At 45.0% G+C, this 122,049-nt stretch overlaps 2 protein-coding genes, 1 long non-coding RNA gene and 1 pseudogene across 4 annotated transcripts; 2 read left to right on the plus strand and 2 right to left on the minus strand.

Moving 5' to 3' along the window:
* Nucleotides 1-14,683: 14,683 nt before the first annotated feature.
* LOC142838922 (uncharacterized) lies at nucleotides 14,684-30,405 on the minus strand. Its single transcript, XR_012908654.1, has 3 exons — nucleotides 30,318-30,405; nucleotides 23,968-24,081; nucleotides 14,684-23,114 (listed from the first exon to the last, which is right to left on the minus strand). It is a non-coding gene; the product is annotated as an uncharacterized LOC142838922 (long non-coding RNA).
* Nucleotides 30,406-61,755: 31,350 nt separating this feature from the next.
* Nudt4 (nudix hydrolase 4) lies at nucleotides 61,756-77,423 on the plus strand. Of its 2 annotated transcripts, none has more exons than XM_075954751.1 (5): nucleotides 61,756-62,001; nucleotides 71,636-71,746; nucleotides 72,778-72,822; nucleotides 74,514-74,601; nucleotides 74,837-77,423. In XM_075954751.1, the coding sequence occupies exons 1-5, from the start codon at nucleotides 61,906-61,908 to the stop codon at nucleotides 75,037-75,039; spliced, it is 543 nt and encodes a 180-aa protein (XP_075810866.1). In that variant the 5' UTR covers nucleotides 61,756-61,905; the 3' UTR covers nucleotides 75,040-77,423. The 2 variants fall into 2 exon arrangements, with proteins under 2 accessions (XP_075810866.1, XP_075810865.1); XM_075954750.1 differs by having other exon boundaries at nucleotides 74,517-74,601.
* Nucleotides 77,424-81,920: 4,497 nt separating this feature from the next.
* On the minus strand, nucleotides 81,921-112,425 carry Ube2n (ubiquitin conjugating enzyme E2 N). The gene is made up of 4 exons (XM_075954055.1): nucleotides 112,072-112,425; nucleotides 83,839-84,085; nucleotides 83,534-83,674; nucleotides 81,921-82,943 (listed from the first exon to the last, which is right to left on the minus strand). The coding sequence occupies exons 1-4, from the start codon at nucleotides 112,099-112,101 to the stop codon at nucleotides 82,903-82,905; spliced, it is 459 nt and encodes a 152-aa protein (XP_075810170.1). The 5' UTR covers nucleotides 112,102-112,425; the 3' UTR covers nucleotides 81,921-82,902.
* On the plus strand, nucleotides 89,275-90,314 carry LOC142839008 (prolyl hydroxylase EGLN2 pseudogene; annotated as a pseudogene).
* Nucleotides 112,426-122,049: the final 9,624 nt, after the last annotated feature.

A 122,049-nucleotide genomic window follows, 5' to 3' on the forward strand; every position in this document is an offset into this window, starting at 1 on the left:
GTCACGTCTTTCCTGCCCTACAGCAACAGCCAGGCCTTAGACCGCGTGAACGGATTCAACCCCTTCCCTGTGGGTCAACCGCATGGCGACCATTGTAATTAGAGCCGTGGTTCTCGCCCTTCCTGACGCTGCGACCCTTGAAGACAGTTCCTCATGTTGTGGCGACCCGCAACCATAAAGTTATTTTCATTGCTACTTCATAACTTATTTTCTAGAGGAATCAAGTCTTGGTTCCTAAGACCATCGGAAAACACGCTTTGTGATGGTCACGAGCCACACACTGAGAAGCGCTGAGTTAGCACGTTTCTCAGTGATGGCGGGTGCAAACCTCGCCAGAGATGGTCAGAACCTCTCCGAGACTTAATCTAATTTGTAAATAGAAATTTGCCACAGCTCATCAAAATTATATATAAATGGTTACATTTTATTGTATGTAAAATATCACTCAATAAAATTGTCAATTTTTTTTATTGACCAAGTGATCGATTGATAGATGAGGTTTTGCTATACTGCCCGGACTGGATTTGAACTCTGGCTTCATGATCCTCCCACTCTAGTGCACTTGAGAGGAGCTGGCCCGCTATGCCCAGATCAAGGTTGATACTTATAAATATCAGCATAGCCGGGCAGTGGTGGCGCACGCCTTTAATCCCAGCACTCGGGAGGCAGAGGCAGGCGAATCTCTGTGAGTTCGAGACCAGCCTGGTCTACAAGAGCTAGTTCCAGGACAGGCTCCAAAGCTACAGAGAAACCCTGTCTCAAAAAACTAAATAAATAAATAAATAAATAAATAATATCAGCATAACTTAAAAGGTCAAGCCCATGAATTTGGGAATTATACAGATACAGTTTAATACTGGTATGATCCAGAAGCAGGCCGGCTGTTAGGACACCAAATTGTCTTCCTTCTGATAACAATTCCAGGCAGTGAGCAAGCAGGCCCATCACATGCGCTCATTCCTTCCCAGAGCTCATACTAAGTGAAAAGTTATACTTTTTTATTTTATTATTTTGAGATGGGGTTTCTTTGTGTAGCCCTGGGCACCCTGGAACTCACTCTGTAGACCAGGGCTGACCACAGACTCAGATCCACCTGCCTCTGCATCCTTCGTGCTGGGATTAAAGGCACCCAGCGAAGATCCAGGCATGGTAGGTAGCTCACGCCTGTAATCTGGCCAGTCAAGAAGCTGAGGGTGGGATGATGATTACCATGAGTCTGAGTCCATTCTGAGCTGCATGGTGAGTTCCAGGCCAGCCATGCTACTGTTGGAGACCCAATCTCAAATAAATAAATACATAGACAAATGAATGAATGAATGCATGCATGCATTAAACATCCTAGTGATATTACTTTTGGAAACACAGGCTCAGTCATACACAGATAACTCTGTTGTACCTAATGAAAACTCTAGGAGACTCCCATTGTTTCCACAGGTTAAAAACGTAAGAATTGAGGCAGTGGTGGTACACTCGGGAGGCAAAGGCAGGCAGATCTCTAAGAGTCTGAGGCCAGCCTGGTCTACCGAGTGAGTTCCAAAGCTACACAGAGAAACTTGGTCTCCACACCCTCCCTGCTAAAAAGAAAGACAAGAAACATGGGAGATGGTGCCTTGGCAAAGTACGTCCCCTTCCACTGTAGTATACCCATAAGCCTTTGCTTTACCGTTATAAATCCAGCTACGTTTGCCCCAAGGATATACATCTCCATCCTAAGGAATCGTGACCCACCTTACCGTGAGAGTCACTGAAAACTTAACCCAACCACACACTCTTGTGCTCTGTGTCTCAGCCAATCACCACAGCCAAACTTCAGTCGCTTACAGACCTCCCAATAACCAGAGGACATTCCGTGAAGATAACAGTTACAACGAAAGCTACCCCGGGGAAGAGCTTTGTCCCTGGTGGGGAGGGACAGGTCTGACTCAGCTCAAGCCACTGCCTAGGAATGTGGCCTTTTGTTCACCTCCAACCTCTAACCACAATGTCTGGAAGAAACAATGACGTCGTACTCCCAGGCTGAGCCCTCCTAGCCCCTATGTCTATGGCAGCACAATTGCTTGCTCCTCGAACTCCGTTAAATTCAATTTTTTTTTTCAAGCTTTTTTGTCTTTGTTTTTCTAGACAGGCTTTCACTCTGTAGCCCAGGCTGGCCTGGAACTCGCTATATCGCTCCAGTTGAGTTTGAATTTCTAGTCATCCTCCTGTCCCAGCCTCCTGAATACCACCACCACACTGAGTTTAAACCTTTTATTTTACCAATGGCACCCATTGTTAAAGTTAGCGTTATTCATGGTGGATTTCCACTTAGGGTGGTTATTTGAAAGTATACGCAAGTCAGGCCTATTTCAAACTTCTAAGGAATATTTGGAAATGGCTGGAGCTGTTAAGGCCAAAACGTGAGGCAGCAAGGGCTCCAGCTGGGTGTCAGGGCACCCAGGCTAACTTAGTTTTGTCACGTCACCGTTATCTTGGATGTGAATGGCTTCAAGACAGCAAGAGACAGAGCTTGAGACCTAGAAAAGAGAATAAAAATGAAACTGGGCCACGGTGGTGGTGCATGCCCTTAACCCCAGCACTCGGGAAGCAGAGGCAGACGAGACCTCTCTGAGTTCAAGATCAGCCTGGTCTACAGAGTGAGTTCCAAGACAGCCAGGGCTAGGCAGAAAAAAACCCTGTCTCAGAAAAAGGAAGGAAGGAAAAAGGGAGGGAGGGAGGAAGGGAGGGAAGGAGGGAGGGAGGGAGGGAGGGAGGAAGGGAGGGAGGGAGGAAGGGAGGGAGGGAGGGAAGAAGGAAGGGAAGAAGGGAGGGAGGGAGGGAGGAAGGAAGGATGGATACAAATGAGGATGGGAGGGAGAGTAGTGAAGAGCAGGAGGAACAAGAAGGATGTTGGGCTGAGTGGTACAGATAGCAGCTGTCAACCCCAGGCTAAAACTTCCTCTGACCTTCTGTCCCTAAACCTCAGCCAGGACAGCTTTGTGGGGAAAGCCAAAGGGTTCAAAGCTTCCCTTGGGGTCTCATTTTTCTCTCTGAGTCGGGAAGAATCAAGCTGTAGAATGATCGCTTTCAGAGAGAAAAGAATTAAACTCATCTTTCATGCTTTCAACTCTCTCAACACTCTCGCAGACAAGGCGAGACACAATTGAGCGATTGTCTAGGGAAACCAGTGGCAGTTTGGCAACTGAAATTTGCCGCCTCTTATGCAGGCGTCCTGTTCCCTTGTGTTCGGGGGCAGAGGCTGGGTGACCTGCAGGGCGTGATCTTATCAGGCAGAATCGGTGTCTCATCTCCCAGCTGATCTGAGGAAATTTTTAAGGGTGTTTGTGGAATTCAGCTTATACCATACTTTCCTGACTCTTTCAGTGATTGTAGTATGTTCTGAAACCTTAGGACTTGGTCCACTTCCTCTCCAAGTAAAAGCCCTCAGTTCTACCATTCACCATAAGTACACACCCATCTAGCTTCAGACTCTCAAGACAGACATCCTGGGTAGTTCCTGTTTCCCCATAAAGCAGCAGTTCTCAACCTGTGGGTCATAATCCCTTAGGGTCAAATGACGCTTTCACAGCGGTGGTCTAAGACCATCAGAAATATCATCTTCTTTACACTATGATTCATGACAGTAACAAAATTACAGTTATGAAGTAGCAATGAAAAGAATTTTACAGCTAGGGGGTCCCCACAACATGAGGAGCTATATTAAAGGGTTGTAACATTAGAAAGTTTGACAACCACCTCCCTAAAGAGAAAGCAGGAGAGAGAGAATTTAGATCAGCTCACACAAAACTCCTGTTGAGTCAGAGCCTGGAACCCCAGAGAAAGAACAAACTTAGGGCAGGGACAAAAGGAATTATAAGGCAGGGGCCAGAAGGGCCAATGAGGCACCCAGAGAAGGCTTGCTCCAAAAGTTTCCTGAGTGGATTGTAAATTCCTGAATAATTGCTTAAACAGGCCCATGGCAGGCCCAGGAAAGACCAGACAGGAAGCTGACCCCAGAAGATTTTATTTTTAAGGTATGATCTTTCTGCAGTCCAGACTGAACTCAGTACATGAGTTCAAGACCAGCCTGAGATCCATGATCTTCCTGCCTCAAATCCAAACTTCTGGATTGCAATGTGAGCCGCCACATCCAGCCCCGGGCTCATTCCTGCCTTTCCTCACTTCAATCCAACCTGCGTGCCACAAAAAACATGGGATCCCCTAGAGCTGGAGTTGTAGACTGTTCTGAACTGCCATGCAGGTGCTAGGAATCAAACCCAGGTCCCCTGGAAGAGAAAGCAGCTAACGTCCTTAGCCACTGAGCCATTTCTCCAGCCCCTTAAGCCGATTTTCTAAACCTAAAAGTACTTTCTAATTACTTGCAGGAATAATTTTTTAAAGTCCATTTTTCATATTCTAAAAGGGTCATAAAATGATTTAGTGCTGTGCAATGGACATGAGTTTAAAAGACCAACACTGTGAGGGGCGGCGGTGGCGCACACCTTTAATCCCAGCAGTCAGGAGGCAGAGTTCGAGGCCAGCCTGGTCTACAGAGTGAGTTCTATCCAGGACAGCCAGGGTTACACAGAGAAACATTGTCTTCGGGGTGGGGTAGGGGGCGGGAAGCTGACAACAGAGCACACTTTCTGACACTTCAGAACAAACAAACCCAAGCAACCCTCATGAACAACCACAAGAATAAATTCAATGTCTTTTTTTGAGACATAGTCTTGCTGGCCTGAAACTCTGTGTCCCAGGAGAGTCACAGAGATAGATCCACCAGCCTCTCCCTCTGGAGTCCTGGGAATAAAAGCCCGAGTCATCACATCCTGCCCAAGATCTTCTTAAGTCCAGTGTTTGTGGCAGATGATCTGGCTTCGACTTTGGACCCTTCACTGAGTGACTAACCGTCACAGGCGCATGGCTGGTGGCCTCCGAGCGTGCCTGGTGGATGAGCTGTCTCTCAAAGGCTCATGCTCATTTCCACTTGGCTTTCGTCCTGTCTCGATGGAGGCCTGGCCCTCTCCTCTGAAAGGGGCAGAATTGCTAGGAAAGTCACAAAATACATTCTGAGAAATGGAGAGAAACACCCTAGCTTCCTTCCCTGGCTACATGGCACTCTAGAATTCTCTGGAACTTTAATGACAGCCAAAAGGAAGAGGTTTTTTTCTCCTGACTGCTGGCTGACCCTTCCTTCACTCCCACACATTTTCTTACTTTCTCTGGTTATGATGTAAGTTCAGTCCCCTGATATTCGGCCATCCACAGAAAGCTGCAATCAGGCAAAACAAAAGAATGTTCTAGCCAGCTCACTCGTGACTAATGAACTCTTGAAATATGCCTTCGGTAATCGAGAAAGACTATTTGTAATTATAATTTAAACTTCCATTTTAAGACATACCATATTTAGTTAAAATTGGATAAATTTTACAACTTTAAGATATATATTTTACATGTATGTAACATGCATAAATGTAATATATACAAGATATACACATATACATATATATTGACTTTTTTCACTGTAAATTTTATGAAACATAAATACAGATGAAGTTTTGCTTTGTTGTTGTCTAAGACAGGGTCTCATGTAGCCAAAGCTGGACCTTAGAATTTCTAAGGAAATTTATTTTAAAATAATTCTTTTGTACACAAAATGTTACCATTTCTTCAAGATGAAACTAAATTTGCTAGTATTAATAGAATGAATATTTATTTTTACATAATGATTCATATCTTGCCTGCATATTTCCTATTGCAGGGCAAAGAACATCTTAGCAGTGTTCAGAGCTGATAGAAATTTTCATTTTATAATCACTGATACCCTGCCTACAGATGCATAGCGCAAAATGGCACGACCGTGTTCAAAGCCGTGGCAGACACTGCTGGAAATTCCGTCTCTCCTACTCCCAAGCCCAAGTCCACTCAGTTATTCCCTATAAAACTCAAGTCAGCAATTTAAACAGCAGTTCCGCTCCAACACGGGCCAGCCCACAGACAGACCGATCCCATGCTTAAATGCTGAAGAACGGCGGTAGTGACCTAGGAAACGTCTCCTATCATTAAACCATTATGTTTCTATGAGAGAAAAAAAAAACACGTGTGGGTGTGGTAAGGATGCTGTAACGTGGAGCATACAGTAGCTCCAAAGCTGGGTCAAGAGATTAAAATAGCATGCATTGGCACGGAGCTGAGGACTGGCATGAGCGGCAAGGGAGCCTGCCGTGGTCGCCACCGACGCTGCACTGAGGTCATGTGACTCCACTGGCAATCCCACAACAAACGTCTCGGATTCATCGTGCACCCGGCGTTGAGTTCAACTGCAGGGAAACTATCTCGACTCGGGGCTTGCTTTTCAGGTGTTATAAAATTAGGAGTTTCATTTCCACAATGGCTATAGGAATATTCGAGTATTGGTAATTGGGTGCATTGTGGTCCTTATGCTTTTGGTTTGAGCGCTAAATAGTTTTTGCTGTTGCTGGTTGTTGTTTGCGGGAGCAGGCAAGCACCCATTCTCAGAACATCAGGATGGCTTCTTGGTGCCAGAGGCCTTGTTGGCCCACAGCATGTAAGACTGCAGGCTGGCTCAGGGACCTGAGGTCGCCTATAGTCATCATGTCACTGATGCGGTTCTGCTCATCCCTGGAGCAGGGACACAAGTAAGTGCTGGGACATAGGAGTGGAGATGGTGGTGGGAACTGTCCCCCAATCCTCATCTTGGCTGCTGCACCAGCGAGGATCTGCCCTTGGATGGGGCCATTATTACTGAAAAGCATTTCACGTGAGGCCTCCACAGCCTCTTCGGCCATGGTCTTCCAGGAAACAAGAAGGGAATGAATGGATTATGGGTTGGCCACAGTTGTTTCCTTCCCTTTCGAGTGGATGTCCCCACTGAGGAAGCTGTACCTGAGCTACCGCCTCGTTCAGGATGCTTCCTGGCACATCTCCCCTTCATCCCTCAGACCTCAGGACACACAGCTCTCCAGAAACCTGAAGCAACTGAAGGCCCATCTTTTGTGGGCTTCATTCAGCTCTTTCTCTTGTCACCATTTACAGCTTCTGAGATAATGTCTCCCTAGGTTGCCCAGGCTGACTTGCAAGTTCCGGGTTCCAGATATCCTCCTATCTCATCTTCTTGAATACCTGAGACTAGAGAACCATACCAGCCCCCAAGTACCTTGTGTGTTTTTGTTGTGGTACTTGCTGTAGTTTTAGTTAATTATTTGCGGTGATATGACTGAGCCCCTCCCAGTCCTCTAAGTACAAACTCTACCAGGACAGGAAGCTAGAGTGTCTTATTCACGCTCCATCTCTGGCTTGGAGCCCAGAGCCATGGATCTATGTATCATTCAATCAATATTCGCTGAATGTGTTAGTCGAGAATTTCCAGACAAGCAAAATCAATAGGGTGTGTGTGTGTGATCTCAAAGCAAAAAATATGCGACCCCAAACCAATGACCTAAGCAAACTGATTTGTGTTTGTGTTCGGCTTCAAGTCAAATACAAACATTTATGGTAAGCAATTGTCTCCCATGGTTACAGAGCCCGACAAGTCCCAGGAACTGCAGGTGCGTCAGTGAGCTGGCGGTGCAGGAGAGTGGATGGCAGAGCATTGGTCTAAGTCTGAAGCCAGGCAAAGGCAAGCTGGAGAACCAGGAAGAGCCAATGACAGTTCTACAGACAGGGAAGGACTGAGGGTCCAGGTCAAAGTCAAAGAGGCGGGGGGGGGGGGGTCGGATTTCCAACGAATGAAGGAAGGGTCCATTCAGACTGTCAGGGGGATTGGATGGTTCATGCTCTCTGGTGTGGGGAACCTGCTCTACCAAGTCTGATTTAAATAAATGCACCTCAAGAATATAAATATACAGAGTAGCATTCAAGAGGATGATAGCAGGCTTCTGAGCAGCCAGAGCTGCATAGAGAGGCTCTCTGTCTCAAACACACACGTGCATGCACACACACATACAGAAAGAAAGAAAGAAAGAAAGAAAGAAAGAAAGAAAGAAAGAAAGAAAGAAAGAAAGAAGAAAGAATAATAGTTGATCAATTGTTTGTGCATCCTGTGGCCTAGTCAAAACGACACATGAAATTATATAAATTGAGGTAACAATAAATGATTATATAAAAAAAAGAAAGGTACACACATACACAGAAACAAATGTTTAAAATTACTTTAAGAAAAGACTTGAGGCTGGGCATGGTGGCGCACACCTTTAACCCCAGTCAACACTCAGGAGGCAGAGGCAGGTGGATCTCTTGTGAGTTTGAGGTCAACTTGGTCTACAGAGTGAGTTCCAGGACATCCAGGGCTACACAGAGAGACCTGTCTTGAAAAACCAAAAGAAAAGACTTGATGCCTCCCACCTCTTGGGCCCTGAGGCAGAAGGATAATAGGGAGAAAAAACGAGAGAGACAGACAGACAAAGAGTAGTGTAGTGGCTGGAGCACAGTTGATACTGAGTGACTACCCACTCACAGCAGCTGCTAAGCTGCCACATTTTCTGTGTTATGTGCTTTTGAGGTACCTAGCCTTCCTGATGACTGAACTCTTTCCCTGAGGTTGGGAGACACTGGAGAGAGGTAGTTCAGTCGTGTTCACATGACCAGGAGCTATAGCTCTCCCTCTGCCTCCCCTCAGTCTCAGAGACACCACACACACATACACACTCACACACATACACATTCACACACTCACACGCTCTCTCTCTCTCTCTCTCTCTCTCACACACACACACACTCCTCCCCACACAGAAGCAGCCCCTTGTATCTCTGCTCTATTCCAGGAGTTCCCAAGGCCAGGCCAGGGGACATTGCCTGAGACAGCTATCCAACCTGTCCATTTCCTAGTCACAGAACCCTGTAACTCAGCAAGTCAACACACACCAGACACCTTCAGCTTACCAGCCCCTTACATGGGCCGCAAAACGTCTGAATGCTGGCTGAGACCCACCTTAGACAGTCTGGCACAGGAGCAGACTCCGTTAGCACTTTACGACCCCTAAGTGTTCTCGGGAACACGATCTTCTCCGGGATGCCAGCCTCTCTGCCTGCTCCACCATCTCCCACTTTCATTTCATTAGCTACTGCTTGAACTTTTCATAGATATTTATTTTCTCGCACCCTAGTAAGGAAACTGGTGGCATTAAAATTTCTCAAATTCTAACAGAATCATGTTTGCTTTCCCTTTGGTTTGTGTTTGCTGTCTTGCTGTTGCTGGAGTCGCTATTTTGTTTGTTTTTGCTGTTTGTTATTGCCTCTCATTTCTCAGGACACGGTTGCAGGCAGCTTGACTAAACCCCTACGTATAGTCAAGGCTAATCTTGAACACCCGATCCTCCTGCCTCAGACTCCTGAATACTCGGATTACAGGCATGGGCTACACTGTCTGGTTCTGTTTTCTGTGTCTTTAAGACAGGCTCTCGCTCTGAAATGCAGACTGGGCTCAGACTCACAGCAATTATCCTGCCTCAGCTTCCTGATTGCTGGGATTATAGCAATATAATATAGTAAATATAATAAATCACCTTATCCAGACACTTGTTGCAAATTATTTCTTCCAAACTTGGTCGGTACGTATGGCTCTACAAGCACATATGTATGCATAGACACACAAATACGTACACAAAATATTCAGGAAGAAGTTGTTTTAATACATTTATTTTTTTTTATGTGGGTGGAGTGCTATCCCTCAAGGGTAAAGGTCAGAGTATAGCTTTCGGGAGCTGGTTCTCTGCTTCCAATATTTGGTTTCAAGGACCCAACCCAGGTCTCATGAGGCTTGGTGGCAAGTTCTTTTACCCACTAAACCATCTCTCCAGTCTGCCGTGTTACTCCCCATGATTTTGTTCATTGCGCCTCCGTATTGTTAAGACAAGCAATTTAACATAAGCTTGTCGTGTCCATTACTGGGGGGAAAAATGTGGAAACTGACTCGGAGATAGAGGAACGCTTATATGTACCCTATTTTTTTACCCGTCTACCTGCTGATGGATATCTAGCCCTTCCTTGTTTCGGCAGCTGTGGATGATAAAGCGTAACCGAGCACCTGGTGTGCAGCTCGAGCCTAGCACCAGCTTTCCTGTCTCAAGTTAAAAGCAAGCTAGCAAGAATCCTCGGGCTCCTTCGTGCTCCCTCCTCTCACATCCCAGTAGTGACAACATTGTCCTAAATGCCATTGACCACCAAGACAGTCTGCTGGGCTTACTCCACACGATCCTTGCCTGTTATTTTCGTTGTTGTTTTGTTTCGTTTTTATGAATGGTCAGCACACAGACTGGGCAGGGAAAGCCAAGTGTAACAGAAATGTGTCTTACCCAGAGGTCTGCTCATGCAATCTTCATGATCCTACACAGCACAGAAAGGCATCCCAACAGGAGAAAACAGTCGTTAGGGTGTTGAAGGAATGTCACCTGCACGCTGAATATTAAAAACCAAGCATCCGCCCCTTTGCATAGAGAAATTCATCCTTCTGCCGCAGGTACGGGTAGTCAACAAAATGGGGGTTGGGGATGTTTTGTTGAGATCAGAGATCTGATCTCAGAAGCCCAGACTTAACGTAACCTTTTAAAGAAATCAATTGGCTGGGCATGGTGGCACATGCCTGTAATCCCAGCAACTGGGGAGACGAAGACAGGAGGATTGCCGTGAGTTGCAACCTAACTTAGCCTATGTAGCAGCACTGTGCTTTAAAAGAATAGAAAATAAAAATAAAGAGGAAATTTACTGTCCAAACTCTGGAGGAGGGTACAAAGATAAAAAGAATTAAGACTTACTTCCCCTGAGTGTTTGACAGAAGTTGGACAGGTAAAACACAAATCCTTTTGCTTGGTTAGGGCTTTTTGTTTTGTGTGTGTGTGTTTCGAGACAGGGTTTCTCTGTAGCTTTGGAGCCTGTCTGTCCTGGAACTAGCTCCTGTAGATAAGGCTGGACTCGAACTCACAGAGATCCGCCTGCCTCTGCCTCCAAAGTGCTGGGATTAAAGGCATGCACCACCACCACCAGGCTTTGTTGTTTTTGTTTTTGCTTTTTGACCCAACAACCAGAGTCTCGAGGCTGCCCTCTACCCCGACGTGTCGTTGACAGCAGTTTTGATCTCCTGATCTTCCTGCCCCTATCTCCCGAGTGCTGCCATTAAATTACAAGCGTGCACCACCTCTCCTGGATCATAAATAAATATATATATATCGAAAAAAAAAATCTATGGGCCAGGCCTGGTGGTTCAGGCCTGTGAGCCCAGTAAATCAGGAAGCTGAAGCAAAGGAACCGAAAGTTCAAAGCCTGAATGGGCTGTGTAATGTCAGGTTAAGACCAGCCAGGGCGACTTAGTAGTTCTCTCGAAATGAAACGGAAGCAGAGGGCTGGGCGTGTAGCTGAGTCATGGAGCGCTTGCCCAGAATACGCTAGAAGGAGGCCCTAGAAGGATAGAAGGAAAGAAGGAAGGATAAGAGAAAGGGAAAGAGGGAAGAGGGGAGAGGAGGAAGGAGGAAAGAAGGGAGGCTAGCCATGGCCCTGAATTTCTGGTTCTCTGAGATACGGGTGCCAGTCTAGCTGGCAGTGTACAGGCTCTTTAGATCCCGCCAGTCTAAGCCTCCCACACAACCATGGAACCCTTTGCAGAGGACCCTGGGTATCTGTCTTTCTGAGATGAACACATTCCTAAAAGGGTATGAGTGAACACAATGTTTATAAAATGATTCTTTTCCACTGAGTGTTGTTGATTTCAGAGGTACTTCATCATCCTCATCTACCTCCTGGCAACAAGGGAATCACACACAAAGCAAAGAAATCTTTTGGAAGTGAGGAGCCATGCCATCTTCTGTCTTTATCTAGAGAGGCAGCTAGCAATGGCGTCTTCCTAAACCCTAAACCCTCCCGCCAACACTCACCTCCTCACCACCCCCTCACCAGCCAGCAACCTAGTGTCTAGACCAGGTCATTCTCTGGCCTGCTTCTTGTTCCCTCACCCTCAGCTGGAGTGAGACGCCATAGACCCATGTAACACAACAGAAGCTTGCTTCCCCACAGTTCTGGATGTTCAGACTCAAGATGGCAGCAGGAGGAGCTGGAGAGATGGCCTGGTGGTTACGAGCACTGGCTGCTTCATCTAGAGGACTGAGGCTCAGTTCCCGGCACCGGCGTGGTAGCTAACAATCACCTGTAACTCCAGTTCCATGGGATCCAAAACTTACGGCCTCCACAGGTACCAGGAACTTGCATGGTGCTTAGACATGTAGGCAGCAAAACACCCCCACACACAAAATAAAAATGAATAAATCGTTACAAAATGCAAGATAGTAGCCTGGGTCCTATCTTCTGAGGCGTCTCTTCTTCAGCTGTCTGCTCCACATGTCTCTCCATGGTCTTCCCTCTGGACCTGTCTGTATCCAAATTCCTCCTCCCAAGGACATGTTAGATGAAGGAGCATCCACAGTGTTCCCTTAGTCAACTCCTTTAAGGCCTCTTCAGTCACACTTTGAGGGACTGGAGGTTGGAGCTTCCACATATGAGTTTAGAGAAGGGCACTGCTCAGTCCATAATTCTGGCAAAAAATATATTTGGCCGGACATTGTGGAACACACCCTCAAAGGTAGCATTCGGGAGACAGAGGCAGCCGGATCCTTGAGAGTTCCAGACCAGCCAGAACTACAGAGTAAGACCCTGTCTAGGTAGGTAGGTAGGTAGGTAGGTAGATAGATAGATAGATAGATAGATAGATAGATAGATAGATAGATAGATAGATAGATAGATAGATAGATATAGTGTAGATGGATAGATGATATAAATATATAGATAGGTAGATAGATGATAGATGGATGATGGATAGATGAATAGATGGATGGATAGATAGATAGACAGACAGACAGACAGAGAGGTAAACTGAATATCTTTCTGCCTAATTAGAAAGAAGAGGGAAAAGGCCATTTTATTGTTCCTAAGCCAAAGGCAAAAATTTACTCAACACAAAGTTAGTTTCTTGGGGTAACTCATCTCTCTTCTCCCCTGGAAACTATAAGACAGTTGAGTCTCAGGCTTGAGGGTACTATAGACTCACCCAGAACTCTGAATAAAGGCCAGCCTCACCCTCAGAGTTGCTGATCCACTGGGCACTGGGCATGGGATGGAACCCAAGAATTTGCATTTCTAGCGGGTCACAGCTGGGGCCGCAGTAAAAATACGGATGATGTAATGTTCTGTTTTGCTTCGCGCACCATACACCCAGAGTCCAGCAGTACAGTCATTGTCCTTAGGGAGCTGAGTCCGCCTTAGAATAGCCAAGGGCTGGTTTGAGGTTGCATAGCTGACTCATTAGCAGAAGAGCCAAGACAGAAAGCCTGATCTGATGATGGTCTGGTCCCTCAGCATCAGAGAGGAACCTACCCAAGACGACCTGTGTGAGCGGTCACTCATTTTTATTGTTACCTTGACACAACCCAAAATCACCCAGCAGGGAGTCCCAGTAAGAGATCGTCTGGATCTGGTTGGCCCTCCGACATGTCTGGAATTGCATTCGCTGACATAGAAAGGAAGGCCTTTGCCCACTGTGGCCAACACCGGTCCCAGGGTTTGGGATCCTGGACTGCATGAGAGTAGACAGAGCGAGCTGGGCAGTAAGCACACGTGCATTGTTGGCGTTCTGTGGATGTCACGTGACCAGCTGTTTTAAGTTCCCAGTGCTTTGACTTCCCTATCATGAGGGACAGTAGCTGGTAACTGTGAGCTAAACTAGACTCTCTGTCTAACAAACTGCTTTTTATTAAGGCCTTTTGTGAAAGCAACAGAAACAGGACCAGAGCAGATACTCACAGCTAGGTGTCCAGTGTTTCCCAGGCAAAGTTACTTCTTCTCTTGTATAATGCAATGCACTCCGCGGTATGATGTGTGTTTTACAGGTGAAAAACCTCAGGTTCAGGTAGGCTAACCTCCACTCCACTGTCACACAACCAAACACACCCTGGAGGCCAAATAGGATAAGCCTGGTTTCAGAGCCCTGTGCTCAGCTACCAACTGCCCTCGGACAAAGCTCTCTTCAACCCCCTTCATCATCCAGGGCGTGAGCCGTGACCTACACACAGTGGGGGCACAAACCTATAAATCCAGCTACTCCAGAGTAGAAGAAACGGCGCTGCAATTTCTAGGCCGACCTAGACTACAGAACCCACTCAAGACTAGCACGTGAAACAAAAGTAGCTGGATGCAAACGGGATGGTGGTAATGTAAGCCTTTCGTGCCAACACTCAGGAGGCAGAGGCAGGCAGAGCTCTGTGAGTTCGAGGTTAGCCTGATCTACAAGAGCTAGTTCCAGGACAGGAACCAAAGCTACAGAGAAACCCTGTCTCAAAAAAAAAAAAAAAAATAGCTGAACGGTGTGGTGGTGGTGGTGATAACGCAGGTACAGGAGGCCAGTGGACAGCTGCTCCATTTTCAAAGCCACAGGGCAGCTGAGCTTGCCAGATAAGTGGAGCATCTGAGTCAGGGAGGCACCCACAGCCAGGAAACTTCCTGGCCTCACCAAACCAGCCAGGTAGTTAAGTTCCACTCCGATTTCTGTGAGCCAAATTTCCTTTGCCATATGCCCCCTCCTGCCTGGCCACCTTTTTCTTTTCTCTTTCTTTTCTTTGGTTTTTCATTGAGGAGAGGGATGCAAAACAGAAAGAATTTCTTTTCTATTATTATTTATTATTATTATTATTTATTTTATCATACACAGAGATGGCTCTTACTGTGACATTTCCATACATATACGTCATTATGTTTCGCTATTATACCCCACCCTGGACCTCTCCCATTCCTCTCGTGGTTGCCTTTTTCTTTCTCTCTTTTTTTTTTTTACCTTTTCCTTTATTTTTATAAATGGATGTTTTGCCTACACGTATGTCTGTATACAATGTGTGTGCCTATTGCCTACAGAGGCCAGGCGAGCACACTGGAACCCTAGGACTGGGGTTACAGATGGTTGTGACCTGTCTGTCGATGCTGGGAATCAAACCCATGTCCTCAGGAAGAGCGGCCAGTGTTTGTAACCACTGAGCCATCTCTCCAGCTCAGACTGCCTATTTCTATCAGCCATTTTCCTTTACCAATATCCCCTGCCCCTTCAAAGCTCCTGAGAAGGTTGGGTTTTGAGGTCCCCCAGTAAACTTCACCCGTACCCTTTCCTTCCGTCTTCCTTCCATCACCTCAGCACATCCTCAAGACCTCACAGGACACTGGCAATAACCTCAGGCTTTGCGGATGGCCTTTCAGGTAAACACTAATTTGGTTCCCATGATCTCGTCCCTTTCGGTCACCGACCAACCCTGGATTCTCAGAGCCCGGGTGACTCATGTGCATACAGCAGTCCCACCTCTCCCTCTGATGACTGGTTTTACAGGACACAGGTAAGGCGCTGAGAAGGAGAACATTAGCCAGGACTCTGCTAAGCCTGAGGATGTTCTGGTGACACACAGCCAATGGGCCACCACTTCCTCCAAGCAACTCCATGACATTCACAAGGAGGGGTTAGCCAGCCCACCCAGCCACACCACTTTTCCAGAACACCAAGAGGGAACTCAGGGCCCCCAGTCCCTGTGACAGTCGTTGTCTCTCTCCCGCTATAAGCTCTTCCGTCCTTCTCTCGGGCACTGTAGTAGTATCAGTATATCTTGCACATTCTTTTCTGGACAGAAAAGCCAATTCAGTTCCCTGCAGACTGCCCAGGACCAGGGAATCATTCAATGACCTCTAGTCTAGAAAGTGCTGGACGTCTGCTCAGGGCTTTACCTTGCTCTGCAATCAGGGACGAAGAAAGAAGGAAGAGTCAAGCTTTCAGGGGGTCATTGCCCTGCTGGTCCCTGTATAGCAGACACAGGAGCAGAGGATGCAGGGAGATCTCAGAGGGACCACTTGAGGGATGTGCCTCCTCTGGGCAGAGAATGGCCATAAACTAAAGCCGTGGCAATTGTCTGTCCACTTCTTAGGAAATCCACCTCCTCCGAGTCCTTTGTTCCTAGAAAGAAATGCTATGGAATAATCATTTTGTGCACTGTGGATATGTATTGCTGTCCCTGGTTTAATGAAGAGTCTACTGGCCAATAGCTAGGCAGGAAGAGGTTAGGCAGGAGAGCCAGACTGAGAGAAAGCTGGAAAGAAGGAGGGTTTGTTGGGGACTATGGACCCTCAAGACCCTGAATTTTCTGTGACCCCTTGCCTGCTAGAGTAAACAACTTGTTTTCCTATGCTTGCAGCTGCTCTGGGCTCGAGACCCTCTTGAGTTCCTGATGGCAGGCGAGTGGTTTCTGGTGGGCTTGCTTACAGCTGAAAAGTCCTGAGAGCTAGGGCGTGGCCATTAGTCAAGGAAGAACTCTATATAATCAGCCCTGGAACACAATAAAGGGGGCATTCTTGTTTCACGGATGATCGGTGTCTCTGTGTGTGTATGTTCCAATTTCCAGGCCCTTGCCTGACTCACAAACCGTCACGTGGTAGACAGGCAGGACAGTCCAAGGGTTGAGTCATGAGGTGAGGAAACTCAGAGAGAGGCAAAATGAACATGCCATAATGAGAAAAGGTACTGAGACACAAGGTAGAACATAGAAAAGAAATACGGGTGATTTAAATTATAGAGCCAGTTAGAAACAAGCCTAGGCTATTGGCCGAGCAATTATAATTAATAACAAGTCTCTGTATGGTTATTTGAGAGTGGGAAATGGGACAGAAAACTCTACCTACAAAGAACAGTCAGAGGAGAACACACCAGGCACAGGCTACCCAGGAGAGAGCAAGATTGGAGCTTGCAACACCTTCTGAAATCTCTGCAATGTGTTCATTCAGACTGACCAAAAACACAGTTCATCATATATTAGAAGCTGAAATGACTTGAATAAAATAAGGAATCAACTCTTAATTGTGACACCAAAATAAGACAGCAGAAGGGGCCTGCCGTCCTGGGTAGACACTAGAGTCATGTGACCTTAGGCAGCCCCTCAGAACTCTGCACCAGTGTCCCTATCCATATGATGGGATCATAGATGTTCCTTATGGAGCCGTCATGAGAAGTAAATGTTGATACACTTGATGCTCTTAGAACAGTGGCCATAGCATTATTGGAGCTCAATAAACTTTATATAAATATAGAGGTGGTCCAAACATCAGGGCTGCCTCCCGATAAATCGATCAGAAAACTGATAGTATTGTAAGGAAGTACACTTGAGCTTCTCTCATCACATGGAAGGTAGAGGCAAGAGTATCAGGAGTTTGAGGTCATCCTCAAAGGCAGAGCTAATTCAAGGCGAGCCTGTGCAACCTGAGTCTTTGTCTGAAAACAAAAGGCAAAACCCTTCACCGTACTGCCCCTTAGCCCTTAGCCCTGCTTTCCATCCAAAGACACATGTTCTATGTCTAACAACTTGTGTAACACTATACGAGCTCAATGCTGAGTCACCCTGGCTATCTGCCATCACGGACGTGAACTATGTGCCGATCATTAAACCGTTCAGGGTCAGCAGAGTTCTGGGCACGGCCAGCCTGCAGAGACCATGGTCACAGGTCCAAGTGGACCTCGTGGGTAGCATGTTCTGCTCCATAATCCTCCATGTGAAAGATTGTACAGTGTCTAGTTGCTCGCCGGGCGCTGGTAGCACACGCCTTTAATCCCTTTAATCCAGCATTTGGGAGGCAGAGGAAGGCAGATCTCTGTGAGATCAAGGCCAGCCTGGTCTACTAGAGCTAGTTCCAGGACAGGCTCCAAAGCTCCAGAAAAACCTTGTTTCTAAAAATTAAAAAAAAAAAAGTCCAGTTGCTCAGTTTATTGGCGTCAATAGCAAGAGGGTCCCGAGACAGAGTTGACCCTGCCACTGGGTGCGGGATCTGCCTCATTTGACCCACAAGATTACCCACCACTGTTAAATAAAGTGTCCATTTTGTATAATAAGATTTAAAAAAGCAAAAGAAGTAGAGCCACAGAATGGAGATGATTTCTCCTATGTCCTGAATTGATAATTTAAATAAAAGATCTAATGTTCTCAACCTCTGGGTAGTGACCCCTTTGGGGGGTCAAATAACCCTTTCACAGGGGTCACACATCAGATAGCCTTACACATCAGAAACTTAAGATTTAAGACAGTAGCAAAATTACAGTTAGGAAGTAGCAATGAATAATTTTGTGGTTGGGGGTCACCACAACATGAGGGACTGTATTAAAGGGCCGCAGCATTAGGAAGGTTGAAAACCACTTCTCTACACACACATACATGTAACATGTCATAAACACGTGCACGCACAAGAAATTGGGGAGATTAGGCTAGTATTCATGACCCAAGCAGAAAATAAAATATAAACCACAAAATGTGGTAAAAGCATTAAGGCACAATAAACTGAGGTGTGTAAGCGACAAAGAAACTCAAGACTGGGGATATAGCTCAACTGCTCAAATGCCCGCCTAGCATGGCAAAGCCACAGGTTCCATCTCCAGCAGCAAGAAACTTGGTATAGAAACATTTGTCTGTGGTTTAGGAGGACCTCTAAGAATTTGAGGTAAGCCTATAGAAGACTCTGTAAAACTGTCTCAAAAACACCAAAAAGCCAATTGGGGTGGCACATGACTTTAATGCCAGCACGCAGAAATTTTTTACTTAATTACAGAAATTCCACAGTCTCGCCGGGCGATGGTGGCGCATGCCTTTAATCCCAGCACTCAGGAGGCAGAGACAGGCGGATCTCTGTGAGTTCGAGACCAGCCTGGTCTACAGAGCTAGTTCCAGGACAGGCTCCAAAGCCACAGAGAAACCCTGTCTTGAAAAATCAAAAAAAAAAAAAGAAAGAAATTTCATAGTCTCAATTGTCTATAATGTGTGTTTAATAATACTTGTGCATCGTTTAAAACTTAGAAACAGACTCCAGACTTATACTGTTTTATTATCTTGGGTCTGCCTTTGCTATGGAACCTCCCCCATGCCTCAGTTTCCTCATCTGTGAAGTGGGGATAACTAAGACACTTATAGGGTTGTTCTAACGATCGGGTAGTGCTTGTGGGTACCGTCATCCCCAGAGGGCTTGCTGTCATGAAACTTTGGCCTTGCCCTCAGCACACATTTTCATATACAAGAAATAGAGGTTTAGACCTAAACCTATCTCAAGTGACCACCCTGAGCCTGGCAGTGAGAAAGCTCTAATTCAAGCGAGGTTGGCTCCCCAGGCTGAGCATGGAACATGGAAGGAGCCTACAATGACCTTGTGGCCCAAGAAGTAAACACAAACCGAAGCACAGTGCCAAGTCCTACACCACACCTTCTTCCCTCAGCTTTGCCCTTTCCGATAGCCAATCCAAAGGCAGCCTGGGGTGAAAGGTGATGCCTTCGGTTGGGATAGCAACCAAAATGGGTCAAACACACTCACCTGGGGCCATTGTTTATCACTAAGGACGAAGCCGCGCTAATGGCAACTGCCTTTTGCCATCGTGAACTGGACCCTCTCGGCTTCCTAAGCAAACAGTCTCTAGTCATCCTGGATTCAAAGGGCATTGCAGGGCTGGCCTGCATGCCTGGCTGAACTAAGAGTCTCGGGGAGCAGAGACTGGCCTTGAGTATATTAGGTAGCCGAGAGCAACCTTGAACTTCTGATCCTCCCAAGTGCTGAGATAGCAGACTTGTGCTATATTGCCCAGTTCATATGTTCAATATTACACCATCTATTCAATAAGATGACTTTGAAACCCAAGCCAGGCATGGTGATGTACACTTATTATCCTAGCACTCTGGTGGTAGAAACAGGAGGATCAGGAATTCAAGGCCAGCCTGGGCTACATGATACCCTGTCTTTAAAACAAGCAACACCACACATACATAGAGACAGAGACCGGCTTAAAACCCAAGAAAAGTCACTGGGCATATTTCTGTTTTATCTTGCCATTAAATATTTTATCTGTTCTCGGAAAAGTATGCTATTTTTGCATTTTTATACATATTGATAAATACTTTATTACAACTCGAATAATAAGTGAACCTCGGTTAAAAAGAAAAAGATTCTCTTACAAATTTACTTCAAGTCAGCACCCGTTCAGGAGGCTAAGGAGGAGATTCCAGAGAATTCCAGGCTAATCTGGGCCAGCTTGGTACAGAGGGAGAGGGCCCTTGCCTCAAAAAGGCCATCAATCAAAAACCAAGCTTACTTAAGCAAATGGAGGTGAGGAAAGGCCCCGCGAAGAGAAACGTTCTGCGTCTGTCTTTCATTTTCTTTGGATTCATCCAACTCCGTGTGACGCAGCCGAGAACAAGGAGCCAATCTTAGCTACGGCCCAACATTGACTCAAAAGTAGGTTCTACTCTTAAATCTTCCCCTGAGGCAGATAGTGGCTTTTGTTCCTCAAAACCTGACGGCTGATCCACTCAGAGCTAAAGGCAGCTTGGCCCGTGTCCGTTCCTCTGGATCTGGTTGACGGGACCGCGCTGTCCATAAAGCGCACGGGACACAGGCTGCCCTCCCTCAGTCACGTGGCTGTGCCACCGCGTATTACCCAGCACAACCGTTTTACAAGGTACAGGACACGTTTGTCTTCGGGAGCCAAGCAGGTGACACACAGACACAAGCACATAGCACAACCCGACACGGTGGAGTGTGCCCAACAAGGCGTTTCCATCCATTCATTTAAACGACACTTCTCTAGCCAAATGAAACAGCCTCTTCACGGGATCCGGCCATCGGGGCCACCAGAACCCGCAACGCTGAGGTTATGCACTCAGCGGACTCCCCAGCAGTTCTCAGAAGGAATCGTGGTGGAGTTCATGTTACAGGCACCTGACAGGGGGAAAAACTGAGGCTCAGATATAGTAACACGTCCAAAACAAGCTGGCTGGAGGATGCGAATCTACGCCTCACGCGTCAACCCAGGTCTCCCAGTGCCCTTGACACCACAAACTGACTACTGTGCTGTATTTGTTTATTTTGATTTGTTTTTCCTACCCCTTCCTCCTTTGGGCTTTGGGGATTTGTTTTGTTTTGTTTTGTGTGGGCAGATTGTTAAACCTGATCTAGTGTTCCAGTTACACAGGAGACTAAGGCAAGACGTTCGAAGCCTAGAATTTGGAATCTGGATGGTAGGATGTTGGAGGGGAAGGGGTTAAATCAAAGTAGGCTCACATTCCAGTGACAGTGGGGGGGGGGGTGTCAAAGTCCTCTCTGAATACTCCAGGCCAGTGTCCTTGGCAGCAAAGCCTTCTTTGCCAACACAGGCACACGTTTTTCACTGAGCCTCTGGCATGGCAGAGGAGGTACAGGGCAGTGTGCCAAGGAAGAACTCTAAGCCTCAACAGCAACGAGGAAGCTGGCTCCCAAATCAACGTGAAGTATCTCCAAAGGAACCTAATTTTATTGAGAGGAAGATGTATGTGTGCACGGGCACAGACAGAGACAGAGAGAGAGAGAGAGAGAGAGAGAGAGAGAGAGAGAGAGAGAGAGAGAGAGAGAATCTTAGCAACTGAATAAACAAGTCTCTAACTCAGGTAGAGTGGGTGTTACCCAACAGAAATAAAATTGGAGCTACCTGTGTAACTGGAGATTTTCTTAATAGTCACATTAGAAAAGAAAAGGGAAACAGAAGAAAATCATTTGATACATTTTAAGTGAATAAATTCAATCTTTTTCACCCCAATATGTAATTGTTACCAAAAAAGTTGAGGTTCACTCTTTTGAGCTCTTAGTCCCATTAATAAGTCAAAAATGGACTCAGAAGGAAGTCTGAGAAATAATTGACTAACACATGAGAAAAAAAAAAACTAGAACAGGCAAGCTAAACATCCCAGCAGTTTCCCCGGAGACACAGCGGTCAGACAAACAGCAAGAAAGCCCGGAGCGTTGAGGAAAGTGTGCCTAGGCGTGTTGAGCTGTGGGTCTTGCTTTAGAGAACACGCAATTCCAGGTTCTTGTATCCCAGGGCAAAGGAGCACAGCAACACTCATGATCAAAGAAAGGAAATACAGTCGGGCAGTGGTGGCACACGCCTGTAATCCCAACAACCGGGAGACAGAGTTCGAGGCCAGCCTGGTCTACAAAGTGAGTTCCAAGACAGCCTGAGAAATCCTACCTTGAGGTTGCAGGGTAGAGGCATCCCCAAGAATCAGAATGGGCTAATGAGCTGAGGAAAGGACCCAAAAAGTTCTGGGCAACAGGCAACATGGTCCATGACCCCTTAGAGGACATTTCCATATACCAACCTCTCCCAAGTTTGGATATGAAAGGATTTTCTCACTCGGCCTTTATTTAGAAGGAGCCCATGAGAGAATTCCAGTCTTTTTATGCCAACTGACACCCTCTGGTGGGACCATTTGGAGTCCTGGCCTCCAGCTGCTCTTCCCTGCTAGAGATCTTTCCTTTCCTTCTGATTTGAGTTACTGAAAGCTGTGTCAAAGTTGTTTACCAGCTCTGCTTCACGAGCACGTGTTCATGAGCACGTGTTGCCTTGCCATGAGGATCAGAGGAGGTTTTCACCTGTTGGCCCACCTGACTGTTGGGTATATAAGCCTGGGGGGGGGGGCCGCTATTCAGTAGAGGGCTTCTTACCAGTGACTAGAGGTCTGTGTCTCTCTCTCTGTCTGTGTGTCTTTGTGTGTGTTTCAGTCTCCAGCCCCTTGCCTGAAGCTCGGGAACTGTATGGTAGCGCATAGAGCGCAGACAGGCGTTGTGCGCGGCAACCCTCCTTATACTAATCTTGATGTTTCCGTCTCAGCTGGTATCATCTGCCTGGCACACAGGAAGCGTGGGCATGCGTAAACTGGGTGTGATAACACACATTTATAATCCCAGCACTTGGGAGGTGGTAGCAGGAGGATCAGAGGTTCAAGATATCATCCTCAGCTATGTGTCAGGTTTTGGGCCAGCCTGATCTCGTGAGACCCTGTTTCAAATAAATAAATATGATCAACCTTACCTTATTCCCCCCTCGCAGTCTGCGAGACTTCAGTGTTCGTCCTAGGAGTCCAGCTCCTCTCTGTTGCACCAGCCGCATTTCAAGCGCTCAAGACCCGCGTGCGGCTAGTCATGTCTGGCTTTGGACCACACAGGTCTAAGCCGAAGAAACTCCCAAAAGCCTCTGTTTCTTGGGTAGTAGAAATGAGCAACTTGGAACTCCTTAAGGTCATGGGGAACCCTCATTTCCAATTCTGCCCATCCTGTGTCAAGACTTTGGTGTTAGCTTCAAACTTTGCACCATTTGAGGACCCCCCCCACACACACACACACCGTGTTCCTTTATAGCCAGTGGTCCTGGAAATCCAATCAGAAGCCATTGTATTTGGCTCCGTTTTTTTGCCTTATAAGAACGCGGTCCTCAGCATGTCCCCTTTCAAACGTGCACTGTTCTGGTGCTGGGTGCTGTTTTCATGGCTGCCGTGACTGGCGAGTGATTAGGGTGATATTTTTTTTTTATGTGCCTGAGTTCACAGAGTAAATTACACAGCCTTAGCAGCATGGTGATTAGTGGCTGTGTGCAGAGACTAGAATCGCTGTATTTGCATGTTTCTGAATAATGAGATTCTTATCTCCATTATATGGCAACGGGGTCAAAAAAAAAAAAAACGACAGCGTTATTAGCTGCTTCACAGGGAACACAATTATCTATTGTCTTTTCTTTCTGTCTCTGGGGGTCTCTTTTGTTCTCTCTCTCTTCCTTCCTCCCTCTCCCCTCCCTCCCTCCATTTCTCTATTAAAATAAACTAAAAGCCACTTTATTTAGCAGCCCGCAATATCCCTTCCAGATAGTTTTCCATAGGAAGGTATTTCTACAACCTTATCAATTATCCACCGTATTCTAATCTAACCGTTTCATAGAAGAAGCTGCAGTTGTGAACAGGAGAAATTGAAGCAAGTTACAGATAAAGAAAGAAGGGCTACAAAGGCTGAGGTCCAGCAGGGCTTCCTTAACATTCTTAAGTCCCTAAACTGATCCTCTGGCCTAGAAAAAAAAAGAAAGTAACGTGATGAGGGCAGGTAGGGAAATACACGAGACGGGAGTCTGATAAAAACCTGTTCTTTCTCCTCTTCTCAGCCTCTGGTGCTGCTGAATCTTCAGAACAATGGAATCCCGCCTTCTACTTTAATTACATGTTATGCGGTTCGGTCACGCGTCCTTTTTTTCTGCTGAAAACACGAAGAAATTGGGTAAAATTATAATCTGATTCCCCCAACACAAAGGCCTTTTCAACTGACTAAAGAAATGAGTCCTAACTAGACACCGACCGGACAAACATCAATTTTGGCAGTCATGACGTGAGCGTACGGAGCGCTAGTTAGCGTGACGGAGGGTTCTATAGCAGACCCAGGAAAGCTGTGATTAAATCACTCATGTGGCTGATCCCTCGGCAACGAGACTCTTACCCGCCAGCCGCGTGGTGGTGACCGCTCTGATATCAAGGCCAGGAGTCAACAAATGTTTACAGAGACGCTTTTTCAAAAAGACATCCAAAAATCAATCTCAGCAGATACGTCTCCAGAAATATTGCTGGGTTGCAGGGGGGGGGGGGGGGACCGCTTTGATTAAATTCTAACACGGGGCGCTATAGTGACAGGAGGAACGGCCACGGCAGGGCACAGGTTAACTGCCTCTGCACAAAACAGAGGAAACCTAGAGTCTGTCACAAGGAAGATGACTGGCATCACTTACCATGCGTGGGAGTTAACCACACACATAAACAGCTGTAAAGGTGACTACAGCTAGTACATATGTTGGTGAAATGACCCAGAGTTGGAACACTACTATGTAATAAAGAATATATATATATATATACATATATGCATATATACACTGAAGCGAACTGCTTACCAAGTGCCTCAAGATGGCTAGGAGGATCTATTATGTCTTCATCAATCATCAAAAGTCCTGTTCTAGGACTAGAAGCTGTAAGAGTTTCTAGGAAGCGTAAAGCAGAAGTCAGGCCATATACTCAGAAGTGGATAAAAGGTGATGAAATACTCCAGGCCTACACACACCAACTCTCCAGCCTTCCTGAGTCCACGGCCCTCATTAACTCCCCTCGGTAGAGTTACCACATGCTGACACTCACTGTCTTCCTTCTTATGTTCCTTGCCTATGAGCTTGCAGTACCTGGAATTGGGAGGAAGTGGAGCTCCCACAGGGCAGAAACCTGGTTACAGCTGACATCACCCATTTATTGGTTCAAACCAACGGTCAGAGCTCTTGCAAGGAGGGAAGCACCATGCTTGTTGCATGAGTTCACGCAGAGGAGAGGACATCGCCACCATCCCATAGTTTACTTGCAAACCACACAGGATTAGCCACTTTAGTGCCGTTGCGAAAAATGAAAGATGCTGAGATATCGAGGCAACAGCAGGAAACTAGACTGGGGGTTTCTCCAAGGAAATGAGATCAAAGAAACCTTGATATCCAGAGTTCAAGGTGGAGGCTGGAGAGATGGCTCAATGGTTAAGAGCTCTGGCTACTTTTCCAGAGAGACCCAGGTTTGATTCCCAGCACCCACATGAAGCTCACATGTCTATACTTCCAGTCCCAGGGGTCTGACACCCAACATACATGCAGGCAAAACACCAGTGCACAGGAAATAAATATAAAAGAGAGTTCAAGCAAAATATGGTGGTTTTGATCTCAGCACTCAGGAGGCAGAGGCAGGTGGATCTCTATGAGCTGGAGGACAGTCTGATCTGCATAGTAAATTCTAGATCAGCCGAGGATACACAGAGAGACCCTGCATTAAAAAATAAATAAATAAAATGAGAAAGTTCACAGGGAAGGGACAATCTGTCCAGGCAACTGGAAGGGCAAGAGGAAAATCCTCGGGGTAGGAACAAGTGACTGTAGCTAGAACCCAGTGAGCCAGAGGAGAGGGAGCCAAGTGCCCTGGGGCTCAATCATGTGCTTGGCACGTGACCAATACTCAGAAAACCTTTGCTAAATGAAACAACCAGCAGGCCCATGTTGACTATATAGGCAGTCATTTCGCCTGCTTTTTTGCAAGAGTGCAGGTGACCAGAGTACACAGATAGAGAAGCGTATCAGGTGAGTAAGACTGGGTCTCCTCTGGGGACAGGTAACAACGTTATGAGTGAACCAGGCCTGCCTGTGGAGGTTGTAATTCCGGCTCCTCAGGAGGCTGAAGCAGGGAAGTAGCAAACCTCAAGCCAGTCTGTGCTACCCAGCGAGGCCCACATGGCAATCGGAAGCCCAGAAAGGTCTTAGACACACACAGCTCAGTGGCGAGGTATTATCGTGTGTGCACAGGACCCTGGGTTCAGCCCCCAGTTCCCACCCTCTGAAAACTGAAACCTTCAAGGAAGTCTGCAATGAACCCCAAATTACTGCAGAAGAACATGGGAGCAAGAGAACTAAATGCAGGCTGATGTCATGGGGGGCAGGTTCCAGAAGGCAGGATGTGAACCAGCCTTGGAATCACACACAGGAATGTGGTGGGTGGACCAGACAGAAGAGTGGGCTCTCCAAAAAAAAAAAAGTCTGCAAGGTAGCAATCAGATAGAGCTGCATCGATTTCTAGGGCATCATGTAAACTCATTCTATTCTTGCTTGCCCAGTCGAGGTGGAGAATCCATCCCATACACAAAATTTAGCAACTGGGTTCCCATGTGTTTATTTGAGGTTGCCCCTTTGAAATCCACAAGCCTCGCCTTGAGTGGAGAATTACCCACCTTAGCTTATCTTACAGTGACATTGGTGAGAGCCCAGCAGATGGAAGGGGTGTTCTAACCCTTTTGCCTATTCCAGAATCGCACCAGCCTGCTCGTCTCAGTGGAGCGGTTCCGTTCCTTCTCAGCACCACGTTTATTAAACCCTTCCAGACACTGTCCGGAAGCCTCCAACCACCTATTACAAGGTCTGGAAGATCTGAGTCACGGTTCCACCACCCACCCAGAAGGCCCAGGCGGAGGCTAGGTGTCTTCCGCAACCCACTTTATGCCACCCAGGGTCTAACCAATGAAGCTCGGTCAACTCTAACTCTCAAATAAATGATTCTCCCCTTCTCCATCGCTGCCTATTCCACCCCCATGCCTTTTCTTCGCTGAACTTACTAAGTCATAGCGTGGTTCATTTCTTTTCTTTCCTGTGTTTTCCCCCACAAATGGTGCTGTGAGCTGAACACGGAGCCCACCATATTCCAAGCCCATGCTTTACTACACGGCTTTCATCACAGACTCCACTCGGTTTTTTGTTTTTGATTTTTTTTTTAACATCCTTCTGGGAATCTTTCTGATCTGTTGGTCTACTTTTCCACAGCTTCTAAACACCCTGATTTTTTTTTTAAAAAAAGGGTTACAAACAGATACCCCAACCCAAACATGTCAGAAGTCTCCATTCCGTTACCCAAAATGCTCTCGCCCAACCTTGCATGTATATGTACTCTTTTTCCCCCTTTAGATAGTATACTTCTTAGGATTTTTGTTCTTGTTTATTATTAATATTATCACTCGTCCTGATTGCTCTTTGGGCTGACGAGGGCAGGGGACTTGATTGGGGGAGGGGGGGGAGAATGGGAGGCGGTGGCAGGGAAGAGACAGAAATCTTTAATAAATAAATAAATAAAAATATTATCACTCGTGTGTGTGTGTTATATAGGTGTTCATCCAGGCACAAACATGTCATCCACATGTTGATATCAGAACTTTTTTTACTTTTTTGGGGGAGGGGCGGGCCTCGAGACAGGGTTTCTCTGTAGCTTTGGAGCCTGTCCTGGAACTAGCTCTTGTTGACCAGGCTGGCCTCGAATTCAGGGAGATCCACCTGCCTCTGCCTCCCGTGTGCTGGGATTTTAGGTGTGGGCCACCACCGCCCGGCTAGAAGTGGGAATCTCTTAATACAGCACTGCGGTCCACTTAACCAGATGCAGGCTGAAACAATGGCCGAGCATGGCATAACTTGGGGCTTTAAACCACGCCATCTTCATCTTTAGTAAGCCCCGCCCCCAGCACTGCTAAACTCTGTAAGCCTGTTTCTTATGATGCCTGGTGGGCTCTGCCAATCTAGCCCAAAATAGCCTTATAAGGCTAAAGATGGAAGGAGCCTTCCACAGAAAGGTGAAACTTGGGGAAAGACAGCTTTTGTAGAATGTTCCATTCTTTCCTCACCCTTAAAGAGAGAGGGCAAGGAAGCGCACTAGGCAACACCAAAGACCTGTAATTCTTTATTCCAACCTTTAAGTCACTGGACAAATAAAACCTCGTTTTCCATGCTTGAGGATTAAGTACGGGGACTTGAACATACTACCCAGGTGTACTCCTACCACTGAGCTATGTTCCCAGCATAAGAGAAAACAAAATTCTTTTATCTTTTCCTCCCAATGAATGGCACATCCTGAAGACAGGCCCAGAAAACTAATAGAAGAAATGAGGCATAAATGTTAGAGCAATATCTCAGTGCAAGACACAAACAACCAGGGATACATAATGGGAGGGAGGGAGGGAGGAATGGATAGATAGATAAAATATATACAGTTAGCAGTTGAAAAAAATGTTTTTTTGTAAAGTTCTATGCCTGTAGCACAGCACCTGCAGTACAGGACAGTTAGTACTACTGTTACAGCTCACGAGTCTCCGGGCAAGGGGCTTGGAGATTGAAACATGCAGAGACACAGACGCAGAGGCAGAGACAAAGAGACAAGGACACGGGTCATCCTTGATACCAGAATGCCAGCTTTACTGAGCTTAGGGGAAGCGTTACATAGGGAATCCTTAACCGATAGCCACGCCCCAGCTCTCGATCTTTCAGCTACAGACCCATCAGAACCCCCTACTCTCCCACCCCAACTCCTGCCACCAGGGTCTCACACTCAGAGCAGCTGCAGCCTGCTCAGAGCAGAGGAAAACAAGTTGTTTTGCTCAGAGCAGCTGCAAATACAGGAAAAACAAGCCATTCACAGGGAATTCAGGGTCCGGGGCGGGGGCAGGGGGGGCAGTGCACAGCCCCCAATAGCTCCCAACATTTTTTGTTTTTGTTTTTTGAGACAGGATCTCCCTGTGCAGCCCAAGTTTAACCCAAGATCCTCCTGTCTCTGTGTCCTGAGCGCTGGAACGATAACCATGAACCCAAATCTCTAGCTTGTCACTTCCACTTGGATAAGATGGTCTACCCCAGCACTGGAAAAGCAAAGACAGGAAGATGAGAATTTAAAGTTATCCTTGGCTACATGATGGATTTGGGGCTAGCCTAGCCTTCATGAGACCCCCGTCTCAAAATGAACCAACAAAATAATGAGCATAATCGACTCAAATTTTATAAAAACACATGCTTTCAAGGAACATAGAGCCCAGAGACCTCCATTCAGGAATCTCATCAGGGCTGAACACACTCCCTTGTCAGGCAAAGCTGAGCAGAGCCCCGATCCTGCGTCACACATCACAGGGGCTCATGGCTATCTGAGGTCTAAGGCAGGACTTGGCCTGAGGATCCTCTAACTCATAAGCCATGGAACATTCATTTAACTCATAAGCCATTGGAACATTTCTTCTAACACTCACCACACCAACACCTCAGACGGGAAAGAGGTTCCAGCTGGCCAGGCCATTCCTGACTGGACTTGGTGACTTGTGGAGGGAAGTACAGGAAGCATGTGACAGTCCAGAACTTTCTCTGCCCCTTCCTCCTTCTCTGTCTAGCGTAGAAAGGGGAGGCTGGAGGGCTATTTATTCCCTGTTGACAAGGGACAAAGAGAGCCCTAACTGCCCCCATTAGTCATTGCTTCAGAGGTCCCTGCCTTCTACTTCCAAGACCGCCTTACCCCCAAGTGACTTCTCTTTGATGCTATTTATGAGCTGGACCGTGACCCTCCGGGGAGGCAGGCCAAGGGCATGTGGGGGACATGAATGGGCTATGAAAGCCGTGTTTCTGCTTGGGGCTGGCATTCGGGTTCTCAAGAGTATATATGGCAGAGAAAACATAGCATCGGTTGTTATTTAGGGCACAGCTCTCCAGAGAGGAAAATTCTTGAGATAAAGTAACAATTGCAAAGCTATCCAGTCAGAAAAGCACTGGGCTTCTCTTCCTGGGGAAGATCCACAACCAGACTTGCTAATGACTCCGAAAACGGAAGGTCTTCTGCTCCTGCTGAATCCTATACATTTTTCCTAATTTTGTCTCTTTCTAATGTTGTGTGAAAATTACACAGATGCGAGGTTCCCCCTCCCCAACTTGTTTTTTAAAAACACCTGTGTTCATGTGTGTGGGGCGGTCAGGAAACAACGTTCCTTTGGCCTACTCTGGCCTTCCTCAGCAGCCCACCCACCTTGCTTTTTGAGACAGGACATCTTAATTAGGGTTTCTATTGCCGTGAAGAGACACCAGGACCATGGCAACTCTCATAAAGAAAACATTTAATTGAGGGTGGCTCACTTACAGTTTCAGAGGTTCGGTCGTTATATCATCACGGCGGGAAGCATGGTGACGTGCAGGCAGACGTGGCGCTGGAGCTGAGAGCGCTACCTCTTTTAGGCAACAGGAAGTCCACTCACTGTCAGACCTCAAAGCCCACCCTCCGGATGACACACTTCCTCTAGCAAGGCCACGCCTCCTAATAGTGCCACTCCCTTTGAGGGCCATTTTTCTTTCAAATCGCCACACAGGGTTTCCCACTGTCCCGGGATTCTGGCTGGCCAATGAATCCCAGGGATCCGTCTGGCTCAACTTCCCCAGTGCTGGGATTATCAGCATGTACCTGGTTCCATTTATGTCATCAAGTCTGAGAATTAGATTCAGACTCTCATGCTTATGTGGCAAGAATTTTCCTGGTTGAGCTAGTTCCGCATCCCCCTTCCTTTCTTTCGAGACAAGGTCTCAAGTAGCACAGGCTGGCTTTGAACTTTCTCCATAGCCAGAGAGGGCTGTGAAGGCCTGATCCTTCCACCCACCATCTCCAGCTTGAAAACATGAGGACTTGAGTCTGAATTCCCCCAGCAAGCATATAAAAAGTCAGGTGTGGTCCTTGTAATTCCATTCCTATAGCTGGAGTGGAGACAGGAGGATTGCTGAGGCTCGCTAGCAGCAAACCTAGTTTCAGGATAAGTGAGAGACCCTGTCTCAAAGGGGAATAAGGCAGAGAGAATAAAGCAAGACACTAAGTGGTGTGTATTGGGTGATTCAAAACCTCCACTCGCAAACAGTATTTACCTAGGAAGCACCCCTCAGTCACACCCTTCCAGCCTCTTCTCCCAATGCGTGATTCTGTCCACACTTCATCCTGCCAAAGAGGAGTCTAACCGACCACAGGGCATTTAGATGTCTGTCAGCAATGCCTCATAACCAGAATGTTGACTCTAAAGTTGAAATGAAAACAAGTTAACTGTTTCCTTGGGCAGAGACCTCTCTGGAGGACTCAGCCTGGGAGGGGGATGGTCCTGGGTGGAAGGGGTCATCCTGGGGTAGGGAGCAGAGAAGAGGGGAGGAACGACTGACTTGTTTAGGTCCCTTCTGACGGCAGATTCTTTTCATTCCTCATCTCACATAATTTACACAAATACCTTTTGACTTCCTCCTCACTCGCCCCATTTTACAGAAGATATAGATGAGGATGCTGAGCCCCAAAGAGGCTAGACAAGGCCGTATGGGCAGCACTAGAGACAGGACCTGTGGCCCGGTAAGAACCAGCTTTCTTCCCATGTCAAAGTCACCTCCGTTGAACTGCCCCAGCTCTGACATCCCTTCTCTTCCCCCGCACCAGAAATAAACCTACTTCCCAAGATGGTTCAATCGCTTCATGAGGATTTGCGGATTTATTATTGGCATCTGGTCCAGCAGAGCCTGGCTAAAGTTGGAGAGACCCTATAAAAGCCCTTGTGCTATGCCATGGTCCAGCTGTCCTAGAAAACCTCAAGTTCTGCCTGTTCCCAATACACACACACACACACACACACACACACACACACACACACACACACACAGCTCTACTTCTTCCCTGTCTCCTAGGAGTTGAAGCATGACTCCCTCAAAGATGCTGAAGTCCCAGAACTGTGGGGCCTTATTCAGGAACAGAGTCCTTGCCGGGGGGTGGTGGCACACACACCTTTAATCTCAGCACTCAGGAGGCAGAAGCAGACAGATCTCTGAGTTTGAGGCCAGCCTGGTCAACAGAGTGAGTTCCAGGATGGCCAGGAATACACAGAAAGCCTGTCTCAAAAATAGACAGACAGACAGACAGACAGACAGACAAATAATAAAATAAGTAAGATTCTTAAACTGACTACAGTGCTACACACAGAAAGCCTGTCTCAAAAATTAAATAAATAATAAAAGAAGTATGGTCCTTAAATTGAGCATGGTGTCACACATCTGTAACTCTAGCACTCAGAAGCTGAGGCAGGAGGATTGCTGTAAATTAGAGACCAGCCTTGGTCTAGGCAGGGAGATCCTGTCTATAAATAAATAGATTGAAAAGAGGAAAGGAACAGCCTCTTGCGAATCATCAGGTTATGGTCGGCCCTAATCCCAGGGAAGGGGGACATTTACCATAAGGGGAAATCTGGACACAGAGCCACGAGAAGACACAGACAAAGCCATCTGCACGTCAAGGATTCCAGAGACTAAAGAATCTCCCTCCCCATCCTAAAAAGAAATGACCCGCTGAAGGCACCGATATCCCACTTCAGGCGGCAGAACAGAGAGACAGTATGCTTCTGCTGAAGACAGTCATTCCCCCACACCTCGTTCCAGGCCCCTCCTAGGCTCTCCCCACTTCTTTCCCGCTCTAGTCTGGTTCCATGACTCACAGTCTTGCCAGAATGCTCAGTGATCTTGACCAGGCTTTGATTTCCTTAAGGAGGAAGGAGGGTCTTTCAGGCCCCCTACCTTTGAAGTACAAACTCCTAGTTCCCAACATGCAAGTCTGAACCTGATCCAGCTACCCAGGAAGAGGGAGCCCAGGACCAGGGAAAGGGAGACTGGGCAGTATAAGAATACCCATGTCGCTTTTGCTGAGCCTTTTTTTTATCCATTTGTCTTCATCCATTAAGTAGAATTGCAATACAGGGCCACTAAGCTGTCTAAAAAGCTCCTTTTGCACGATGACGGTTGAAGGTTGTCCCTGGCTGGCCTGGTCTGCATCCTCCGTCATTATCACACAGTCAGGAGCCAACAAAACCCTTCCCTGAAACCCCTAGGAGAATCATAATCTAAAGCTGCAAAGCATTCATCAAGTTCTTGTCGCGAAATTCTCCAGTGTCATCTCGCCCGCATCTCTTCGCCAGTCTAACTACAGGCGGGAGTAAGGCATAAATCATTACTGTCGCGGTGAAACATCATATTGATTTTAGCTTTTAGTCATCTATCATCTGAGAGCTGCCTGAAGGGGAAGAGCTTGAACGCTTCCTTGTAACACACTATAGATTTTTCTACCCTTCGTTCCTTTAAACAGGACGACACACAACTCTAGCTTACGTGATAAAGCAGCATGATTTGATTTGATGTTTGTGCGTTGTCCTAGCTGTCCTGGAACTCATTCTGGAAAACAGGCTAACCTCTGCCTCTCAAGTACTGGGATTAAACGCAGGTGCCGCCAATGCCAGGCTTAAGCATTTTTATTTTTGAGGTTGGGGTAGGGTGTGTCTTGCTAGGCCTCAAACTTGAGACCTTCCTGTCTTAGCTTTCCAAACACTGGAATTACATACAGATGTACGTGGCCACACCTGACTTCAGTCACCCGGCACGAAGCCAGCACCTGTAAAGTGGCATGCATGGTCCTGGCACAGTGGCAAGTACAATAGAGTCCCCATTTTTCTAAACTATTGTAGTCAAATGGGGTAGACAATAACCAAAGATAAAATAAAATTTAATTTTAGATGGGTGGGTGGATGGGGGGGAGATGGGTGGGTGGGTGGGAAGGTGGATGGATGGGTAGATAGATGGGTAAATGGATAGGCAGGTGCAGAGATAAATGTAACTTAAAGTTCACTTTGTCCCTCTGAAACCATGTACGTTCTTGAATGAAAAGTCAGTGGGGCCATATCTTGGGGTGCATCGCTGTAATCTCAACCGCTCATAAGACTAAGGCAGGAAGACAAAAAGTTCAATGCCTTCCTGGGAGATTTAATGAGATCCTATCTCAAAATAAAAGTAACCCTAGGGCAGCAGATACACCTCTGAGGCAGAGTAGCACGTGCAAGACACTAAGGTCCTTTCCCAGGAGAGGTTAAAAAGAAAGGCCACGGTTCAAGGTTGCATTCAGTGAAGCCTCCGCTGTGTGCTTACAGGGTCAAGGTGGGAGTGTTGGAGAGAAGAGGTGACAGGGCACTGTGACGGGCATGGTCGGAATGTGTTCTATGTGCACAGGAAAGTGTCCCAATGAAGCCCACAGTTCAGCAGAAGTTTATGCATTCCCAGGAAGATAAAAGGCATAGTAGTTATACACGAGTCAAATCTCAAATGAGTGTGTGGTCCGAAAAAGGTGTTCCAAACAGGAAAGACCGTAGGCAGAAGTCTGGGCATTCCTCAGTCTGGAGAACCCCAAGACCTCATGTTGGAAGGACTGGGCCACAGACTAGCGAGCGGCACAATGACCTGGAAAGCGAGGCAGGGGCCACAGGTTACCTGGCCTCGTCTGCCGAGGTTCTCGTTATGAACTCGCCCGTCTCTAAAAGTCATTGAAGCTGAATGATTCGTACACTGAAGTGGTTAAACCAGCTGCTGCCTAGAAACCTTGTGTGATACAAAAGTGGCCTCCCACACCCTGCTCTGTTTCCACTCCGGGGGGTGTCAGGTTCCCAGTCTTCTCAGGACAGAACCGCAGAGCGGGCCCTCTGGGGACGAGCCCGTGAAGCTCGAGAAAGGGGTGTTTGGTCAGCTGAAAAGTGCCCTAATCGCCGATTCAAACCTTAGTAGCTCCACCGGGGCAGCCCACGCTGCCGCAAACCTGCTGTGCTGGTTCACGTTGGTTCCCTGCAGAGTCCGGAAGCCTCCGACCCTGATGCAAGTGGGGGGCGGAGCGAGTGCTCTTCCTGTCTGTCCAGTGCCGCCCACAATAGACGGCAGTTTATCCTAAGGTCACTTCTCACAAAAGGAAAGAAGGGTTCGGTGGTTTTTATTTGCTCAGAAGCCCTCAAATCTCACTGTGACCCGGTATTTAAAAATAAGTCCAGGTGTTTTTTTTTTCTAATTTAAATGAAATATATATGTACTGTAAAAACAGGGAAATTTCAGCCTGGTCTACAAGAGCTAGTTCCAGGACAGGCTCCAAAGCTACAGAGAAACCCTGTCTCGGGGGGAAAAAAACAAAACAAAACAACAACAACAACAAAAAAAAAAAAACTGGGAAATTCAGAGTAAAAAGAATGACCTTCAAATGACGGTCATTCAAGATAATTGCTAAGGTTTTTTTCTTTATTTTTCCCTTTTATCGCAGTTGTTTTTTTAAGTTTTGAAGAAGCACCTGCTAGCCTTGTAAACCAACATGCACACAAATAGATAGATTCCTACACTCACTATCCAGCTGTGTCTGAAGTGTTAATGTGCTCAATAAAATTCAAGTAATAAAGTAGGCGTGGTATAAACCCAGCACACACGAGACCCAAACAGGAGTTTGAGTTTCAGGCCTACATAGTGTGAGTTCCAGGACAGCCTAGGCAACATGAGCCCCTACCTCAAATAAATAAATAAATAAATAAATAAAAATGAAATGATACTATTTTTTATACATTGAAAATCATATTTATAAGTAGTGTCTGATTATGAAGAAGCCATGCAGGTGGCGCATACTAATAATCCCAACTTTTGGGAAGCAGGGGCAAGGAGGATCAGGAATTGAAGGCCAGTGGAATTACATAGAAAAGTAGATTCAGCCTGGGCCTTGTCTCAGAAACAACAAAAGGCATTAGGGTATGCTGGTGCACACCTTTAATCCTAGCACTTAGGAGGCAGAGGCAGGCAGCATTCAAGGCCAGCCTGGTCTCCGTAGACAGTTCCGGAGTAGCCAGCACTTGTCTTAAATAACAATGAAACCTTGTTTCAAAATAATAACACGAATAAAAATCTCAGTATATGATGAGTATTATAAAATAGTGTATGGTTTTTAAGTCATTAAAATAACCAAATACTATGTTATGACATAATTCTTTCTGTTGTTTTGGTTTTTAGAGACAAGCTCTCATAGCCCCGACTGACCTAGAATTTGCTATATATTTGAGGCTGGCCTTGAACTCCTGAGAACTTGTTTGGAGGTTCTCACACTCTTGATGGCAGATGGGTCCTCGTCTATTCAGGGAAGGTCCTCTTCTTCCATGAGCAACCAACTTCAAACAGGACGCACAGGGGGCTGTGTGAAAGGGACTCCTGTGGCAAACGTTCGTGTTGGACTGTCTTTGAATCACCAGACCCCAAATATCAACATGGAGACTTCACATTAATTACGCAAGCTTGGCCATTAGCTTAGGCTTGCCCCACTAGCTCTTTTAACCTAAAAACTTAAAACCCGCTTTTATTAATCTACGTTCTGCCACGTGACTCAGTTTACCTCTACTCTGTACCATACATCTGATCTCTTCAGTGTCTCCTCAGCATCTCGCTGGCGTAACCAAGTACCTGGATTCCTCTTCCTCTTCTCCTCTCTCTCCCAGAAATCCCACCTATCCTTTCCTGCCTAGCTATTGGCTATTTGGCTTTTTATCAAACCAATCAAAAGGCACCTTGGCAAAGGCACATCTTCACAGTGTAGGAAAAAGATTATCCCACAACATCCACTTGAATGGCCAAATCAACCCTGACACCGGTGGGGTGACAGATGTGGTAGCCAGATTGGCCTCAACATCCTGGCCTTGGAATCTTGATCCTCCAGCCTCCACATGCTGGGGCTACTGACACCAGTCACCATGGCTTGATCAAAGAGAATGACTTCTAAGATCTCTGGTATCAAAGTTCACCAGCTTCATAAACTGCAATGATAAGCCCGAAGAGAGTTTCCCTTTAAGAAAAAGGGGGAAGTTTGTTCTCCTTGAGCTATTAATTTTACGTCTAGGAGTCTAGCCGAAGGAATGCAGAAATGTAAATAAAGAATTACGGGCTGGATGTTCCTGCAGATTGGCTTTAAGCCGTAGCACAGGTCCTCTTTGATGGACCTTGTGGCCATTGTCCTTCAGATCCAGGACAAACCTGCTTCCCCAGCGTCCTCTAGCCATTGCTGGATTGAGCTCCAGATCAATTGCTCCGTTCTTCTCCACAAGGGCTCAAAGAGGTAACTCAATTATTGGTGTGCTGTCGTCTTTCATGGTTTTCTATTTCTCTAGCCATATGTTATAAAAAAAAACTGTTCTGTCTCAATGCTCTTTTCTTTCTGCATAATTTTTCATGTGATACGTAGATGGATCTGTGGTTTTTCTTTCCTTCAAACACAACCCATATGAAATACAATGCAAACCGTATTGGATGCCTTTGGTGAGACCGTCTCAAGTTCATTCTTCAAGTTACGTATACTGCTGTGCCATATCCATGAAAGGTTCTTGGGTTTGGGAATTGTCTTAGGGTTTTATTGCTTCGAAGAGACACCATGACCTCAGCAACACTTATAAAAGAAAACATTTAGTTGGGGCTGGCTTACAGTTCAAAGGTTTATTCCATTATCAGCATGGCAAGAAAGTATGACAGCATGCAGGCAGACATGGTGCTGAAGAGGAACTGAGAGTGCTACATCTTAACCCACAGGCAGCAGGAAGTGAACTATCTACCACACTGGGTGTAACTTGAGCATATATGAGATCTCGAAGCCAATCCCACAGTGACACACTTCCTCCAACAAGGACACATCTTCTAATAGTGTTATTCCCTATAGGCCAGGCATTCAAACACGTGAGTCCATGGGGCCATACCTCCTCTTCAAACCACCACAGGGGTTTTCCTGTGCATATGTGTTTTGCTCTGTTTCCTTGAGCACCAAGGCTACACATGTTAGTGTTTACCACCGAGCTTCACCCACAGCCCCATTTGTTTGGGTTTTGCTATTATTTCTTTGGGTTTTGTTTGTTTGCCTGGTTGGTTGGTTTAGGTTTTTTTTTTTTTTTTTGAGACAGGGTTTTATGTAGCCCAGGCTCACTTCAAGTTCACTGTATAGCTGAGGATAACCAGAAACCTTTGATCCTTCCTGCAAGCCACTCTACTGACTGAGCTACATTCCTAACCTGGCTGGTTTGTTGGTGTGTATATGGGTGAGGAGTGCTTAGATGCACTCACTCACCTCCTAGACAGGCTCAGACATGTGTAGGCCAGAGGTTGATATTGAGGGGTCCTCTTTACCTTTCTCCAATACATACATACATATATTATAATATATTATTATTAATTATATATAATTATTAAGTAGCAACAAAATAATTTAATGGTTGGGGGTCACCACAACCTGTATTAAAGGGTCTCAGCATTAGGAAGGTTGAGAACCACTGAGTTAGACCATTGCACCTGCTATATATTTTACGTATTTACTCATTGTCTTGCCCTACAAGAACATAACCACGATGAAGATGCTCAGTCAGTCAGCAGTTCGGCGCATCCCTGGGTGTCTAGAGTCGGACTTAGTCTGGAATGGAGAACTCCAAGCCTGCCCCTGCTCTCTAGAACTTACCGTTGAACTGGATGCGGCAAACAGGCAAAAACTCGGAGTGTACTCCAGTATGTAAACAGTTAAGTAAGTGGGGCAGGACCAAGTAGGTGTGTCCCGGAGGGAATGAAGACAGCAGAAGTGGACTGCCTCCCCACGGGGGGGGGGGGGGGGGGGGAAGGCTGTGAGTGATGGACCGTGCTTAGAGGCGAGATGGAACTTGAAGGGATTTGGGGCAGAAACTTCAGTTTATCCGTAAGCAGTGCGTCGTCCTGAATAACAACAACAAAAACAGCCAGACAGAAATGATTTATGATGTTTTGTCTCATAGGCAAGAAGCAACTATGCCAAGCTTGTGACCAACGGCGGAGGTGAAACTCCACTCGGAGAAGTCAGTAGGTGTAAGGTGTGGGGGGGGACTAAGGAAGATGATAAACGAGGAGAGCTAAAGGTGGCAGTGCCAGGCAGAACTGGAAAACAGAGACAAGAAGCCAGGGATGGTAGGTAGCTCATGCCTGCAGTCTTGAGAGGCTGAAGCAGGGGTGTGAGTTTGAGGCTAACCTGGGCTACATAGCAAGACCCTATTTCAGAACGCAAGCACAAAGTACAACAAAATGCTTTAGTCCCCAAATCCAGCCATCAGATTAAAACATTTAAGACCACCAACCATTCGAAATGACCTTCCGGGTGTAGGCAAAGGGAACCCTGAGATTTGGCTGCCTGTGGAAACAGAAGTGGAGACGGAGAAAGCATAGGGATAAAACTTGGATGATTCTATGTAAAACTAATTCTCAAAGAACCAGATAAAGAGAAATGAAAATTGCAGAGAAAATGAGAATTTCTATTTTAGATGAATCCCATATGGGTTAGTGTCTTAATTTACTTATAGCAGATGGCTGGCCCAGGACAGACTAATTTATCACCATCCTGTCATTCGGAGCCACGATTTCCTTGGGTTCCTAAGCAACTCTAAGGGAAATGTCAGATTGCATGAAATTTCCTGGACAGATCTTATGAAGTGTGCCCATCCCACTGAAAATGTCCCGTTTCCTCAAAATCGCTTATCCTTGACCGCAACTGCCAGCTCCTCTCTTGCTTGAGGCAGATGCATGGGTCCTCCTGGCTTCCAGCAGTTCTGTGAAGTTCTGGGGATGAGAGGCCACAACCAAGGGTGGGGGAGAATGCTGAAGAAAGCTTTGCAGTTGGGTATTTCATTCTGTACACTTACACATACACATGCACGGGTGCACACGTACCCACAGGCACACATGCAGGCACATGCACACACACGAATGCACACACATGTGCACGCGCACACACACAGAGGCACACGCACACCAGTGTGCACGTACACACACGTACACACACACACACAGCCTAACTTATCTAGTAAAATATTTCGACGAACAAACAGGCAGCACATGGCCCAGGAATCCAGACACGCTCATATTCTAAGTCTTCCCCGCATTGCAGGTTTCTTTGGACTGCAATAACAGGTGCCCAGGAGCCGCTAAGCTCTGGGCCCGGGCAAGGGGACTGGATCAGACCTAGAACCTGGGCAATGGTGCAGTGGGCAGCAGTCAATGCTGAGCTGTCTAACTGTTAAGTGCTGAGACGAAGAGACCGCGTGCTCAGCCCTAAAAGGGACATCTTTCTCCACACACCATCCCATGCCACCGCCACCCCCACACCGCCGCCACCAAGCCACAGGGAACATCTCGGAAGAGGATGCAGAAAAGAACGCAAGAGTGGGTTATGGGAAGGAGCATTATGAATCTCTGCCTTCTGGACTTGCCATAACTACAACGCTCACGGACTGCGCAAGGTCAGTCGGGCCAAACTTCCAGCACAGACGGGGGACTCTCCCTCACTGAGGCACTATTGGCAACTGGTCACTGCTGGGAGGGGGAGTATTTTTTAATATATTTTACTTATTTGTATGAGTGGCCATTGGTAGGTTGTTCATGCTCCCGTGGATAACCCTACACCCATAAATGAGTGGACAGCACTAATTGGATTAGTGATATATATATATATATATTATATATATATATTATATATATATATTATATATATATTGTTGGGGGAATGGAAGGAAGTTTAGGGCAAGTGGATATGATCCCGTTTCATCACATACATGTGTGAATTTCTCAAGAATAAAGAAAAATTAAAGAAGAACAGCAGTAATTAGCATTGGCCTGGAAAGACCGCTGTGAGGGTTGAAATGCGGTGTGCATCAAGACGCCTAACCCAGCCTGATGCAGCAATGCCCACTCGAGAAGGAAGTGTGCACAAAGCACACTTGTAAATCCAGCACTTGAGAAGCCGAGGAAGGAAGGTGGCCGCGAGCGTCAGGTCAGCCTGGGCTAGCCACGTATTGGATACAAGACCAGCCAGGGCTGCACAATAAGATCCTGCCTCCACACCAAAAGTCTAACTCAAAAAGCAGAGTCCTATAATGAACTAAAACGTTCATCTTCCTCTATTTCCCACGCATCCCTCCATCATTATCCACCCATTCACCCAACTCCTCCTTCTCGGCCTTTTAAATAGTTTCACTTATTCTTTGGCAATTTTACACATATATACAATGTATCTTGATTGTATCCCCCTTAACACCTGCCCCCAGATTCCCAAAACACATGCCTGGCCTTCCCGCTGCCTGTCTTCTTTTTTTTTAATTTTCGAGACAGGGTTTCTCTGTAGCTTTTTTGGTTCCGGTCCTGGAACTACCTCTTGTACACCAGGCTGGCCTCGAACTCACAGAGATCCGCCTGCCTCTGCCTCCCGAGTGCTGGGATTAAAGGCGTGCCCCACCACCGCCCAGCTTGTCTTCTTGTTTATGTACCAATCTACTGAGTCTAATTCCCACTCCCTTCGCTTGGCTCGGAGTGGACGGCGGAATGGGATGGTGTCTCACGTAGCCCAGGCTGGTCTCAAACTCCCTACATAGCTGACGCTGGCCCTGAACTCCTCATTGTCCCACCTTTCTTTCTGAGTGCTGGGATGACAGACCGGCACCATCACACAGGACTCCAGAGACTGTTTCTAACTCAAACTAAAGCCTGCCAAACAGCAGCCCGCCCTTCCCCCAACACCCGTTGAAAATGTGACTCCCTCGCACTTTTCTGTCCAAAACAGGCCGAGGAAACAACCAACCCCGCTGCCTGCAGTCACAACCCACCCCCCACCCCCCGGTTTTCTCACTAAATATTGACTCAGCCCCTCCTGTGTGCTCAGAATCATTTTCTTCTCTGTGGAGCCGAGGGCCTCTTTTCTCTCTCTGGTTCACCCTCGCCGACCCAACGGGAGTCCGGTTTAACATCTGTCCGCAGCTCTTCAACCAGACTTCCCTGCCTTACGAAGCTCCGCAGGGTTGCCAGCCTTCACCTCCTGAAGGAACTACTCTGCCTTTTCCTCTTTCTTTGAAGCTTAATTTCCTTGTCCTTAATCCCTTCATTGTTCCGCTCCCCTCCCACAGCCTCTCTTTGCGTACGTACGTACGTCTGACCTCAGCTAAGTCACACAAAGGCCTCTGAACAGGGCCAATATGGCTGGCTGCACGGGCGCGCAACCTATTTGCCTGAGATGATCTAACCAGTGACTACTCACATTGAGCCAGTTCTATAAGGTAGTCAGTGTAGCAAGAATAGGTAGCACTTGTAACTGAGGTAATGGAAAAGCTGCAGTATTAGCAATGATTGAATTAAAGATTGACTGTGAGGGACTGGGTGTTATCGTTTATAAACGCGGTGGTGACCCGAGGCCAGTCCCACAAGGGGTGGCCGAGCAGATTATAACACACCAAAGGAGTAAATGAGGAAGGTAGGGTAAGGAGTCATTGGAGAAGGGCAATCCAAATCTCCAAAAGACGCTGTGATGTTTAATCTTTGTCACCTTGTCTGGATTTGCGGTCATGTAGAAGACACACTCGAGCAGCGTATCTGTGAGGGTGTGAGGAGGTTTCCGGAGAGGATGAACTAAAAGAGGAAGAGCCATCCTGAATGTGGTGGCACCACTCTTGACTTGATCTCAGACTGCTAAGAAAGGAAAAGATGAGAAAGCCTTGTGAGAAAGCCAGGTGTGCAAGCCAGGTGAGCAGCAACACTCCCCTCCGCTTCCTGACAGCTAAAGTGATGTGACCAGATGACCAGCCACCTCCCACTCCTGCTGCCATGCCTTCCCCCCCATGACAGGTTGCACCCTCTAACTGTGACCCAAATAAAATCTTCCTCCCTCAAGTTGCTTTTGTGGAATATTTTGTCACATCAATGAGAGAAACAACTAATACAGGCTCCAAGGCCAGACACTGAAAACATAGTGTATCCAGATAAAACAGTCATGGGGGAAACATGTGGACCCCGGACAAGAGGAACCTGGGGCTAAAATCTTTACAGAATGAGACTATGTTGTGGGGAAGAGATACTACACACTAGTGGTGGCTATTTAACCTTGGCGGTAAAAAACATTTAGGGGAAATGTTCTGGAAGCCATGATGGAGGCATTCACCTATTTGTGAGCCCATCATTTAAGGAGCACAGGAAAAGAAATGCTCCCCCCATTATAACCTGCAGTGACACACATTCTCCCGAAAAGTCACATCTCCTAGGCCTCCCCAAACAGGTCTACGTGTTGGGGACAGAGTGTTCAAATGCCTGAGCCTACGGAGGACGTTTCTTTCTCAAAACACTCCAGAAGGAAAACCCTAGCTGAAACAAACAGAGATATGTTTGCCTTGTAACAGCAGGTCCTTACATAAGTAGAGCGTAAGTTGAACTGGTTATGTAATATTTTAACATAATATTTAAATAGTCATTGTTCTTGCTGGAGTAAGATTTACTGCTCTTTGCTGGAGGACTCAGCAAGATTTAACCAGCACTGGAAAGTGACTTGTATCTTGGCTATAAGTTGTAAAATTCTAAATGGATGTACAGTAGAGGATTTTCTGAATCTCAGAGTCTAACAGTGGAATTAGGGATATAGCTCAGGCGGTAGAGTGCTTGCCTACAAAGTCCTGGGCTCAGTGCCCAGCGCTGTATAAACCAGGTGTGGTAAGGAATGACTTTAAACCCGAGATTAAAGAAGGATTACAGCAAGAAGATCAGAAGTTCAAGGTCATCCTCAGCTGAGGCCATTCTAAAATACAAGAGAACCTGGATAGGAAGAAAGGAAAGAAGGGAGGGAAGGAAGGAAGGAAGGAAGGAAAGAAAGAAGAAAGGCTGGCTATAATATATCCTTATTTTTGCATTATCTAAAATATCTGAGATTACCTCCAGCATTTAGGGTGACGCCTGAAGAAAGGATTAAACCAGTAGATATGTCTCTGTTTCCCGGTCTAAATCAGTTCCAATCCCTTTATGTCAATATCTGTTACATGCTGAAACATACGTCATATAATCCCCAAAACAACCTGCACGGTAATTATTTCCATTTTGCAGAAACCTAATGTTCAGAAAGATAAAATGACTGGCCACAACCCTGTCGACATAGCTTGTGAATGACTGGAACAGGATTCCCAGTTGTGTGTGCGCGTGCGTGAATGTGTGTGCCCGTATGCACATTCAAGTGTTAGTAGAAATTGAACCTAGAGCCTTGTGCCTTCGTGCAAGCACCTCTACCACTGAACTTTATCTCTGGCGTGAAATTATCTGTTAAAGTAACTCTCCTCCCTCATGGACTATGATAGGATCACGTTGTCAATATTCTTTTAATGCAAATAATAGGGCCGTTAAGATGGTTCAGCAAGCAAAGGCACCACCAAGCCAGACAAGCTGGGTCAGGAGCTCACAAGGTTGGAAGGAGAGAACTGACTCCTATAAGTAGTTGTCCTTAATCTCCATGGCAGTACATACACACGTATGCACGCGCACGCACCGTGCTCAAGTGCACGGTAAACAATAAATAAGTGTTTTTTTAATTTTAAATACAAATAATAATAACAAAAGTAATTTATGACTCTGTGTTACCCCCATCAGTTGTTTCAGGGAAGACAAAGAGTTGATTAACCCAAGACTTTCCCATTAGCCCTCGCTACATGAAGTAGATTTAAAATGTATTGTGCGCGAATTTCTCTCCCTGACATTCCACAGCTGACAAGCTAGGTTAGCAAGGTGAAGTTAGGTTGGGCTTCATAGAGAGACAGGTTGTAATGCTGACAAACCAGAAAGCCCCAGATAGAATGCTCACCAGCTCTTAGGCAAGCAGGAGCTGTTGAAAAAGTGCTTGCTCTGCAAAACATCCGCATTTTAAAAGCATACACAGGCTGGGGGTGGAGATGGGGGGCAGTGGGGCATAGCCTTTTCCTACCCGGTGATGGATAGATGGATGGATGGATAGATGGATAGATAGATGGATAAATGGATAGATGGATAAAAAGCACCCTTTATGTCCCCTCCAATATCTGACCACTGTACTTCCAAACACGACTTTACTGACGACTCCTTCCCAATGGCCCATGTGACGGAATCTGTGTGGCATCAGCCACCTTTTGATAAGTGGAGGTGGTTCCGGGATCTACGTTTAGAAAATGCATTTTGCTTGTTTTGTTTTTGAGACAGTGTCATTAGGTAGCATAGGCTAAGCTCAATCTCTCTCTCTCTCTCTCTCTCTCTCTCTCCCCACACACACACACACACACACACAATCCCCCTGCCTCAGCTTCCTAATGTTAGGATTACTCTGTGCTTCGCCATGTTTAGCTCCGGAAAAACGTTTCCAAGTCACACGCATTAAAGCAGCTGAGGAGATTGATTAGAAGGCGAATTGGGCTGGTTCCTCATCTCTGGGTGTTTGGTGTTGTACCCCAGGTGAACCTAGATCCTCCGAAAGCCCCATTAACTCACTCTTTCACAGCCCTCTGTTGCCTGCCCTCCTGGGCATCATTCCTCCACTGTTTAGTAAGGCGATTCAGTGGGCGTGGTGCATGCCTTTGTTCTCAGCCCTGGGCAGGCAGAGGCAGGCGGATCTCTGGGAGTTCCAGCACAGCGCAGAGACTCTGTCAAAAAAGCAAAAAGAACAACAACAAAAGATTCTGTTGATGAAACTAAGGGCACATGGAATTTCTTCCGGGTGTACACACCCAGTGAATGAAAGACACAAAAATAAGCGGCTCCGCTGCACCTGCATCTTGCCCGAGTTTTCGTGGTTTGCGACAGAATAATCTATATTGGTTTTTCCGTGGTTTGAAATCATAGCCCCGGGGAATGTGAAACACAGTTACTACTCCTAATTTCATTTCTTTGGCAAGTTGACGGAAATAAACCAAAAACCATGATTGAGAGCCAATGCTTGCTATTTAAAAAAAAAAAAAAGTAACATCCAATCAAATCAGAGCTTGGTTTCAAAAGATTTGTCATTCTCCTTCTTTGGATCTCTTCAAAAGAAACACTAAAATAAATCCTCTGCAGGGTACTTAGCACGAAGGAGGCTCCGGCGAAATTAAAGAACCTATAGGAAATACGACATACCTGGAAATTGTTTCCCCACCCCTCTCGGAGCAAAATTCGGTCACATGGAGAGCAAGCAAATGGAGCAAGCAGCGGGTGGGGCTCTTTTTCAATTACTCTAAACTGCACTCTCTGAAACAAAGGACCATTTACCGAGTGATCAAATCTATGCTCAGCATTGTTCTCCCATCAGGCAACTTCTGGTTTTAATAGAGGCTTTCTCTTGAACTAAACCCAGTCATTAACTCCTTTACAGCAGTAACAACAAATTCTCCTGCCATAAATGCAAACTAAATAATTCTCTTGTTTTTATCGCAATTTTTCAATAAAAACAAAAGTTGAAGAGCTTTGGTGATGCTAAGGAAGAAATGCAGTGTGTTTTTTTTTTTTAGAAGACTTTTGAAATGGTGTGCCTAGACTGAACAAGGCACCAGATTCAATCCTTTGGCACACAGCAAAACAGTAAAAATAAAATATGGTCTGGGCAGGTGGATCTCTGTGAGTTCGAGGCCAGCCTGGTCTACAGATCACCTTCCAGGACAGCCAGAGCTGCACAGGAAAACCCTGTCTCAAACAAAACAAAACAAAAAAGTGGTGGAGTCTACTGCAACATTGTAGAACAGAAAAATTAAAACCTAGATATGCTATTGTTTCATCTTAACTACTGACACATTGTTTGGGGGTAAAAGGAAAAAGTGACTTACAATTCTCTGGGCTTGTGGAGCAGGGGTAGAACCTAGCTTTTGTGCAAAGCCGTGGATGAGATCCAAAGCACTGCCAAGAGCAAAAATGAAGACATGCAGATAAACCTTCTAAAATATCAAAACATAGGCCTGCCAGATTTATCTGAAATATTAAAGTGCATTAACGGACTGGGGTGATAGCTCAGCCAATAGAGTCCTTGCTTGCCAGCGCAAGGACCTGTGCTCGGTTCCTAGAACTCACTTTACAACACCAACCATGCCCTGCTCAGAAACCCAGTGCTGAGGAGACAGAGAAGGGAGGACCCCAGGTGCTCACTGGCCTGACAGCCTAGCCTAGCCCACAGGTTCTGGGCAGTGAAGGACTATCTAAAAATATTCTAGCTGTCCTCTGGCCTCTACATGCACAAACACATGTACACATGCACACACATGCACACACACTATATATATGCACACACATACACATATGAACACGTATGTATATGTATGTGTGCGTGCATTATATGTATACATGTATATGCATATATATTCCCCTATGTAGTAGTAGAGTTTTATTTTAACATATAATTTATATACAATTAATATTTGGTTCTAAATGAACAATAATAATAAATAGTAATAAATCTCTATTTTATGTTAACACATGTCCAGAAAATGATCCAGGACAGGCTGTCTTTATTTAGAAGCATTATGCTATTTTTTCATTACTAGAAATTTCTTGTAGAATTTAGGCAGGTGGATCTCTGTGAGTTCGAGGTCAGCCTGGTCTACAAGAGCTAGTTCTAGGACAGGCTCCAAAGCTACAGAGAAACCCTGTCTCAAAAAACAAAAAAACAAACAAACAAAAAAAAAGAAACCCCAAAAAAAGAGAGAGAGAAATTGTTAAAAAAATAAAATAAATGTTAGACAAGATAGACATATGATGTTGATGCTAGTTACAATTTGACATAAAATGACAGTGGGCTCAAAAGATGGCACTGCTCTATGCAGGGGTTTGCCACAAAGTATCAGGGTGCTGCCAAACCTCACTTAATCGTTTTGACTCTGGACAAAGCAGAAGACAAGTGGCTGCCCAGGCACCAGCTATGTGGCTCTCTCCCTGCCTGAATTTATTTTCCCCTCAGGCGGAATCAAAGTCTTTCTATGGGCAAATGAAAATAAAAGTGTTGTCTAAAGTTATTCAAAAATCAAGACTATAGAATAAGGCCATTGGCTAAAAATAATGTTGAAAGACAGTTCCGCTTGCATTTTTCCACACTGTTCTATTCTTACCCTCCTATCTTCAGTCAGATTGCCTTTTTTCCATGACCAGCTTATTGATCATTTAGAAAGTTTATTTTAAAAAAAAAATTATTTCCACTGTAAAGTGACACGGTGAAAGTTTTCTCAGAAAAAAATGTTCAAGCCCCTTACTAATAAAAGAAATGTAGATTAAAATCAGCTGCCATCTTTAAAATATGAAGTAGGCTAGCAATGAAGACCCCACCCCCACCCTGTTCTCAGCAATGCAGGGTTTCTCACAGCATCTCACAAAACAGCTTCCGTGGTGTCTTGAAACAGTCATAGCCTCAGGCAGGTTTTCTGGGTGTCGTTTAGTAATGTTGCTTGATACGTTCATTTATTGACAGAGCCATTTCAGTTTTTGGAATATCACCTGCAGATAGAAGACTTGTGTACAAAGATGTTGGTAACAGAGCCTTGTGTCATCACAAACGAAGAATAGTAAAAGGACAAATGAAATCAAATCACAACAAGGGTAAACTTTGTGTGTGTAATAGAACATAAACTGAAGCAATAATATTTTTCAATTGAAAGTGATGGTGTGGGCAAATGATGGCATATGCCTATGATATCACATATACCTATGGTAGCACTTTGAAGGCTGAGACAGGAGAATTGCTTTGAGTTTGAGGCTATCACAGTCTACCTAGAAAATTCTAGGTCAGTCTAGGCTATAGGGTAAGAACATATCTCAAAACAAGAAAAAAGAAGGGAAAGACAAAGAAGGAAGAAAGAAGAGTTGTAGATCAACATTGAGGTAGAAATCATTCATATTACTAGGTTTAAAAAGCAAAAAAATCAAACTCCTTTTATTCATATGAACAGGCAAAAGCAATCCGTAGTGACAGAAATGAAAACAGTGGCTATCTGAAAGGGTAGCGGGAAGTAGGCGGAGATTGTCTAGAAAGGAGTAAGGGACCTTTCTGGAGTGATATTAACATCCCTCCCCCCATCTTAATGTGTGGCTTTTGGAGGTAGGAGATATACTTCGGGGTCTTGGTTTAGCTCCATTTGGGTTGTTTTAAGGCAGTTTCTGTAGACAGCTTAGACCGACCTGGAGCTCAGGATCCTCCCGCTTCAGTCTCCAAGTGCTGACATTAGATACACACACACACACACACACACACACACACACACATTAGATACACACCACCACAGCCACTTACCAAAACTTGTCAAGGTCTGGGCATTTTCAGTGGCAGAGAGCTTGCCTACGACACGAAAGATCATCGTCTAAGAAAGAGAGGGGTGTAGGGAGAGAGAGGATATCTAGTGAGTATTGTCATGGTTAATTGTCAATTTGACAGACTCTAGAACCATCTGAGATTTTCTTGACTGCCTTAAAGTAGAAAGACCTGCCCACTGTGGGTGATGCCATCCCCTGACTGGGCTCCTGGGAGCTGAGCAGCTGTCTGTGTTTATTGCCCTTTGCTTCTTGACTGTGTGTGCTCTGTGACTAACTGTTCTAAAACCCTGTTGCCTTGACTTCCCCATCATGACAGACTGCACCTTAAACTGTGAACCAAAATAAGTCCATATTCCTTAAGCTGCTTTTTGTCAGAGTGTCTTACCACAGCTACGACAAGAGCAAGCAAGAAGGCCAGAGAGTTGGTTCCGTGGTTCTGTGCACTGGCTGCTCTTCCAGAGGACCCTGGTTTGATTCTCAACACCCACACAGCAGCTCATAAGAATCTATAACTGCAGTCCCAGGGGATTAGATGCTGTCTTCTGTCTTCTGTAAGCATCAGGTACACACATGATACACAAAACTTCATGCAGGAAAATACCCGCCACATAAAATAAAAAGATAACTTTAAAGACTAAAAAAGAAAGAAACTAAGATAATCAACTGCACATCCTCAAGAAACAAAGTCTCTGGATGTACGTAACATCAACTACTTTCTTACTTCTCCCTTCTAAGTTTCTTCAATAAACACGATAACGGTTCAAGCAAACATAAACATACAAAGATATTCAACTGTGATTCAAAGAGCCTTGCATGTTCTTCATGTAGATATCTCTTACCGGCTCAAAGGACAGTGTGCTAACATCCTGGAGCTTCCCCACAGTGCCACAGTGGGGTACCAATGGAGTCCTTCCCGTGAGAAGGTCCCTGAAGGTATGCACTTGCTGGTCCTTTGTTTTTATATTTTGAGACAGCGCTAGGTGCCAACATTAAACAAAGAATTGGATCATTATGAAGCAAACTGGAAGAAGGTTTTATTTCTACGTTCCAAACAAGTCTTGGGTCCGTAGGAAATGGTTTCACACAAGGCAATTTGGATGCCTTTCTGACCAGAAAAGGAGGCATTCTTTGCAGGTGTCCTGAAAAGGCTCCTCAGATTACTTTTTTTTTTTTTTTTTTTTTTTTTTGGTTTCTCAAGACACAGTTTCTGTATAACTTTGGAGCCTGTCCTGGAACTAGCTCTTGTAGACCAGGCTGGCCTCGAACTCACAGAGATCCGCCTGCCTCTGCCTCCCAAGTGCTGGGATTAAAGGTGCGCTCCACCACCGTCCAGCAAGGAGCTCTTCTTTAGAATGCTTCTTTCTTCCTCTTCTACATCTATCAGTCTCTAGGCCCCATACACTCTAAATATCAGTTGGGCATGGTGCCACATGCCTATAATCCCAGCACATGGAAAACTGAGGAAGGAACATGAGTTCTAAGCCAGCCTGGGCTACATAATGAGACCCAAGGCCTCGTGGCAAGAACACAGATGTTTGCACTCCCAGCAGGTAAAGGTTCAAAGTCGGGGGAGTTTAACACACCCAAGTAGGTGTGTTATATACACAGAAAGCCTGGCTTGGCTTAAAGAATCTAGTTCTTGGATTTTAGAAGTAGCTGCACTGGCTGAATCCAACTCAGATACTTCTAGTCCATGCTTTTGTGTTTGTTTTGTTGTCTGGAATTATCTTATCCGTGTAGGCTGAGTTTTCCCGTCCCAGGGGCCGCTTTTAAATCACCACACAGAGGCTTATATTAATTATAAATGCTCGGCCAATAGTCCAGGCTTGTTACTAACTAGCTCTTACATTTTAAGTTAACCCATAGTCCTTATTTATGCTCTGCCATGTGGCAGGTCTTTTATTATCATGGCATGGTCACCTCCTGCTCCGTCAGTGACTGCTGGTGACTCCTCTGACTCCCCCTCCTTCTTCCCATCATTCTGTTTGACTTTCCTGCCTCACTTCCTGTCCAACTACCAGCCTGTCAGCTTTTTTATTAACAAATGAAAGGAATCCATATTCACAGTGTACAGGGTTGTTCCACAGCATATATGTATGAGTGCTTTGCCTGCAAGCGTACTACTTGAATGACCATTGTCTGAGGAGACAGGAAGAGGATGTTGGATCCACTGGAATTGGAATTACAGACATGAGGATGCTGGGAATCAAACCTGGGTCCTCTCTGGAAGAGCAACTGGTGCCTTTAACCACTGAGCCATTTCTCCAGTCTCTGGGTCCACATTTTGATACAAGGTCCGACTATCTCCTCTTTCTTCATCTTCCTGTCTGGATATCTGGGCTGGAGCCAAGGCCTGCATCCCTGACCTCTTGGCTTTTAACCACGAGCGGTTTTCTTTTCCCTGAATCCCCACCCCCACTTCACACGGGGGGGGGGGGGGGGCGTGCCTGCGAACATGACCTTCTCTGCCTGGGTCCCTCTCTCATCTCCCTGCCTTGTTTGGAAACCCTCATTTCAAGGCTTGTCTGCCAGCCTCCGTGGAGCCCCAGGGAAAGCTGAGCCCTGGACATCTTCTGCTGGGACATTGTTCTCTCCCAGCTCACAAATATTTATTTTTCTTCCATACAAGTACTACTTAGCAGGGTTGTCTATAATTGCACAAATTGTATGTTATGAAATCAACAGCAAAGGCAAATTTTCCTAGAGACAGTTTTCCTGCCCCATGTTTTAAATAAGACCCAGAAATCATTGTTTGTAAGACAGAATATAATTTTTACTTATGAAGAAACGTTAGTGTCTTTGGGGAGCTAACAAGAGAGTCTAAAACGGGCTTCAAACAGTCTGCCCTATGTGCCCAGCTCAGCTTTGCTGCCTCAATGGCTGCTGGGTATTGTGTTGCCAGAAGGGCTACTTAAGGCCTTGATTAATGTTGCAAAATGTTAATGAGGCAATATCAATCACTATGGAAGTTTACTTGTCAAAAGAAAAAGGACTCGGGGAGACAGACACTGTTACACGCTCCAATGCCTCTTTTTTTCCTTTCTTCTTCTTCTTTTTTTAAAAATCATTCTAAGAACTAAAAGAGAGTTCATCTCCACTCCCACAACTGGGTCACTGGCTCTGCTAACTCCAGTCTGTGAGTCTCGGCTATGTGAAATTGTTCTGCAGTTCAGCACTTGTCCCAGGACTATCTTAGACTACATTTGACCTGCCCCGTTTGTTCCTTTCCTGTTCATTGATTCCCAGCGTTTCCAAGGTAAAGAAATCAAACAGGAAGCTGGGAAGGGAAGAAGTAGTGAAAGATGAAGCCACGGGCTTTCAAGTGCTCTGCGCCTGTCTCGGAATCAGAAAGCCACTACAAGCTCAGAACTTGCTCCATGTCCTGCCCGACTGAATGCCAGGTTTAACATGGAGTGGTCTGGAGTGAACGCATTCATTACATACCAGTTCCTCCCAGAATGTTACATTGTTATCTTTATTGGGATGAGAGTGCTTTTATCCTTATTAATTCGTGTTAACAGTGTAGGAAAATCACGCAAACAACAATGTAACTTAATAAAATGAGATGGGCTCGTGGTAAAATGTTCACCTGTACTTCATCCAAAGGAAAGAGTTTTTTTCCTTTTTTTAGACAGGCTGGCCCTGGACCCACAGCCCTCTTCCCTTCTTGATCTCCCATATGCCAGGATTACAGGCACGTACCATCATGCCTGGCCATCTAGGCTGCTTTTCTGTTATTGTTGTTTGTGTTTTGGTTTTTCAGGGTTTTTTTTTTTTCTTGCAGTGCTGGGGATCGAACCCACGCTTCCACATACGAAGCAAGTGCCTGAGCTACAACCCAAGACCCCTTTGTTGGGTTTTCCTTTTGCATTATGTCTACAATCTGTTTGGTTTTGCTTTACTTTTTTGAGACATGGTCTCCCCGTGTGGAGTCACAATCCTCCTTCCTCGGCCTTTGACCAGCTATTTCACAGTCTTTTATCCTTAAAAGTCTTTGAGACAAAGTGGCTAGGGAGATGGAGCAGAGGTTAAGAGCAGTTACTGCTCTTCCAGAGGACCTGAGTTTGTTTCATTCCCAGCGTCCATTTCCTGCAGCTCACAATTACCTGTGACTCCAGCTCCAGGTGATCCAATTCCTCTGGCTTCCGTGAACAATGCATTCATATGCACTCATTCACACAGAACATCACAAAAAAAGGTTTGTAACAAACTTTTGACTTGTTTGTGTTTAGAAACTAGTTAGGCAACCTTTCCTATAGCTACCCAATGCTCTTTAAAACAGATATAATTGACATATCAATTTTACTGCTAGTCATTTTATTGTTTTAGCTAACTATTTTTATTATTATGTATATAGTCTGTTTGCATGTATGCCTAAATCAGAAGAGGGTACTAGATCTCATTATTGATGGTTGTGAGTCACCATGTGGCTGCTGGGAATTGAACTCAGGACCTCTGGAAGAGCAGCCAGTGCTCTTAACCTCTGAGCCGTCTCTCCAATCAGTTAACTATTTTTAAAATAATAGGTATTCCAACCTGTTGAAAGCCCTCAATACCATCCACGAGTGAATAAGAGTGTGTGAAAATCACGGGGAGCAGCTAGCACGCTGCTATCTCAGGTGTGCGTCAACTCACCCAGCATTAGGCGGACACTTTCATTTAAAACGCAGATAACTGAGACACATGTTGGCTAACACCCACTGCCCAAGCCCATGTTTATCTATTCTGTCCAGACATCACGAGCAACAGAGTGGGCAGCTGGGTGACATTTCGGACTCCCCATGGGAACCCAGCAGAGCCCCTCTAAAGTCACATGGGATTGGAGTCCCCTAAACCCTGCTTCCCTGGACTTCTGCATCACGTTTCATATTGCTTCCACTTAACTTTTTTGTTGTTGTTGTTAGAAATGGATCATCGAGTTTTTAAGCCATTCTACCTGTTTTCCCCAGAGAGTTTCCAATGATCATAGTTTGTCTTTATAAACCCGGAGAGAAGAAAACACGAAGACGGGCAATGCCACCCATTTGCTGGGCGTCTTGCTTTTTGGCCCAGTGTGCACGCATTACCTTACTGTTCCCACATGGCTCTAATAGATGGCATCGCTAGAGGGTCCAGGGTCACATGGCTGTCGCTTCTGAGATCAAATATCTCAAAGCAACTGTGTTCTTCCATTCCAAACCTGGCATATATGCATAGGAGTTGTGGGTAGAGACTGGTAGAGTCTATTCTATCCTGTGGGATCAGAGTTACAAGCTGTTGTGAGCTGTCTGACTATGGGTAGTAGGAACTGAACCCTCTGCAGCGTAGCAAGTGTTCTTAACCACGGAGCTACCTTTCAAGACCAGGTTAAATGACCAATTATATAATATAAAAGCTGAGCCTGAAATACACACACACACACACACACACACACACACACACACACACACATCTGCAGGGCTGGTGCGCTGGCTAGTTTTATGTCCACTTGACATAAGGGAAAGTTACCTGAAAGAAGGGAGCCTCAATAGAAAAAAAATGACCCATGAGATCCAGCTATAAGGCATTTTATCAATTCGTGATCAATGGGGGAGGACCCAGTCCATGGTGGGTGGTGCCATCCCTTGCTTGTGATTCTGTGTCCTATAAGAAAGCAGGCTGAGCAAGCCAGGGGAAGCAAGTCAGTAAGCAGCACCTCTCCATGGCCTCTGCATCAGCTCCTGCCTCCAGGTTCCTGCTCTGCCTGAGTTCCTGTCCTGACTTCCTTCAGTTATGAACTAGGATGTGGACGCGTAAGCCAAATAAACCCTTTCCTCCTCGAGTTGCTTTTGGTCACGGTGTTTCATTACAGCAATAGTAACCTTGGGGACAGCTGGTGACATGGCTCAGTTAGTCCAGCACTGACCCAGCATGCACAAGATGCCCAGCACCACAAAATCCCCTCCTGGAGCACGTATTTGTAATCCCAGCACTCGGTGGTAGCAGCAGAAAGATGGAAAGCTCAGTCATCCTCTGACCAACCACACAGCAAGGCCAGGCCAGCCTGGGCCCGTGAGACCCTGTCCTAAAAAGAAAAAAAATAAAATTGTAAAAATGCACCTGTGTACTGATGGTTTCCTTTTTCAGTCTCGTGAACGCGTTAGTCCGACATAAATACTGAAGACTCTCCACGGACCTATATATACCCACTTTGTGGGATATTTGTGCACCGTGTGAAGGTGTATTGCTGTGGTTAGCGTAAGGAAAAAAACTGAAATGAGCACTAGCTAGGGAGGAGGTACAGATGGGATTTCTGGGGAGAGAAGGAAGAGGAGAGAAACTTATGAGGGCAGGGCTACCAGGCAGACAGAGAGGAAACAGGAGGTGCAAGGCGAAAGAGAAGTAACACCGTGTGACAGAACGCAGAAACGGGTTAGTTTAAGTTGTAAGAGCTAGTTGGGAATAAGCCTGAGCTAAAGGCCAAGCTTTCAGAATTAATAAGAAGTCTCCGTGTCGTTGTTTGTGAGCTGGCGGCCAAAAGAAAGATCTGCCTACATTATACTTTGTGTATTATTGATTTTTTGCTAACTTTTTAAATGTGTATTTTAAATTAATTCTTCAAAAGTTTCATGTTTGCATGCAAGGCATTTGGTCATTATGCCTCTTCCTCTCCCAAGTCTTCTCAGGTGCCCCACCATCCTCTAGTCTGTGCCCCCATTCATTTCTTTTTTATTTTGTGAGATACTATAATTACATAGCTTCCCTTCCCTTTTCCTCCCTCCAAACCCTGCCATATGCCTCTACTTTTTCCCCCTCCAAATTCATGACCCTTCTTTTCATTACTTGTTAATACATGTATGTATATATGGACATATATATTTTTAAATATAACCCGCTCAGTCTGTATAATATTTCTTTTATGTATATTTTCAGGGCTGACTATTTGGTATTAGGTAACCAACTGACATGCTCTTTTCTGGGGAAGGATATTTCTCCCACACTCAACATTCCTTAGTTTCCTGTAGTTTGGGTTTTTTTGGGGGGAAGGGAGGGTTGGTTTTTTGTTTTGTTTTGTTGTTGTTTTTCGAGACAGGGTTTCTCTGTAGCCTTTGGAGCCTATCCTGGAACTAGCTCTTGTAGACAAGGCTGGCCTTGAACTCACAAAGTTCCGCCTGCCTCGGCCTCCCGAGTGCTGGGTATAAAGGTGTGCGCTGTCGCACCCAGCAAGGATTCATCCATCACAGCATTTGCTTAATATAAAATATTCAGTCTCTGACTCCAGGTACCTAGAACCAAATGGGTCTGCTACAAACAGCTTTCTACAACAGCTTCGGTTTATTAGAAAGTAGGTTAAAACAAGTTCCACGTATTTGACTAATTAGCATGTCTCTTTGTTGTTATTGCTTTTATTCTGAAAAGTGAAGAATTGGTTATATAGCAAGAAAACAAACATCTGAGGGCGAAGCCGGAGCCAGAGGCTGCCCTGAAGTCTCTGAGATCAGCAAGTCACGTCTTTGCAAGGAGATAACTCCCCAGCAAGCGCCTTTCCTTGACTGATAAGGACCGGAGAATTGCACTTCCCAGTAAACTTTTTCACCAGCTAGAGGACAGCTTAGAACACTTGGCTTTCCAAACAAAAGCCTGACTGGGAACAGGAACTGAGGAAATAGGAATTCAGCTGCAGATGCGAAAGTCCGGGATTATTATCATAAGCGAGGAGTTTACAAATAGGAAGCTAAGAAAGAAAGAGCTAAGAAAAAAAGTCTGTATTCGAAGTTTTAATAACATTTGGATCGATATGTAGGCATTTTCAAAACTTTCATCTTCATTTTAAGCCTTTCTCACGTGTGTCTCTGTTATATTTTAAGGTTTACAGTGCGAAGGGCTGAATCTGAGGCTTTAAATATAAACTAAAAACATGCTCGACCACAGAAATGTATGTCCAGACCATCTCTTCATCTTTCTTTTCTTTTGGGGGACAAGGTCTTCCTAAGCTGCTTAGGTTGGCCTTGAACTTGAATTTCTGCTCCTCCTGCCTAGTCCTCCAGATTAGGCGGGGTTAAAGCAGTGCTTCTTAAACTTTCTAATGCTGCGCCCCCAACCATAGGATTGTTCTCATTGCTACATCATGACTGTATTCTTGTTACTGTTAGGAATCGTTAATGTGATATTGTGACCCCTGTGAAAGGAGGGTTCGACCTCCTCTCCAAGGGGTCTCAACCCACAAGTTGAGACCTGCTGGTGGCTTTTTACTCATCAGTACCTCTGTAAAAGAAACCACGTGAGAGCAAACGAAATTGCAATCTAGATTTCCACTTCCGTTTCCCACCTGGAGTCCCCCGCTTCTGATCTCCACTGAGTTCCTTTTTCATTTTAAAAGGAAAAGAAACTCCGTGTCAGAATGAAACACTCATGAATTAATAGTTGTGGTGTAATAGACACAGCGGGACGTGCTCACAGAAACCGGGCAGGCGTGGCAGAGACCTGCCCAGGGTTCCACATTCTGTAAACCAGGGAATAAATAATAAACCTGCTGGAGGTGGCAGAACAGGCCTACAGTCCCAGAACTCCTGAGCCTGAGACTGGGGACCGTGTTCCAGGTCAGCTGAGCTACAGACTGAGCTGGAGGCCGGCCTAGGTTTAGAGACAGAAATCCTGACTGAGAGAACAAAAGCAAAACAAAAATAACAAAGCCTCTCAACAGCTGTCCTGTAGGGTTGACTGCAGCTGGGATCACCGATGAGATCCTGCCATGCACCGGCAAACACTAGAAAGAAGTGTTATCATCTTCAGTAGAAAAAAAGACATCGTGAAGGACCCGTTTCATGATCACAGTTTCACCAAGAGAAAGAATTCGGTTTAAAGCATTGCTGGGATCCAGGACAAGGCAGAACCCTTCTTCCCCCCCAGGGGATCATGTTCCAAGAAGGCTCTGCTACCTTCGTCAACACTCCATGAGAAAAGACACTCAACAGCCAACGTTAAGCCATTTCCCTCTCTGGAGGTTCAGAAAAATTGAAAATCAGGTATGTAATGGCACCGAGGGTGCTAAGTTCCAGGTAATACAATACCGTGGTCAACGAACTAAACAGACATTAATCTGAAACCGGACTCCAGTCCCCTGAACTGACCGGTATAGCTCAGTCCTCACTGGTTCTGCAAGAAGCCAAACAGCCTGTCTATCTCGACTGTGATCCGAGCGGATAGGACCTAAGCTCATTTTAGATGCGTAAGGCTGGTTAAACGATCCTGATCTTAAACTGGGAGCTTTGAGCTGGGCACCCTGACCCACGAGAGCCGACCAGGGCAGATGCAGTCCTGGCATTGAAGCTGATCTTTTCCTAGTCCCATTTTAGTCAGACCAGCCTCCTTTTCTGATGGAAAAGGTTGTTCTCGCAAATGCTATTCTCTCAAATAATTGCAGGTAAATTAGTAAGAATGCATAAGAACTAAAGGAGTGTTCAGCTTAAATAAAATTTATAACAGTATTTATACATTTTTTTTATTTTTTTCGAGACAGGGTTTCTCTGTAGCTTTTTGGTTCCTGTCCTGGAACTAGCTCTTCTGGACCAGGCTGGCCTCGAACTCACAGAGATCCGCCTGCCTCTGCCTCCCGAGTGCTGGGATTAAAGGCATGCACCACCACCGCCCGGCAGTATTTATAAATTTTAAATACTTTAAAAAGGTTAAACTAGTTCCACCACAAGCTCCAAAGCTACAGAGAAAACCAGAAAACCAAAAACAAAAAAAAAAAAAAAAAAAGAGAGTTCAAGGTCATTTTGAGCTGCACAGCAAGACTCCTTCTCAAAGAAACAATTAAAACGCCTCCTTGATAAACACGTGTTTCTTCAAATTCTTTTCAGCTTCAAGACACTTCCGGAAGCACAACCTTGTGCAAAATGCAACAAATCCTATTCTCCCCATTCGAAAGAGGAGAACAACTGAGGTTCAAAGACACCACCCTCCCCCCCCCCCAACGTGTAGTCCTTGGTACTTATAAGTTTGGAAGGCAAGATTTTCTTTTTAACCAAGTCTAGTGCCTGGAAGCTGAAACAAGACGTCCCCTGTTCATACTCATCCGTTACCTGTTGAATTTCCCTTCAGCCATTTGGTTCCACACATCTTCCCCGTTTCTCTTTTCTTAACTCTAGCCCATGCTTCAACTCCCCTAGGTAATGCTCTTGTAGAAGACCCGGTTTCAGATCTTAGCTGTCACCAGGTGACTCACAAGCACCCTTAACTCCAGTTTCAGGGGATGTGATGTCCCCTCCTGTCCTGGAAGGACACCAGGCACACAGATGGAGCAGGTATGTAAATGCAAACCTGTAGGCAAAACATCCATACACATAAAATAAAATAAACCTTAAAAAATGAGACTTAAACCAGCCTGGTCTACAGAGCTAGTTCCAGGACAGGCTCCAAAGCCACAGAGAAACCCTGTCTCGAAAAACAAAAAAAAAACCAAAAACAAAAAAAATGAGACTTAAGCAAATCTGCATTTAGCCATTGGCATCCGATTTATTGAGCACCAACTAGAAGTCAGATCTATGAAGGATTTGAGCAGAGGGAAACAGAATCTTGAACCATTTGAAAGCATCCCATCGAAGCCAGGCATGTGGGAACATGCCTCTGATCCAGCACGCGAGAGCTGGAGGCGGCAGAATCAGGAAGGTGAGGGCCAGCCTGGGCTACACGGGAACCCTATTTCAAAACAACACAAAACTAAAAAGACCCGCTTTATCAAGGGGAATCAATTACCTAAACACAGCACTCAGAATGCCAGTTCCTCCTGGAATTCCCAGGTAAATGCGCGTGTAAATCCTGGAACCAGTTTAAACTTCAAGCGACTTCAGAAAGAACAGCTTGGAAAATGCCTGTGTACAGACTTGATTTCTAATTGTGGTGAAGCTTCATTCCTTAAACCACTTATTCAGCATTAACTCATTCTCCAAACTTGCATCTGCTAGGTTCTGGGAGTAAGGCAGGCACAGCAGTTTCCAATCAAAGGAGTGCCCTAGTTCACCAAGACAGTCCCTCACTCAGCCTGTCTCGTAGCCCTCAGCCTGGGGCGCGAGCTTCCGGTCTCCTTTACAGCCACATTGGCCTTCTTTCATTTCTTAGAACCCTGCTCCCTCCCTCCCTGACCTTTGCATAAACCCCAATTCTCTCCTAGAGAGTTCAGCTCTTTGTTCTTAGCGTCTCCTCCTCCCCTTGCGGCCCCGGCTCTCGTCCTGCAGCCTGGAGAAGCAAGCTTGCTTCTTTCCCCTTAGGTAAAAGATCTTTGAAGCCCACTCCTCCTTCGGCCGCATCACCTCTGCGCTTTTATAAGTCCTCCTGTGATTGGTCACTGTTTCTCTGTTTTTAGGTTCTTATTCTCCTGAAGGGGCAGGGTCTGACCGGTTTTGTTAGATGCCAGCGCCTGGCACACCGGAGGCCTTCCAGGAATGAAAAACAAACGGATGTGGCTGTCCAAACAGTTCTGTGGGAAGCTGAGAGCTAGTGGGTTCGGGGGAGTTGGGTTTTGACCAGTCTTGCCTTCAGGTCCAAAAATATTGGGGGGGGGGGGTGTGACCTTGAATTCCTAATTCTGTTTTGGCCTCCCAAGTGCTGGGATTACATACTTGGGATTCCACACCTGATTTGGATTAGGGGTTTTCTTGAATTCCAGTGATGTCAGGCCTCCTACCTTCTATCTCGATGACACTGAAATATGGGGAGTTGTTCCATGTGCTTAAGATTGTAAGCTTCCAAACAACAAAAATTCCACTGATCTCCTTAGAATGAGATACACACAGAAAAGTAACAGCCGTAGCTAGTATTCACGAAAACGAACTGGAGGGTGAGCCGAAGTGGGGGGTGGGGGTGCTACGGAATGGACAACTGATCATTTCAAAGCATCTGATGACGACTCAAGAGGATATACTGTATCCTCATTGAGAAAAAGGAAAGGGAGGAGGGAGGGGGGAGGAGAGAGAGAGAGAGAACTCAATGAACTTAACCTTTCTAGCTTGCCCTGGCCGCGCTAACCGCGAAGCTTCCGCAGTCCCTGCAAAGATTCCGGGCACCCCGGGAGCCCCTCTCCAGGACACAGTACCAGGGTCCGTCCCTACGGGGAACCCCACCGGACGATTGACACGGAGAACAAGCAGGTCTCGGCTCGCTTCACTTCCCTGGCCAGACACAAAGCGCGTCCCCCTCCACGCCCGCTCGAGCACCCGCCCGCGCGCCCGGCAGAGCTGGTAGAGCTCTAGACCCAGGCCGCGTGCCCCGCCCCGAAGCCATCACCCGCCCCCCTCCTTTCCCTCCCTCTTTCCCTCCATTCCCCCCGCCCCCGACCCCCCCCACCAACGGTCCTGGCGCGCAGGCGCGATGGCGCGCGCAGAGAAGCTAGCGCGCGCGCGCGCGCGGGGCCCCACTTAAATGCAGGCGAAGGGGGAGGCGCGCATCTTCGGCGTCGCTGCCCGCTCGGCACCGCCGCTTCCAACTGTCTCCGCGTGGCACGAGCCTGGAGCCGCGCTCTTTCCCCGGCGGCTGCGGCGGCGCAGGCGGCGACGGCGGCAGGCAGGGAGTGGCTGCGAGCGGCGGCGGCGGCGGGCTCCATGGAGAGCGGCGGGCGCCCGAGCAGAGGCGGCGCTTCCACCGCTGCGCCCCGGCTGCAGTGACCCGCGTCCCATCCCGCGTCGCGCCGGCCGCCCGGCCTCGCCGTCCGTGTCCGCGCCGCCGCCCGTCCCGCCGGCGTCCGAGCGCCGCGACTCTCCGCGTCCCGACTCCCCGGCGGGGTGGCGGCGGCCGGGTCCCCACGGTGGCGGCCGGAGCAGCGGCAGCAGGAGCCCGGCTCTAGGATGAAGTTCAAGCCCAACCAGACGCGGACGTACGACCGCGAGGGCTTTAAGAAGCGGGCGGCCTGCCTGTGCTTCCGCAGCGAGCAGGAGGACGAGGTGAGCACGGGGACAAAGGCTGGCGGCGGGGCTCGGTCCCGCACCCCCTGCGCCCCCTGGCTTGCGGGGTCTCGGGCAGCCCCCTCACCCTGAGCTGCAGACCTTCCGCTGGCCTCGCCAGCTTGCCTTTTAAGTCGTCCATTAGCTCGCAAGCAGTTGGTTTCGTTACACACATATACCTCCTTTTACCAAACGGCCTCCGCTTTTAAAGTTTTTCTGACGATCGAAAGAAAGATGGCCAGCGAGAGGGGTGGAAAGACGCCAAGAGGGACAAGATAGGCCAGAGACCGGGCAGAGTTGCCCTTTTCGGCACGCTGATCTCTCGCTCTTCTGGTTTCTCAAGGCTGCTCTGCGGTGTGGCTTGACGTCTGGGAAGGAGCGGTGTGTAATTTTACCCCTCCGCATTGGATTGATACGGGCTTTGGAGTGTTCGCTGGAAGGGCGATTTTTTTGTTTATTTCAGTTATATTTGTTCGATTTTGAAAACGACTCTCAGTTTTCAACTTGATCTGAGTCGGTTAAGCCACTTGGTAGCTGGGGGAAATCTTGTAGCATTGCCACGCCTAAAATTAACTGATAGAGAAAAAGTTAAACCGTTCCGAATTCTGCTTCCATAACCGTGTCCTGTAAAAGACCAGGCGTAAAGCTGGAGATGGAAATTTAATGGCTTCCTCGTAGCATACACTCAGTGGCTTAGTTGTTATATTAACAAAAGCCTCGTGCTTGAGAAAATTGTGATCTTTAAGCTCCCCCCCCCCTTTATTTTTGAAGAAACAAACACTTCAGGTTGATTTGAAACGTTTTAGTATTAAACCCGAGTCCCGAAGGAACTTCCAAAGAAAGGTCTTTGATGTGGTTCTACTTAGGAGAGAAATACAAGGGCGTTTTTGAAAGTGCACAAAGAAAGTCGTCAACAAGCGTTAAACGCAGTTTACCAAGGGGATGAGGGGGGTGCCTTTAGGGAAGGGCCGTGCTAGGGCAAGGCAAACTAAATATAAACGCGTGGAATAGCGAGTAGACCCAGGGTCCCGTCTGACTTGTTCGCAGCTCTGCTACCATATTTTTAGCTTGAGCGTTTATAATGTGTTAGGTACAACCCCGGGAATGTTGGTTACATTTAATCCTTTTAGCACTGGAGGTCGCGCTGGTCAGCCCCGTTTTATAGCTGAGAAGACGGCTTTGAGCAGAAGTACTTTGCCCAAATGACAGAACTAGGAGGCGGTAGAGTCGAAATTCAGGATCCAGTTCTTACTCCAAAAGCCGGTGTCTTGGTAAAGGGCGTCTGCGACCAGATGGCCCATATCATGAGGCTAACTTCAGAGCCTTTAAGTTACCTTTAAAATGGTGCCGTGAAATGCTGTTGAAAATTCAGGCCCAGATTTTCACGTGGTGTGTGTGTCAGTCTGTGTGTCTCCCCTAGGGGAAGTTTTGAAGATGGGAGAAATCAAAATGATAGAAATTTTGGGTCTGGCAGAGCATTCTTGACGACTGCTTCAAAAGTGACCTTAAACAGGTGTTGCTTGGAAATTGCTTCTGCGGGATGCAAGGGAGCCGGGCTAAAAGAATTCAGCTCCGTGGTGGAGAGCTTGCCCAGCACGTGGAATGAAGCCCTGGGTTCAATCCTGAGCATCTCCCTCTGTCTCTGAAGTTGCTGTAAAATAACTGCTACAGCCTGTTTTCAAAATGAGACGAGAGGAGCAAGACTTGGGGGGTATGTTAAAATCCAGTTTATAAAACTTTAGAACCTGCTGGCTCAGAAACCTAGTGAATCAACTTGTTTAGGAGATCTGCTCTGAGGGAAGACTCTGGAATTCTCCAGAACACACAGCCAACTTTGGACATCTGGTTTAGCTCTTCGGAGTTTGTGTTTCTGTGGTTGTGTATAGTAGAGGCTCTTTCTATTGTGTGATAATTACAGAATGAACTCAGCAGAACAGCAAAATGTCTAGGAGAGATTGGGCTTTCCCTACTGGAATGATATTATTAACCTTCCAAAGCTGCTTGAACCCACCTCTCTAGCTGATGGTAAGAAATGCTTCTCTACTGGGTTAAGAACTCGTGGGTCCTGGTTAGGACATTTAAATATATGTTTTAAAGATGAGAGTAATTTCAGATAAAAAGAGTAATTACTGTTTGACCCTAAAAGGCTACAGAGAGCTCCCATTGGCTTCCCTGAGTGCTGGGATTACAGGTATGAACCTTGATGCCCAGCTAGAACAGGTTCTTCTAATAGTAGAGTCGTTTGCTTTTGGGGGGTGGGGTAGTTTTAAGTGTCCCCCCCTTTTCTTTATCCTGTTTGGTTTTCTTGTTCTGCCTTAAGAGGTAGCATAGCACAGGAAGTTAGAAGCCAGAGACCTTGGCTTGGTGCTGGGATGTGCTGGGAATCCCAGCGTTTAGGAGACTAGCCTGGGTTAAGTGGAAACACCCTGGGAGCGGGGAGTAGAACCAGATGAAGTGGTGCACACCTTAAACACCAGCACACAGCAGAGGGCGTCTCTCTGTACGCTTAAAGGCCAGCCTGGGCTACATAGTGAGACCCTGTCTCAGAAAGAACAAGCACCAAATTTAGGTTGTTCAGGCGACTTGTCCCAAGGTCACAGAACAAGCAGGGCTTTTTAGTTCAGGTCTGCCGTTTGTTTCATCTGAGCAGCCTCTCTAGCTACTTCTCTGGAGAAGCATGATCTTCCATGTGACTTCAGACAGACCCCTTAAACATCCAGAGCGTGGCTGGCATACTGCTTGTGTAGACAGATTACAGTAGCATTATGAGTAGGTAACCATAAATAAATTCCGTTGAACATATTTGCATATATATATATTTGCAGAGTGGATGTAAAGTGAAGTTTTTGCTGGTAAGGAACGTATTCTGCAATGGTGGTTTGTCATGCAAAGGGAAAAAACAAACAAACGAAAAACAACTTAAGAGCCTTGGGTAGAGGGTTTAACTCAGTGGTGGAATGTTTATCTAAGGGGGGGTGGATAACACAGGACCAAGCCGGGCAGTGGTGGCGCACGCCTTTGATCCCAGTACTTGGAAAGCAGAGGCAGGCGATCTCTGTGAGTTCGGGACCAGCCTGGATTACAGAGCGAGTTCCAATGCTACATAGAGAAACTCTATCTGGGGGTTGGGGTGGGGGGAGTAAGTAAGTTGGATAATTGTCATTTACCCCTGGCAGTCATTCTTTCTATAGGTATTGGCATACTTGACCAGCGAGCGCAGCACCCCCCACTCAAGGTACCTTCTTTTAAACAGAGTGAGATAAGCTCATCTGTGCCTAAGACTCCCCAGACCTAAAGGACCTTGTAGGCCACTAAACCAGCCATTTCTTCAAAGGGAGCTGTGTCTAACATTTGCATCTGTTTTGCCTTAGGGTGATTCCAGGAGTGTTCTGTAGCCTGGTGGGTTAATCTTTCCTTCGATATTAGGGTTTACGGGGAAAATTGAATGCCTACTTGCCTTCTGTTGGCTGTGCCTACATCTTCAGACAGCTTTGTTCCTTAAGCAATACCATCTCTTTATCAATTAGCACCTTCACTGCGTTACAGCGAGTAGATGTCTGTTAGTTGTGATAGGTCTCTCTGCAGAGAGCCTTCAGTGTTGAAGCAAGCTTGGGGTCAGCCGGCACTCTCTGAAGGCTATGTAATCGTAAGAAAGTGGTGTTTGCTGTTGTGACTAGGTAAATGGCTTTGCCACACACACACACACACACACACACACAATTAAATTGTGCTAACAATTTTAGGAGAGGATGCTGTGGAGATCAGGGTAACTCGGTGGGTTTCCTTCTTTCCTTTCTGCTACTATGTGGGTCCTGGGGATTGAACTCGGGTCCTCGGATTTGTCAGCAGATTTCCATCTCACTAACCCAATCTGAGATTTTTTTTTCTTTTTTGTTTATTGTTGACAGTATCTCCCTCTGTAGCCCAGACAGTCATCCGGCCTCAGTTTCTGAGACTCTAGGCATGAGCCCCTGTGTCTGGCTTCAATCTCGGTTTGTTTTAAAGGTGGGGGTTATATAGCTCCATGGTGGATACTTACCTAGCATGTAACTGAAAAGGAGAGTGATTTGTGGAAGGCTTTTTTGTTTGTGATGAAAGAAAGATGAGAGGTGGGTTGCTTCTAACGAGTTCATACTAAGAGTTAAATTTTATCAGTCTTTCCTGGATGGATTTTATTGTTGAACATGAGTATACATACATACATACTTTTCATCTCTGCACTGGCCGGCTTCGTCTGTGTCGGGCTCCACGCTACAGTCACCTTATCTCAAAACACCAGAGCCAGGTAGTGGTGGTGCACTCCTTTAATCCCAGCACTTGAGAGGCGGAGGCCAGTGAGTTCAAGGCCCGCCTGGTCCACAGAGCTAGGAGTTCCCGGATAAGTAGGGCTGTTATGCAGATAAACCCTGTTTAGGAAGAAGAAAAGAAAACAACAACAAAAGGAACGCCAGGGCTGCAGGTTTGGCTTCGGTGGAGCACTGGCTTCTACCAGTCAGTGAGGCTGGGGGTTGGTCTCTACTGTTCTCCTGCCATGCGTGGCACTGGGCTGGACTTCTGAGCTGCAGTGCCTGTTTGTTTTTGAGACAAGACTCACCGAATTGCCCAAGAAGATGACCTTCTGCTAACTCTAGGTTAGGCAGGCCTTCTGCCTCTCTCTAGAATGGGGGGACTGCAGCCAGGGATCACCATTCCCCTCCTGGCTTGAACTTTGTTTTGTTTTTCAAGACAGGGTTTCTCTGTAGCCTTGGCTATCCTGGAACTCACTCTGTAGACCAGGCTGACCTTGAACAGAGATCCGCCTGCTTCTGCCTTTCGAATGCTGGGATTAAAGGTGTGTGCCACCACTGCCCAGTCAGACCTCAAATTCTTGATCTAGTCTCTGCCTCCTAAATGCTGGGGTCGGAAGTCTGTGTCACCACACCGGACTCTTAATCACCTCTTTCCTTCCACTCCTAAATGTGGTTGTGCCCTCATTTCCACTTCATGGAATATTCCAGATGAGTAGGCGAGCACTTAGAACCACTGGTTCTCAGGTCTCTGCTGTGTTTATATCACGTCTCTTAACCTAGTTAAGCTGGTAGTTGGATGTGATATTTCTGTATCTATCAGTATTGCTTGTTTAAATTGATCCAATTTTGGAGACATACATTTGAAGCTAATGGTTTGATTAAAGTTAACATCTTAGAATACCAATAGATTCCTGGTAAACTATTGGGTTAGACTAAATCACTTGTCCAAAATTTATGGAGGTCTGTTGTTCTGGCTTTATTTATTTGTTTGTTTTGTTTTTTGAGACAGGGTTTCTCTATAGCTTTGGAGCCTGTCCTGCTAGCTCTGTAGACCAGGCTGGCCTTGAACTCCTGGAGTGCTGGAATTAAGGTGTGAGCCACCACCGCCCAGCTGTTACAGGGCTTTATATAAGATTTTTTTCATTTCCTGCTAGTTTCAGCCATAAAAACTAGCCCGCTGCATGGTTTCTTCTCCCACCCCCAAGAATGTGAATGCTTCGAGGAAAAGTCCTCCATTGGTCCATCCAGTGTGTTCAGTGTCACCGCACCGAGCAAGCTCAGCCATGCCTTGCTCCCTAGTGCTTCCCCTTAAACTAGAGGGCTGTGCTGATTTTTATTACTGTGCACAGAGGTCCCAGGAACCTCTACCCGCCTGAAGATGAAGGATGACAAAGCAGCTTCTGTGTAGATAGCAAAGTTACACCTTTGCCCTAGTCTGAAGAGGGGCCCCTAAGATGATATGGATCTTTGTGATCTAGGATGTGGCACTTGGAATGGAGGGTTGAGGTGCTGGCTTTTTTATTTTGTTCGATAGCAATGCACTGCACGTGGCCCCTGATAATCTACGCAGCTCCAGGTCTCTATAAAGCGTGAAAGGTCGAAAGTCTCTGGGTTTGAGGCAGTGGAATTGGCAGATCCAGGGCATATAGGTGCAGATGAGAAGCTTTTAATGAAATGTACTAGATTGCAAATCTGCTGTCACCAAACATGGACACCAACAAATCTCTTTTCAAGAGCTGGGCACAAAGGAACACACTGTGAAGCAGAAGCAGGAGGATCTGAGGTTCAAGGTCATCCTTGGTTACTGATGGTGTGAGGCCAGCTGATCTACATGAGCCCCTGTATCAACTGAAAGGTGGTAGAGGGAAGAAAAGGAGGGAGAAAGAATGGATATTGGGAATGCGGTAACCATTGACCTGACTCTGGCTTTCATTTTTTTAGGGTTCCAACATTCTGAATACCAATGGCTTTTAAATTCCTTTACTAAGTAATGGCTTCTTTGGAGCGGCTTGCCAGCTGCACACACTGTTCCAACCCATTGTAAAAAGATCAAGGAAGTCAGCGCAGAATTGTGGGGCGCACGTCTTACCCAGCCAGCAGTGCCAGAGCATCTCTCACTCGGGCTGAAATAAGAGGCTTGTGACGGGGGTCAGGACCAGGGTCGTTGCTTACACTGCAGGTCCTATGGGTGCACTTTAAAGCCTGTGATTCCTTTGTCAGTCTGGGTACAAAGGGCCAGCGCCCGTGACTATTTTAATAGCCTCACTGAGCCTCCTTTAGGTAACAGTGTTATTGAAGTGGGATTTGCAGCCTCGTTCTCCTCAAAATAGAGTTTGAACAAAAGACTCTTCCCCTATAAGTCTTTACAGGTTTTTAATATATATATATTTATATTTTCCTGCCATCTTGTCTCCATTCTCAGAATTATAAAGCTAGCAGTACTCTGTGAAGAAGCAGTTCTTGGTGAGCTGATTCAGCTCTGCAGGCAGGAGAGCATGGGGCTCAAAGTGGCCAGCAGGGCCTGCCTAGGCCAGAGTCTCGATGTTTAGTCCTGCAAGACAAGTGTTTTCCATGTAAACAAAATCATTAATAGGTCCCTGTTCTCCAATCAATGTGTGTGTCAGGTTCAGACCCATGTATTCTTATACTGCTAGATTTGTTTAACTCTGGCTCCTTGGTGTCTAACTGTGAACTTATACCCTAATTGCAAATATTAAATTTAAAACTTATTGACATGTTGCCACCACCCTCAAAGCAGCCGTAAGTGCTTTTTCTAAGGCTTCACCAGCCGTTCTGTTGGTTCAGTGTTTCCATGGATTGGCCACTTTCTGTCGGTGACATGCTTAGGAGTGGTGTGGGCAGCGCAGCAGTGTTCTAGATCCAGTATGACAAGAACAGGGCTTTAGAGGAGCTGAATTACTGTGGGTAGCTGAAGCTCTCCAGCCGGGGCAGGTTGAGTCTCTAGCACTCACATGAGAAGCTAGGCATGGTGACATACGGCTCTTGTGGGGTGTGGCAGTGGTGAAGAACAGGCAGGGCAGATCCCAGGAGTTTGCTGACCTGTCTAGCCAAAGCGGTGGGCACCAGGCTTAGTGAGAGATCTGTCTCTATCTAAAAAGGAGGAGCGGGGTGATGGTGGTGGTGCAGGCCTTTAATCCTAGCACTTGGGAGGCAGAGGGAGGGGGATCTCTGAGTTCGAGGACAGCCAGGCCACAACTACACAAAGAAACCCTGTCTCGGAAAAAGAAAAAAAGAAGACACAAGCCCTCTACCTCTTTCCTGCACACTCTGCATGTAGACACACCATCGTTTCTCACGTAGTGAGCACCGTGTCTCTGAGTGTTAGCCAGTAGCAGCCTTTCCAGCAGATGGGAGAAAGTAAAATTGCTTGTGTCCCTGTAAAAAAGCCAATATCCACACTGGGAATTAATTTTGGGGTTCGGGGCGTTACAGAGAGAGCTTCCTTGGTGTGCTGGTTAGTTTATTAGGACCTCTGTTGTAGTTGCAGAGCAGATTGGCCTGAGGCCATGTCTGTAGGAGAATATCTCGACTGAGGATAGGGCAGGCCCAGCTACTGTGGGTGGCACCATCCCTGGGCAGGTGGTCCTAGGTGAACACAAGCCAGCATTGTTCCGCGGTTTCTTCCTCCCTTTCTACCCTGACTTCTCTCCATAATCGATTATGACCTGGAAGTGTAAGCCAGATTAACCCTTTGCTCCCCCAAGTTGTTTGGCTGCAGCCAAAAGCCCACTAGGACATCTAGCGTGTTCACCCAGGCACCCCCAAACAACCTGCAGACCTGTTTAGATACACTTTGGCATACCACAGTAATTTTGCAGCATTTTGTTGAAGATGGTTAAGACATTGTTACCTTCACAAACATTTGGTGGTTGCCGCCTTCGGAGAACTTGAATGGGTCACGGTTTTCCATTTGTACAACAGGTGTGTACTCCTTCAGTGTTAGTAAACTGTTAGAACTAAGGCCTTGAACTCACAGATCCACCTGCTGCTGCCTCCCAAGTATTAGGATTAAAGGTGCGCCACCAAAGCCCAACTGGAGTGGCTTGTTTTGTTTTAAAGAGATAGACTTCGGGCTTAATGCTGTTCTTGGTCAGAAGTCTATTTCCTGTAAAGACCAGCTAACTATTTTAGGCTTGCAGCCCACGTGGTCTGTTTTCAATAACTCTGCTGTGACAGCGATGTAAAAAGCCAGGCGATCTGCAGAAGCCAGCAACAGTGAGGGATTCTAATAATCCAAATAGCACATACTCCCAGCTGGCAGGTACTGTAGAACCCCAGGCATTGAAAGCTGGAGGAGTATCAAGGGTAGCTTGTACGACATACCAAGTTCCAGTACAGTCTGGGCTGTACAGCAAGACCCTATCCAGAGAGAGAGAGACCCCCCTTTTTTTCTTTGCTTGAACTGTTCAAAACAAGGGGGGTTTTGGTTGCCAACCTTGTTCGAGACCATAAGATCACAATGTTTATCCGACTCGCTTAATCAAATGGCTTTGAATTTTCAGGTGCCTCTTTCTGCCTAAGCCTGAGCATCAAATGGCATTGCCCAGCCAGTGGCTGGTCGTGCATTTCCCCGATTCTGTCTCTCAGCACTGGTCTTCAAGAACTCTTATTTTATGGGGGAGCAGGGTGGCCAGCCTGTTAGTTGGAAGGACAAAGATTGTGTGGCTCAAGGGTAACTGACCTGTGGGGCTGTGGCAGTGGCTCAGTGGGCAAGGCTGGGTGTGGATGCCAACATCCAGGTGAAAGGCTGTGTGGGGGCATACGCCTTTGACTCCTTAGGGGTAGGGGAAATAGAGAGATGGGCAGATCCCACGGGCCTGTTGGCCATCCTGTGTAGCCAAAAAGTGAGCTCCATTTTTAAAGCCTTGTCTTTAAAAATGTAGGGAGTGATGAGAACACCACTCACCGTCCAGCCTCTGCATGGGAATATATGCCACATGGCATCTGTACCCCCACACCCCCCCAAAATAACTGATGTGATGACCACAGAACAGACGCTGCGCTTCTTAAATCTGGTGGATTAAATGATCCCATGTACGTCCTGGGTTCCTTCCAGGCTAGCCAAAGCTACACAATGAGACCCTGTCTCAGTGACCCACCCCCCAATATAAATGAGTGCATAGGTGCAGGTTGGTTTAATGATGGGACTGTCGGTGCTACCCCCCCCCCCATAGGCTGTCAGTTGGTGTGTGTTATGTGTGCCCTTAATCCAGTGAAATTTAAGAGGAGATTGGTCTAGAATCCAGTTGCAGCCTTGAAAGTGTTTGGAATGCTGTATCTTAGCTTCTCAGGGCTTCAGTACGTGGTTATCCTGGGTCTTGCAGGTGCTGTTGGTGAGTAGCAGTCGGTACCCGGACCAGTGGATTGTCCCAGGAGGAGGGATGGAGCCAGAGGAGGAGCCTGGCGGTGCTGCTGTGAGGGAAGTATATGAAGAGGTGAGAGCGGTGTTCTATTTTTACACACTGAGGGGTTTTACACGAGGGGATTCTGGCTTCTTGCCGATGGTAGAAGTGTTGTTATCTGGTACAGTGTTTATAAGTCTTGCTATAGTTAACATTTTGCTTAAGGGGTTTTTGTTTGGTTTTTACATGGTAAGCATCTAAAATCAATGTGAACCTTCTAGAATTATGTTAACATGCAACTGTTGATTAGACTTGCTGTTTGATTAGTGATCAATGCATGGCAGAATGGCCTTGCCCGAGAGCTAGATCATTCTTGTATTGAGTAGAGACAACTGTGTAGCATAATTTTTAAACTAGAACTAATTGCCGGGTGGTGATGGCGCACACTTTTAATCCCAGGACTTGGGAGGCAGAGGCAGGAAGATCTATGTCCTAAAATTTGGTAAACTGGGTACCGTCCTCGTGCACAAAATCCCAGGTGGCCTGCTTGTTCCTTCCCTTAAGGACAGAACTTGCTTTACTCGTGGGCAAGACCATAACAAGGTGTAAGTGGGAGGGGGGTGCCTATGCTCTTGGACTTTGGGGGTACATAGGAAAGGTTTCAGAGTCTTGACAGGAAGCATCGAGGTTGCTGTAGAAACGGGGTGAGGAGTTGAGACCCTTCGGCGAGTGGGAGCTAGAGAATTGTGGCTCCCGAGCCCTGGTAAAGGAGAAAGGCAGGTTTTTTTTGTTTTTTTTTTTTTGAAAGGCAGGTTTTTAAGAAGGGGCGAGTCCGTTAATTCTTACAGAAAAGGCTGTTTTTATTCACAGGTTTTTCCAAATTGTTAAAAGTCTAAATTTTTATCACCCTTGTCATTGGGGGAGGAGGGGATAAATGAAAATCAGCCTAACCAAACAGGCAATTAGGATTTCTGTAGCAAACCACAGGTAGTAGGCCTTTTACAGCCAAGAAATTTCATGATTAGGCAATAACTTGCTAGGAAAGCCTGAGCTGTTTTGTAATAATCAATGTAATTATTATGAATGATAAGTCTTTTACTTACCAACTTTTTTTTTTTTAATAGGCTGGAGTCAAAGGAAAACTAGGCAGACTCCTGGGAGTATTCGAGGTGAGTTACAAAAGAGCCCTCACTTTACCGGTTACTAAGTCTCTCCTCACAGCAGCCTGGATCAGTTTCCTCAAACTATCAGTAGGCAAGTCAGTGGTGAGGGCTTGGGGGGGTTCCCTCAAGTTTGCACACACTGGCGTTGCCATGGTTACCTGTATCTGCCCGTACAGTAAAGCTAACACATAAAGACCTCTGAATTCAGTGTGCACCAAGGAATAGACGGTATCGTCAGCAGTCCCCGTGGTTCTGTCTTTAGTGTGTAACACACACGACAGAGAGTGACTCGAGTATAGGAACAGATGCTGACATCAAACAACCTCGTACTGACGGCAGAATGGAATTTCTGTGAGGGGATTTGAAAGTGATCCTACTCAGAACGATGGGGAAGAGAGGCCGGGTTCTGAAGTCTGTTCATCTGCTGTTCTCAGACATAGATAAGCGGCATGCCAGGAACAGGGGGACTTCCCTTAGTTAGCTCAGTCTCTCTGATGGAACCATACAGATTTTTTTAAATCTTTAGAAATTAAAATGTGTTACTAATGACTCAGCAGAACACAGTAATTAATGAATAATACAGTATACAAACGGCCTTTAATTCTGCATGCCTTTGGTCCCAGCACTCAGGAGGCAGAGACAGGAAAATCTGAGTTCAATGACAGTCAGAGCTAGCTATGCAGAGAAACCCTGTCTGAGGATGGGGTTGTGGCTGGAGGGGAGGCTCAGTGGTTTAGAGGACCTGGGTTCAATTCCCAGGAAGCTCACTGAAGCTTATAACTAGTAGTTCCCTCACACAGCAAAAGTGCCCCTGCACACGATAAACATTTTAAGAATGGTTCTTAAGACAGTACTCTTGGTCTGTACATTGGTTTTACAGTTACATAGTGCCATCTCCTGGCTAAACTGAGAAACAAATTTTTCTGTGTGTGGACACACCTAACATCTTTAGAGCCAGTTTTTGAAGAAAAGTCATAATAGTTAAAGAGACAGTACACTGTTTTAACAGAGCCCGTCAGTCAGCATGTCCTGCCCATCAGGAAGTATCGCAGCGCGTTGGAACTGCTTCCCACCACAGCAGTGACCTTAGTGAGTTGTGGAAAGCAGTAGGAAATGCAGATTTCACTTCACGGGCATAAAAATAGGAAGAGGAGGGATTTTGTTTTTAGATTCCACTTAGATCTCAGGGTTTTCTTTATCAAAATAAAGTTGAGTATGTCTAAGTGAAAATATTAAAGTTTCCCATTTTAGCAATTTTCCCATTGACAGTGCTGAAGCTCCAGTTTCTGATGCTGAGACGGCTTCCTTCCCTCTAGTGCAGGCTGCCACAGCCTCCTAAACATTGGCCCCTGGTGTGCACCACCACCCCAGCCAGTTCCTGTCTCTTCCCTCAGCTGGCTGGGAACTGAATCCTTCCTGCCTCAGCCCTCCAAGTACTGACTTTAGAGCCATGACCTACAGTGCCTACTGTTTTTCTAATTAAACAAAAGTTGTGCATGTATGCACACACATGCATCCATGTAGAGGTTAGAGAACTTTTGGGAACAGGTTTTCCCCACTTAAACATCTTGAATGCCAATTTCTAAATGTTCCTGTTACATGTACTCACTTCTGCCTAGCTTACTAGACTGGATTTTCCCACTGAATCCATGCGTGGTCAGCTCCTGTGAATTAAAATGCTTGCTTTTCTATTCAAGCAGAACCAAGACCGGAAGCACAGAACGTATGTTTATGTTCTGACAGTCACTGAAATATTGGAAGACTGGGAAGACTCTGTAAATATAGGTGAGCCCCTGTTCCTTTGCTTAGTCACTGCTGACAGCCTTCCAATTCACCTTAACTGATTTCTGGTTACTCTTCTGAGAGGGCGAGGTGAATCTAAATTACCACACCCTGCCATGTGATGTCATTTAAGAAGTCGAAGGTCACTGTTTGGGGGGAGGCAAGGGAATACTGTGTACTAATAGGGCATGCTTTTTAAAACTGACCTTGCAGTAACTACAGTTTTACTGTTCTCCAGGAAGGAAGAGAGAGTGGTTCAAAGTAGAAGATGCAATCAAAGTTCTTCAGTGTCATAAGCCTGTCCACGCAGAGTATCTGGAGAAACTAAAGTTGGGGTGTTCTCCAACCAACGGAAATTCCACGGTCCCTTCCCTCCCAGATAGCAATGCCTTGTTTGTGAGTGCTGCACAGCCCTCTGGGGTGCCGTCCAGTATAAGATAGAGAGCTGGGGGCCCTTCCCCCACAGTGTCATGTCACAGACATGAGGGAGAGGCTTCTCTTCTAACACATCTGACTGCTGCTGGCACTCTGAATTGGCCATGCAGGGATTCGAATAGTTTGCATGTGTTTCAGATGCTTTCAAGTCTTTTAAAATAAACAACAAAATAGCATAAAAAATATTTTAAAACGCCAAAGCCATGTGGGATTTCTTTTAGAGCCTTAATTGTAACTTTGGTTTTCATTTTTTTTTTAATGGCCCCTCCCCTCCCACTTGACATCGTTCTGTGGTTTGTTTTGCCAGGTCAGATAAGCTGTAGGGTATATATTTTCACACACACCCCTTCTTACAGTATCAAATAGTCACCAGATCTTTGTGTTGGGAACTGAGAAAGATTCTCAGTATTTAAAGAAATATATCCACCTCAGAACATGTTTAAAAAGGCCGTGATCTCCATTTGTAAACTGCAGATTTGGGCTGTTTTGTTTTTTTGATATGGTCCTGTAACCTCTGACAAAGTACTTCAGATCACTATTTCTAAGATTGAATGTTCACAAACAGTATTATATCACTGTCAACCTACTATGAATATTTCCCCTCTAACAGTAGTGATTCAATATAAAATATAGAAAGTTCATCGTTTAAGGGAAATACTATCAGCAATTTGCATGTGGTTGAGTGCCTCTCATCCTGAAAATGTATTTATAGAAATTTATTTAGCATGCTCAGTTGCCAGTTCCCTTTCTAATCCTTTTAACATAGAATATATATATATATATATATATTACGGCCACATTTCCCTCAATGGAGACTGCTCTTAAAATGCATTTTTTAGATTTAGTGACATCTCCAGTTAAACTGTCAGTGTACCGCAGGATTATAATGTAGCCTTCAGTCCCAGTCAGCGATGGCTGCTAATCAAATGGCCATTCCTGTTCAGCCTTTCCAGGCCTAAGACAGAGAGCACATTTGAAAGGACATTTCCCGCTGTATGAGTGTCGGTGAGTGGTCATGTCAGTTACCTGGGGGGGACTAGAACACAGGAGCCAAGACACCTGTACGTCCTCTGAGGTCAGAAGGGAAGGGGGAAAGGAAAGAAAACAGATGTGTGATGGGGAAGAGGAAAAGATCGTTCTTTATGTAGCCATTGTTAACCTTTTGTAAATATCCTAACTGGCAAGTATAAAACAGGGAAGTACATTAAGACATTTGTTGTTTAACTTTTAAACCTTTAAAATGTAGTCGCTGCTGAAAATGGTCCTTCCATGTAAGGAAAACTGGTTTTGAAGATGAGTTTGTGCCACAAATGCAGCGGAACTAAATAAAAACGTTAGTTTCTAAATTAATGCTGTCAGAAAAAGAAATGAGTAAAGCAGAAAAACTCAGCCAGTAGCATTCACTCTGAATTATGTAGTGTGGTCACACATGATCGTTCAGACCTTTTATATTTTTCTCTGTACAGGTTGTGTATTCTGGTCTTGTTTTTTATAAAGGAAACATTTTAAAACCCACAGATTGACATTTTCTATCAGTTGCCAATAGACCTTCCCCCCCTCACAAATCTCTGCAATTTCTCTATGTACTAAACACAACAGAGAAACTGGACTGCTTTGTATAGTATACTGCTTCCAGCTAACAAACTATCACCAGTGCTTGGGGGTTTATATGTACATGATATTCTCAGAGGTAACCGTGCATGAACTTATTTTATAAACTCTTGGACTGTGTATTGCCATGTAAAATATGTACAGTATTAATGTCAGCCATCTCTTTAAAAGTTAGCCTATAAATATTGTTGTATAATTTCTTCGGTCAGAAACATTTGGACTAAGTCATGTCACCTGAGTCAGGATTTTCTTCAGTGCCATTTAGCAAACCAACTATCTTTGGTCTATGCAAGTAGCAAAGAAGTTTCAGAATGCAGCTTCACTTTTCAGTGCCACCGAGGGCTCCGTATTGCTCTTCTGGAACCCAGACCAGCAAGATTGTCGAGGAAAAGAAGTAAGGCGATTCAGTTCTCTTAAGAATTAGTTGGATCTCCTAAAGGTGGTGTCTACCATCTGAGCCCTCTGCGGTGTGCAGTGCTGAAACGGCTGTTTGTGCTTATTCGGGAAGTAGCTAAATGAAATCGGGCAGCTAAGTTCTCCAGTTCCATGTGCCTCCCAAGTAAAACACACAAACAAAAACCAGAAGATTAGTTGTTATTGACTTGTAAAGAAATGGCGTTTTCCCACCGAGCACGCGCCATCCAGTTCTTTGTCAATGACATTGTAGTAGGACGCAGAAAAGGAAGAAACGCTTTGCATGGTCTTGTGGTCTCATTCTAACTGGTGTAAGAATCTTGACTTTTTTACATTTGGAAACATCAAATAAAAATGGAAACATAGTCTGTGTGGATTTTTTTTTTTTTTAGCATAAGTAGTGTTTTCAGAGTTAATCAGCTTTCTGCATGCTTGGCCCAGGAGACTAGAGATGACTTGGGTTACAGTGCTAGCTGCTCTTCCAAAGGAACAGACCCACATAAGAGAGGCCCATAACCTCCTCTAACTCCAGCTCCAGTGTCTTCCGGCCTCCACAGATAACTGGCACAGCCATACTCTAATAAGTGAGCAATACTGATTGACCTAGTCAACCACCCCTACCCGAGAACCTGCACCGTCCATCCAAGCACTTGTGCGCTTCATTATGACTGACTGGGATCAGGGAGTTCAAAGGTGCTATCATGAGAGTACTGCCAATCTTTTTTAGTTTCATAGTATTTAAATAACTAGAAAAGTAATCAGAACATCACTATTATACTTCTGACCAAAGATTAAAAAGTTTTGGGGTGCCCAGGGGGTGGAGGCCTACACCGTTAATCCCAACACTCACGAGGCAGGTAGGCCTCTTGAGTTTGAGGCCAACCTGACTGATCTACAGAACAAGTTCTAGGACAGCTAATAAGACTGTTACACAGAGAAACCCTGTCTTGAAAAAAACAAAAAGTTTGGGCTGGGTATGGCAGGTAATGCACTCCCTTAATTCCAGCAAAGGGAATCTGAGTTTAGGGGACAGTCAGGGCTACACAGATAACTTCCTGCAAATCCAGCTCCAGGGGAAGCTAACTAATGTAGCCTCTCTATACATAATCAGGCACATACACACATATAATTAAACTTTACAGGGAGATAGCCCAGTCAGTAATGTGTTTGCTAAGCAAGCATGGGACCCACATTCTGTCTCCAGGAGCCCTGTGAAAAGACGGGCTGTGACGGTAATCCAGTATGGGACGGTAGGGACAAAGCCAACCTAGCCTAAGCTAATGGCAGCCTGTCTCAAAAAAACAAGAACCAGTAGAAAGCAACTGAGTTAGGAACAAACCCAATATTGTCCTGAAGTCTTCTGAGCAGGATCCTGAAGAATTTCTGAGGTAGAACCAGGCACAATGGCACACACCTTTAATTCTAGCAGAGGCAAGTGAAGTGGATCCTTGAGTCAGGCCAGTCTTGTCTATATACTGAGTTCCAGAACGATCCTGAGCCAGGCGTGGTAGTGCATACCTTTGACCCCAACACTCAAGAGGCAGGCAAATCTCGATGGCCAGGACTACACAAAGGAACCACTTCAAAAGAATAGAATTTTTGCGATCATAGGGTTGGTATTCCCAACTGCTTCAATAAAGGGTCTGCTAACGCACAGTCCTTTCCATGACAAGGAGCCTTCATGACAAGTCTTAGGAATTTAGTAGCCAAAAGTACATTCCTAAAATTCAAAGTTTTATAGCACTTTTTGTCCTAGTTTCTTGCAGAGATGTCATTTCAAATAAAACTTAAAACCATGACCTACCAAATATTCAGCAAAATGGATGGGCCTGCGCATCAAAATCAAGCTACAGGTAACCTGAGGCTGGAGATGGTTTGAGTTCAATGCTGGTGCCAGAAGGCATAGCCACTAAACCTGGCTTTCCCCCCATTTTTAGTACCTTCCAGGCCAATGATATTGGCTAAATTCCAGCAATAAGATGGCAGATTCCTTAAAGCCTATGTTAAACTTGTATGGTTACATATTTTGTTCTATAAACAAATGGAACAAGGATCCAGGATAGTACGTGCCTAGACGTGTAACAAAGGTCCTTCCTGGGTTCAAGCCTCAGTACCACCACAAAAATGTGTAGCGGGAAAGGCTCACTCTTAGAACAAACACTATTCCCAGGCTCAGTGGTATCTCAGAAACAATGAAGAGGGTACAGAGTGAAGGAAATAGACAAATTATCACATCCAATGGGTATAGATTTTTATTATTTATACTTCTTTGAAATTATTACATTCAACATGTTTTCCTTTTGTGTTACTTAAAATATAAACCCTGATAGAGTTCTTTAGGATAGGCTGCATGCTTTGTAGCTAAACAAAACTATGTTCCCAACACCAGAAATACATTCCAATAAAATATAACATTTCTTATGGAATACTGAGTTAGGTACCCAATTTCTCATCTCATTTTGTAATTTGTATGTGGACAGCTTTCCTATACTGTGTTCTAAAACTCTGCTGCTGCAGTAATAGAAGCTGATGTAGTTAGTCACCAAAACTCTCAGAATGTCATACGGCACCACTTAGATCTACCTGGCTGACTGGATACAAGCTAACTTACAGGACACCCGACGTTCTTCACTGCCCTCGAGAAATGCTAACCACAGCATCTGTGTGGTTTTAATATGCCAATTTGCACTGAGACTTATCTTACAAGTACATTCCTGGTCTAGAGTAAGGTTTTCAGTATTATATACACAAGACTTAAGATCTGAGAGAACCAAGAGTATCTAGTCTCACAGTGAGTGGAAAAACAGATGACAAAGCAGAACAACATTTAAACCACAGAGCTCAAATTGACACCTCAGGGCAGTGGTTCTCAACCTCTGAGTCGCAAGCCCTTTCCTGGGGGTCACCTAAGATTATCGGAAAACAAATATTTACATTAACAGTAGCACAAATGCAGTTATTAAGTAGCAAAGAAAATAATTTTATGGCGGGGGGGGGGTCACCACAACATGAAGAACTATACTTAAAGGTCGCATCATTAGGTAGGATGAGAACCACTGGCCAGGGTTTCAAAACTGATTTCAAGATGCCAGTTGGGGAAGAGCTCTCTCTGCACAGTCTGGAGGTGTGTGTCTGGCCTGGGTCCAGCACTGCCTTTCTCCAGGGCAAGAGCTGCCACTATTGTGCTGTGGCCAAGCCTACTGTTCCCATTGTCCCTTCAAGAAAAAGGTCCAAGCTATTCATTTACATCCACATGCCCAACCAGTGAACTTGTCAAGTGAATTTCTTCCTTCAGCTAGGGCTAAAAAAGGGTTATAAAAAACAGGACCACCCATGGGACCACGTAGGCTGGGAATGACTTCAACCAACTCTGACAGAAACAGAGTGATACAGCATGTCATCCTTGTGGGTGTCAGCTACTCGGCTCCTGCCAGTAGGTTCCCGAGCTACGGTGGCTCAGTCTACTACTGCCACGTCTTCAGAGCATTCCAATGTTGCAAACTACTTCTGTGTGAATATCCTGAGTTTCTGAAATACTGACATGGAACTCAAACCACTTTTAACCGACCATTCAGTGTTGGCTAAGAAACCATGAGCCAGATGGTGGCTAGAATTCTACCTTGACATGTTACCTATTATTAGTCTTTTAGGAAAAGTCCAGGCATATATGTTGGTTCTCACTTAAAACAAGTTGAGTACAAGTCTCGTCCAAACAATGGGGATTACAAAAAAAAAAAAAGTGCTGCATGAAATCAGGAAATCATGGTATAAAACGGGAAAACTAAAACCTCGGTGCATACTAGAACCCTATGTGTGACACCAGCTACGACCAGGGGCAGTTCTGGCCCTCAGTAATGCTGCCCAAAGGCTAATTACTTCCAGTCCTGTTCAGGTGGTTTGGGTTTTTTTGTTGTTGTTGTTCTGTTTTGTTTTTGAGAGAGAGTTTTCTTACTTAGTTGTGGTCAAAGATGCCATGCCCTCTACCCAAGAATTGTAACAGCTGTGTATGGAGTTTTAACATTTACAGTATTAGATAGGGCCATTAGCAATTTTATTTTAAACTTAATATATGTTAATGAAATGCATTTATGTGGAAAGATCCAGTTACCAGCCATCAAAAACTCTTCTATGTTGAAAATGTAATTTTAATAGATAATTCTTTATCGTACATAGAACACAATAGAATACACCAGATTCTGAAGAAACTCCAGAAGTTATGAAGTGGGGAAAGGCAGATGGGCAACAATATCCACTGCAGGAGACAGATTCCTGACTGTAAGGTTAGCATTTACACGGATAGGACTTAAAAATAACAAGAATCAGAAAGTCAATGTGGAAAAAGGTGGCAAAGGATGATTTCACATGGGAAGAAAATAATTAATACCAAAATAAAAGTTAAAAAGAAATAGCTGGGCATGGTGGCCTTTATAATCCTAGCAGAGGCAACTGGGTCTCTGGGTTGGAAGCTAGCCTGGTCTACATAGTGAGTTCCAGGACAGTAAAGGTTACACAGAAAAGAAACATGCCCTCAAAAACAAACAAACAAAAAAAAAGAAGAAGAAGAAGAAGGAAAGAAAGGGGGGGGGCGATTCTCAAAGCAAAGCAACACACAGGAACTGAAGAGCTAACAACCCTCCTGTAAGCCGGTTGCTTGGGCTTCACTCATTAGATCTGCAAGACTCAAAACTGCCTGCACAAAGCTCAACTGGCTTCCTAATAGCACAAACAATACACACAGGTTTCCAGACAAGAACCATCTGAGGCTCAAACGTGGACATGTGAGTTCTCTATGACATCCACTTGTCATTTTTATGGTGGCTGTTGGGCATGCCCAACTTTCAAGCATGGCAAGACACCAATGATCACCTAATTAAATCAGGAAACATTTATTTAAAACTTCTAGGAGGGTTAAAAAAAATAGATACTGATGCTTCATGCATGCTCAGAGCCAGTTTATAAATACTCATTCAGTAAAATCCTATCACAAATCCGCATTAATGAAACAAACTGGTAGAATTCTCCATTTGCCAATCAATTTGTCAAATGGAGAAGACCAAACAGAATGTTCCATCTGTTTAAATTTTAAATACGATTGTCACATCGGGAAAGTGAAATAAACACAGTAAAATAAACTGTACAAAGGCAAAGTAGAATAACAAAAAATATTTTACTAAAACATAAGATTTACAGAAGTTTCCAGACAAGCCATACAAAATGGTCACAAGCTTTTTTTTTTTCTTCTTCTTCTTCTGGGGGGATGGGGCAGAGAATCTACACTTGACAGCAAAGTCACAATGTTATTAGTGAGGGCTGTGATGTTTATTTAATGTTCCCATTTTGGTTCAGACAATCAAGCTTGTCCATCTACAGCGTCTAAAGTTAGACTTGGCTAGAGAGCATATGCTAAAAAACTGGTTAGCTGCATTTAACCACTGCAATTAGATCCCATAAGAGGGGGAGGGAGAAAGGAAACCATAAAATTAAAATAAAACTTTCCCCCTAAAAAATAAAATAAAAACACCCATACCCCTGGCAGCTAACCCTGACAACTACCTTCATTCACAGTGCTTTGTACTTAAACCATGATGGGGAAATGAATCCAAGCAGTCACTGCTTTTAAACACTTCACAACAACCCGGATGACACTTCTAGCCTCTGCTCATGCTTTCCAACAGTGAATCAGGACAAGACATAGATTTGCTAATGTGCATGTAATCACCAAAGATGAAAATGCCTGGGCTTTTATTCTGTAATGTTTCTAAGACTGTGTCCATTAAATGCAAACAAAAAAGAAGAGTCTTGGCAGAACAGGAGAAGTGATGTACACTTGATGATCTGATCGACTTAAATATTATTCATGGCATATAGCCTAGTCCATGCTCTCGCTGTAGATTAAAAACAAATAAGCAATTGTTAGTTTACTTAGTTCATTAGATTTCTTTCCAAACACCATAAACAGCAAACAAGCACAATTTGTAGAAATGCTATACTATAAATACCCTCCTAAATTCATAGCATCTCCTATAAACTGGATCAGAATCAGTTTTCTGAATGTCTTATCACCAAAGCAGTACAACTGTTTTCTAAGGTTCTCACTATTTAGACCAGACTAGCTCTAAACCTTTCATAAACTTCAACAGATGGACTGCATTGTTTTAGCTTTCTCTTCTGAATAGCTGATAATGTTCTTCACTGGTTTTGTTGTAACTGCAGTAGGAAGAAGTCTGTTGATTCCATACTCTACAAACTGCTATATACTTTAAGTGGACCATAAAAATAGTACAAAACAGCTGCAAGTTTTCTAGTCTCTTCACATACTGCTGGTACAGGAGATACTCACTGTGAGATCCATGTGCTTAAACCCACAGTGCAAAATCACCTTTTCTAGATTATTTTTAATCTGAGCTCATTAAAAAAAAAAATCAAATGGCAACAAAGTTGTTTTGAAACGCAGAAGCAGATAAATATGAAGTACCTGTTTCTATGGCTTGGGCTTCATTGGTCTTCCACTGCTCGGCTACATCATTTGCTAACGGATCATCTGGATTAGGAGCACTTAACAAAGCCTGGATTGATAGCAGAACTGTGCGAATCTGCAGTGCTGGGGACCATTTATCTATGAAGGTAACAGGCCCAGTATAATATAATAAAGCATGAAAAACTTCCCTCCCACACATTGGTGTTAGCATAAAAATGATTACAATGTTTAGATTCTAAATATGGAATGCTTAAGACAGAAAGGACACAGTAATATAGCATAGGGTTACAAACAACACTTACCTTTCAAAATATCTAAACATATTCTTCCCAACTTGTCTACATTAGGATGATAAATTTTGGTCATGAAACGTACTTTAGGTGCTGCCATTGGGTATTCTTCTGGAAGGAATAGTTCAAGTTTAAAAGTCCCTCCCTCAAAGGGGGAATCTTGGGGGCCAGCAATGACCACATGAAAATAACGGGCATTGCTCTCATCTGGTTCTGCTTTAATGCCAGGAACTGGTTCAGCCAGCAAACGCTGGGTTTCCTACAACAGAAAAACAAATACTTGTGAAACAAATGTCATTTCACTAGATACCAAAATTAAAAGTTCATTTTTCTAACTAGACAGAATCTCCCAGTGAAACATTATTTAGCTAATCAAACGTAAATTTCAAAGAAAAGAATGTTTATTTGACCCCCAAACCATGCCAAAATACTATGTCATGCACAGGCACACACAACCCCCCCCCAATAATAAATGCTAAAAAGGCTGTTTAAACTGGGAGTGGTGGTGCATGCCTTTAATTCCAGTACTTGGGAGGCAGGTGCAAATGGATCTCAAGTTTGAGGCCAGCCTGGTCTTCACAATGAGTTCCAGGACAGCCAGAAAATTGATGTAAAAAGAAAAATGACACCAGAATTGTTACAATGAGTAAGGCCATTTGTTTTAAACTTTACTAAAACCCAAACCACTGAACTCTCCCTTTCTAAATAAATTGATCATTCTTTGTATTTAAAAGCCAACTAGAATACTTAAGGATATCAAAATCTCTGAATTCTCAAATCTCTTACATAAAATAGTTCGGTATTTACAGAAATCTTCTTGTATATTCAAACCATCTCTCAATGATTTGCAGTGCCTAATACAATGTGAATGTTATGTAAGTAGCTAATACACAAACTAAGCAACAATGACAAAATCCCTTTTATGTTCAATAAAGACACACTTTCCTCCCATAGGATTTTTCCATCTGCATCTGGTGGAACCTATATACACAAACAGCTAACTATAATCAAGTACTGGAGATGAGAACAAGTCTAGGAAACAGGGTGTGGTGGCAACAGCAACTTAGGCAGAGGCGGGCAGAACTCCTGAGTTAAACGTCAACCAGACCTAGAGAGTACAATTCCTAGTAAGGGAGAGACAAGAACATGTAGAGGGCAAGCGGGGTGGTGGCAGCACATGCTTTTAATCCCAATACTCAGGAGGCATAAGCAGGTGGATCTCTTTGAGTTCAAAACCAGCCTGGTCTACAGAGTTCTAGGACAGGTTCCAAAGCTACAGACAAACTTTGTCTCAAAAAGCCAAAATAAATAAATAAATAAACAAATCAATCAATCAATCAAAATAAAAATGTCTAGGGCACCTAAAAGGGAAGAGAAGGGATGGAGGATACAAGGCAGGGTGCACTGATCTACACTGATAAGCCTAAAACTGACTTTTATAATTTTTTTTTTAAATGCTGCAAGATCCCCAGTGTCAGTAGGCAGTAGCGGGCCATGTGGTAGCAGACAACGGGCCCTGGGAGCAGCCAGTCTCAGGCAGAGATGGCTGCTGGTCCCTGAGCAATGGCTGGTCCCAGGCAGGGAGACACAAACATGGATAGACAAGACTTGCAAAGTGAGGTTGAATATTTATTCAGAAGGTTATGAAGGGGGAAGAGGGAGGGAGAGGGAGAGAGAGACAGAAAGGGGAGAAGAGAAGTGGGGAGAGAGGCAAAAGAGAAGCTGCCTCTCTGAGAGGAAGATGGAAGAGAATGAGCTCAGGCAGGAGGCTGAAGATCAGCCTACCTCAGCGGATGGGGGAGGGAGTGGGCGTGGCTTGTCTCTTAAAGGGACCAGGGACCAAAACCATAACACAGACACTCCGTGAAGAGCCTTTAATGCTTCCCAATAATCATACCACATTCTAGTTCCCATGGCTATTAAACCTCAAAATACCCATCCTCACCCCTGCTTCAGACTGATGCTCTGCTTCCTACTTCCTGAGAAGGCAAACATCTTTAAGTTTCCACGATGCCATCTGCACACGTACCCACATGCTGCCGAGCTTCTCACTTGCTCCTACCAGAGCCCTTTACCAGAGCCACCCTCTCCACTAGCGCACTGCTCTCCCTCACCATGGTGCCAACATCTCTCTTGAATCAGTTTTCCTTTTTTGACCTTTCCCAATTATTCAAACTTCACGATATTTTCCTAGCAGGAGGAGGTAGCAAAGTTGGCTCTCCTCACAGCAGACTGTGAAGCCACAAGCTCGGCATCTTCTGCACATGACCATTTCTCTTCCAGCTTGTCTGCCATGTCGTGACACAGTGGGAAAGGTCCTCATGAAAGCAAAACACTGTCTGATCTTGCACTTTCAGCCTCTAAATGTGAGCTAAAATTCCTTTAATACTTTAGTACAATAAAAGAAAATGGACTAGCACAGCAACCCAATCTCAACTTTCTGATCTTCCCCAATTTTTCCCTATGTCAGTTAACCCATCGCTGATCCATCTTCTCCTGTAGGCTAAATATCCAATCTGATTTAAACTTCCAAGAGTCTCACTGAGCATGTGTACAGCCCTGGGTTGGGCCCCCAGCAAAGTCAGAAAAGATTCCACAAGTCTACCATGGCTATGCTGCTTCTCACCATCCCTTCGCCTCTGCTCAAGCCTCCACCAGCTCTCAATCACAGACTAACATAACCTATCGTGGGTCTACTTTTCACACATATTTAAAAGTCAAAGCCTTGCTATGGACTTCTGCACTCTGCCTACCTTTCCAATTCCTCTTCAGCTATCCTCCACCCCAACCTCTTTGTTCAATCCTATTTAACTTCCTTACAGTTCCTCAACCTACTAGGCATACTTCCATTTCAGAAACCACACCATTCCTTTCCCCAGGAAACACAAGGGCGGCGGGGGGGGGGGGGGGGGGGAATAGTAAAGATCAGTGTAGGAGCAAAGAAATGAAAAAGAACTAGATGGTAACATTTATTTTGGCCCTACCTCAACCTTGTTTTATCCCAGGTTTCCATGAAAAGAGAAGCTGGAAAAAAGGGACAGGGTCCAAAAATCTAGGGCACCACTCCCTGATTATACATAGTAGCAGCTATTTAAAGCTCTAACAAGCAACCAAAGGTACCTCCAAGACCAGATCCTAAAATAGCTCCAAAATCACTCTTCATCTTTGTCAGATGCCACATTCGCACCTATGCCATCATATGTTTACCTACCCTGAGTCAGGCACTCTTCCCAAAGAAAGCATTAGTGGGGTGTGCGGTGTACGCCTGCAGACTTTGCACTCTCCAAGGTTAAGAGCACTTGCTGATCTTGTACAAAACCAGAGTTTGATTCCCAGCACTCAACCATCTGTCACTATTTCCAAGGGCTCCAACTCCCTCTTTTGGACTTTGTGGGCACCCAGAGGCATGTACACAGATGTACATATATAATGACAAAAATAAACTCTTTGGTTTTTGTTGTTTCAAAACAGGGTTTCTGTGTGAGGTCCTGGATGCTCTGAGACTTACTCTGTAGACCAGGCTGACCTTGAACTCATAGAAATTTGCCTGCCTCTGACTCCCAAGTGCAGAAAATTCATGTAAAGCAGTTTTCATACCTTAAAAAAATTACTAAAATCACAAACTTTCACTGTCAATGTTTTTTCTCCCCCCTAATATACCCCTGATTTGGGGCAAGGTCTCATGTAGCCAAGGATGCCCTTGAACTTGTGATTTTCTTGCTTTGACTTCCAAGTTCTGGGGTTACAGGCCTGTGCTTCCATGCCCAGCTAATATGCTCAGGAACAAAGATTTTGTGCAGGTTAGGAAAGCACTGTCAACCCATTCTAACAAAGCCTTTACCTCTCATTAAGGAATTAAGGGAAACATCATTTTTTCCTCTCTCAAAGATTTTTTTTTTCCTGCCAGTGTTCTAGTGGCACACATCTTTAATCTGTGCACTTGGGAATCAGAGGAAGGCACATGCCTTTAATCCCAACATTGAAGAGACAGAGGCAGATACATCATTGTGAGCTCTAGGCCAGCCAAGGCTACATAGTGAGACTGTTTTATAAAACAACAAAAACCTTTATCTATAGGTAAAATTGAGAAAGAAAAATAAATTTGCCAATTTTCCTGTCATACTTCAAATCCTAAGTGGAAAAGTTGCAAAGTTTAAGATGCTCATATGAAATGAAATCTACATTTGTATAATACTGAGACACAGGAACAACCCCCTCCCAACATACACAAAGATTTTTTAAAAAATATTATTTTTGTTTCATTTTGAGACAGGGTCTTATGTAGGACCAAGCTGGTCTCTAATTCAGAGATCAACCTACTTTAGCCTTCCCAAGCGCTGGGATTAAAACTAGTGCACAATTTTAATTTTAATCTGACTGGCAAAAATAGTATTTTTAGCGATTGTTTGTTTACTTTGAAAGTCAGAGAGACAACATGTGGAAGTTGATTCTTTCCTTCCACTGTGTGGGTTCCAAGGACAGAACTCAGGTTATCAGGCAAGTGCCTCTACCAGCTAAGACAACACACACAAACTCAATGTTCTTAGAATAGTAATTTATGTGAAAAATAAACTTCTAATAATATCTTTACCCAATTATTAACCCAATATATTCAAAATACTATCTGAACATGCTATCAATATAAATACCATCTCAACATGCATCAGTATAAAATAACAGAATGGCTTAGGTTTTTTTTTTTTTTTTTTTTTTGGTTTTTCGAGACAGGGTTTCTCTGTAGATACGGAGCCTGTCCTGGAACTAGCTCTTGTAGACCAGGCTGGCCTCTCCTCGAACTCACAAAGATCCGCCTGTCTCTGCCTCCCGAGTGCTGGGAGATCTTTTTTCCATACTGAGCTTTTACAAATTCGGGTTGTACTTTACACTAAGCACAAATATCAATTCTCACCTGTTCCTTAGCTACAAGATGCTATCACCTACAGAGTAAAAATCAAGATAATCTTATTACTGACATGCCATTAAGAATAAATTAACTCAATATAATGAGTAGGTTAAATTTTTGTAGAGCAATTTTAAATTATCACTGTTTCCTTTCAAAAAGAATCGGAAAGTACTATAGAAGACTTGGAGTCACTAACAAGTAGTGTGAGAATTGCTGCTTCCTGCAGTCAGAACACTATTTATGAAAATGACTGACATAAAAAGGCAACCACAAGAAACATTGGTTAATTACCAAGAAACAATCTCATTTCTTCAAGTGAACACCACCCTCTAGTGGACAAAGACATCAACAGATGAAACAAAAACACAAACTACCCTTTTTTAAAGTTCATTACTTCACCCCAGTAGCTTGTCTTCTTGTTTCTCCCTTCTTCAAACTGTAACATATGGTCATTTCCTATGCTAAGGGAAGGATAGCTCTAATTTAAGTATGCCCTAAAAAGAGACATATTCTGATCTGGATTTCAAATGCACTTAAGAAAGCTAATGGGGGGGGGGTGGCGCACAGACGGTGAGGGGGGCCAAGGCTGGAGGAAAAAGCTCGCTACCCCCAACAGTCCCTTCTCAAGCTCCAAGGGACAACTGTGGACTTGGGGACCAGCAAGCACCCTCAGGACACTAGAGGGTGGTGGTGAGCTGTGGCCACTGCAGAGTGAAGGCGCTGCTGCTGCGCTGGTCACCAAGGAGTACCAGCGACTGGTGGCCCAGGGTGCCAGGCCTGAGGCCCCCAAACGGAAGTAGGTCAATGATGGTGGGGATGCTGCTTTACCCAGTAAGCGACCATGGGCCAGGCAAGAGAACCAGGAAGCCAAAGGGGAAAGTGGTGTGGGCTGTGACAGAGGTGGCAACAACACTACCAGTAGCAAGTGCTAGGCTGAGCGAGGAAGCACAACCCTCTGCACCTGAGCGTCTGGCCCGGACTATAATTGTATCTGCATCAAGGACAACTTCTTGGGGGCAACACTGGGTGGCCGTGTGCTGGCTGAGGTGGAAGCCCTGAAGAGGGGCGGGCGTCTGAGAGATGGGCAATTAGTGAGCCAAAGGGGACCAGGTGGCCTGGGTAGAAGGTCACAAGCCAGGCTGCAGGAGCACGGTGCCCTCATGGCTCATGTGGACACAGTAATCCGCCACTGTGCAGGGCAGCTGAGGAACTAAGTCTTCAATGAACACATAAAGGTCACGATGACGTGTTACTCAGGCAATGGGCTCCAGGACGTGTGGCATGCTGACAATCCCCACCACGACGGGCGCGGCATCATCTGTATCTATTACCCGAATCAGAACTGGGATGTTAAGATCTTCCCTGAGGGTCAGTCAGTGGTAGCCAACATCAAGCCACTCTTTGACAGGTTGCTCATTTTCTGGTCTGACCGACGGAACCCACGAGGTGAAACCAGCCTATGTCATCAGGTACGCCATCACTGTCTGATGCCAAGGAGCGGGCGGCAGCCAGAGACAAGTATCTGCTAGCATTGGGACAGAAAGGTGTCCGAGTTCCTGTATCACAGACAACTACACTCACCTAATGGCCAACCCACAGCTGCATGCATCAGCAGCTCCCTGCTTCAGGGGAGCCCCAGGCCCAGCTGCAGCTCACTAACCTCGGTGCCCGCTCCCCACCTGCCACTGCTGCTACTTCTGGCTTGCCTCTGCGCTGTGTGGTGTGGAGGACATAAGGGTCACTGAGGACCAACAAGGAGAGACTTCTGCTGCCCCGTGTTTGGGGCCAGGTTGTGACCTAGGCAGTGGCCGGTGTGGCTGGTGGCCTATGCCCTGCCATGTCTGGTCCATTGTGTGTTGAGCTGAGAGGAGGCAGAATTTGGGGTTGAGGTGAGTCTGCTGTCAAAGGTCTTTTGGGGGGGGGGCATACGCATACCCCTCCCCACTCCTCCAGCCTGGAATGTGAAGTGACTCCCCAACCCATTGGCTGTGGTACTTTATGGACTGGGCTGCCATGGCTTGGGCAGACTAAGGTGCCATGAGGAGCATGGGTATAGAGGTCCCGCCAGCCAAGAAATAAATGTTTCCCTCAGAGCTGGGGGAAACAAACAAACAGACAAACAAACAAACAAACAAAAAACCCGCCAGCAATTGCAATCTCAAAAACTAAACTAATCCTCAATTCCCTATGTGCTTGCCTTCTGTGCCCAGAAAAGCTACTGGCCCCAAAGGGATCCTGAATGTGGATCCTAAAGTCAAAAGAAGAGAATGGTTCTCTCAACACATGCCCCCTTCTCTTCTACCCCCTGGATGTTTTTAGGTGGCAAAAAGAGACACTTTCCAAGAGTTGGTACCAGGGACTAAATCTGAGAAGATTTTTAATCTAGTATAAAGCTTTTCTCAAAAAGTTTTATTTGGAGGCTGAAGATATGGCTCAGTTGGCATAGTGCTTGCATTCAGGAAGCCCTGATGTTCAATCCCTAGTATCACACACAGCAGAGGGAAGAGGCTAGAGTAACAGGAATCCAGACAATCAGCCTGGGATACAGACCTTGTCTCCAAGCAAAATTCCCCAGAAATACAAATGACCTAGAACAACAACAAAAGGCCCTGGGCTCATTGTACCAGTAAGTAGCAGGTAAGAAAGTATACTACTCCACTTAAGAGTACTAAGCAATAGGTGGGGCCAAATGCTGCTATTTATGGGTCAGAAACCCACACCCTAATTTTATCCCTCCCCAGTAAACTAAATCAATACTTCTGTGAGGTTCAAGGAAAAAGAAATGGACACTGGGGGAGCAAAAGTTCAGAATGCATAATCAGGTTGTTTCTTGGGTCTAAAACAGACAGTCTCCACTTTCCTATTCTCCACCATCACTCAAACTGGCACAATGGTTTTTGGCTCACTTGCCAAACTTATAAACTATCAGTTAACAAGAACCCCAGGTAGTAAGTGTCAATTGGTAAAGTGTCAATTGGTAAAGGCAGATGTGACTTATGCCTGCAACCCCAGCACTTGGGAAAGCTCAGCCATGAGGACTGTTACAAAAGGGGCCAGAGTGGGTGAGGAGAGGAAGAAAGGGAAGCAGAGTCAGCAGCATTTATGATGCTTATGTGAACCCAATCGTTGACAAGAAAAAAAGCCTAACAAAATGTCCTTGTAAATTACACTTAATTTCCTTGACTACCATCCCCAATTCTTTTGTCAACCACGCATACCTAAACACATCAACTGGTATAGTTTATACACACCTTATACTCCTTAAGGACAGGGATAATGCACTACTCCCAGATAAGAATGGATACAATGATCCATGCCAAATGTTGATGTAAGTGTTCTATATAAATTAATTCACTCAATCCTCATACTTAGTTAATAAATAAAGAGCAGAGTAACCAGTTAAAACCAGGAAACAGCAGAACCAAGGCTTAATCCAGGCTTTGGGCTCTACTCCATCTGGCTTCTTAATCTCAGGTACAGACTAACTGGCCTGCTGGGGCTGTAAAGCGCACAGGAGTTAAGAAGGGACTATTTTCTGACCTTTATAATCACCAGTTCACGAAAGTATATACTAAAGTTCTATGACTTTATAAATTTACTAATGAATGTTTATTAGAGCTTGGTTGTTTGTTTTGTATGTAATGCTGAAGTGTCAACTTTTTTTTTTCCGAGGCAGGGTCTCACTCTATAACTCTGGAAGACTATGTAAACATGTAAACCAGGCTAGCCTGAAATTCGGAGATTTACCCCAGTCAATGCTTCCTTGAGTACCCAGCTAGTTTTAAAACAAAACAAAACAGGCTGTCTCACTTTCTCCTAACTCAACATTGTACCACACTGATCTTAGATTCACAGCACCCTCCTACCTTTCAGTATTGAGATTACAGGTGTGAACTATCACACCCAAGTTTCAAATTGTGGGAAGCAAAACACATTTCTCATTCCATCTTCCCTTCCTCCCTTCTCAAAGGAGGGAAGACTGATTTCTGCTCAGTCCTGGAGGCTCAGCCGCACAAGTGTGATGACCTGAAATTGTCTCCTCTGCACCCATACCAAAAAGGCTGGATATGGAAACAGACTGTAACCTTATTGCTAGACGGAGCTCAGAGGTATTTTGGGGGTGTCAGGAATTGCTGGCCAGCTAGTAGAGCCAACCAGCTAGTTCGCCTAGCTGGAACATCAAGCTCCAAGTTCTATATGAAACATCCTGTCTCAGAATATGGAGGTGGGGGAAATAACTGAGGGTTCAGTCCCTCCGACCTCACAAGTGCACCTAAGGGCAACTAACACACCCACACATACCCAATATACAGCATACAATAAATAAAAAAATAAGCCTCAGTTCTGTATGAGGAAAAATGAACAGGTCTTTAGAGAATGGGGAGGCCCTGGCCTGTCACTGTCCAGAGGCCTCTTCTAACAGAAAGGGCTTAGGAGGGAGTCCTCTCCCTTCTCAGAGACAATGCTGCTGCTGTTGTAAGTGGGAGAGAAGTGTGTTGAAGAACGAGACTCACCCTCCTGAGTTCAGAAGAAACAATAATCTCATTTATTTTCCATTTCCGTACTTTAGAAGTATTCCCAACCTTTTTAATGGTACTGCTTTTCAACTGTAGGTGAACTTTAACAAGTTTGTTTTTTAAGATTCTAATGCATATATCTCAAAAGGCCTCCCATACCAGCTCTCCAGAATTTGGGGGAGAGGGCACTAAATACTGCCCCCTGGTGATTCAAATAGCAGCCACATCAGTGAAAAACAGTGGCCTGTTGGTTGAGCAAATGGGTGGATTGGTAATGTTTGTTTGGACACTCCCACTCTGAAACTGTTTACTTTGAATTAGAGGGCACAGTTAGCAACTAACTAGCTGACCAGAATTAGCCACAGAGGTTTTGGATAACCAAGGATACAAAGAACACAGGAAGGCCGGGCGATGGTGGCACACACCTTTAATCCCAGCACTCGGGAGGCAGAGACAGGCGGATCTCTGTGAGTTCGAGGCCAGCCTGGTCTACAAGAGCTAGTTCCAGGACAGGAACCAAAAAGGTACGGAGAAACCCTGTCTCGAAAAATCAAAATAAATAAATAAATAAATAAATAAATAAATAAATAAATAACAGTAATTACCACCACGGCAACAAAGAGTGGAAGAGTTCTAGTAGGAGCATCCTGTACTGGACACCAGCAATCTAATGCACACACTGTATACATCAACTCAATGAAATCACTGCTGTCCAATTCTAAATCCTGTTACTAGCTCTTTGACTCTCCTGCAGACTGAGATGCCTAATGCAATGGATGCTGCTCCTGCTTACATTACCTAAATAAAGCTGCCTTGGTTGCTTGGTAACGATATAGTCTAAAATTAGAGAAGTGAAAAGGGGACAAGCTGGCTAGTTTTTTTGTCAACTTGACACAAACGAGTTATCTGAGAAGAGGAACCTAAATTGAGAAAATGCCTCCCTCGGACTTCCTGAGGGCAGGTCTGTGGGGACACTTTCTTGAATAAGGATTGCTGTTGGAAAGCCTAGCTCACCTTGGGGGGGTGGGGGCTTAAATACCATCCCAGGTGGGTGGTCCTTGGTTGTGTGAGAAAGCAAGCTGAGCAAGCCATGGGAAGGGACCCAGTAAGCAGTGTTCCTCCATAGTCCCTGCTTCTGTTCCTGCCTTGGCTCCCCACTCTCCTCCTCAAGTTGCTTTTGGCCACGGTGTTCATCACAGCAACAGAAACCAAAGTAGGACGGGAGGATAACAGACTGGGAATAAGGAGAAAAAGAAGCACTCCTGTGGAACTGAATGGAAAAGAACAAACTATGTCAGCTACAGTCTCTTGTCAAAGACCTTCTACATAGTTTAAAACCCTTTTAAGATAGTACTAAGTTGGGCTGGAGAGATGGCTCAGTGGTTAAGAGCATTGCCTGCTCTTCCAAAGGTCCTGAGTTCAATTCCCAGCAACCACATGGTGGCTCACAACCATCTGTAAAGAGGTCTGGCACCCTCTTCTGGCCTTCAGGCATACAGACAGAATATTGTATACATAATAAATGAATAAATATTTAAAAAAAAAAGATAGTACTAAGTTCATAGTACAAAGCTGAAATCATCTAGGTAATCTGAAGTATTAAGGGGAGGGTGTCATAGCCAAAACACCTTAATTTAATTCCAATTTTAGTTGGGGATATGTTTGCTACAAAACCTTATACACTAGTCAATCACCTTCTAAAATTGAGGCCTACCCTGAACAAAGACTCCCCAGCACTAAACTTACTAAGCGTTCTACTATTAGAATGAATCAAATATTACTGTTACTGGACACTCCCTTTTGTAGTATCTCTTAAGCTAAGTACTATTCAATAGTCTTTCTGCCAAGAGGAAGAATATCATATATAGATTGTACCCCCAGTACATATACATAAATGTTTAATATCTAAACAAGTAAATAATTTTGCCAATTATTTCAATTGCCAATGAAAATTGTTTTGGTGTTTGTAGTTGCTGTTCTCTAAATCCTGACCCTGCTTCAGTTAAGTGAAGTACTAGATTACAGGCACATGTCACCATATCCAACTTCCAAGTTTTTTGTTTTATTAACTTGTTCATAGAATACAAAATTAATTTAAATACAGTCATATTCCTAGCACCAAAATCTAGTCACATTTGAGAATGTTGTTATTCTTACACAGACAAAATCCCCAGAACTGTTTAAGGTGTGCACTTGCTGACGACTGTGACTCTGCCAGCTTCGTTCCTCAAGGTTGGCTGCATACTGATAAACTGACATTTTTTTCAAATTGTACCACAAACAAATTTTTCTGGCTTAGAAGCTAGTGATCACACTTTCACAGGTAGAGCAGGGACGATGTGACGCTAAGCATATCTGTACTGTTGGCGTTTCAGTCTATGTGCTACCAAAGCCAGCATAATGTATTGTAAGTTCTCTCAGCTTAACTTGGATCTCAAATGCAGCAACCACAGCACAATGTCGTGCCTACAGATGTCCCTAACAGATGCAACCTATGCTTCTAGTAACAAACAGAACAAAAGAAGTAGGGCAGCTCAATTTTTTGGTGAAGCATGAAAAGACACAATGGTCTAGATCTGCACTCAATCCAATTATGCCAGCAGCATAATTTAGTTTCAGAAAAGAATTAAGAGCCCATGGGCTAATGAGATGGCTCAAAGGTAAATTCATTTGTCATCAAGCCTGATAATCTGTTCAAATCTGACTTCCAGGACTTATAAAAGGAAAAAACTAACTCCTATAAATTTTCCTCTGATATCCACCCACCCCCAAAAATAAATGCAATAAAACCCAAAGCAAAGACTATGTCACACTAAAGATAAAGTAATGTGGCTGAGTGTGGCGGTGCACAACTTACAGTCAAGGTTATAGAGAAGGCCTGTCTCAAAAAAAAAATTAAATAAATAAAAATAATAAAAGATAATGTAGGAAGCCCTAAGATTTTAAGGGGATGTCTCTCTCCAGACAAGCCCCCTTGGAAGGGCTGTACAACCTCAGAGCAGTGCCAATGTAGTCTGCATGAATGGTAGCCTCTGCTGGGTACCATTTTGCTGGTTCCAAAGTCAACTTTTTTATAGTTTAATACATGAAAATGGATTTTACATGCTGACTTTTACACAAAGGATCTCATTTTCCTAGCCATTATTGGTAAACAGGTATCACTGGTTTTCAAAATGGTTGGTTCATTTCAGAATTAAAGTTAGGGTTATGTATTCTGTGTTAACTGATTCAAAATTTTCACTCAGTAGGATACAGTGTATGTCTAGAGTGCAGTAGAATCTTTGCAGAAAATCAGTTAATATTAAGAACCAATACCACATAACGCTCAGTACTGTGTTAGGCTTTGTTTTTGCACTCTAACCACCATAAAGCTAACAACGAGAGAGAAGAGGGGAGGGGAGGGGAGTAGAGAGAGGAGAGAAGAGACAGACAGACAGAGAGACAGACAGACAGACGGACGGACAGACTCTGAGACTCAGTCAGTCAATCCATCCCCAGAAAGGTCAAATAAAGTTACTCAAGTACTACTTGGCAGAGGCAAAAGTCAAGCCAAAATAATCTGGCCTTGGGTTTTGTGCTTCTACTATACAGAACCACAACCACACATCATATTCCCTATAATCAGCATTTTGCTCTGGGGTATTTTAGCTCCACAAATGAGAACACTTCTACTATCTGGAAATCTAATGACAGTTAAAATTAACCCGAAGTGCTGTTGGGTGCCACTGAGTGCACCTTCTATAGACCACCCTTTACACATTAGCTACTCTATCTCCACCAACCAGCATGGGCCCAATCCCCAGTATCCACATGTGTCTCAACCCTAACTAGTGGAAGAAATGAGCATCTCCATAAGGAAAAGAAAATGACCAACTAGGAGTAGGTGACGTTCAAGAACTTATATGTAAGTCTAAGAATTTGGGAAGCCAGACAGTGGCTGTAAACGGTAGAAAAAGTGGTGGTGGGGGGTGGCAGGAACAATGAGACATTGTTCCAACTTTCACAAATTTACACTTTTGCTCAACAGCTTTTTATAGTCTAACTTCACAAAAACCAAATCCAAGGGCCAACAAAACCAGGCTCAATTTGTTCTTTGCTCTTCCAGCAGCTTTAGTAATCCGTCTGCTGTGGGAGCTCCTTCCGCTCCTTCAGCCAATAGCCTTTAAGATACCAGCCCACTTGTGCATGATCTCTTATACTAGAAATGCAACTGTAAAGCCTGCGCTGGCTCTCTTGCTTCAGGCTCTCTCTTCAGGCTGAGGACTGAGCTTTCTCCTTCCCCTAATTCTCATTGCCAAGCCTCTATTGCCTCTACTTCCAGCCTGGTCGCCATCATCCAGCCTATACTTCCTGCCTGGCTACTGGTCAAGAAGCATTTTATTAAAAATAATGCAAGTGACAGGACAAAAGACCATTGTCCCACAGCATCCGTCCACTTTCTCTCTTTCTATCCCTCTCCCTACTTAGCTCTTTCCTTCTACCATCCTTGGTTTTTTTTTTTTTTAAGCTATCTCACTATGAAGCCCTAGTTGGCCTCAAACTTAGGTTGGTCCTTCTCCTGTATCTCCTAAGTTCAGGAGTCTCCTCAATTAATAACAAACATGGCCTCAATATTGACTGTTTATCTTATTAAAGATCTTAGGAATGAAGAGACAGCTTTGATCTCCTGCATTAGACTAAAGCCAAGCAGGTTCCAGGGTTCTCTCTCAACCAGCCTAGCGTAACAATAAGGCTTGTCTCAAAAAAAACAAGAGGGACAGTTCCTGAGGAATGATCCTTAAGATAAGCCCCCTTGTTTCCACACACATCACCGTTAATGTGTGTACTTTCTACCTCAAAGTTTTTGTTTGGGCTTTTTGTTTTGTTTTGATTTTTTTTAAAGAATATGAAGGACTGGAGAGATGGCTCTGCATTCTCTTATAGAGGACACAGGTTTGGTTCCCAGTATCCACATGGTGGATCACAAGCATCTGTAACTCCAGTTCCAGGGGATCGATGCTCTTTTATAGCCCCACAGGCAATCCTGCATTCACATGGTGCACATATATTCATGCACGCAAAACTCATACATGTAAAATAAAAATAAACTTTAAGTAAAGAATTGAAATGAAACAGCATGAGAAAATTTGGAACACGGAGCTATCTGCTCTACTCCAACTATGGTAGGACGGCAGTGAATAAGGCCAGCCTGAGCAACTATCCTCGTTCAAAGTAAAAGGAGACAAGGGTGGGGCCAGTGAGGCAGTTCAGCTCTTAAAGGCAAAGGCACAACCCACCAAGCCTGACCAAACTTAGTTCTACCCTGAAAATTCACAAGGTTGAGAGAAATGACTCCCACAAGTTGCCTTCTGAGTTCCACATGTACACCAGGCACACACAGGGCACATACACATGTACAATAAAATAAAAAGAAAAGCATTTAAAGTATCAGGTTAAATTCAATTTAAATTTAAATTTTTAGGCATGTGAACAGCCTAAAAATAACAAACAACAGTGAAATAATTCAAAAGATGAATGAATGTGGGCCAATGAGATGGTTCAGCAGGCAAAAGCACTTGCTGGTGCTTCATGACCTGAGCTGGATCCTCAAAACTCAGAGGAAGGAAAGCACCAACTCCCAAAGGCTGTCTTCTGACCTCCACAAACATGCCATTGCACTCACACACCTGCATTCACAGACACATAATAATTATTTAAAAAACAAAAAACAAAAAACGGACCAGTAGGATTGCTCAATGGATAAAAGGTGCTTACCACTAAACTTGAAGACCTAACTACAATTCCCTGAGCCCACAGGGTGAAAAGGGAGAATTGACTTTCAAAAGCTCTTTTCTGCTCTCCACATGCACACTATAGAATGTGTACATGCAAACACATACAAAAGTCAATGAAATATACAATATTAAAAATATAAATGTAGAACTCATTTCGTGATGCTAGTTTTACAAAGTCATAAAAAAAACCCTTAGAATAATTGATTTAAGCCAGGCAATGACAGTACACACGTTTAATCCCAGCACAGGAAGCAGAGGCTGGTGGATTCAAGTTTGAGGTCAGCCTAGTCTACATAGCAATTTCCTGGACAACCAGGGCTACACAGAGAATCCTGTCTCAAAAAACAGTAACAAAAATAAGTAGCTCTGGCTGCTCCTCCAGAGGACCCAGATTCAATTCCCAACACCTATATGGCAGCTCATAAATGTCCGTAACTCCAGTTTCAGATGATGAAAACATCCTCACACAGAGATACATGCAGGCAAAATATCAATACACATGAAATAAAAAAATTTAAAACGTAGCAGTTGTTCCTGCAGAGCTTTGCGGCAGGTTTGACTCTGGAGTGTTAGCACCTGGTTCTGATGTCTTCTGTAACTGCTACCTTTTTGTGTGCCCCCCCCCCCAACCCACCTTCTGTTTGAAGTATGTAAATCTTACCAGAGCAGTTCCTAAAAGCTTCAAAGCCTATGCAAAATTTGGTTGTGGGAGGACTCAGAAAACAGATTTTTTTTTCTACTGTGACTGGGAATTGCTTTAGCTTTTGTCTCTTTGAGGAGCTTCTGATAAGAGGTTATGGTGTCCGGAAATTGACTTGCCAAGGTGTAAATTGCATAACAATAAGAAAAGCCTTTGTAAACTACAGTCAGTTCACCAGTCTCCAAAGGCTAAAAATCATCCTAGAGTGAACCCTGTTTCTCCCACAGATCCACACAAACAGAACATCCAAAACATTATTTAAAAAAAAATTGAAATAATATAAATAAAAACGATACAAAAAAGCTAGCTAGATTTAGCCAGAATACTTAAAGAGACTGAAGCTGGTTTAAACCTTGAAGCCGGCTTGTATCTTCAAGTAAGTTATTTAATCATCAGAACCATCTCTGAAAACATTTTACAAAAATGTACACAAACACATCTACAACGGTGGAATATGGATTACATTAAGAGTCTTTAATATCGCCGGGCGATGGTGGCGCACGCCTTTAATCCCAGCAATCGGGAGGCAGAGGCAGGCGGATCTCTGTGAGTTCGAGACCAGCCTGGTCTACAGAGCTAGTTCCAGGACAGGCTCCAAATACAGAGAAACCCTGTCTTGGGGGGGGGGGGGAGGTCTTTAATATCTAATGATTATTTAAAGCTAGAAAAGTATAAACTGGGCAGTCAGTGGTGGTGCAGGCCTTTAATCCCAGCACTGGGGAGGCAGGGGCAGGAGGATCTCTGTGAGTTCAAGGTCAACCTGGTCTACAAGAGCTAGTTCCAGGACACCCTCCAAAGCTACAGAGAAACCCTGTCTTGAAAAACAAAAACGAAAGTATAGCAGCCTTCCCCTAAGCATAACTAACATCTTACAGATCTCTACAGGACTGAAGCCAAGCCAAGTACTGTAACATCACAAGAGCATCTTATTCCTGCCTATAAGCAGCACCATGTCAAGCACTTTTCTGCCTTTACAAAAGGTCTACACTGGAAAATTGGTGTTAGCTATGAAGTCAACACCTCTCTCTTATCTTCCTATGACTGCTCAACTCTCAACAATATGGTCAAGGGAAACAGAAAACTTGTTCCTCAAGGATTCTTTTCCTATTGAGTATCACCTGACATTCATCCAATTTGGAATTTATCCATTATTGAAAGAACCAAGTAAAGCATCATTTCCCACTAGACATCCAGGGATGATTTAACTTAAGAGCAGGCAAATTCATCACTGTGATCAATAAATATAGAAATATCATAGAGAAGGAAGCAAAGAAAGGGCCTATCAATGAAATAAGATGACAGGGAAGATTGTGAGGTGTTACATCTCAGTTTTGTGTGTGGATGTCAGAAGACAACTTGCAGAAATCTGTTCTCATTCTTCACAAGGTTGGTGCCCAGGAAGTGAACTCAGGTTATCAGGCTTCGCAGCAAACACCTTTGCCCATTGAGCCATCTAGTTCACCAGCCCAACTGTGAGATTTTACATGGCAGATGGAGTTGGAACCCAAGCCTATAAACAATGGAGATCCCTAAAGATTACATTTTCAGGTGTCTCACTGTGAAAAGGTGTTTGTGAATGAAGAAACGGTGATGGGGGAAAATCCAGAAGAGGACAAAAAGCCCACATTGATGGTGGCGCACGCCTTTAATCCCAGCACTCGGGAGGCAGAGGCAGGCGGATCTCTGTGAGTTTGAGACCAGCCTGGTCTACAGAGCTAGTTCCAGGACAGGCTCCAAAGCCACAGAGAAACCCTGTCTCGAAAAACCAAAAAAAAAAAAAAATCTGGAAGAGCAATGGACTTCAGATGACTAAAACTAAGTTGGCACTGGTGAGGCTGGCAAAGGAAAGAAACACTAGCAGTACTGATAGACATATCAGAGAGAAGTCCAGAAAATGTAAATTTTTCTCTGTAAAACAAAGTTGGATGAAATATACAAGACTTCTATGTGAAGATAAAAATCAGGGAATGAGATAAATCTAAAACCCAGTTTGTTCTATGTTTTGTTCAGTCACTCATAACCAAGGTCTGGAACTCACTATACAGCCAAAGATTACCTTGAACTTCTTTCTGGTCCTCTGCCTCTAATTCCTCAGTGCTGAGACCACACACATGCACCACGACACCCAGTAAATATATGAGCACCTGTTGGATTCATGGCCTTGTTGTGCAAGCTAGGCAAGCATACATACATGTCCAGTCCTAGTAGAGATTTCTTCTGCAGGTTATGGAAATATTTCTTTTGGAATTAGTGGTATCGTTCACATGGCTCTGAATATATCTTTAAAAAAAAAAACCACTACATTTCAAAACTTGAAAGTACTGAATTTTACATTATATAAATTATACCTTAAAACAAATGAGATAGGCAGTGGTGGCACGAGCTTTTAATCCCAGCACTCAGAGGCAGAGGCAGAATGATCTCCGAGTTCAAGACCAGTCTGGTCTACAGGGCAAGTTCCAGAACAGACAAGGCTACAAAAAGAAACCCTGCCTCAAAAATCCAAAAAATAAGGGGGAGGGAAATGGGAGGCTGGGAGGAGGCGGAAACCTTTTCTTTTTCTCAATAAAAACTAAAAAAAAAAAAAAAAAAAATCCAGAAAATAAATAAACAAACAAATTAAGCAATTAGTTTTTTTTTCAATATTTAGTGAGAATATTGAATAAAAATAGGAATTTTCCCTATTACTATTTTTAGTATAGAACATTTGGTTCAATATTGGATTTTTAATAATGTATTGACAACCTTCTAAAATGAAAGAACTTACTCAGAGATCCACTGGCTGAGTGCTGAGATTGAATAGGTGTGCCACCACCTCCTCACTAAGACCCAGTCTTAAAAACAAAATAACAAAAAACCCAGCTGTGAAGAATATTCCTTTACATTGTGTGAATACATGTCACTATGACTGACTAGTTTAATAAAGAAGTTGACTGGCCAATAGCTAAACAGGTAGAGGTTAGGTGGGGCTGCCAGACAAAGAAATGGAGAAGAGGTGGCTAGGGAGTTGTGAAGAGATGCAGAGGAAACAGATGGGAAATTAACTTGCCATACTGAGAAAAGGTATCGAGACATGTGGCAGGGCGTAGCTAAGAAACATGGGTTAGTTAAAATGTAAGTTGGCTACTAACAAGCCTGAGCTACTGGCTGAGCATTTATAATTAATAAGTCTCCATGGGCTGGAGATGGCTCAGAGGTTAAGAGCACTGACTTTCCTTCCAGAGGTCCTGAGTTCAATTCCCAGAAACCACATGGTGGCTCACAACCCTCTGTAATGATACCTGGTGCCCTCTTCTGGCATGTAGGTACACATGCAGACAGAACATTGTATACATAATAAATAAATAAATCTTTAAAAAAAGTCTCCATATAGTTATTTAGGAGCAGCAATAGAATACTTACATTCATGGGGTCCTAGCTTCAACTCTAGCACAATAAAAAGCAACAACAAAAACACAGACATGACTGGGGGAGAGGGGGGCTTAATGGGAATAGCTCTTCTACAGCCAAGGGTAAGAAATGTCAAGGTTTTTTTTTTTATTGTTTTGTTTCTTCGAGACAAGGTTTCTCTATGACTTTGGAGCCTGTCCTGGAACTAGCTGTTGTAGACCAGGTTGGCCTCAAACTCACAGAAATCCACCTGCCTCTGTCTCTTGAGTGCTGGGATTAAAGGCGTGCGCCACCACTGCCTGGCAAGAAAAGCCAAGTTTTATAATTGTGAATCACTGTTTCCAACTGTGAAAAAAAATCACCTGCAGGCTAATACCAAGAATTAGCTGCAGGCAGGAGAAAATTATAAAGAATGCAGTTTTTCTTATTCTCTCCAAATGGAAGTCAGATACAAATAAATACCTTCTCTGGAGTTAACAAAATGGAAAACAAAAAAAGAATCTGTTTTGTTTTTTTTTTGTTTTGTTTTGTTTTTTCAAGACAGGGTTTCTCTGTAGCTTTGGTGCCAGTCCCGGAACTAGCTCTTGTAGACCAGGCTGGCCTCAAACTCACAGAGATCCGCCTGCCTCTGCCTCCCGAATGCTGGGATTAAAGGTGTGCGCCACCACCGCCCGGCCAAAAAAAAAATCTGAATCCACTTTTAGACTTAGTAGAACACAAGGTGGTATTTTTGTTTGTTTGTTTGTTTGTTTTGGGGGATGGGAGGGTGGTTCGAGACTGGGTTTCAACAGTTCTGGCTGGCCTTGAACTCAAGAGGGAGAGTGCTTGGTCTCCGAGTAACGGGATTAAACACCCAACCAAAGACAGTTTTGTTTAAAGCTAATATTCAAATGGTCTCATAGTGATATGACACTTGAATGTCTTCCTATTAAAAACAAAGTCAAATCTGGTATCACAGGGCTGTAATGAATCCTAGCATTTGGGAGTGCTGAGTGAAGAAGACTCCTTGTTTGAGGATACTGGCCACACAGCAAAACCTCTTCTTGTGGGTAAGGAAGGGATTCAAAGAGAAGACAGGAAATAGCGAGTGATCTGGTGACAGCTGTTTTCTAGCCCAGTCTCAAAGAACCACAAACTGAATGAATGCAGGGAACTTGAGCAAACCTACAACAAACTTCAATACTATATTAGGTAAAAGCCTGTGATTAAACAGTAAAGAATTTGATGGGGGGGGCGGGGAGCAAAAAGACAGAGCCTGGAGAAATGGCTCAGCGGAGGAGCACTTGCTATTCTTACAGAGGAGCCAGATCTGGTACCTAGTACCCGCAGAACAATTTACAACTGTCCTTAACTCTAGTTCCACGGGATCAAGTACCCTTTTCTGGCCTTCATAGACACCACACGAGGTGCACATACTACAACATGTAGAAAAAATACTCAAACACACACACACAACTAAGATTTTTGCTTTAAAGCAAGAAAATGAAGTACCTAGATCCTTCACTTGAACATGCTTCCATTTCACTAGTCCACATATAAAAATACATGTGTAGTACTTAGCCCAGGGAACTAAACCACTTAGGTTTAAATTAATACTCCATAAATCCCTGAACCCACTGTGCAGGACAGTTATCTATAAAAAGGGATAACAGTCACAGAATTATTGCTGGAATTAAATTAATGTATGTACTGTGTGCTTAGAACAATGACTAGTTCATTACCAGTAAGATACCACTATTATATAGAATAAAAAACTGTATGGTCAACCTCATTTCAAGAATAGTTGCCACTGGACTGGAGAGATGTCTCAAAGGTTAAGATGTCTAAGAGGTTCTGGCTGCTTTTCCAGAAGTCCTGAGTTCAATTCCTAGCAACCACATGGTGGCTCACAATCACCTATGAGATCTGGTGCTCTCTTCTGTAGTATACATATCTGCAGAACACTGTATGCATAATAAATAAATCTCTAAAAAAATAGTTGCCACAATTTTGGGTATAGTGTCTCATGCCTATAATTCCATTATTTGAGAGGTTGACACTGGAGGGCTGCAGAGTTCAAGGCCAGCTACACAGTAAGTTCTGGGACAGCATGATTATGACAAATAAATATTACCACTACAACAGTATCACCTAGAAGACAAACCTCTAGGCTATACCTACAAGAGATTATTTGGATTAAGTTAGCACATGGGCATTCCTATGAAGTATTACCTTGATTTGTTTAATTTATTTGAGAAGACTCACCCTAAAGAAAGGGCTTGCTTGCTTTCTAGGCTGTGTAAGGACGGGATATTAATGGAACATGAACATTTACTGCTCTTGGCTTCCTGTGCACATACAACTTGACCAGGGACCTCAAACTCCTGCCTTTAGCTTCCCTACCAGGATGAAATGTACTCTTGAACTGTGAGGGGAAATAAACCCTTTCTTGGGCTGGAGAAATGTCTCAGTGGTTAAGTGCACTGGCTGCTCTTCCAGAGACCTGGGTTCAATTCCCAGCACCCACGTGGCAGCTCAAAACCATGCTTAACTCCAGTTCCAGAGGATCTGATGCCCTCTTCCAGCTTCCATGGACACCAAACATACATACAGGCAAAACACATGGTGTGCAGACATGCACATAGGCAAACACCTGTACAAATAAAATAATTAAAAAAAAGAAACCTTTCTCTTTCCTTAAGTTTTATGGGGGTTTTTGGTTTTTGATCTGGTTTTTTGAGACAGGGTTTTTCTGTTTAGCCTTAACTGTCCTCAAACTCACAGAGATCTGCCTGCCTCTGCCTCCCAAGTGCTGAGATTAAAGGCGTGAGCCACCACCGTCAAGCATTTTTGTGAAATTTTTAATCATGGCAACAGGAAAAGAAACCAATACCCTGGGCTAGAGTATAAGACCATATCTAAAAGAAAAAGTCACTATATACTACAACTCTCTACTGAACATTATCCACAGACTAAATCTGAATTTAACAATCTAAAAACTGACAAAGCTTTGCCTGCCAAAGAGTTTTGTAATACTAAACAGAGATCAAATACAGGGCCTCACACATTAAAACAAATACCATACCCACTGAGCCACCTTCCCATACACCCCTTATACAGCCAAGGTAGTACTCAAACTCACTATCTTCCTGCCTCAGCCTCCTGGAAGGCACAGCAGTGACATACCACTATTTCTGGCTGCTCAACAGTGATTAATGTTCACTCTGAATGCGGTGACTAAACAGTAATGATTTTCAACAAATCCTAACCCTAAAGCTTTTAAGATGTTACACAACAATCACGCATACTGGACCACTGCTTTCTCTCTTTCTACCTTATGCCATACAATTTTCCAGGAGAGGACAGAAAGACAGACAAATCAGTTATGAGAGAATGAAATGTGCCCAAGGAGTCTTACTAGCTTAAGTTTTCTTAGCTACAATAGCTGTAATCCCTAAATCTGTAAAGACTGAGAATACAAATTGATTTGTCTAAAATTAAACAAACTGACAGAGACAAATGATAGCACTGAAAATTAAAGGAGAGCTTGCAAATCTGAACAGCCAATTTTCTTTTTTAAACCAAGATGTATCAGTAATTAGATGCTGAAGTCAACGTTTCAAAGTACTTTAGGGACTGGCTATGGATCAGCAGTAGGAGCTCAAGTATAAAATGTGCAAAGTGAGGCTAAACTACATAGTGAGCTGCAGGACTAAAAAATAAAAACCAAGAATGTGTCTGGGCAGGACATACCTCCATAATATCACACTTAAGAGGCTGAAACAGAGGATCACAAGGAAGAAACCATCCTGGGACACAATGCAAGGCCCTGACTCAAGAAGAAATAAAAGACAGTAAGAAGGAAAAAAGGAGAGAAGAGAAGCAGAACACTCACCAAACAGGAAAGCAGAACTGGGAAAAAGAATAGCTAATCTCAAGAAACTGGCTTGCTAAACCTATAGGTTAGCTGTTTGACAGGTTGGTTTTGAGATAGCCTTATGTATTCCAAGCTGGATGAAATGCAATGGAAGAGGATAACCTTGAAGTTCAGGATCTTCTTGCATCTACATCCTCAGTGCTCAAACAACACCCCATAGGCCACCAAACCCAGGGCGTTTACATGCTAGGCAAGTAACCACATCACCAGCTTACTAGATTTTAATCAAGTAAGTCAACTCCTTAAATCAGCTACCATTTTATCACAGTATTTTCTCATCCATGACTAATTTTTAAAAGACAAAAGAATGTCACTCTGGATGTTTCAGCATACTCATGATCCCAACACTCTGGAAGCTGATGCAAGACATCAAATTCAAGACCAACCTAGTCTCAAAAACAAATGGGATCAGAAATGGCTCAGTGAGTAAAAGCATAAACCTACCAACCTGAGTTCTATCCCAAGACAGAACTCATGGTAGGAGAACCAACTCCCATAAACAGTCCTCTGAGCTTCTCAATGTGTCACGGTCCATGTAAACACAAGCAAATACACACACACACTTACTTGAAAAAATGGGAGGGGGTTCAAGACAGGGGTTCTCTGTGTAGCACTGGCTGTCCTGGAATTTGCTCTATAGATCAGACTGGCCCAAAACTCAGAGATCCATAAGCCTCTACCTCCTGAGTGCTGAGATCAAAGGCATGCACCACCACACCCCACTAAAAATTAAGATTTTTAAGATAAGAGTATCCTATCAGTGTAACATAAAGCTGAAATAGATTTATCTGTTCCAGATATAGCCAATTTTTCTTTATGATAAAAGAGTGAGATAAATCTCTCACTTTAGGAATACTTTTGAGTGGCCTTTGTTAGCTTTAAATTGAGAAAAATTGATGTGGTGGTCTAGATCCTAGAATCCCAACATTCTGGAGGCTGAAGCAAGATCTCAAGTTTGAGGACAGTTCAGGATAGTTAGGCAAGACTTTGTCGGAGAGCAGCAAGGGGGTGGGAGTAGAGATTAATAGCTAAAAAAAACAACTACCAATACCCAGTATCACCCACAAAAAATGCCATATAAACAAAACTATTAATATTGGAGAGCACAGTTTAAAAAGCTATCAACAAGCAAGTAGTTAAAATCCTACAGGCAGATCTATAAAGACTGATTCAACTTGAAGCTAAATTGTTGACAGGTGGGTGGAGAGGATATCAAGCATTTGCATGAGTAGAGGAAGAAGCAGAACACTCGTGAACTGAACTACTGTGGTCTTTCTGACAGGACACAAGTGTCTGTAGTTAAGAACTGAAATCCTAAAAGGTAGATGGGTGAATTTTAACCATCTCTCTGCACACTTTAGAGCTTTTCACCTGTTTTGTCTTAGTCTTGTTTTTTGATGAACTGGGTGTGGAACACAAAAGACAGGTCAATTGGTAAGAGGGCTTGTCTAGCATGGAAGCACCACAGAAAACTAGGTGCGGTGGTACATTTGGAGGCAGGAAGATCAGGAGTTCAAGGACACCCTCGGCTTAAAAAAAAATGAAGTCTAAGGGCAGCCTGGTTTAATATGAAATCTTGGGTACAAAGAAAAAAGAATATATATATGAATATATATGAGTATATATACATATGTGTGTATGTATATATGTGCACATATATATCTTTTCAGACACTGCTGGTTCAAATGAACACTACTAAACACAGCAACAACATCAAATTATACCATCACAGCTACTCTAAAACATTTTCCAAATAAATCTCATTCAATATATCAGTTGCAGTGTCTTATCATATATATGCCTTGACATTAAGCAGCAATGCTAGAATCACCCCAAGTCATAATACAACTTTAAGTGCTAAGTGCCATACAGCAGAAAAAAAGGGGACTATGTGGACACAGAAACAAGACAATTAAAATTAAGGTAGACTTCTCTTAGGACAGGATTTATGAGAAAAGAGCACAATACATTACCAAAGTGAGCAGAGCACTTAGAGATCAACTAAGGCTACATAGTGAGATCCTGTCTAAAGCAAAGGAGAGATTATCTTGCACCTTATTGCCATCAAGGTATCTGTACATTCTTTGTCATTTCCAAAAAAGAGACAAGAAGGTCACACTTCCAATTTTAAGACCATAGGAAAGTCATTTTAATCACTAGGCTATGAAATGTTATCTAGTTCACAAAATGTCATCAAGGATCAGTGGCTTTAGAAACACACAAATATATATTAATAACTGCCTAAAGCAAAGTGTCTAAATCAAACTACTTAGCATTTGTGAGATAAGAATAGTAATACTGCCAGGTATAGCTTATACTTTTAATTCCACAACAAGAAGGCAGATGCAGGGAGATCTCTTGAGTCTGAGACCAAGAGGAGTTACAGGAAGAGGTACTGTCTTTAAAAAAAAAAAGACTATTAGCATTAATAAACCTTATCCTTTGAAAGCCAAAGGCTACCAAGAAATACAATAATAATCCAATAGAAGAAAGTATGGCCTAAAGCCTCAGCTACCCTTACCCACTGTTCTAGTCACATAAACCCCTGTACAGTAGTAACCTGTTTGAAACAAGGTCTCATATATCCTGGGCTGACCTCAACCCCTTAAGCAGCCAAACTCTCCTGCCTCTATCCACTGGAACCTTAGTATTAAACACCAGGACAGACAGGTGTGCTGGCACACACCTTAAAGCCACAGACAAATCAGTTTGAGTTCCAGGCCAGACAGGGCTATAGAGGAACCACTGCACCAAAAGAACAAAAACAAACGAAGAAATACCATGACTGGTGTGTGGGCAGTGTTGAGGATGGAACGCAATAGGCTTGCAAGCATTCTACCTGAGCTACCTCCAGTCCAAAAATTACTTTTCCAAATAAACTTTAATGTAAATATGTTTTCTGCTTGGGGTGTTGCTTGATGGTAAGGCATTTGCAGAGCAGGTACAAAGCCCTGACTAGTTTCAATCCATCTAGAAATTTTTTTTCCTTATTGTAGAACTCTACATAATACAAAAATGGATACTAAAAAATATTCTAATCTCTTAATCTGCCCCAGTGATTGAAAAAAAGTTCTTTACAGCTAAAAGTACTAAAAAGTCAATTAATATTAAATAAGTTAAAGGTGCCTGCAACGAAATACTGTAAAGATTATATTACAGCACGAGTTTACCACTACCTTGTTTTAAAATAGCAAAATGTCAACACTGAATATATGCATAAGCATTGTGTACCAAATGAACTATGAGCATTTCAACTTTCTACTTTAAGACATTTCTGTAAATTTATAACCAATATTCCACAGAATTCATTTTCTCATCCAAGACTTTCATATTACTGCAGAATATTAACCTTCAGAATCAAACAAAAGTGAAAAGTAACATCAACTATTAGGTTTACTGTACATTTTCGAGGACTATAGTCATTATCAATCTGCTATGTTTAGTCCATACTCGATGGTCTGTGGTGGGAAGCAGTCGTTTTCTTTTTTGGTTTTTTCAAAACAGGGTTTCTCCGTAGCTTTGTAGCAAGTCCTGGAACTAGCTTTTGTAGACCAGACTGGTCTTGAACTCACAGAGATCCGCCTGCCTCTGCCTCCCGAGTGCTGGGATTAAAGGCATGCGCCGCCACAACCCGACTCAGCAATCATTTTTCAAATAGAATCCTGATTAACAGGCTCACTAGTGGCCATGTGTCTACCAAAATTTAACGACAGTCAGGATCTCCCCGTGCCCGACCTAACAATTACAATCTACTTGGAAAAACGCCGAGATTCATAATATAGAGGTAAAAGTCTATGTTAAGACTCCAGTGCTCACAACTTATCCTTTCTTCCTAAGGACTTTTGTCTTACAAATGGTCTTGTTTTTCTAATTCAAGCACCTTCTGTCAGACTCACACACAGTTGTGACTGCCGGATGGCCTACACAGTGCATCACATCCTCCAAAGAGGCCGTCGATTCAAGTAGTACAAATCTCGCCTTAAACTTTTAAGAGTGAACGCTGCTATAAATACATGCTCACTAGATTACAGCAAGCAAAATGAAGCTTCAATTTGGGCAACTCACTGGCACACTGAGCGGTGCAGATTTTTAATACCCTTCATTAAAAAAAATGCCCCTCAAACATTTAAGATTTAGTCTTCTTGGATTGCAATACCTATCGCGTCTGAAGACTCAATGGTGTGATGTAAAGACTTCAGAAAAATCAAGATACGACTCTTTTCACGGCTCCAGGCGTACTTATCAAAACACAGTATTCCTCAAGAGCCACGGAACCGCTTAATATTTAAGGCGCAGGAACACGGCGAAGGCAAACTATTTCGCTCATCATCATCCCCGTAACCGAGGCCCTCCAGAAGCCGTGGGTGAAACTAGCGCCTCGAAATAGAAAACACTTGGCACAAAAAGAGTTTGCCAACCGGAATGAAATCACTTCGCGGTGGGAAGCGAACGCGGAAGCCGGGGCAACCGGGCGCCAAGCCCCCAGCGGCGCTGAATGCGGGCAGCCGGGGCGAACATGTGCAGTCGGCGGCAGGGCGAGCGGCCCTTCTCCCGGAGCCGCCTCTCGCCAGCGGCCCCGCCCGGTCCCGGGGCTGGTTCATTCATTCTGCACCCGGGGCGGCCGCCGACGAGAACCGTGGCTCCGCGGCGGAGCGGACGGCCCGGGCCACAACCCGCGCTCCGAAGCCCAGGCCACGCCGCGATTCCCGCCCGCGGATGAAGAAAGCCTGCCGAGGCCCGCGGCCGGTCCCGCGACAGCCCCGGAGCCCGCAGCCCCGCCCTCCCCCCCGGCACCGGGCCGGGCTTCCCCTCCCCGGCAGCGGCCTCACGGCCCCGGAGCCCCCAGTGTCCGGCGTTCAGCGGCGGCCGGAAGTCTCCTCGGCGCCCCCTCCTCAGCGCCCGACTTCCTCGCCGCCGAGGCCAGACCCTTCTCCGCGATGCCTCGGGCCTCTCGGCGGCTGCCGAGGCAAGCAGATGGCCGCGCGGCCCGGCGCGCTGGCGGAGGGGAGCCGAGCGAGAGGCCCGAAGCCCGCTTGGGCGGTTACCTTGATGATCCTGCGGGGCAGCCCGGCCATCTTGTCAGAACCCGAGTTCGGCCTCTGCTCTTGTCTCCGGCTCCGCTCGCCTCACGCACGAGTGGAAGTCCCGGGCTCCACTTCCGGGGGACGTCGCCGCGCCCGCCGCCGCCGCTGCTGCTGCCTCCGCCGAGGCCCCTCGGGAAATGTAGTCCCTGCTTGGGCGCGGGCTTCGGACGGCCTTCCCTCCGACCTGCTGGCCCCCTCCCCCGCACTCCCCGCCCCAACCCCAGCCGGGGGTGGCGGAAGTGACGCTCCGCGGCGGGGCAGGGACTTGGGGGAGGCGGCGCCGAGCTGCTTCTTCGCCCACGGCGGAATCTGCGCGAGACTGCGCGGCCGGCGTCGACGAACGGCTACGTGCGGCCGACCACGCCTGCGCCGGTGGGCGACGTCACAAAGACCCGGCCCCCGACTCAGCCCATTCATTCAGTCGTTCCGTTTGTTCATTCAATGTCGCCGCCGCGCGTAACCGCCGTTCGCATTATCGCGCGCTCGTTCCAAGCGAGGAGCGGACCGGTTCTTGATGGCAAAGCTTCTAACTAATTATCAAGACCCTGACAAGTAATTCTAAACGTTTAAATTTCACATTTAAGAGGGGGGTGGCCTCTCTACCCCCCCCGCCCAAAAAAAAGGAAGAGGCGAAAGGAATGTCACTAGATGCCTGGGCCTAACAGGATTTTTATCCTTTGGGTTTATTGACTTTTCGGCGAAAGGGTTCGCCACGGAACTCAGTCTGGCCTGGAGCTCTCTCTACTATACCCCTTCAGCTGCCTTTGAACCGGTGATTCTTCTGCTTCTGCCCGCTGCGTGCTGGGATTGTAGGTCTGTGGCACCACTTAGGGCTGAGCTTAGCACTCGAGACTTATTTCCTAGCTAGAATGATCCACCTAGAGGATTGGAGCATTCAGTAATCCCTAAAGGAGTTGTACTATCTATAGAGTGAAGGCCCTAAAAGTGGAGGTGTCCCAAGAGACATGGCTGGGTGTTTTCATTTCCTTTTGCTATGACAAAATACCCCACGAGGGCAACTTAAAGGAAAAAGGGTTCATTTCAGCGCAAAAGTACAGGCTACAGCCCGTTATAAGGGGATAGTCGCAGCAGCAGGCACAATCAGGAGTTTTACATGCCAGTGCTCACCTTTCTGTTTGGACAGCCCAAGTCACATCCGCGATTAAGATGGCTGTCCATAAATCAGTTAAATCAAGACAATCCTCCACAGGCAAGCCCAGAGGCCCTTGTCCTAGGTGTTTTCTAGATTCTATCAAGTTGATAACACTAACCAACACTGTCTGGTGCCTTCCAAGGATACCACCATGCCAGAGCAACAAATGGAGCCATTTCTCCAACCCTGTTCATGACACTCAAGATGTTGCTGCTTCCATTTTAACATGCGGTGTAGATGGGGGTTTTTCCTAAGATTATAGCAAAGCGGTGCAGCTGCTTTCCCGGCAAGTCTAACAAACACAGGCCTCACCTAACAGTGGCTCCCAGCGCAGGAGCACACACCGGTTGTTGTTTTACTCTTCTGGTGTTGGGAGCTGTGATCCCCCAGATCCTGAATTGCTTGTAAACTTATTATGCTTGCAGCTGCTCTGTGCACGATACCCTCAGGAGTTCCTGATGGCAGAGGAGTGGTTTCTGGTGCATTTGGCTGGGGTGTTAAGGATCCCTGTATAAGCTGCCCCTGGACACACTAAAGGGGGCATTCTTGTTTGAAGGACGAGTCTCTGTGTTTCTTTGTGTGTTTAAATTTCCAGGCTCTTGCGGGGCTCGTGAATGGTCCTGTAGTTGCAGGCGCCGCAATACAGGAATAGTACCATACTCTCATGTAGTACAGGCGGGCGGTACATTCTTGTTTTTTTGTTTTGTTTTGTTTTTTTGATTTTCGATACAGGGTTTCTCTGTAGTTTTTGGTGCCTGTCCTGGAACTAGCTCTTGTAGAACAGGCTGGCCTCGAATTTAGAGAGATCCACCTGCCTCTGCCCCCCCAAGTGCTGGGATTAAAGGTGTGCACCACCACCGCCTGGCTTACTCTTGGCTTTTTGTGGGGGTCAGCCATCCACCTCCCAAATAAATCACAGGAGGAAGCTTATTCTTTCTTATAAAGGCCCAGCCTTAGCTTGGCTCATTTAAATTATCCCATCTACCTTTTGCCTCTAGTCCGTTTCCTTTTCTTCCTTCTGCATATCTTCCTTTCACTCTTACTCCTTGGCTGGGCCCTGGCGTCTCCCTCCACTTGTCTATTCCTTCTCTTTCTGTCTATCCTCTCTGCCTGCCAGTCCCGCCTGTCCTTTCTCCTGCCTCGATATTGACCATTTAGGTCTGTATTAGACCATCAGGTGTTTTAGACAGGCAAAGAATCCCTACTTCACAGAGTTAAACAAATGCAGCATAAAAGAATGGAACACATGCCAGGCGGTGGGTGGCGCACACCTCTAATCCCAGCACTTGGGAGGCAGAGGCAGGCTGGCAGATTTCTGAGTCCAGGCTGGTCTACAGAGCAAGTTTTAGGACTAGCTCCATAGTTACTGAGAAACCCTCTCTCAAATAACAAAACAAAACGACAAAAAAGAATGCAACACATCTTTACTAAAACAAATATCGGGGGGCTGGAGAGATGGCTCAATGGTTAAGAGCACTGACTGCTCTTCCAGAGGACCCAGGTTCAATTCCCAGCACCCACAACTGTCTGAAGATCCGGTTGCAGAGGATCTGACACCTTCACACCAATGCTCATGAAATAAAGTTAAGTAAACCTAAAAAACATTTAAAAAAAAAACAAATATTAAAACAAATGATCCACAGCATAAACAAATGAAACACATCTTAAAATAATAATTTGTAACAATGAATTCTACCTGGTATTAATAATAAAAAGTTGGAGTCAGTTATGGGGTGAAAGTTGAAGTACCAGAGACGCAGAGCAGCCAGCCACTAGAGAGTTCTTACCTCTACCAATGCTCGGACCAAAGGGGTGATCCTGTCCTCAGACTGACTGCACTGAGCTCCCGTCTCCTCTCACCGCCCAGTCTCATTGCTCCTCTTTCCATCTCCTAGTGCTGGGATCACCTCTGTGTGAGCTGTTTCTCTTTCAGACTGGATCAATTTCCAATTTCGCGTAGCCCAGAGATCCATCTCCCTGTCTCCCGAGTTCTGGGATTAAAGGTGTGCGCCACCACGGCCTGGCCTCTCTGGCTAGCTAGCGTGAGGAGTTCTGCGCTCTGATCCTCAGGCAAGCTTTATTAGATCATAAACAAAATAATCACCACAAATATTCTACAACACAAAGAGGAGATGATGACTGCATGCGGGATCGACACAGCGCGGTGCAGGGTTACAGTAAACAACTGCAGAAGAGGTGGCTCACACCCTGCTGCACTTAAGAGTCCATCGTCGGAACGACAGTGATTGCAGTCTAATGTGTTAAGCTGTAACAGGCTTTCCCAAGGCGCTATTGGAGCAGAGAGAAGCATTAACTGCCTTAGAATTCAAGAAGGTTGTTAAAATCTTAAAGGAGCTTCTAAATCAGTGGTGGCCCCCAACCTTCAAGTTATTTTCATCACTACTTCATAACTGCAATTTTGCTATTGATATGAACCACAATGTAAATATCTGTGTTTTCCGATGGTCTCAGGCAATCCTTGAGGGGGTGCCGAATGACCCACAGGTTGAGAATGGCTGTCCTAAATGGTGAGTTAGAGTCTGTGGGACATGGAATAGCCTGTAAAGCAGCCCTTTACTATGAGGAGGAAGAGAAAATGCAATAAGGAAAACTCAGAATATGAGCACAGAAAATCAAGGAAGAATATGAGAAATGTTTTTTGCTGGGTTGTAACACATCCATACATGTGTACTATTGTCTACAGTACGGTTCGCGAGCTGGGAAAGGGGCCTGATTTAAACAGACAGACAGACAGAGACATGGGTCATCCTTGAATTCCCCAAGAATGCCCTCTTTATTGGATTCCAGGCAGAGAGAATAAATAGGAGAAATCTGGGAGGAAGAAAGAAAAGGAACAAGAGAACAGGGAGAGGAGGACGTTAGGGGCCAGCCACCCAGTCAGCCACGGAATAAGAAGGAAAGAAAGATATACAGAAGAAAGATAAAAGCCCGGAGGGGAAAGGTAGACAGGAGAATGTAAGATAAGCAAAACTGGCAAGAAACAAGCCAAGCCAAGGCAGGGCATTCATAGCTAATAATAATACTCTTCCATGATTTATTTGGGAGCTGGTTGGCGAGCCACTCAAAAAACCAAAATAGTTAGATATGCCACAACAGATATCCAGCATCCCCCTCTGTACAGGCTGTGTTACCTTTATAGATGGTTCTATTACAAAGCATCTGACATGATTTAAAAAGACAGAAGGTTGCCAGAGGTGTTCACGTGTAATTCTAAAACAGGAGGCTGAGACAGGAGGATTGTTTTGAATTCCAAGCCAATTTGGCTTACATAGTTGGTGTGTACAGAGCATGATCCTCCCTCAAAAGAGGAAAAAAGAGGAGAGGGGGAGGTTTAAGTTCCTGAGCTGTTCGAAGTTGTTCTGGGCTTCTAGAGGGGGGCGGGGCATCATGACAGGAAACCACTTACCTATGGTGTCAGAGAAGCAATAAAGACAAGTAGCTGGTGTCCCAGTGTGGGTGTCCTGTGATCAAAAGACCTCCCGTAGAGGATCTAGAGAGATGGCTCAGTGAGTTACAGCATTTGCTGCGAGAGTGAGAGAAGCGGATTTGAAATCTCCAATACTCATATAAGTAAAAAGCTAGACATGGCCGACCATAACAGCTTTTCCATGGTCGTGTGCTTCAAAAAAGACAAGCGGGGGACCCGAAATGATGGTGCAGACCTAAAACCCTAGAATTCAGAAGGCAGTTAGAGGCCAGCCTGGGCTATATAGCAAGGCCTTGTTTACAAAAAAAAAAAAAAAAAAACGAGAGAGAGAGAAAGAACAAAAGAAAAGAAAATTCGTTTGGAAAATATTCGTCTACCCATCACCTTCAACAGAAGCCCTGTATCAACCCACAGCAGTCTTCGGAAAGAAGTATTTATTTACAAGTTCCCTTATTGTTTCTGGCAGTGTTGGGGAAACTGTTTCGTGGGTGGTCAAGACAGAAGTGTCTGTGAGAGAAGGGTTCATGGCTGCTGACTCAGGCAAGCCGTGGGTGGGGAGGAAGAAAAGGCTAAATACCAACACAAAACAAGACAGGGAGACATGCCTGCTGCCTTACAGGCCTGCCTCCAACATCAGAAGCCAAACTGTTAAGCAACCCAGGGAGGGCCTGAGGAATGAACATGAGAGGAGTCATCACAGGTCATCCCTAGTCCCTCATGGCATTATCTCAGTGGTCCTGAATGAGAGGAGATACATTCCAGGAGGTTCTGCGTCAGAACACTTGCCTTTGTTGGTGCTTTCTGTTTTCTAAGACACTGGTGTTCTCGAGAGCCTTCCACTGGACAGTGACTCAGCTTTTGGCAAGAAGGGTGGCAGGAGCAGGTAACAGCAGAGCCTCCCAACTGTCTCTGTGCACCACCCTTTCAGGTTCCCAGAAGTCCTGCATGCCATTCCCTGAGGTCTGCCGGTGACTGACACACTCAGCTCACCCAGCCTAACCGCTCTTGTCATTTCCTCCCACCTGGCACGCCCCACCCAACTTGGTTTTCCAGCCACTTCAGCCGACTTCCTGATCATCCCCAGTCTGTCCCCAGTGCTCTCCATCCCTCGTTGCATCACTGCCTTCAGGAGATGGCCCACTTCTAGAAGGACTAGACAAACCTTGGTTTGTTTGCTTCAATGGGAAAGTAGTTCACTGGAAGAGCATTCTAATAGTTATAACTTCCTGAATTCAAACTCAGCACTGGAAAGAGAAAAAAGATGAAGAAAGGAGACCGGTGGTGGTGGTGGTGGTACACACTTTTAATTCAGGAGAATCTCTTTGAGCTCACGGCCAGCTTGGTCTACAGAGTGAGTTCTTCTTGGACAGCCAGGGCTGTTACACCAAGAAACCCTGTCTTGGGAACAAAAGTAAGTCAAATCCATCTAGTAACAGGGCTGTCTAGTTGGGTCCGAGATTGTAGCAGAAACACACATTGGCTCAATCTAAACCTCCCACTGGCATCTGACACAAGGGGCAGTCTTGTAAGACTAAGTCTTCGTTTGTAAGGAACAGGAAGTCTGGAGAAGTCAGAGTAGTTATTGTCTCTGGTCACTCCTCCAAGGTCACCTCATGCTCACAGCTTTGGATAAAGGCCAGCTCCTCTCAAGGGGGCTGGGAATTGCCTCTCTCATACTTCCTGGCCTATGGGGACATAAAGGAATGTGTGCTTAGTGCAACTGAGCCTGAGGTATAGAAATGCTATTGCCTGCAATCCTATTAAACCAGCCGTACCATCTGAATGATACCTTCTTGAGTTATATCCCAGTTTTGGTATGTCTTCTGCTTTCTGTAAGTCCTAACACATACACCAACTTCAAGCTAAAAATCCATAGATTAAGACATTTCTGTTTTCATTTTTCTTTTATCCTCCTCCTTTGCCTCTTATTTGAGGCAGGGTTTCTCTGTGTAACCCTGGCTGCCCTGGAACTCAATCTTTAGACCAGGGTGGCTTTGAACTCAGAGATCCTCCTGCCTGTGTGTCCGAGTTCAGGATTAAAGGCATTCTCCCCATCCCCCCCATTTTATTACCTTCATCATATCATTCAAAAAGAAAAAGTAGGGCTGGAGAGATGGCTCAGAGGTTAAGAGCACTGCCTGCTCTTCCAGAGGTCCTGAGTTCAATTCCCAGCAACCACATGGTGGCTCACAACCATCTGTAATGAGGTCTGGTGCCCTCTTCTGGTCTGCAGCATATTTGTAGGGAAATGCTGTATACATAATTAATAAATAAATCTTAAAAAAAAAGAAAGTATTTTAGGGCATAGGAAATAATCTAACTCCTTGGGGTAGGTGGTCATAAATTTACTATGCATATTTCTTCTAAGTACCCATGTGGTGTAACTTTAGCCAGCAGAGGTTGAGCCATTACTCAATGCCAAGCCCTGTGCTGAGCATTTTATTGTTATTTAGTCTGCCCCTTGGGTCTAGAAATAGGCAACAACATAATTGTCTGCCTTTTTCACAGAATAAACGGAGACTTAAAATATTACATAATTTAATTCACCCAAATTACTTAGTTAAGGAGTGGGAGAGTCCAGATTTAAATTTAGGATATTAATTTGGGTTTAAATTGATAGTCAAGGCCAGAACCCACTTGTTAACTCGCTCCACTGCTAACTCTCTAACCTTCAGCACCCCCGAGAGTAGCTATTCAGATGGAAAAGAAGACGGTCTGACTTAGAAAGCCTGAGATTATTTTTGTTATTTGTTTGTTTTAAGATAGGATCTCACTATGTAGCTCTGACTGGCCTGGAACTCACAGAGATCTTCCTGTCCCTGACTCTGTGTGCTGGGATTAAAATCACATGTCACCATGCCTGGCTTCTAAAGGCTTTAAGTACGGCATAATTCCAGCTGGGCTACACTTGGCTGAGCATCAGAGTGTTAGTGCCCAGCCCTAAACCCCACTGGGCTATACCTGGCCCAGCTCCAGTGTGCTTGCACCCACCTCTAATCCAGATTCCTCTTGTCCCTTGCTGAGAATTTCCCAAGGATACAAAGACTGTCGAGGACCGACCTCGACAAAAATACTTGTTACCGGGGTAGGGGCGTGGGAATTGAAAAAATATAAGTAAAGACTATCAAGACACATAATAGGACAGAAAACATAGAAAGTATTGGGGAGGCATTCCAGTGACTGAAATTCTGAAATTCACCCCTGTTTATTTTTCCACAACTTTTGTACCCAACATAAATGGGGGGGGGGGTAACCAAAGACTTCATTAACATGATACAAAAGGATAACTCACACAGTCAATGGCTTTATCACTCTGAGACATCAAATCATTAGCATTCTATTGTCTGGGTAGCCAAGGTGCTCTAGGTCAGTATTCTGAAGACGGCCTTCCCTAGGTGACCTCACAGTTACTCAAGAAGGAGCAGAAGTACATTTGCATAGCCTGACTGCCTATCAGGATGGAATGAACTAATTTCGAAAGAACCAAGCACTCTCCTCCTGAGTTAGGACAGGCAACTATGCTTGCCAAATCTCCAAACTCTCTGACTGGCAGACAAGGTGGAAATGGGCCTGCATTTTTCAGCCTCCACAAAAGACTACGCAAAACTTGGTTCTGGAAATCTGGACTACTGTGGTACCTGATGAATCGAGAATTTGCACTTGGCATTGCATTGATCGTTTTGAGCATATGGAAACCAACTGGCTAAATTGTAAATATGGAGCAAAATAAAATTGCCCTGGGCAAGGGGAAAGTGCTTCAGTCCATTGGGGCTGGACCCCTTTGCTGCTGCAAAAGGGTAAGTTCATTCTTAAAGTGTCTCTGAGTCTTCTTTTGATGGACCCGCATGAACCCACATCTACACAGGTACACATGCTACATTTTGGTGCCCAGTGTGGGTCTGAAGAAGGACAAAGGATACTCTGAAGGACAAGAGGGAGTCTGCCACTTTGAGACCTGGAAGGATAAGCGCCCTCAGGGTAAGGGGACTCCAGGATTAGAAGGGTCATGGGAAACTTCCCATCCCAGGAACAACAGTTGTGCAGTTATTAAAATGCCTGTTAAAAGGAAATGGAATGAAGGCGAAGGAAAAACAGATTATGGAGCTTCTGGTGTTAAACAGCATTGCCAATGGTTTCAGGCAACTCATGCTCAATTGAAACTGAAAGTATGGAAGCAAGTTATGAGAGCTTCGAGGAGAACTCATCAGAAAGGAGTTAAACCCACACCCACGCTGCAACACACGCGACACGGAAGAAAAGAAAGAAGTGCAAAAATAACGTGGATTGCTCGTAAGAACCCTAGAGGGAGAGTCAAGTATAGCTCGTGGTCTGCATTTAATTTAAAAGCGTGGAAACATTTAAATTTCAATCTGACCCTTTTTTTTTTTTTTGGATGTACCGCCACAGTGTGGGCGAGGAAGTTATTGATCACCACACAAATTGTAGTCCTTTGTTTTTGTCCGGTGACCAAAAGCAGGCTGCTACCTCAGAAACAGTCTTGTGCCAAAGATCAGGGGGGCAGTGTTGTTAAAGGGAAAAGACCACACAACAGAATTATATCAATGGTAGATGAAGGTTAGAGTGAAATTACATAGTTATTTCAGACACAATGTGACAATTTTGATTTACACCCTGACCAGTTATTTTAGTTACATTTAGTTTATACAAACATGAATTATCTTGGTTAATATATCTGGACCATGGTCAGAGTCACTGACAACCCAAATGTGTTGCCTGTTGGAGGCAGGGTCTCTCTGAGTAGTCCTGGCTAGCCTGGATGGAACTTGCTACTTAGTTCAGACCGGCCTTGACCTCACAGGAATTCTGCTTCAGCCTCCTAAGTGAAGAGACCACAGGTTTGTACCACCCACCTGGCACTTCTCTACTTTGTAAAGTTTTGCGGCAGGAAGTCCAAGTCACCACAAACTGGATAACTTTCCCATCATTTCCTGGGCAGTTACCTCATTCTGGTTCTATGATTTTTTTTGCCTATTTTGCCATTTTATGACTCTGAATTTCAAACTATTTTTTTTTCTTAGATAGGCTTTTGCTGTACAGCCCTGCCTGTCCTAGAACTCTCTGTAGACCAGGCTGGCCTTGAACTCACAGAGATCCACCCGCTTTTGCCTCCTGAGTGGTGTTTCGATCAAAGGTTTCACCACTATTCTAGGCCAAACTACTTTTAGGTGCGCCAATGTAAACTATCTGCTAGTGTTTTGAGTTTATTATTTATTTATTGGAATGTCTCTTTTCAGATATTCCCATGACCTCTTACATTTGGTCTCCAAGTATTGGGAGTTCCTTGGCTTAGTTTGGAGCCACCTTCCATTTTATCTAC

This window comes from Microtus pennsylvanicus, chromosome 20, assembly GCF_037038515.1.
Source record: "Microtus pennsylvanicus isolate mMicPen1 chromosome 20, mMicPen1.hap1, whole genome shotgun sequence".
Taxonomy (NCBI): Eukaryota; Metazoa; Chordata; class Mammalia; order Rodentia; family Cricetidae; genus Microtus; species Microtus pennsylvanicus.

What these genes read in the sequence shown, in the direction of transcription:
- Nudt4 (XM_075954751.1), top strand. Translation starts at nt 61,906, where the DNA reads ATGAAGTTCAAGCCCAACCAGACGCGGACGTACGACCGCGAGGGCTTT. An exon ending in GCAGCGAGCAGGAGGACGAG is followed by an intron (nt 62,002 to 71,635) that starts GTGAGCACGGGG and finishes TGGGTCTTGCAG; the next exon opens with GTGCTGTTGGTGAGTAGCAG. An exon ending in GGAAGACTCTGTAAATATAG is followed by an intron (nt 74,602 to 74,836) that starts GTGAGCCCCTGT and finishes ACTGTTCTCCAG; the next exon opens with GAAGGAAGAGAGAGTGGTTC.
- Ube2n (XM_075954055.1), bottom strand. Translation starts at nt 112,101, where the DNA reads ATGGCCGGGCTGCCCCGCAGGATCATCAAG. An exon ending in TGCCCCGCAGGATCATCAAG is followed by an intron (nt 84,086 to 112,071) that starts GTAACCGCCCAA and finishes TTTCTGTTGTAG; the next exon opens with GAAACCCAGCGTTTGCTGGC. An exon ending in AGCCCAAGCCATAGAAACAG is followed by an intron (nt 82,944 to 83,533) that starts GTACTTCATATT and finishes TTTAATCTACAG; the next exon opens with CGAGAGCATGGACTAGGCTA.